The sequence below is a fragment of the Peromyscus eremicus genome, chromosome 2 (genome assembly GCF_949786415.1).
Source record: "Peromyscus eremicus chromosome 2, PerEre_H2_v1, whole genome shotgun sequence".
NCBI classification, from domain to species: domain Eukaryota; kingdom Metazoa; phylum Chordata; class Mammalia; order Rodentia; family Cricetidae; genus Peromyscus; species Peromyscus eremicus.
Window position 1 is genome coordinate 130296001 of NC_081417.1, and position 124207 is coordinate 130420207.

A 124207-nucleotide genomic window follows, 5' to 3' on the forward strand; every position below is an offset into this window, starting at 1 on the left:
ATAAAGCCGATAAATCTAAAAAATAAAATTGTGTAGGAGCAGGGAAAGTACAGGTTGAGGGAGCACAGCAGAGTTGGGGAGAATTCATATGCTTCTCTTCTAATTGTATGAAATCCTTTTCAATCTGCACAGCACTGCTCTAATCCTTTTACACATGTATTGATTTAATCCACTGAGCCACTAAGTAAGAATTACTACTGTAGCCATCAAACAGAAGGAGAAAGCAGAAAGGGAGGAGAGGCAACATCCTGGGGAGCGTGGACTTGGGAAGTGTTGAAGCACAAGACTTCATCCTGGGGCTCCCGGCTTCAATAGCCACACTGTTAGCCATTTTCTTCACGCCAGCTTTCCGAGAACTAGAGAGGAGACAGATATGTCTAGGACAGCTAGTGGAGGCGACCTCTTGGGCTGTGGTGTGTTGTGCTGGGCTAAGGAGCATCAGGCCTTTTTTTAGTCATTTCCCCCTCCACAAACATTTACTAAATATCTAGTTGACACAGACTAAAAAGGAGCGTGTCTTCCCACTTTACCTTTACACCTTACCTTAGGGAAGATTCTCCTGGAAAGGGGGGGTTGCTGCTCAGATTTCGAGAAGACAGGGTGCTCCGTAGAGGGGAATGCATATGTCTGTCTAGAACAGCCCTGAGACCTAGAAGGCTAAGGTGCCGCTGCTGCTGGACGCTTAGAGGCAAACTGCTTTCCTTCCTTGCTTTCTAGAGCTGCCCCGCTGTGGGGTCTGGGCGGAGGTGTGGGTTGTCTGGTCTTCCTTCTCAGAGGTCTCTGGTCCCAGCACCATGATTCCTTCCTGCCTCATGAACCCAAGTTTCTGCTTACGAGGTTGCACCTGAACACTTGACTCCTCGCCATCCGCTGGCTACATGTGGAACTGAAGTCATCACACCCTGGCCTTAGGGTTCTTTTTAATTAAAAAAAAAAAGTTTGGAGAATTCATATTCATATTCATATCATGTCCACCCTTCCCTCCCCCTGTTCAACTCCTCCTATGTCCACCCTCTCATATTCATGACCTCTTTTATAATAATTACTGTTACACAGTGTATATGTGTGTGTATAAGTCTAACTGAACCCATTCAGTATTGCACAATGTGTACACATATTTAATGCTCCCCACTTGGGGCTGGGTAAGCTATCAGGGGACTCCTCTCTGAAAACGATGATCTTCTCTCTCAGCAACCATTGGTTGCCTGTAGCTCTTCATCTTGGAGTGGGCTTTGGAAATTTCACCTACTAGCATTGGCAGGTTACGTGGTGTTGTCCTTAAGGGTCTTATTTAGGCAACCATACGGTTGAGATTTCATGGATGCGACTTCCTAGTCAGGTCTAGAAGACACTATTTAACACAAACATCCTGGTCCTCTGGCTCTTACAGTCTTTCGGTCTGTTCTTTTTCAATGTCCCCCGAGTTCCCAGTGTAGATGTCACATTAGATGTACCAACTAGGACTGGACACCCCGTGGTCTCTGCCTTTTGACAAGATGTGCACCTCTACTACGGTAGCCTTTGTTTGCTGCGAGATGAAGGGTAAGAGAGACGCTTATCTGTGGGTCTGAGAATACACATTTAGAGTACAGTTAGAAATTATATTGGTTTAGGAAAATGACAGTTACGGGTTCTTCTCTAGGGTCAGGTCTGTGACCACTCCAGCCATATGTAGTTGGCTATGGCCTATGATTTTTTTTAGATTAAATTAAATGTATTATTACCATTATTATTATTATTAGTTATGATTCTGTGTGGGTGGGTGTGCCAGTGTGCCTATGCCACAGCGCACTTGTGGAGGTCGGATGACAACTTCGGAGAGTCGGTTCTCTCCTTCTACTGGGAGTTCTGGGGATTGAACTCAGGCCATCATGATTTCGAGGAAGTCACCGTGACCCACTGAATCATTTCTCCAGCACTGGTTTATGATTTTCAGCTCATCCTGGAAAGATCAATAATTTGCGTCTTGGAAGCACCTACTATGTGCCAGGCCAAGTGTCAAATACAGCGCAGTGCAGGAATGATCTTCTTTCCTTCTCGTGGTAACCCTCTCATTGAGTCCTGAGCTAACGCTGGAGGCAGAGGATATGGCTGGCAAGGAGAAGCAGGCCTGGTGAGGATTTGTGGCCTCCCTTTCCCATCCTGAGCCTCCAGTGCTCTGTGGACCTGAACTTGCTGCTCTGGCTGGCCGCTGGCTTTTGCCTGGTGTCTACTTATCCACTGGCGTGTCCCCGCCGCCAGCTCTGCTTCCTCTCCCTCCACTTCCGCTGAGCCTCTTCCGCAACCTTAGCATACACTGCTCCTTCTAGCCAGAGTCCACACTTCCTCTTTTCAAGCCTCGCTTTAAGTCATGCTGACCTCCCTTGCCCTTCCCTATGGGAACTGATTGCTCCTCCTTTGTGCTACTCAACAGCACTCATCGCATGGAGCTGTACTTAGTCGTTTGGCTGCTCAGTCCGGGAGAGAAGAGGTGCCGGGGCCTGGTCTCCTTTCCTCCTTGTCTTTGGGGTTCAGGAGCCTAGTGATTGAGAAAGCCCATGGAGGTTAGAGTAGGGGGCTGAGAGGTTTGACCATGGATGTCCTCCACGAGATAGGAACTCAGTCCTTCCCCTGCGTGCCTGAACTGGATTTCCCCTCAGCTAGAGGACAGGATGAACTGTCCCTCTTCAGCGCTCCACCTGCTACCTGTCTCCGTCGGCTAGTCCCTCTGGTCTCGGTTGCTCCCAGCTCTTTCCCATTTAGCAGCATCTGCAGATTTCATTAACTTGCTACTTAACCCCTCTCACTCAGCTCAGCTCTGAAGATGATAAATCAGACCCTGGGCCAGTCCCTGCAGCAGCCCTCTTCTCCAGATCCCCTCTAACAAGGCTCTGGCTGCCCCTATTCATCACTGGCTGCCCTTTCCCTCTCCTGCACCGCCAGGCCCCCCACAGACACTGTCAGTGTTAGCATGGCTCAACCACTTTGGACTGAAGCTGGAACCCTATTTGGAGACAGTGCCTAGAGCTGATAAGCTTCCTGGGCCAGTCCCCTTTGACCCTGGCAGGCTGTGGGCCTTGGCTTTCCCTCACAGTGGGCTAGCCCAAAGACAGTGCTAGGGGCTGTGGATGATGATTAGCTAAGGCCTGGGAAAGAATAAAGAAAGCTAATGGAGTACAGAGTTCCTTTCTAGCTAGCCAGCAGGTCAAGTATACTTGTGTGTAAGCGGGTACAGGGCTAGGCTTCAACTGGACCTGTATTCTCACTCCCTTGCGATCCTCCTCAAGATCTCCCCAAGGCCTCTCTTCTGTTGCCTTTCTGGATCTTCTGGGGCTCCGTAGTGTGGCAGAGCTAAGCCAGGGCGGTAGGCAGCGCAGCTTTCCCGGGGCTTTGCACCATGGTCCTTTCCCCCATCTTCTGCTCCTGCTCCACTTCTAAGTCTACCTGAAGATCATCTAACTGTCTTCCCTCTGTATCTGCATTCTTTCCTGTCTCCTCCTTCTCTAAGCCTGAGGTCCCTCCTCTTCATTCTCCTTCTCAGTCCTGTCGCCTCTCCTGTTCTTTTCTTTTTTTCCTCTTTTTTCGGTTTTTCGAGACAGGGTTTCTCTGAGTAGCCCTGGCTGTCCTGGAACTCACTCTGTAGACCAGGCTGGCCACAGACTCAGAGATCCCTTGCCTCTGCCTCCTGAGTGCTGGGATTGAAGGCATAAATCCCTAGAATGGACACCATCAAATGCATTAGAAGTTTAACCTTTTATAGTCCAGCAGGTTCCTTGCTGTTTTCCCTTTCACCTTGCTGGCCCTGGTCCATCACCTTTGTCCGCTCACACACTAGGGTTTTTAATACTCCTCTCCCTCACCTTCATACTCAACCTTCATCAGAGACAGTGTTGGCGTCACCCTGCCTGGTTCACAAAAGGCTATGGAAAGCATCAGCCATTGGTCAGCAAGATGGCTCAGCAGGTGAAGCGCTTGCTGCCAAGCTGGATGACCTGAGTTTAATCCTTACCATCCACGTGGTGGAAGGAGGGAAGTAGGTTGTCCTCTTACTCTCTCTCTCTCTCTCTCTCTCTCTCTCTCTCTCTCTCTCTCTCACACACACACACACACACACACACACACACACACACACACACACGCGCGCGCGCACACACACACACAAATTTAAAACATCAGTTAGGCACCATTAGGAATTTCCCTATGCTTATTTTGTCCCTATCCATTCCCAGGACCAGTATGACCCTCCACTCACCGGGGTTGGGGGGGGGCTCCTTCCTTTGGCACCCTTCTTCTGTCTCAAGGAGGTCAAGGCCATGGGAGGCTCATTCAGCTACTCACCCCACCGTGCATTTTTGTCAGGTATTATTTCTACAGTGTCTTCATTACCTCCTAATTGGCCAGATCTCTTCTCTTTATTTCTCTTGTTAAAGACAAATTTAAAGAAACAAGTTCAGTAGCTCAGCCATTTTCAGACCATCATTAGTTTTCTGCCTTCTTATTTATTAATGGGGCAACTCCCTTGCTGGTATCTTTTGTTCCCTGGATATCTATAGAAAACCTTGTCTTGCTCATGCAGCCCCTGGGACCAGCGCTAACTCACTCTGACTTTATGCTCCCCTCAGCGGCTCTGGACTCCTCCCACCCCCGTCACCCTGTCCCATGGCCCCCTGCTCTTAAAGCTCTTCTTGGTCAAGGTTCCTCCATTCACAACCTACAAAGAGAGTAGTAGAGAGCTCCTCATATACTCTTGGCCTAGCAACTTCCTTCCCCAGTTCTCTCTCTCCTCCTTCTGGTATCTTTAGTCTTAACATTTAGCTGACACATGTAGTTTCATTCATTCCTTTAGACCTCAGGGAAACCGAGGCTCAGGAAACAGCAATGATTTGCCTGAGGTCCCTTTGACTAGAAGAGGGATATCCAGGATGTGAACCCCATTTTCCCTGGCTCCACAGCTTAGGCATTCCTCCATGCCAGCCCACCCCAGGTATTAGGATGGGGATACAGTTTTGAGACAAGGTTTTGCTATGTGGTCCTGCTAGCCTGGCACTCATTACCCTTCAGCCTTAGCTTCTTGCCAAGTGCTAGGAACTTCTGGCATGGACCACCTTGCCTGGCCACTAGGATGACTCTTGAGATAGAGGGGAACCAGGACCCATAAGAACGCCGCAGCACAGTGGGAATAGAAGTGACTTGGGGATTAGCAGGAGTGAGCAGTTAACTGGTGAGTGACCTTCAATATCTGTACCCTGTGTCCCACACCCTTATCCTCCCAAGCCATTACTTAAAGGTCTATTTAATGGTGACATTACAGACATGTAGGGGCAGTTATCTTGGCAGCCTTTCCAGGCCTCTGAAGGACAAGCCTGTGTACATGACTCCCTTTGATGCCTTCCTAATACGTTCTGAGTTGTTGCCTTTTGAGAATGGTTCCCCAGAAACCTCAGCCCTTTTCTTCAGGTGAGGGGGCTTGCCCCTGCTGCCACCCAGAGACCTCGTCACATAGGGATACAGGCATCAGTTGACACGGGCCTCTGAACCAAGGGCTACTGACTGAGAGGCCGGACTGGTCTGATTATGCATGGACTACACTATGCTTAGGAGGTGAGGCTTACCAGAGATACTCTTCTTACCCCTCAGTTCTGAGTAGACCCTTCAGAGATGAGAACACAAACTTGTAGCTGCCTACACATGGCTGGGTGTGATGAGCCCAGTGATGCCCAGTCTGGGTACCAGTCTAACACCGGGACAGCCTTAAGGACTCTGTTCCTAGATGCCAAGCCTCTGCTCTTCTCACTGGAAATAAAAGCCAATGTGCCTTATAAGGCTCGGAGAAAGAGAGAAGAGAGGGAATCAGGGCAGAATCATCCTGCCCAATATGGTCCCCGAGTCCCCTCCCGCAAGCAGTAGCCCTGGTGTAAGTGGAAAGCTAAGGAGGAGTCCCCTGGGGCCAAGCCCTAGGAGCCGTGTTTTTACACTAAAAGACCTTGTTTCTTGTCTCGTCCTGGTCATAACCCTGCTTAATAGAGACATTAAGATGAATGATTGAAGCTGCCTCTCACTGCAGCCGGAAGGAGGGGCAGCCTGGGTGACCCTGGGCCGAGGGGACACAGTGCGGGGGTGGGGGGGTGGGGGGGGGTGGGGGGGTGGGGGGGTGGGGGGGGTGGACTAAGATGGGAGGGGAAGCACCCCCCTCTCACACTGAGTCTCAGCCCTGGAAGGCTGAAACCTGCTCCCCAAGTGCTCCCTGACTGCTACCTCTTCCAGCAGGTTCCTCTACTGAGCATCTCAGCCTCATGCTGCCTCCCAAGCATCAGGGGAGGGACCATCAAGCAGGATATATGGTGGTTATATAAGGGACAACATACATTTGACTGGAACAAGGTTTCCAAGAGCTTGGCTGCTCACAGATTTTCCTATTCATAAAACCAATGTATAGCCGGTCATGGTGGCACACACCTTTAATCCCGGTACTCAGGAGGCAGAGCCAGGCAGATGTCTGTAAATTGGAGGTCCACCTGGTCTACATGGCATATTTCAGGCCATCTAGGGCTACATGGTGAGACCCTGTCACAAACAAACAAACAACAACAACAACAACAGATAATCATAATTCAGTGTTCAGTTGTCTCAAAGAGTGTTCAGTACTGAGGTCAGGGAGCAGGAAGGTCACGGGTTTAAGAACAGTCTCAAAAAAAAATTAAATCAAATTAAAATAAAAATACCTTATGCGTGGTTGTATTTGATCCTCAGAACAGGCCCAAGTTACTGGCCAAGTTTCAGATGAGAAAACTGAAGGTTGGGGAAGTGAAGCTGCTGGCCCAGGGTGGCCCCGCTAGGAAGCCATGGAGTTGGGCTATGAACCCAGGTGGTCTGGTCTCAGAACCTGGGCTCATCACGCGGTCACAGCTCACTGCCTCCAGGGTTACAAATTGACCTAGCCGGGAACTGGGAGGAGGGTAGGGGCAGACCGAGGTTCTGAGTCAGGGGATTGATTTAGAGGTCAGAGACAACAGTTAGGGATAAACAGGCTCATCTCGGGATAGGGCTGCAGAGGCCACTGGACCCCAGGGAGCCTGGCTGAGACAGGCCTCATTTAGCGTGTTTACGGCAGGCCTGGCGGAGGGCAGCCCAGGAGAAGCAGCGCCTCATGAGATGACACCAAACGCTCTTGGGCAGGAAAATGTAGTTTTGTGTTCCTCCCAGCCCTTACCTGGCACTTCACTGGCGGTGAAAAGTATTTAATAAATGGCTTATGAGCTAGAGATGCTAAATGAAACCAAAGCTCCACAGCAGCATTGGACCAGACTACACAGAAACGAAAAGGTCCCGTGCCCTTTGATGTGAGTGGACCAGAGCCACAGCACCATCTAAAGCAGTGGTTCTCAATCTGTGGGTCACAACCCCCTTGGGGTCGAATGACCCTTTCGCAGGTGCTGCTATCAGATATCCTGCATATCAGATACTTACATTAGGATTCAGAACAGTAGCAAAATTACAGTCATGGAACAGCAATAAAATGCTTTTATGGTGGGTGGTCACCACAACACAAGGAACTGTATTAAAGGGTCACAGCATCAGGAAGGTTGAGAGCCACGGCCTGCTCCTCCAGGTGTGGGCTGAGGGGCACCCGCACTGGCTTCACCAGGGAACTTGTTAGAAATGCAGACTCACCAGTCACAATTGGCATTTTAACAAAGTGATTGGAACGAATGCCCAATCAAGTCTACCATAGGACTGACTTTTGGCCCTGCGGGGCTGTCGCTCTCAAGATCAAATCCAAAAACTTTAAGGACGTTTTATGTGTCCCGGCGACAGGGGAGGCTGGAGGTAGGAGGATTGCTTGTGCCCAGGAGTCGGGAATTGAAGACCAGCTTGGGTCACAGAGCAAAACCCTAACTCAAATTTTTAAAAATTATAAAGAAGGCTTTATAAGACGCTGTCTAACTCTTGCCAACAGTTCGAATCCTGTCATCTCGTGCTCTGTCACACTCTCTGCTCCAGGTGTACTGCTCTTGTCAACCCCACATTAGCCATATTTTTGCCTAATGCCTTCGCTTACATTATTTTATTTGTTTGTTAGTTTTCTGGTCTCACGCTGTAGCCCACATTGGCCAGACCTCCCTATGTATGTAGCTTCATACATAGATAGCTTTGACGGGCCTCAACTCATGGCTGTCTTCCCGCTTTAGCTTCCTAAGTGCTGGGGTTACCAGTGTGTACCACCAAACCTGGCTTTTACCTTCTTATGTTTTGCAGCACTGGGCATGGAACCCAAAGGCTTGAATGTGCTGATCGAGTGCTCTGGCTGTTATCCAGATCAACTGATGGGCACCCCCAGTTCCTTTAAATTTTTGTTTCCAGTCAGCATCTCGCTAATTTGAATAGACTATCCTTGAACTTGCTGTGTTGGCTAAGCTGAACTTGAACTTGTGATCCTCCTGCCTCGATCTCCCAAGTGCTGGGATTACAGGTATCCTCTGCTGCACTTAGCTCACGTTATTCTCCTTGCTTAGAATGCCTCAGCCTCTTCCCTCCTGTCTTCTTCCCTCACTGCTCTGGGAAATTCCGTTTCAACCCTTCAGAGAAGCTGGGTGGTGGCACATGCCTTTAATCCCAGCACTTGGGAGGCTGAGGTAGGCAGATCTCTGTGAGTTAGAGTTCGAGGCCAGCCTGGTCTACAGAGCATGTATCAGGAAAGCTAGGGTTATACAAAGAAACCCTGTCTTGAAAAACAGAACAATACGAAAAACGGACTTAGATACCATCTGCCCTGGAAAGCCTTTCCAGGCTTTACTAGGTGCCTCAACCTAATACCCTCAATATAGCAGTTTCCCTTGTTACATTTAAACCTTGTGAAGGCAGGAGCTGTGTCTGTTGTTCATGTCTTTGTCCTGTGCTTCCAAAGAGCTTAACGTAAAGCAGATTTTTTAAAAAAAATGCTTGTTGAATCTTGAAAAATTGCTTGGAATATACACTTAGCTGGAGTTCCTGGAGGAGACATTTTAGGATGTCCTCCTAAAATCCTTCCTCTGGTCTCTCTGCTCAGAGGTAAGACTGCTGCTGAGCAAGCTCCTGCCCCGTGGAATAGTGAATGCTGCTTGGGGTGGGGCCGGCAGGTAGGCTTCCTGCACGGGGAAAGCACTCCCAGAGAGAGACCACTGCCACTAAAGGCTCGGAGGCACAGCACGTGAAGTACCTTCGTGAACAATACCTAGTCCTTCAGCTAAAAGAGAAGTTAAAAGAAGCAAGGAGGAGCCTGCATGGTAACGGTACTATAAGCCCCTACTCAAGAGGCTGAGGCAGGAGGATCACAAGTTCAATGCCTGTCTAGATTATGGAGAGTTCAAGGCTGGTTTAGGTAACTTAGTTAGACCCTATCTCAAAATGCCAAAAAAAAAAAAGTGAAAAGAGGAAAGAAGGTCAGAGTTCAGTGGTCCAGTGCTTGACTAGTGACAGCCTGGATTTGATTCTTAGCACTGAAGAAAGAAATGAAAAGCAAGTCATCTGGAAGCCCAGGTAAACTTGAATATAGAGGACCCAACAGAAGGCGCTTGGAAATCACCAAGGGTCCAGGGTATGGATGAAGCCCCTCTACTCTGGGAGGCCAGGGGAAGGCATTAGCAGCAAGAGGACCCATTCACGGCATCCTGAGGGACTCTGTGATGCCATGAGGGTCTCAGTGAGTCTGGAGCTCATACTTGCCTAGCCACATCCAGTGTGGAGACCTGGGCAGCAGCTCCTGACCCAAATGTCTATGTGAATCTATTTACGTGGGGCTACAGTCTGCTCTGTATCTTGAGGCTGTTTTGTGAAGATCAGATGTGACAATGTGTAACAAAGCTGTAACTGGCAGATGTAGTCTAGCATGGCTGGAAGAGGGGTGAGTGACAACCCAATGGACACTGTGTTACAGAGGGCCAGCACAGCTTGAGAATCTGACCTCTGTTTGATATCTGACTGAAGACAGAGGAAGGGGGAGTTTGGCAGAGAGAGCCGCTTCTGGGATGGAGAGGGTAGGCTGAAGGAGGATCATGTCTCTGGTTCAGTAGATGACTCTTGAGTAAACATCCTATCCTGGCTATTCTGCTGGTAGTGGATGGGCACAGTGAAGAGAAAAAACATTGTTTGAATAAGTAGAAAAAGCTCAAATGACATTACTGTGGGTGCCATGTCGCCCTACTGAGTGGGAAGTGGAGGGAATCATTCTCTCACTTTCCAGGAAGATGCCATGCCCTCATGGCAGTATAAAGACCGAGCACACCAAGCACAAGTATTCAAGGTCAATTCTGTGATAGCCTAGGTGATAGACATCAGGGGCACATGGTAGCTTGGGCTGATGGGCACAACTGAGGTTTGGGAGTGGGAGGACCTCACCAGGGATTGGTATTTCTCCAGGAGAGGTGGGAGCCTAGAATTAGAAAGATTGTGAACATTAACTCACTTGTATTGTGAGCTAGCACAGCCTGGGAACATTTGCCCTGAAGATGAACTACAAGGGAGCCAGGGAATTGGACTTCAACATGAAACAGAGCTGTAGGAGGCAGCCATTCACGAATGGGTTTGGAAAGACAAGGGAGGTTGGCCTGGAGGAAGCATGAAGTTAGCATCTCTCTAAAGAGGCCCGGCTGAACGCTGGTGTGTGACCAGTGAGGGGAAATCCCCGGTAGGTAGCTGGAGAGAGCTGAACTTGAAGCCGAGACAGGAGGAAGTGAAAGTGGAAGCATGGTAGCTGGTGACCACTGACAAAGGAAAGCAGGTGATGGCTGCTCCATTCACGAAGGCCCTACACCACGTTGATTGGCACTGTGAGAGGTACTTCACTCACTAAGTCCCTACACCACGTTGACTGGTTGTATGAGAGGTACTTCATTCATTAAGTTCCTATACCACGTTGACTGGCACTGCGGGAGCTACTCCATTCACTAAGTCCCTACACCACATTGATTGGTACTGTGAGAGGTACTTCCTTCACTCTATTGGTGATGCAGGCATTATCTCCATCTTCAAGCTGAGGAAGCAGGCTCAGGGGGGCTGTCCTTGTCTAGCGAGTCACCAACTATATACACACAGAGAATATGAAGAGGATGAAGACACAGGCCTTTTCCTTGAGGACCTCAGAATATTTGCCACTTATTTCAGAGAGAAACTTACACGAGAGGACATAGAAACACAAGGTACCATGAGACCACAAAGAGGTTCCCCAATGACACAGATCGATAAGCACTGGAGCCAGGATTCAAGCCTGCGTCGCTGTAGTGGCCAGGAGCCTTAGTCATAGTCATAGTTCTGGAAGGGCATGCTAGCAGGTGCTGTTCTGGAACAAGGAAAGAACACTGAGAACTGGGATGTGGTATGGCAACTTAGCAGGGCCACAAACCTATAGGCAATGAATGCTGGTACTCTCAAGCTGATTGGGCCATGAAGACCCAGCCCTGGGACACAACTGATTCCACAGCCTAGAGACCAGTAAGTGATTTGCGCTATGGTGTGAGTCACCAAGCCACGGGAGGTAGGAAAATCCAGGTTGCTCTTTAGGGATGGATTGAGAACAGAGAGCAAAATCAAATTGGGACTGAGAGACGAGGTCATGTCGAAAATGGCAGTGGGTTCATTAGAATGAAATCATAGGATCCATTGCTGATATCAGAACTTGCCTGTAGCTGGTTTTCTCTTGGGCTACCAACCAGCTCCCAAATCATGACACGGAGACTTACTATTAGTTATGAATGCTCGGCCTTATCTTATGCCTGCCCCACTAGCTCTTTTAACTTAAAGTAGACTGTGTCTCTTCATCTACATCTTGCCTCTGGGCTTTTTACCTTTCTTTCTCTCCATATGTCCGGCTTTGTGTTCGGCTGACTGGAGACTGCCTGGCTAGCTGGCCCCAGGCGTCTCCCTCTCTTTCTCCCTCATTCTCTCCTCTCGTTCTGGAGCCCAGATTCCTTCTCCTACTTATTCTTTCTGCCTACGAGCCCCATCTATCCCCTCTACTGCCTAACTATTGGACATTCGGCTTTTCATTCGACCAATCAGGTACCTAGGCAGGCAAAGCAACACATCTTTACATTGTTAAACAAATACAGCATAAACAAATGTAACACACCTTTGTCTAGTTAAAGTAACATTGCACAACATTTGCCTACTTTCTAGAATCTACCGTCTCCTGTGTGTGCATGTCTGGGGTTGTGTGTGTTTGTGCAGGTATGTGTGTGGGGGTATGAAGGCCAGAGGTCGACACTGGGTGTCGTCTTCAATAGCATCTCCACATTACTTTTTGAGACAGGGTCTCTGACCAAACCTGGAGCTCATCAATTTGATTGGATTAACTGACCAGTGAGCCCCAGCAACCCTCCTGTCTCTGCCTCCTCAGCTCTAGGATTACAGTTGTGTACCACCAACCCTAGCTTTTTCAGTTGCTGGCGACTGGAACGCGGGTCCTCCAATTGACACAGCGAGCATTTATTGCCCCAGCCATTTCTCCGGCTCCGTCATCTCCCTTGGTTTCAGTTCAGCCCAGTAGATGCTGGCAGGGCAGGATTCCTGTTTGGAAGTATCTCCTTTGCTTCCAAAACTTTGCTCTTTTCCCCCTAGCATGCCAGATCCGAAAGGAGCTTGGGACCCCAATCTTTTCTAGGGGTCCTCTGCTTCTGACCGGTGACTTGGTAGCCCAGGCATAGGATAGGTGGGGCATGGCTGTGAAAAGCATGACACTGGGGAGCCACATCTGTGGAGCCTGCGCATCATGACTTCCTAGGTCAGTGGGGAAGGAGGGGGAGATCAGGGGAGCCACAACAAGGAGGCTAGGGCAGAGAGTGCATGGAGAGTGGGCAGCTCAGGAAGCAGAGTCGCCCTAGGCTGGTGGCTCCATTTGGCTTCCCATTTAAAGGGGGAGGCTTAGATAGCCAAGAAGAAAAAGACTAATAAGAAAAATATTAAACTGCAGTGTGTGTGTCCCCGGGGACTTCCTGTTGCCATGACTGACCTCCTGGAGAGCGCCATTCGTTCCCAAGCATGGCAGCTTTATAGGCACTTGTAGGCCTGCAAAGAACACCAATTTGCTGCTGCAGTTTGTTTTGATAACTGAAACTTTCAATAAATCTATATTAAAATCAAAGAGAAAATTAACTGGGCCCCAGCGAGGGGCACAAAGATAAGGGAGCACATTACCACCCTGGCCTCCACCACCCCACATCCATCTCTTAGTTCACATTCAGGTCACCAGGGAGATGAATGACTCAGGCTCATGGGGAACAAGCCTGGGGAGAGCGGGGAGAAGAGGGAATGGCCAGGTTCAGGCCCCACTGATGATCCTGTGCAAGGCAGCTGTCAGGACAGAGGCAGCGGCGAGGGGGCGTGGTCAGAGTGGGAAGAGGAGTTGGAGAAAGTGGTGGGAGAGGCAAGAATAGTACTGGCAGCCACCATTTCCCGGACTTTTCAATGCCACGAACTGTGCAGCTTGGATTTAATTCTAACAACAGACATTAGTGCTAGCTCCACTCTGGAGATGAATATAGAGTAACTTGGAGAGGTATTTGATTTGTCTAAGGTCAAAGCCACAGTTAGGACTCAAACTCTGGCTCTCTAGGAACCCATAGTCCTTATAACTGCCATGCTGTCCTGTGCAGATTATAAGGACTAGAGCAGTGGTTCTCAACCTTCCTAATGCTGCGACCCTTTAATACAGTCCCTCGTGTTGTGGTGACCCCAACCATAAAATTATTTCGTTGCTACTTCATAACTGTAATTTTGCTACTGTTATGAATCATAATGTAAATATCTGATATGCAGGATATCTGATATGCAACCCCCCAAAGGGGTCATGACCCACAGGTTGAGAACCACTTGGACTAGATGGCAGCAGTTTTTACAGCCTCTGGATAAAAGTTCAGCTCTGGCCTGGGTTCTCTTAGCTGTACCAAGCTGGGGGCTGCCATGCACTGCCCTTGGGGTCAGCATTTCCTACCCTTCCAATGGTTGGTTGAAGTCTATCGTGTGACTTTTCCTGAAGAGTCTATATCTGTTCACCCCAGATATGGAGGGCAAGGACACACCAAAGAAGCAATTCTATCCAAGTCCCGCTTGGTGCACCAATGGACTTATTGGGTCACACACAAGAGCATGAAGGCAGGGTTAGCTTGGAGTAATATGGGCGACTTGGGCAGCTGCCTCACCAAACACCCTGCCCCAGCTTGGGTAACGACTTAGGAAAGCTATGTCACTCTGGTGCCCCTCGGGCAACTTAGGGGCAGCTACACAGCCAGACTGGACTCTTCTCAACAATGGCTCCCCCCTCTTATAGGCCTGGGAAGGGGCAGACCCAGGTGAGACCTCCCCCATCTCTCCAGTGGGAATTGTTAACAAGCCGGATCCTGTGAGTTCCTTGGGCGGATGATCCCAGCAGCCGTGATTCAAGAAGCGAATAGTCACAGCCAATCTGGAGGCAACGGCCACCCAAAGTCTCAGCCTTGATGGCCACTTGGCTGCTGCCTTGTCCTGTCTTGGGGTCTTGTTTTCATTGGTCACTTTAGACTGTCTAGGATGTACCCAACTTAGTTCATCTGCCACCCCAGCTGAACCTCGACCCCAGGGCCTTGGCCATTTGTTAGTAGAGAGCCCATATGCCGTTCTTACCACTGCATCTGGCTATTTGACCTTCCTTTGGGAGTGAGGGTTAGGTTTGACACAGCTTCCACTGTGCCCGCTGTGCCCGCTGTGCCCGCTGTGCCCACTGTGCCCGCTGTGTCCGCTGTGTTGGGGTTGCAGTGGGCCCAGGTGATCAAACCGGAGGCCTTAACACAGTCTTTTGTCTCAGAGGAGCAGCTGCTCTTCATGGTGTGAGATCTGCCATTCCATGTAGCTGCTGGAATGGTGGCGACTACAACCTTTTTCTTTTTCCCTGTTGCTTTCTTTTTTTGGTTTTTAGAGACAGGGTTTTCTGTATAGCCCTAGCTGTCCTGGAACTCACTCTGTAGACCAGGCTGGCCTCAAACTCAGAAATATGCCTGCCTCTGCCTCTCAAGTGCTGGGATTAAGGGTATGTGCCACCACCACCCAGCTTTTTTTCTCTGCTTCTAATGTGATCATTCTACATTATCCATTTTGGATACAATCTGATTAGTGAAACTTTTCTTTGCTACCATGGAAAACTTGGTAATATACTACCTGCTATTTTCATCCCTTCCTTCCATTGCTTCTTTCTTCCTTACTCTCTCTTCCCTAGGCTAAGATTTCCCAGTTAAATCTAAGTATATAAGCTTCGTCACCTGCTCGGCTCTATTTTCTAGGGCCCGGCTTGTGCTTCTTCCTCCTCCTCCTGCTCCTCCTCCTTTCCCTCCTCCCTCCTCCCTCCTTCCCCCTTCTTCTTCTAAATGTGTATGGGTGTTTTGCCTGCATACATATCTGTACACCACAGATTGCTGGGAGTTGGGGATACATACACAAAATGGCAATAGTAAAAAGTTTCTGAATGTGAAATGGCCAAAAAAATTAATTCAAAATCCACTATGTGAAGAGTCCGAGGTGTTTCTGGACATGCCCATTCACGTTGTGTCATAGGACCCCACTGCAGCTGTGGCCTTAAACACACACTGTACAACTTTGCACTGTGGGGCTGTCACCCCACTCAACAGCAACCAACACTGTGTGAAACACCTCGGCTCAGCTTCAAGCCTACTGTTCGTTATGAACCGCAGTGTTCTTCTGTACTTGTAAAATATGCTGCTCTTAAAGAAACAGAATGCTTTAATTATGAAAAAAAATCTTTTACTGTTTTCCTATCATCATTCCCTAGTCCATGGAAGTGTCAAAATAGTCTATCTTTGGATTGGATTGTGTTAGAATGTTTGATGTTTCAAAATTGCTGTTTGAGTTGCTGACTTGAATTTTATGTGTATATAGAAAAAAAAATCACTAAATGAATTTTCAACGTTCTCTGAAATGGTGCTAAGCATTATGTCCTGGTTGGCTTTTCTGTCAACCTGATACAAGCCAGATCATCCAGGAAAGGAACCTCAGTAGAGAAGATGCCTCTATTGGATAGTCTGTGGGAAAATCTTTGGAGGCATTTTCTTGGTTGATGGTTGATGTGGGAAGGCCCAGCCCACTGGGAATAGTGTCACCCTGGATTGGTGGTCCTGGGCTAATTAGGATTTCTATTGCCGTGAAAAGACACCATGACTACGGCAACTCTTATAAAGGAAAACATTTATTTAATTGGCTGGCTGACAGTTTCAGAGGGTTAGTCCATTATCATCATGGTGAGACATGGTGGCATGCAGGCAGACACGGTGCTGAAGAAGGAAGAAGAGAAGGTGCTGAAGAGAGTCCTACATCTTGATCCGAAGGCAAGAGTATCAACTTGGTCACTGGGCATGACTTGAGCATATATGAGACCTCAAAGCCCGCCTTCACAGTGACACACTTCCTCCAACAAGACCACACCTACTCCAACAAGGTCACAACTCCCAATAGTGTCATTTCCTATGGCTAAGCATTCAAATACATGAGATACATGAAGTTTGTTTGTTTGTTTGTTTGTTTGTTTTGTTTTTTTAAGACAGGGTTTCTCCGTATAGCTTGGAGCCTGTCCTGGAACTCACTTTGCAGACCAGGCTGGCCTCGAACTCACAGAGATTTGCCTGGCTCTGCCTCCTGAGTGCTGGGATTAAAGGCATGCAGCACCACTGCCCGGCTTCAAATACATGGGTTTATGGGGGCTATATCTATTTAAACCTCCACAGTGGCTGAGCAGGCTATGGTAAGCAGGTCAGTAAGCAACATATGTCCATGTTCTCTATGTTAGTTTCTGCCTTGAGGTTTCTGTCTTGAGTTCCTTCCCTGAATTCCCTTCAGGATGGACTGTGATTGGGATATGTAAACGAAATAAATCATTTCCTCCCCAAGTTGCTTTTGGTCATGATGTTTCATCACAGCAATAGAAAGCAACTAGAACAACATATTTCTGCCATTTGTGCTACATATTTATGCAGAAAGGAGTTCATAGCACTGGTGATTATAAAATCAAAATATCCATCAACCAAAAATGGTGAAGATGCTCTGTCCTGTAGTATCACATCTTCAGATTTAATTTAATCCCAGTACTTAGGAGGCAGAGGCAGGTGGATCTCTATGAGTTTGAAGCCAGACTGGTTTATAGAGCAACTTCCAAGACATCCAGAGATATACAGAGAAACCATGTCTCAAAAAACTAAAAAACAAAACAAAGAAAAAAGAAAAAAATTAATTCTTTGGGTAAAAATAAAAACAGCACCTATCTAATTAGTAGTATGCAAACTAGGTTTGTGGGGTTTTGTTTTTTCTTTTCTTTTTTGAGTTTTTTTTTTTTTTTCCAGACAGGTTCTCTCTAAAAAGCCCTGACTGTCCTGGAACTGTGTAGACCAGGCCTAGAATTCATAGAGATTCTCCTGTCTCTGCCTCTCAAGTGCTGGGATTAAAGTCATGCACCATCAAGTCTGGCCTAGAAACTGGTTTTTGTTCTTAATAGATGGTAAAATTATATATATATATATAAAATTTTATTTTTATAATAAAAATTTATTTTAAAATAAATTTTTGTATGACTTATTATCAGCAAATGTTGACTTGTATACCTATTTTCATTTTAGTTTTTCATTATTGGAGGTTGAATCTTGGACCTCACACATGTTAGGGAAATGATTTACCATTGAGGCCTCTTACTACTTTGTTATTTTGAGACAAAGTCCAGGCTGGCCTTGAACTAACTCTGTAGCCTAGACAGACCTTGAACTTTCAATTCTCCTGACTTCCACAGAGCTGGAATTACAGGTTTCACCACCAGACATGGCTGTATACCTAGATACCCATGGTCATATAAAAATCCCTCCAGTGATGGGTGGTGGTGGCATATACCTTTAATCCCAGCACTTGGGAGCTCTGTGAGTTTGAGGCCAGCCTGGTCTACAGAGTGAGTTCCAGGGCGCCCAGGACTACACTGAAAAACAAAACAAAACAAAATCCCTCCAGTGAAAAGGGGTCATGAGTGGAAAAAGTTTAAGAAGCCCTGTTCTAGAGCTGTACTGAACAACCAAGACTTGAGAGAGCCAAAGGCTGCATTGGGTAGCTTTGTAAAACACTAAATACAACACCAAGTCCTTACAGTGCTCTGCTATTTGAATATAGTTTCATGGTCTTTGTCCAAGGACAGTTCATGGCCTGGAGCTGCCCCGGAAGCTGTACATTTGAGTCCTAGAAGACCACAAAGAGTACACCCTGGGTGGCAGTCAGAGGACATATGGGAGGCTGTATGGAGGGTGCTGTTCCGGCTAAATCTTAAAATAAGGCCTCTGATCAATCTCTGTCTCTCTCTGTCTCTGTCTCTGTCTCTCTCTCTCTCTGTCTTGGTTTTCCCTCCTGCATTCTTGTCTGCTAAATTGGTGAATGGCTTTCCTTCCTTCCTTTCTTTCTTTCTTTCTTTCTTTCTTTCTTTCTTTCTTTCTTTCTTTCTTTGTTTCTTTCTTTCTTTCTTTCTTCCTTTCTTTCTTAAGACAGGGTCTCACTATGTAGCTCAGACTGTCTGGAACTTGCTATTTAGACCAGGCTGGCTTCAAACTCACAGAAATCCACCTGCTTCTGCCTCTCAAGTGCTAAGATCAAAGGTGTGTGCCCCCACTTCTGAAGAGACTCTTACCTTTCTCTTTCTGTGCCCTAGCTGGCTTGGAACTTACTATGAGGCCCAGGCTGCCCGTGAATTCAGGAACCTCGGGCCTCAGCCTATGTGCTGAGAGTACACCACACCTGGCTTTGCTTACTTTGTTCTTTTTGGAAAAAAAAATTGTGTGTGGGGTGTGTGTGTGTGTGTGTGTGTGTGTGTGTGTGTGTGTGTTCTCTCCTTCAGTCATGCAAATCTTGGTGAACTGAACTCAAGTTGTCAGGTTTGCTGGTGGCAAGTGCCACAAGATACCCAAAACCCACTGAGCTCTCTCCCTGGCGCTACTTTATTCTTTTATTTTTTTTATTTTTTTTTATTTTTTGAGACAGGGTTTCTCTGTGTAGCTTTGTGCCTTTCCTGGAACTCACTTGGTAGCCCAGGCTGGCCTCTACTTTATTCTTATAGCCAAGAAAATTTTCTCTGCTTCGTTTTCAGGACAGGCCAGAGACAGGAAAGGCCATCTGTTCTGGATAGTTTGATTGCAACTTGTCACAAGCCAGAGTCATTTGGGAAGAGGGAAACTCAGTTGAGAAAATACCTCCACCAGATTGGCCTGTCGTATATTTTCTTGATTGATGATTGGTAGAGGAGTGCCCAGCTCACCGTGAGTGGTGCCACCTCTGGGCTAGTGATCCTGGGAGCTGTTAGAAAGTAGGTTGAGCTTGGTGGTGGCGGCAATGGCGCACGCCTTTAATCCCAGCAGTTGGGAGGCAGAAGCAGGCAGATCTCTGTGAGTTTGAGGCCAGCCTGGTCTACAGAGCCAGATCCAGGATTGTTAGGATTGTAGTCAGAATTGTTACACAGAGAAACAGTCTCGGAAAAAAAGGAAAGAAAAGAAAGAAAGCAGGCTGAGCTCAAGTGACAAAGAAATGCCAGTAAGCAGTGTTCCTCCGTGACCTCGGCTTCAGCTGTCTCCAGGTTCTTTCCTTGAGTTCCTTCAACGATAAACTGTGGTGTATAAGTACAAGTAAAATCAACTCTTTCCTCCCCGAGTTGCGCTTTGGTCATGGTGTTTTGAAACCCAAAAGAAGACACCATCTAATGGCCTTATATTTGTCTTACTTAATTTTTATGTTTATTTGTATATATTTATTTGTTCATTGTCCATCCCTCCCCGTTCCCTCTCCAACAGAAAATCACCTTGAGGATACAGGTTTTGTATATCTTACTATTTAATCATCAGCAACAGACAGTGCCTCGTCCTGAATTATGAACACATGTTGACCACTGGGCTAACCTAGGTTAATGTTTATGTAACAACAGAAGGAAGAAGCCCTGGTTTCAGTTCCAAGAATTGGGGGATAGGCAAGCATGCCTCCACTTTCCTGACTGGGATGAGTGATATCTGTCTCTGCTTCTGTTTGTTCCCTCATTTGTCACAAACATTTTATTACATAGCTGCTCTGTGCCTGACACCATGCTGGGTATATCTGATGCAGTATGAACAATATGGAAATAATACCTATCTTAAATGAGTTTAAATTCCCCGGAGACAGATGGCAAGGAGACGACAATTGTAAAGCACTGTGATCAGTTCTGTAGGTTCACAAGAGAACCACCTAACCCATTATGTGAATGAGATTAAAGAAGGCATTCCTTGATATGGGGATTACAGGCATTTCCAGCTCAGGCAGGGACCATTATGTTAAGATCTCAGAGGTGGCAGGGTCCAGGACTGATACCAACGGTCTTAAGAGAAAATAGCACGCGGCAGACAGAGGAGCTTGGTAACTCAAGATGGCTCACAAGATGGATCTGACTGACTGAGAGGATGTCAAAATCATCAGTGGCTTGGTTAAGACCGAAGAAACTGCTTTCCATTTCATAACGTGGTATAATGACTTCCCAGAGAAGCGTAGCTAAGATGGAGACACTCACCCATCGCTTTAGGCGTAAATTCTTCCCAGCTGCCTGGAGAGACCGGGGAAGTCCCCCTACAGCTGTGATCAGAATCCTTTTAACCCTGACATTTCCTCTGAGGGGGTCTGAACAAGCCAGTAGCTTCTTCCTTAGAGAGGCCCTTCAGAAATCTAAGCACTTTTTTTTTTTCTTAGCCGAATTCGCCTCTCTTCTTTCCAGATCTCCCTCAGGCCCGTATCAGAAAGTAATGATTACTTGTTGACGAATGAATCACAGAAGGTGTCGCCTGAAGAGAACATCCCCTAAGCCCATACTCACTGTGTGCTTACAGTGAACGTGGGGGAAAGAAGTAGAGAATCTGAGTTATTCTAAGCCTGACGAAGTTTTCGGTTTATTTTATTATTAGTATCATTTATTTATTTTTAAGAAAATCTCTTTCACTGTTCAGAAGTGACCCTCCCCTTCTCTTCTGAATACGTGTCTCCTCCAAACTACAAGTCCCACAAGGCCCAGCGCCAACGGTCACCATCTTGACACACCTTAGCGCGCATGTCGGCGGGAGAGAGAGCGTTTGGGGAGAAGAAGCCCCGCCTCATTGTAGTTCATTGGCTAAAGGCGCCAGCGGCGGGCTCAGCGGTTGGCTACTGCGCCCGCCCGTCCACCGCGTCGGTCGGGGTCAGAGTGCGCGGAGGTGAGTCGGTGTGTTGTGGACTCGTGGTGCTGGCTGCCGCTGTTGAGGCGGCCTGGAACGGGCTGTGGGGAGCGGGCGGAGCTGGCCCTGCTTCTGTCTGGTCAGCGCCGCAGGCGGCGCGGGCCGTGCCCGCTGCCGTCAACTGCCCCAAGCGCCTGCTGAGGCCGAGGGAGACGTCGGGGCCTGCACCTGGAGAGAGCCTGCCGCGCTGGCCCGGAGGAGGGGGCGTTGCCATGGCGACAGCCTCTCCGGCAGCTGACGGGGGGCGGGGGCGGCCCTGGGAAGGAGGGCTGGTCTCCTGGCCCCCTGCCCCTCCCCTTACGCTCCCTTGGACCTGGATGGGCCCGAGCTGGGGGCAACACCCTGGGGTGGGTGAGATTGAGAGGGCCTCCAGCTTGGGCCCTGGTTAATGCATGCGGGGTGTGGGTCGTGGCGCGCACACTTAATGCAGCCTGGGATACTGGCCCGTGTGCTCACCCTGGATGCATGTTGTAACTCTTGGCGAAGGGGGAGCTGGGGGTGGGGGTGGGGGTGGAGCTGGGCTTTGCACGATAGATTGGATGAGATGATGAAAGGCCCTGATTTGAGATTACTGAAGAAGAGAGATATATGACCAGAGAAAATAGAAACAGATTGAGGAATTAGTAAATATATAGAGTACCCCCTCTGCATCCCGGCACACGCACACAGCTCACACGTTAGCACTTTACTTCCTTGTGAGTTACAAGCCATGGGTAATAATGATGGTGGACAGAGTGAAGAAAGGGCCTTAACCCAGGTAGCTTTTTACATTCCTTTATTGCAAATGGCCCAGCAACAGGTGTTTTCTTAAAACAAAGAAACCATGACTTGGATTGAGTTCTTGCAAAATGTCAACTGCTGGATGTTGACCTGGAAGATGCTGGGTATGGGGCCCCTCATCTGGAGATGAGGATTTTGCAATGACTAGGGCCAACAATTGTCTCTGGCCATTTTTATGGCATGCATTTGCTAGTGCTTTTCATTGGTTTCCCAGTGTAAGGGCAGCAAAACGTGAATCCCTTTGACTAAAGACCGTACTCTGTTTGACTATAGTAGGTTGTGATTGGCTGAATGATTTTTGTCTGTAGAGTTTGTACCAGAAACTGGCTTCATCAAATTCAGCTTTATTGTGACTTTATCATGCACCGTAGACCTTGTTTTAGTGGGTTCGTTCTTGGATCTTAAGTATATTATACTTGAATCCCCTACCATTTAAAGGCCAATTTATAAACAGTGACTTGGAGTGTGACTCCACTAATGTGTGCCTGTGATCTTGGTTAGAAACCCACTTGGCTGACTGTCTGCAGGTGCTGAGTGGGGGAAGGGAGCTGCTGGGAAGTGATTGATAAGGTTTCCTTTATGGATTCTGTGGTGCTTCACTGGAGCTCAGAGCACTTTGGCAACTTAAGCACTCCAAATTAAAAGCTCATTAACAATTCCTGCCCAAAGATCCTGTAAATAATCAGCTAGCTAGGTCTTGGAGCTTGGCTAAGAACTCTCTCTCCTACTTGAAATTTTCAAATAGAAGTGCTTTCATTCCATTTCATTTTGGAAAGTTTACTCTGTGGTGGGATAAGTTGGGAATCAGGATAGAATAAAATCTTACGTGTGGAATGACAGACAGGAATACATTGGTTCCAGTTGTAGATGTTTGTGCACAGGGCTTCACTATCCTAAAAGATCATGTCTGTGATTTCTGCTCCTTTAGAATATCTGAAGTAGGTGATAAATATGATAGATATTCCTTGATTTTTGTTTTGTTTTGTTTTGTTTTGAGACAGGGTTTCTCTGTGTAGCTTTGTGCCTTTCCTGGAACTCACTTGGTAGTCCAGGCTGGCCTTGAACTCACAGAGATCCACCTGGCTCTGCCTCCCAAGTGTTGGGATTAAAGATGTGCACCACCACCGCCTGGCACAGGGTTTTATGACTTTTGTAATAATTTTTTTTTTTTTCCCCGGAGCTGAGGACCGAACCCAGGGCCTTGTGCTTGCTAGGCAAGCTCTCTACCACTGAGCTAAATCCCTAACCCCTCCTTGATGCTTTTAAAATATTGTTATTTTTTAGATGGTCTTGATGTGTAGCCCTGGCTGGACTTTCTTGCATGTGCCATCCATGCTTGGCTCCCTTGATGTGTTGATTTGGGATTTGGCTAGCTTGACTTTCCTAGAATTTGAGGCAGACTTGGAAGTATTTTGAAAGTGTTTCCTGATCTGTGTTTCCATTCCAGTTACCAACTATAAGTTTGTGGCAATGAACCCTTCTCTTCAGTCCTGTCTCATGCCCAGTCCTTGAATTCTGAATATTGCTAGCCTTGTGTCCTTGTCTGATAGGATTCTGAAGTTATCCAGTGAGCCACCACTTCATGACCATCTTTCTTAGTTGAGGCTCAGATATTATGAGTATTTGGTATTTCTAGAAGATAAACTTTTTTAGGGAGAACAATATATCAGAGAACATGAAATCCGTAATTCATATATACAACACACCCATATATATATGTATGTATGTATCAGTCAATGGCATCTGAAAGGTCTTTAGGGCCATTATCTTCTACAGAGATAGCCATAGCCCAAAATTTGAATTTATGAGTTTGAGCTAAGAGTGACCCTTAAGGAGGATTTAAACCTTTGAATTGAAATATACCTGTTGCAGAGATGTGTGTTTGTCCACAGCATTGGGGCTTTCCAGCTCTCACAGACCCTTCAGCGACTCCAGCTGCCAGTCTTGGCATCTTCGAAGTAAGGAGAGGTGAGAATCCTGTTGCATGATCTCGTTTGGTGTCTGACTGTTTGGGTTTGGTGGGTATGTGATGGGGGCCGGTGCAGATTGCATTTTTCTATAGCTTTTTCCAGTTCTGTCATGATTTGCTTTTTTTTAAATCTCCTCAGTACTGGGGATTGAACCCAGGACCTTGCAACATGCTAGGCAAGCATGCCGCCATTGAACAAAATTCCTAGTCTTTCCTCTCTCTCCCCCTCTCCCCCCCCTTTCTTCTCTTTTTAAACTTATATTTGATCTTTACTAATTGACCAGACTGGCCTCAGACTTGTAATGCTCCTGCTTCAGACTCTACCTAGTAGCTGGGATTATAAGCATGGACTACCATGCCCAACCATGATTTCTTTAATAGACACCTCATGAGTACCTTGCCTTTAGGGTAATTGAGTAGAGCTAAAATAGCCCTATATTCTGAGAAATACTCATCTTAATTCAACAGTAAGACCACCTCACATATGGCTTTTGTGATTTATTTTGGTTTGATATATTTGTGTCACCTTTGAGTGAATGGTTGGCGAGTCCCTACCTACTTCTACCTGGACTGACTAAAAAGGTGAACTTTTGATGATTGCTACCCAGGAATTTGGGAGTCATTTGTTCAATAACTAAGGCCCAAACATTTTGCTAGTTGCTGGGATACAGTAGTCATCAAGACTGTCCATGATAGCCAAAAGCTTTCAGTTCCATAGGAGAGACCACTAGGAATGCAGCAGTTATGATATACCCAATAACTAAAGTAAAGGACCTAAGTTCTCTGGGACTACAGGAGTGACCTTACCCTGGATTTGTAGACTCTGGGGTGGCTTCCCAGAGGAATCAACCTCCTTTCCTAGAATTAAAGAAACACATGAGGGACTGAGTATCAGAGCTTTGTTGAGTTTGAGGAAGTTCAGTGTAATTAAAAGGCCAGTGGGAAATGAAGCAGGAAAGGTGAGCAGAGGCTAGGGCCTTAGAAACTCTAGTTAGATGGTGTGAGGGTGAGCAGAAGCGGGGCATAAAAAAGACTAAAGGTTAGCAAGCTTTTCTAGAAAGGACAGGAGTAGATACTTAGGCTTTGTGACTCTTTTACAACTATACAGCTTGTAGTGAGCATTTCAGCAGCTATGGATGGTGTGAAAGTGAACATGACTGTGTTCTAGTAAAAATTTATTTATAAAGGTGGCAGCTGGATTTGGCCCATGGACCATAGTTTGCCGATCTCTAGATCAGAACATTAAGAAGCCACTGAAAGATTGTAAGAAGCTCAGGGTGGTGGTATACTCCTGTAATCAGGAGGCTAAGTCAGGAGGATCACTGATTCAAGGCCAGCCTGTGCTACATATCAAAACAGAAAGAAAAAGGAAAAATATGAAGATTATAATTGTGAGGTTTATGTTGTAGAAAGCTTGTTTTGATATTAGTGTGAAGAATGGATTGAAGGGGCAGATAAAACTGGAAGCAGAGAGAACAGTAAAGAGTCTGGGGTAGCAGTTTAATATTCCCCTTATGTGGCAGTTTTGTGATCCTTAAGGATCAAACTAAATATAATTGAAGTGTGTGTGTGTGTGTGTGTGTGTGTGTGTGTGTGTGTGTGTGTGTGTTAGTATTAATTCTCTTTACTGATTTTATGTCTTGTCTAATGGCACTTAAAAGGTGTCTATCAGAGAATTTCTTGGAAATGCCAGCCAGCTAGTGTTTCACAGATTGGGAAAGATAAAGGAAGAGAATCAGCATACAGTGAATTAAAATGTTTTGAAAACTATTTTCTGTTGAAGTATTTCTTCATTTTAGAGTTCCCAGCTTAATAGCTAGGAACTGTTTGAGTTATATATATAGAAACTGACGTGCGTTCTTAAACTTTCTAGGCAATTGTCCTTATTCTGTATGTCCTACTTGGTCTCTTCTTTCCTTGCCTGTAGCAGACTGATAACCCATGCCTGATTTTGGAAATGTCTGTCAGATCAGGTGTGATGGTGTGTCTCAGGCAGGTGGCCAATAAATTTGTTTGTTGAGTGTGAGAAGTTGACAGCCAGAATTCTACTCTGCTCCTTCCCTCTTTCTTCCTCTTCCTCTATGAGCCCAAGTGTACTTGCAGCAATGGAGGGAAGCACAGATTTCTGAGAGTGGTGTTTCTGGGACCTTGGACAAGTTGACTTACCTCTTTTGAGTTTCACTTTGCTGTCTAAAATGGATTGTGGGATTTAATAGCGTTGTTTAAAGGCTTTGATGATGTAGAGGAAGCTCTTAGTAGTGTATTGATACTGGTTTGTTTGTTTTAATTTTTAGACAGGCTCCCACTGTGGCTGCTTTGAAACTCTCTACGTAGACCAGGCTAGCCTTGATCTCATAGAGATCTGTTTGCCTTTGCCTCCCAAGTGCCAGGACTAAAGGTGGGAGCTACTACTAATATTCTGCACAAAATCAGGAAATAGTTGGGTGATATGAGTTTTGGCTTAAGCTTTGAGTCCACACAATTTTCATTGTGTCCATATGGTAAAAGCTTAGTTAGCCTACAGGAGTCAGTTATAACTAAAGCAAGGCATGATTTTACACCGTGGAAAATTTGCACATAGTAGGAGTTCCATAGTCCAAACCATCAGTAGAGTGAATGGATTAAGCAGCTTCCCAAGACTTACCCATGTTACTAGCCTTCCTCCCTGTTTGGGGTCATTTATTAGTGTTGTCACATTACTAGCCCTGCATCTTTATAAAGTGCCTCTTGAATGTTTTTGTTACTTTCCCCTCCCACTCAGGGAAATGAGTGGTCTGTTTTGGTTTTCTTGCTACCATGTGAGGAAACCCAGGCAAAAGAAAATTGAATTGAGTTGCCTAAGATCACAGTGTAAGGCACTGTTAAAGCTAGTGCAGACTTGCCTCCAGATGAAATTGTGCTAGTTGACTGTTTTGATTTCTCTTCCCTTGAGTGAGAGATGCATAGTCGTTGTTCAGTTGATGATGCCCCATCCATTCTGCTGGACTTTGTTTGAATCCTGCTTTATTTATTTGGTTCTGTTGGGTTTTAATTGATGATTTTGAGGACTAGATCTGTTGGGAAGCAGATTCCCTTAGGGTTGTTGTTTTTAGCTTCTTCCTCCTTTGGGGGACATTCCTTGGGGAACCTTGGGTTAGGAGGGATTGCTTTGATATGTTCAAAATTGTGCCTTGTGCCCCACAGCTACAGGTAAAATCAAAAGGCAGATAATTTATGGGAGTGTCAGAGCTGGCCGCTGGCACCTCAGAAGGCCATTAGTATGCCTGTTCAGACCCTCTGTGTCCTTGCGATTGATTCCTTTTTGCATGAGTCTGATTTGGGAAGCTGTAGATCTGTGTGCAGTGATTGGATGTGACAGTCCAAACACCGGACCCTAAATTAATCCTTTTAATAGTATTCCTACACCAAGGCAATATTCATTCACTCATTCTCTCTCTCCTCTCTCTCTCTCTCTCTCTCTCTCTCTCTCTCTCTCTCTCCTTCTCTCTTTCTTTGAGAAATGGCAGAAAGGGAAAGAAGGGATGGAAGGAAGCTGACTAGCTTTGTTTGGTGTGCTTTGGCTGTGCTCTGTCTAGCATGTTCTACTTCTAGAGTAGTTGGCATTGTGGCTTTGGCATATTAATTCATTTAGCAAGTCTTTACTTTCTTAATTGTGCCTGATTATGTGCTGGGAGTAAAGAAATGAATAAAATGTAGTTGCTGCTTTTAAGAAACTGTTTCCAGATTTCTAAAACTCATGTACCATTTAGATTAAAACTCGGTGCTCCTCTTTCAAGCTGTGTGAAAATTTGAAATGCATGAAAATGCCTAACAAGAAAATAGTTACAAAATATGCTTTTTATGCACACACAATGCTTGTTTTTACATATACATGTATGCAGAGCTCTGCTGCTGCCCTCCATCCTTCCTCATGGAGTCTTTGAAAACTGTTAGTAGCAGAAGAGACAGGTACTTAGTGTGTCACCATAGAATGAGAAGACACTGTACTACTGGGTCACATGGAAGCCATTAACTTTATCATGGAGTATCAGAGAAATCTACAAAAAGGGTGGGATTTATCTGGGTTTCAAAGAAAGTGTTAATTTGCTGGTGAAAAATAGCAGTGCTTTCCAAAACAGAGGGAGCAGCATTTGTCAAGGCCCAGATTTGTAGAAGGAAATGCCACATTTGGGGACCTGAGCAAGAGCTAACTGGGCCTGTGCCTCTGCCTCCTTCGAGTTTCTCACTCTGTAAGATGAGAAGAACCACACCTCTGGAATTGTGTGTGTGTGGAAGAGGCTTGGGGCCCCTTGTAGTGCACTGCAGTTATTTTAACCCAAGACACCCCAACTATTGCTGCTGCGCTGTGCTCAAGCTAAAGTGTGTTTATTTGTTGCTTGTTTAGTTTTTTGAGACAGAGTTTTTCCATGTAACTCTGGCTGTCCTGGAGCTCACTCTGTAGACCAGGCTGGCCTTTAGAGATCCACCTGCCTCTGCCTCCTAAGGGCTGAGATTAAAGGTGTACACCACCACCACCTGACTAAAGTGTATTTTTTAAAAATAAAATAGACACCTCTCTTTCTCTCTCCCTCTCTACACACACACGCACACACACACACACACATGCACACGCACATGTTGTAGATATGCCCTCTGCAAGGGTGGGGCATACTTAGAGGATGGCCATACTGTGACTTCCTCATCTCTGGCTTTATCTTTGTTGTTTTAGGAAAGAAGGTTTGTCATTGAGAGGCATCTGATTTGTAGGACTTAGTGGAGAGACATTGTTCAGCTTTAGCCTCCAGAAAGAGTTTGCAAGTGGGCATGCCTGGTGGGTTAGCAAACAGCAGGCAGATCCTAAAGAATTGCCTCTTGTGTTGCCTTGAGCTGCTGAGATGGCCTGATTGATGTCATCAGAATGTGTGTTCCTGACAGCTTTTGATGATGACTTCAGCGTTGCTGGTGGTTTGGGGTTAGCATCTGTTTCTGATGTCAGAGAGCTCTGCTAGCCCTGTCTGGAAGCAACAGTGACTGTGGCTCTAGGCCAAGGCAGAGAACGGGGTGTGGAGAGGAGAGTGTTCCATTGAGATGACGACCCCATTCGAGTTCCTGCTGTTTCCTTCCCACTCTGGAGCTATCAGAAAGTTGAAATTGCAAGGAGTTTGAGGCTTGTTGTGTGTAGCCATTAGCAAACTAGCCAGAATGCTTGGACTCTTGCTTCTTCTGTGAGAGTGCAGAGAAGCTTGAGTTTGAGGCCTGCTTCTTGCATTGGAGTGAGCAGTGGTCTGAAAGCCTGATGTTGGAGTCTCGGGTTTTGTTATTGCGCATCCTCTCCCCTTTTCCCTCCCTCCCTCCCTCCATTCTTTCCTTTGTTTGAGACAGGGTCTCACCACATAGCTCTTTTGCTGACCTCCAGCTCACAGAGATCTGCTTTCCTCTACCTCCTGCATGCTGAGATTAAAGGTCTGCACCACCATGCCTGGCTATTTCTTTTTATTTCTTTCTTTCTTTTTCTTTTTCTTTTTTTTTGTTTTTTTGTTTTTTTGTTTTTGTTTTTTCGAGACAGGGTTTCTCTGTGTAGCCCTGGCTGTCCTGGAACTCACTCTGTAGACCAGGCTGTCATCGAACTCACTGAGATCCACCTGCCTCTACCTCCCAAATTCTGGGATTAAATGTGTGCGCCACCACTACCTGGCTCCATTTCTTTCTTTTCTAGTGAGTCTTGGGATACCTTTCCTCTTTCTGGCTTCTCCCTGGCTGGCTCGCTTGTGTTTGCCTCTTAAGTTTTCTTCCTTTTTGACTGTGATTTTCACAGAGTGCTCAGGCAGTAAAGGTTCATTCGATTGAATAGTATGACTTTTGTTTTGTTTTGTTTTTTGAGACAGGGTTTCTTTGTGTAGCCCTGGCTGTCCTGGAACACACTCTGTAGACTGGGCTAGATCCTCTGCCTCCTGAGTGCTGAAATTAAAGGTGTGCGCCACCACCCCAAATAGTATGACTTTTAAAGGCATGAAGTTTATTTACATAATTACATATTTCTTGGGCTATTTTTAGCTGCCTAAGTCAAAACCTGGAACCAAATAGGTTCCAGACAGGTATCTTTGTTGTTTCTATGACTGGGGTACTTGAGTATAATTGCTTAGTCATCCTAGGACAGGGTCTTTCTCCAGGACTGGGAAGCTAAAGCATGGTGGTCCAGGCTTTTGAGTCAGATGGACTTAATCCTGTAGAGTTTCTTTGGAATGTAGTTCTGTCTCTGGTTTTTAATGGTGTGCATTGGATCCAGGGAAGGCATAGACCTGTGTGCTCCCAGAGATTTCAAGTGTGTGTGGCTGAGGAGGTGGAGTGTCAGGAGACCACAGGTTTCCTGATGGACTCCTCAGCTTGTCCTATCTGAAGCTCTCCCAGCCAGCGTGTGTGGATGTTGAAGGATGACCCCCTCCCTCCCTTCCCTTTCCAGTAATGGAGGCTATAAAATGTCTATTTACCCAAGACACCAGAACGACTCCTCTGTGGTTCCACTAATCTGGTGATTTGGTGCTTCTTTGGTCTCTCAGGTAAATACAGATTGAGTCTTTTTATAAAGGCATATTATTTCCCTCATTAAATGTGTGTCTTGGCACATGTGTTATTTACCTGATAGACAGTAATGGCTGCAGAGGAACCATTGGTGTCTGTTGTGTAAATACTCTGCACAGAGACCATCCTCCAGGGGCTGTGGCACAGGCCTGTTTCTCCAAATCGGGCTGGCCACAGGGCAGTCCCTATTTACCCCTTCCTGTCCCCATTGGGGAGCTGATCCCTTCATTTTGGGATGAAAGTCATTCATTTTTTTCTTTTGCTATAGCCTGCTTACTACTTTAATTTGCTATAAGGAAAGGATGTTTGAGAATAAATGTGACTAAATCTTGTTCTCTGATAAAAAATACGTTATGCAGAATACAGAGAATCATAAATTGTTTGAGTTCTCCTCAACCAAAGTCCCAGTTGATATTGGAGCTGTAGAGTTAAATTCTGTACACTTGTAACTAAAGTATAAAGACATCAATGGAAAAGAAATTCCCAAGCTGTTAGCACATGCAAGAGCAGGTGGGATGCCATTGCAGGAATTATGGGGGTGTTTCTGAGAGTGCTGTGTAAGGCCAGAGTGACAGTTAAAAAGGACACTGAGTGGTGGTAGCTTTCCAGTGGCGTTGAGGACCAAAATGTGATGCTGTGAGAGCTGTCTTCCCCCCACCCCACCCTCTGGTCTCGCTGCTAGAGGAGGCTGTGTAGCCTCCTTCTGTAGGCACTGTGAGAAGATCTCTCCCTCGTATGCTTTTGTTTGGTTTTTTGAGACAGGGTTTCTCTCTGTCGTTTTGGTGCCTTTCCTGGATCTCGCTCTGTAGACCAGGCTGGCCTCAAACTCACAGAGATCTGCCTGGCTCTGCCTTCCAAGTACTAGGATTAAAGTCCTGCGTCCTGGCTCTATTTTGTTTTTAAAATTACATTGCACGTGGATTTTATTTATTTAACTTACTGTGAGGATTGAACCTAGGGCCTCATGCATGGGTGGCCAGTACTGTACCACAGAGCTACACTCTCAGCCTTATACCTGGAGTTTTTATTATTTATTTATTTGGTTTTTCAAGACAAGTTTTCTCTGTGTAGCACTGACTGTCCTGGGACTCATTTTGTAGGCTAGGCTGGCCTGAACCGGCCTATACCTGGATTTTTAAAGTATTTAAAAAAACAATAGTTTGAAACAACCCAAATTTACATAAACATTGGAAGTGCAATACAAAGATTTCTTTTCAGAACCATTTGAGAATTAAGGTCCTGAACTGATGTCCCATTATTCAGGATACTTGATGTGTATTTTCTACAAGCAGGCCCTTTTCTTACCCAACTACAATACAACTATCAAGGTCAGATATGTTAACCTCTATCTAGTCTAGAATCCCATTCAAGTTTTGTTCTTTGTAGCAAAAGGGTGTGGTTGATAACTGGTTTGCATTTAGTTATCAAGTCTGTAGTCTCCTTTAGATTTTCCTCAGTACATTTTCCTTGACGATCATGACTTTGATACTTTTGAAGATTATGGGCTGGTTATTGTGTGGATTGTTCCTCTCTTATGATTTGTCTGATACTTTTTTACAGTTAGGCTCATATTGTGTCTTTTCAGCAGGATATCAGAAATGATCCTTTGTTCTCATTACATCTTGTCAAGTGGCATGTAATTTTGATTTATCCCATTATCGATGCCGTGTGTGTGTGTGTGTGTGTGTGTGTGTGTGTGTGTGTGTGTGGTCTGACTAACCCTGGCTGACCTGGATCTGACTGTGTACAAAGTTGGTCTTGGTCTTGTATTCCTGTCTCGGCCTCCCAAGTGCTGGGATTAAAGGTTCGTGCCACCACATCTAGCATTGATGCTTATTTTTGACTGGTTTTGTAAGATGATGTCTGCTCATCTTTTTCCATTATAAAATTACTTCTTATTGTAACTAATAAGGGTTCTGTGGAGAAATACCTTGATACCATGTTTATATTCCTCCATAGACTTTAGTTGTGTTTATTAAATCTTTATGGACTCATGGTTTCTTGGCTTATTCATTGCATTATAATCCATCTCCATCCCTCCTATTTGACCAGCAGGATCCCCTCAAGGCGGCTTTTGAGTCCCTTTGATTTGTTTCTATTCTTTGAGCATTCTCTTCCTTTCTTGTAGCCTAGCTTAGGCTCATCTTGTAGTTTTCTTGCCGTTTCTCCAAGGAGCTCTGGTTCATTTAGTGGACAGTGGTATTTGGAAGGCACTGGTGTGCTAGGTGTGCTCATTGCTGTTAATCCATCCTTAGTCAGTGCTAGAGTGTGAATTTCTATCTTTTTGTGTATGTATAATTATACTTTTGTTTTGTTTTGTTGAGACAGGGTTTCTTTGTATAGTCCTGGCTGTCCTCGAGCTCACAGAGATTCACCTGCCTCTGCTTCCCGAGTGCTGGGATTAAAGGCATGTGCCACCATCGCCTGACTGTTATCATACTTTTATACTTTTATTTATATCTACATTTATATATCCTTGTACACCACATCTATACCACCACTATCTGGCTGTTATCATACTTTTATTTATATATCCATGTCTACCACATCTATACCAGAAATCATGAATTCAAATTCTTACTGCCAATTCCAAAACAATACCACAGGTTTTGTTTGTTTGTTTGTTTTTATAGTAGTGAGAAACCTGGTTTCCATTATCCTTAATATATACACTCTGTGTATCCATTTTGTGTGTCATTGTAATTTGTATATATTCTGTTGTTACTGGCCCTTTACCCCTCCCTTGGGAGTGACTTTTTTTTTTCTTGTCTATGAATCTCATTAAGTTCCTTTTGGCATGAATGCCCTTGGCTCTGACATGATACAGTACACCTTGCCACCTCTGCATGGATGCCTGTCTCACCTGCCTTGCCCCTTATCCTTCATTTAGACCTCTCTGGTTCTCCCAACTCCAACTGATATTTCTTTATTGCGTTTAACAGTTTTAAACTGAAATTTTTACAAAGGAAGAGGAAGCATTACCCTCTGTCCTTTGACTTGATCTGAATTTGGTTGTTAGGAGGGCAGTTTGGAACCCTGTTAGTGTTGATATGTGGAAGCCTGACCTCCTAAGATCTATTAATTTTACATATATGGGTGTTTTGCCTGCCTGCAAGTATATCTGTACCCCATGTGCATACAGTGTCTGCAGAGACCAGAAGAGAGCATCCAATGCCCTGGGACTGGAGCAACAGATGATTTTGAGCCACCATGTGGATGCTGGGAATCAAACTCTGGAATATTAGCCTGTACTCAAATGCTGAGAGCTCTGGAAGAGTAGTAGCCTGTACTCAAATGCTGAGCTATCTCTCCAGTCTTTTCTTAAGACTTCTTTCAAGTGGTCCTTCTTGATGTGGATGAAATCAAATGAGAAAACAAAGCTGTAAGATAGGAGGCCCTCTAGCTGTTAGTGTTGCCCAAGCGGGGCTGGGTAGGGCATGTATACTGTGCCCTTTGGGAGGCCTAGAGACTTATAGGGATGTAGGAGATAACTGAGGAAGAGCCAGTTTCATAGTTGTAGTAATGATAGTAAACTAACACTTTCTGAGCCATTATATGCTAGACACTGCTCTTGATGTTGTACCTCTGTTCTCATTCCATTCTCACTTTAGAAGTAGAAACTATTATTGTCATTTTATAGGCAAGGAATTGAAGAACAGAGTGCCCATGGTGCCATGGCTAGTAAGTGCTGAAGTCAGAAGACAGAAACAGGAAATCCTTGTTAGTCGAGACTGTTGCCTGTGGTATTGGCAGGAAGAGTCTGGTTGATTTCTTACTGTGTATGCTATAGACACATTAAGAGCTTCGCAAGTCTTTCCACATGGCTCAGGTGGTTAGAAGAGGTCTAAGGTCCTGCAGGACTTGGCATCTAAACTAGAATGGGCAGGGGAGCCGTTATCACCCTGTCACTTGTTTTCTCAGTACTGGTGAGTGAGTGAGAATGGGGTTGTTTGGATTCTGGCTTTCAAAGGGAGGCTGGTGCTTGTGCCTCTCCTAGAGATTACATAGTGAAACTCAAGCTTGCCTTTGTCTCCCTGGACTAGGAGTTCTGAGGGAGGCTGTAAAGCAATGATAAAAACAAGCACCATGCTTGTGTTAGGATCCAGGAAGACTCTTTTTTTAGTCTTCACGCAATCCTCATGATAGTTCATGTTTAGATACAGAAACCGAGGCCCCACACTAGTGTGCATCCTAATAGATACACAGGCAAGTGACTGTAGCTTTTCAGTGAGTCAGAAGAGAGCTAGGAGAAGTCATACTTGGCATTGTACTTTTTTGTTCAGGTGGTAGTGACCTCATGGTACCCGAGTGTGCTCCACACTTCCCAGGGTGCTGTCCTCCTCCCCTGCATGGGGAGAGACAGTGGCTCCTTACAGCTAGTCAGAGGCAAGCCTTTGCTTCTCTTGGGATTTGGCGTCAGGAAGCATAAACCGATGGCAATTTGTGTATTAAATGGTAAGATTTCTTATTTGAGAACTAAAGTTGAGGGGCTCTAATGTGGGGAAGGACGCGTTCCTATATTTCTTCCTTGTTTCCCTCTCTCGGATCAGGTTATTTGTGAGTAAAACTTAGGCTTTGATTTTTGTATTTAGTTAGCCCTTAGAGGAGAGCAGCTATTGTGTGAATTTAAAGGGAAAATGTAAAGGAAAAATGATTCAGACTTTTTTTTTCCTTGCACATGTTCCCTCAGAAAGTTTTACTAGACTTTTAGAAATGCTCCCATTACTGCCACATCTGGGTTTTTTTTCCCCCTTTCCTATTTAAAAGGCCTCACAGTTATCGTGGGCCTCTAGGAGAGAGTGAGGCCCAAGGCAGCAAATGAGGAGGCCTGAGACTGTTGCCAGCTGTGCTCTCCAGTTCTCCCAGGGTGCTACTTACCAGTGTGGAGGTTGGGAATCATCAGAATGTGATGAGCAAAGTCCCCTGGGATTGGCTGTGTTGGCTTTCATTGTAGCTAGAGTTTTCCTGCCTTGCCCACAGTCAGGACAAATCTTTGTCACCCGCCAGTCCCACAGCCACTCAGACCCAACCAAGTAAACACAGAGACTTATATTGCTTACAAACTGTATGGCCGTGGCAGGCTTCTTGCTAACTGTTCTTATATCTTAAATTAATCCATTTCCATAAATCTATACCTTGCCACATGGCTCGTGGCTTACCGGCATCTTCACATGCTGCTTGTCATGGCAGCGGCTGGCAGTGACTCCTTCCGCCTTCCTGTTCTTTCTTTTCTCCTCTCTGTTAGTCCCGCCTATACTTCCTGCCTAGCCACTGGCCAATCAGTGTTTTATTTATTGACCAATCAGAGCAATTTGACATACAGACCATCCCACAGCATTTCATACTTTGTTTCTGGGAGAAGGCAGAGGGTTTGTGGAGCTGTCGAGTTACAGGTAGATGAGCCAGGGGCAAATGGTATGTAAGAGAGCTGAAGAGCGTGTCCAGGAAAGTGAGTCCACTTCTAGGACTCATTGTGCAATTGCTCACCTCAAATTGCTTTGGAATCCTTTAAAGTTAACAATTGCCACCTGAGGAGTGACTGCAGAAGTCCTCTCTGCTTTCTTTTGAACTAGTGCTCCATTTACAAATGAAGCCATTTTTGTGTGTTGCTTTGAGAAAGGTCTGGGAGACAGAATTGTAGTAATAACACTGAAGGTGCCGGTATTAGGGTCTCAAACTTTAGTAACAAAAACACGATTCAGAAAATGGGCCTGGAAACCGTGGGTGTGGCTCAGCTTGCATGGATATTCCTGATGACCCGGCACAGTGGGAGGGGAGTAACCCAGGCTCTCTGTTTTTGTTTTGTTTGCTTTTTGTTTTCTTTTTCTTTTAACTTTCCTCCCCTAAGTTTTAGATGCCTCTGGATGCTCAATGCTAGCACCTTTACAGACTGGAGCAGCTCGATTTTCTTCGTATTTACTTTCAAGAGCAAGAAAAGTGCTGGGCTCCCACTTATTTTCTCCCTGTGCTGTTCCGGAGTTCTGTTCCATATCCACCAGAAAGCTGGCGGCCCACGGCTTTGGCGCATCAATGGCGGCAATGGTGCCCTTCCCTCCCCAGAGGTATCACTACTTTTTAGTGCTGGACTTTGAGGCCACGTGCGACAAGCCACAGATTCATCCTCAGGTAACTGTTGTATCATTGCTTCAGAAAAGGTTGGGTGGGCAAAAGGGAGGGAGGAAAGTCTTGCTTCCTGGAATCCAGAGTTTTCTCCTATCTACTGGCTTTTAGTTACTCTTTAAAATACTTGCCTTCTGAGGCAGGTTGGTTACAAGTGTGCAAGACTAAACTGTGAATGGAGAACTGGATACATTTTTTCTCCGTAGTCTCAGCTTTTGGGAATCAAAATCTTTCCTAGCCTTCCTCTTCTCTTTGGGTTCTGTGGCCCTGTCTCCTGCCACTGATGTGTGGTCTTTTGAAAGAGTGCTGTGGTAGTCACTCCTGAGGTGACCTCCTGGTGTTAACACTTGTACATGGAGTCATAGATAACCCTGTCTATGTAGTATGGAATGTAGTAGAAAAGACAGTGTGTAACTAAGGTCACAGGCTAGGTTAGAAGACACACTACAGTCTGTTTTGTTCCTTTGGATCTTTTGCTCTGGCAGAAGCCAGCTACCACACTATGAGGACACTCAAACAATTGCAGAGACACACATGGATAGAAACTGTGGCTGGAATCCAACAGCCATCACTAGCTTGCCAGTAGTGAGCTATCCTGGAAGTGAATTTGCCAGTCCAGCACCCACCACATTCCTGACTCAATAACTGTGACAGAGAACAATTGATTCTTGTCTGTTCGCCTTCTTTCCTTCCTTCCTTCCTTCCTTCCTTCCTTCCTTCCTTCCTTCCTTCCTCTCTCCCTCTTTCTCTCTCTCTCTCTCTCTCTTTCTTTCTTTCTCTCTTTCTCTCTTTCTTTCTCTTTCTCTCTTTCTTTCTCTCTCTCGCTTTTTCTTTCTTTCTCTCTCTTTCTTTCTTTCTTTCTTTCTTTCTTTCTTTCTTTCTTTCTTTCTTTCTTCTTTTCTTGTTTTTCAAGACAGGGTTTCTCTGTGTAGCTCTGGCTATCCTGGAACTTACTGTATAGACCAGGCCTCAAACTTGGAGACCCACCTGCCTCTGTCTCCTGAGTGCTGAGACTAAAGGTGTGTGCCACTACTACTGCCTGGCTTGATCAATTGATTCTTAATGCTTTAGGCCACGAATTTTTTGTTTGCTTTTCCATTGTAAAGTATCTCACTGTGTTGTCTAGGGTGTCCTTGAACTCATTTTGTAGCCCAGGCTGGCTTTGAACTTGGTATCCTTTTGTCTCAGCCCACCAAGTGGTGGGATTACAGGTATGTACTTCCATACCTGCTTTAGTATAATTTGTTATGTAGCATTAGATAACCTGGACAGGTACCATTGCTAGTCTGTTGTAAAGGGAAATTTCTTTGCTTTTCTTTCTTAGTTACCAACTGTACACAAAGACCTTTTATCTTTTAAGGCAGTGTTACCAGGAAGCTTAGATTAGCAGTAGAGAGGTACCTGTGCTGGGTGTATGATGGAATGGTTGGATGCCAGTGTGATAGTTCATTGTAGTGTGGAGGCTCGGGCATGGGCTGGAGGCTCGAGTGGGTGGCTCTTGGATGTCAGCTCCTCCTGCAGTGCTTAGGCTACAATGTGTAATTTTGGAATATACAGCCCTGTTGCTTTGGTTAGAGTAGCTTTCATTAGGAGGCCAGAGGGGAGGAGACCTCACCACTGGGACTTGGGAGGCGGGACCACTGGGAACCACAGAAAGATAAACTTGCTTCATTTCTTATGGCCAGCTTTTTCTAGAGGGGTTTGTCTGTAGAATTGTAGGTGGTTTTGCCTGTCGAAGACACTACACCCCTTTCCTTTCCTCTCCCCTCTGGATCATTAGAATCAGGCCAGCTTAGATTAGACAAGGACTGTGTCCTAAGGGAAGAAACTTTAGATGAAAGGGAATGTTGCTTGGGAGCTGCTCAACCTATACTTTCTTTCTGCCTCCTGGTCCTACCAGTGGGCGTAGGTGGTGGGCTGGGAATTCTGGTTGTGGAGTCTTCTGAGTTGAGACTCCAGGATCCACATTCTAATGCTTCATATTATTTATCTTACAAATTTTCAGTCCCTGAGTAAGCCCTACTGGAGCATGACTCTAACCCAGCACACCTCTACTGCATGTGATCCATCTCTCTCTTCGGAATCTGTAATTGCTTGGCACTTCATCCTTGCGTTTGCTGCTGCTTCCGGGGACATATATACTTCTCTGTGTGTGGACTTCTCAGCCTTCCACTTGGATTATAAGCTCAGATAGTTACAAAGCGCTGTTCACTTGTCCTGCAGAAGATCTTGCCAGCATTCTTCCAGGTGGAACCTGATTTGTCTCAGTTGGCTTAGTCAGTGTCATCTTTTACCTCTCTTTCAAGGGCATGTTCATCTGTCGGTCTGCCTACCTGTCTGTCTATCATCACGCTGAAGATACTACAGTAGGGATTTAAATCACCTATGCTACCAACTTGCTTCCCAGACTTAGGCTCAAAGGTTTTCTTTCCCTTTTTTTTCCTTTTTTTTTTTTTCTTCCAGAAAGGGTTTCTCTGTGTATCTCTGGCAGTCCTGGGACTTGATTTTTATAGACCAGGCTGGCCTCAAACTCAGAGATTTGCTTGCCTCTGCCTCCTGAATGCTGGGATTAAAGGTACACACCACGGCTAGTCTTGCATGGTTTTCATGACCCATACTGAGTTAGAGCTTGATGCTGTTTTCCAGGATTTGCATCTGAGTGAAGACTATCTCCAGAATCAATGAACCCTAGTGCTGTGATTCCAGGGCACTTAAGGTGCATTATTAGCTAAGCATTAGCTGTTGCTTTAGAGATCTTGGAGAGAGGCGGCATTGCTGTCTAGCTTATCTTTTAAGAGGGGAATACGAATGATCTTGGAAATTATAGACCTGTTGGTTTACTGTGATTCCAGAGAAGATACTTGACCTGATCGTCAGATAATCAATCAGCAAACAGCTGGAAGAATGTGGGATTCTCAGTAATAACTTACATGGGTTTGTGAAGAAGAGCAAATCCTGTCAGATCAATTTAACCTCTTGCTGTGACATAGTGATGGATTTGAGTGGATCTAGGGAAAGTGATAAATGTAATGCATCTCAACTTCATTAGGCTTCTGCAAGGCTGCCATCAACAGGTGAGAAGGCACGTTTAAGGCCACACATCCGTGTCCTCTGGACCACTCCTTAGATGACCCTCAAGAAAAAGATGGGGAGCCCAAGACCTGCTATTAATTGCAACTTAAAGCTCCTTTTGGGAGGGAGGAGAATCTTAAAGGTTTCTAGGTACCAATATCCTAATAGAATTCAGAGGAAACTTGGAAGATGAATGAGAGACAATTTCAATCCCAGATAGGATAGTACTTGTAGTGAGATTCTGTGGATCAGGTTCTCATCAGAGGCCCTGCGGTCTCAGTATTCCAGTCAGCAAGGGAAGGGAGGAAACCGAAACAAAATGACCACAGGCAAAAAGCAAGCCTAATAAGAAAGAAAATGAATGGAAGATAGTTCAGGCCACTGAATTCTTGTTCTTATTAAATGCAATAATATCTTGCTTTATATTTTAAAAAGGACCAAAAAAAAAAAAAAAAAGCAAGCCAAATAAACCCAAACAGATTTAAGTGGAAGGAAGCTTGAGATTGTAGTAGAAAGGACCTTCCAGAAGAAAGAGGGAAAGCATTAGAATACAATGTGCCTTCTTTCAGAGTGGGAGATAGCTGTTGTATGACAAGCTTTTTATGAGGAGACCCTGTGTGTTGCCTGGGCCCCGCTGGGGTACAAGGAGAGAGAACTACCCCAGCTCCTTTCCAGTCTCCTGACTGGCTCTTTTGCTTGCAGTCTCTGCTCAACTGACTTCTAGATCTTTTAGACTTTAAATTTAGAACACGCCATACCTTCCAGGTGTGTGAGACAGAGACAAGTTTTGGCCGAGGAAAGCCTTGTTGTTTGGAAGCTTGTTGTGGAGCTCATTTCTCTCACTGGTCTCATTTCACAAGTCTCGGAGTCAGCTTCCTGAGACTATCCTAAAGGAATGTCTCCGTGAGAAACTAACAGGTGTAGGCTCTGTTGTACTTGGGTGCGTAACAATATTGGTTATAAATACAGTAAAACATCTGCTATTTTTCATCTGTCGTCATCCTTTTGCTGTTTATTTTTGTACTTTGTTCAGCTACGTGAAACTGGAGTGGTTGGCTTGCTAGCAGTAGGCTTGCATGTTCTGATTTTTGTGCTCATTTGATTTGTTTTACTTGATTCTATTCAGATTAATGTGATAGGTATTCATTTAACTTGAGACTTTTTCATTGAAAAACATTTTTTCACTTAAATGTTAATTTAGATGATTTAAAGTATTTTAGAAGCTCTAAATTTCAGCAGTGTGGTTCTTTTGTGTCCTAGGGATTGTTTTCTGATACAGAAGTAGATTTTTATCTGTTTAAGGGCACGGTGGCTCCTTTGTCCTCACTAGCAGGAGTTTGCTTTGCTCATTTTGGTGTGGCTGTGCATGATGTGATAGTTGTTGTGACCCTGGGGCCCAGAGAGCAGCCTGAAAGCTTTGGTGGCTCTTTAATTGTACATCTTTAACCTCAGGGCAAGTTCTCTCACCACCTCAGTGTTCAGAGGAGACCAAAGCAAATGTAAGTGAGGAAAATGAGGTGGAGGCCACAGCTTGTAGGGAGGGTGAAGTGACCTCAGCTGTCTGCATGGCTTGGGCGGGAGGGTGGTCCAGCTCTCTGTGTGTGGGGAGTGGAAGTCCTGGCTGCCGCCTCCATCCTTCCCTTGGTCTTCCGGGTAGTCTTTCTCACTGCTCCAAGCAGTCCTGCCTACTGTCTCCTTCTCATCTCTATTCAGGTGCCCATAACGTTAGGGGTTGAGATTTTCTACGCTTTGGTCTTTGCCCATTGCTGCTCCCCCCGCTACCCCCCTTTCAGAAACCTTGGAGAGATTCCATCGGCATTGTGAGTTAGAATTATAACTAAAGGAGTTCTCTTCTATAGAAAATTGTGCAGGTGCTGGGTTAAATTTGGAGGGCAGGGTGGGAGACAGGGTTGATAGTGACAGAAGACTAGACTAGGACTAATTAATACAGGAGCAGCATTTGGAGGATTTCAGTGTGACCTAGAACTGGCACCATTACTGGTTTGTTTTTTTTGTTTTGTTTTGTTTTTTGTTTGTTTGTTTTGGTGAAAGATGTTTTGGAAAAGTTTACAGGAATTTGGTTATGATCATTGTAAATCGAACTATATTGATTCCCTTTCTCCTCCCTTCAAGACTGAACGATGCCCCCCCTCCTCCCCAAGTATTGCTCTTTGCTCCATAACTGCCTTCTTGTTTTCTGTTTTTGGTTCCTGCAGTCTCTAAGTGGTTAGAAAGAAAGTACGCTATAGATAAAGACCCTCTCTCTTCCCCGTTTCCTAGCAGGGCTCAGTTGTTAGATTTTGTTCCCTCTGTCTTCTGCTTCAGTCAGCTTGCATTTTTTTCTGTACAAACAGGCGAAGACGCTGATGCTATTCTAAACTGGGAAATGAAATGCAAAACCGACGTTAATGTAACATTATGGTTGAGATTAAATGCACCAAAATCAGGAAATTCAAAGTTATGCTTCCCCCAGCAACTATAACTCAGCCTCATCTGGCGTGTGTAGTATTTTGTGTGAGTGTGGATGGTGTTATATGTTAAGACATTAAAGTTAACACCATAAGCAGAGCACAAAATGCTTGAGGGGGCTGAGTTATGACGACCATGTGAGCTGTAAGTGTTCTCGTGCAGGCTCCTGACTCCTAGAATAATTTTTTTTTCCTGCCCATCAGACCAGTTATTGCCTTTCTTTTCAGTTATATCTCTGCTTTAACACAGCTCCTTTTCCAGGGTCACTATGAGTGAATTCCACTATTGGTGGCCAGTAATTGTAGGGAGAATGGGGTGGTCCTCTAGACCCTTTTGTCCTTTTGTCCCTGCTTCCATAAAAGTGGTACATCCCTCCCCTTACAGGGATAGGCCTCATCCTGACTCCCTGTGGCTCCTCACCAGTGCTCCCTGAATAGGAACAAGCTTCACTGTGTCTGTAACTCCATGTGAGAGCCAAGGGGCCCCTTTTTATTTAAAGCAGACCTAGCAATGCAGAAGTAAAATATACATTTCAGGAAAGAAGCACTGGTGGATGGTGCTGCTGCTGCCTTGTGTGTTTGGCATAGCAGAGACAAGATCGAAGTGGGTTTATTTGCTCTATTCAGATTGCTTCTCTACCTTCCCCAGGGTTTATACCTTTAAGCTGCCATGATGTGTAGTTAGGCTGTGGAGTTGCCTGGGGGTGGAGCCAGGAATTTTCCTTGGGGAGCACTGGGTCATTGGTAACAAAATCACCACATAATTTAGTGCAAATCAGGAAACATCCCCCTAGCCTCTTATTATCCTGGTGGTCTCCCCAGGGCTGAGACAGCTGTTGGAATGCAGGTTTGTTAGGCACTGGGCTAAGTTTGGTGGTAGGAAAGAGCTCCAAAGAATAGGAGCATTGATACATGCTGAGTGAAATCAGGGTCTGTAAAGAACAGTGACACTGAACTGCCTTTTAGAGTTTCTGTTGGATGTGACAAATCCAACTAAGTCAGAGAAGGAATGGGGAGGAGCTCATTTAACCACCTTAGAGGCAATGAAGAAGCCGCTCTTTGGATAGCAACTGCTGGAATAAGAACTAGTCCCTACCCTCAAGGAGCTCAGAGTCAAGGGGAGTGGGTGTATGTGTGACCATACATATAGAAAGCACGGTGTAGTGGGAACAAGGAACGGGTGGGAGCCATCTGCACACTCACAATGTGCAGGAGGGGCAAACAGGCTTCATGTTATGAGAAATTTAGGAGGCCCGCAGGGCCGTGTAGGCCTGAGGCCTCACAACTGTTACAGCAGGGATTTAAAACAAAACAACAACCAGAGGGGTTTAACAGAGGAAAGTTGGGTGACTTGGCTTAGTTCTGGGGGGCAGTCTGGTTTTGGGGCTAATTTGTCAGAATGTTAAAAATGAGTGAGAACAGGTGATAAATTTGAGTCCAATGAATAATTCACTATTGAGTTAGTTGGATTATTTGTATCAGTTACATATTATTTCTCACATTCAAGTTAGAAGATCCTATTGGGATGCTTGTAAGAGAGAATATGAAGTGTAGAAGAGGTTTCGGAATATGAACCAGTAAGGTCTGGACACAAAGGGTGAGGGTCAAAATGGTAAAAAGGATAAGAGTTTTTGTTGGATGTGACAAAATCTGCTAAGTCATTAAAGGAATGGTGGTGCTGAGGTGGTGGGAGCTCAGGCTGAGGCTCTGAGGCATTGTTGGGGAGGCCAAGCTGGTATGTTAGCTGTTACCGAACGAAGGTAGCATTTGGTGGGATGCCAGATCTCAAGGGAAAGGCAGTCTCTGGAGACTGACAGGACATCTTCTACTTAAAATTCTGGGAATTTGGATCTGGATCTGCTAGGACACACCTTAAACAGACCCAGAAGGTTTTGATACTTCAAACAGAAAAATGGCTGTTTAGTTAACATTGAAAGGAATGTAAAAGAAGGATTAATGAAGAGGCAGGGGAGCCAGGGTGCCGACTAGAAGACCAGCAAGCACACGGAGAAAGGGTAGGGACAAGAATGTCAGCTAGGGGAATGTTGAGAATGAGCATGCATGCTTTTCATGCCCTTGCTCTAGCATGTCATGTTTTTCTTCTCCCCTGTATTGATTACATTGCTTCTACAGACTCATCTCAGTGGTTTGACATGAGGAAACTGATACTAGGAGATGCTTTCTCCATCACTGTGTCTTGTTGGGAAAAGGATTCTGCATCATTTTGATTAAGATGCCATTGGGATGATTATTTTTTATCCTCTTATCCTGGGTGTTCACAATACTAAAAAGCCCCCACAGCATTACATTTGCGTGATGAGTTCTGAGTTTCAGCTGTAAAAATTGAGCCATAGCCTAAAAGCTATGACAAGAGTGTTCCTAGATTGACATTAGGGCTTCCCTTCCCCCAAGGCTGGCAGCCTACAGCAAAATGACGACCAGGCTCTGAGAGACAAACACCAAGGACTCTTTGATAGTGAAGAAGAGTTACTTTGGAATAGTCTGCTGTTTGGGTCTATCCCCAGATGATATAGTTAGTCAATGGGAGGTATGCAGATTTTTGGTTAGCAGAACAACAGCACCATCACATGGGTGGCTCTGCTTTTCTTCTGGGGCTGTGGTCAGTGTCTAGTCCTGGGGAACCGTGCCAGCCAAGCACCCATCTGAAGGCTAAATTTAGGCAGGGACTTTTATTTGGAAATACCCAAATTGCTACAAGAGTCTACAGTGCAAGCTGAGCATAATGGCATAAAACTTTAATCCCAGCACTCAGGAGGCAGAGGCAGGCAGATCTCTGTGAATTCAAGGCCAGCCAGGACAGCTAGAGCTACATAGTGAGACCCCATCTCAAAGGAGTGAAATAAAAACAAAACAAAAAGCCCATAGTGCAGTGTGCATGGGGAGGTTGAAGCAAAGTTAGTTAGTAAATAAACAGAATGAGCAACTACAGTCCATGGGAACAAAAGAAAGGCGTTCCAAGGGTCCAAAAGTAGATGTGGAGAAACATGTTAGGTACATTACTTAAGGGGTGTTAGTGGCCGGGGTTAAGGTGGTAGTGTTAGAAATGAAGAGAGGTTATGTGTTATATCCCTTAGGTGTGCTGACTAAGACAGAAGCCTGAGAACCATGCTCTTTCATTGGATTCTAGTTCTCTCCGAGTCATAGTGCTAAGTGATTTGGTAAGGAACAAAGTATTCAATCTTAGGTGTCATAAATGGGGTTAACTGTGAGATAAAGATCCACACCAAGGAGAACATACAGGGACAACAGCTGTAGACAAGCTGTCCCTCTGAGATGTATTTGAGGTGCTGTTTGTCATTGAACTAGAAGAGATAGCTAGTGATGATAACCGGCAAGTGAGCTGGGAACCCTGCTCCTCAAAATCACTATAACACTTAGCACTCTGACTTGAGCTCATCCCGCCTTAGTTCAGGGACAAGTTTTGTTTATTCCCAGGTACTTCTCTGAGCACCAGTGGCATTGATAGGGTAACTGGTCAACTGAAAGGGATTGATGATGTAGATAGAGGCGGGTAAGGGTCTCATGAAATCACATGTGCCATTTGGGCAAAGTCTTTCACTGGGAAAGTAGTGTAACTAGTGGTCTGAGAACCAGCAGCATCCCCATCACCCATGGGCTTGTTAGAAATAGTGTGTCAGGCCACACCAGAGCTAAGTAGATTCTGCAGTTTGACAGATCTTCAGACAATTCTGTCTGAGAAGTACCACTGTAGTCTAGACTAAAGGTCTTCAAACTTTAGTGAGGGTTGGAATCAGTTCAGTGGCTGCTGAAAGCCAGGATCGCTGGCCTCAACACCAGGGCTTTGGGCTCACAAATTTGTTTTGTTCTTCTAAATCGATGGTTCTGAACCTGTGGGTTGCAACCCCTTGTGGGGCGTGTCAAATAACCCTTTTACAGGGGTCACCTAAGACCATCAAGAAACAGATATTTCTGTTACAATTCATAACGGTAGCAAAATTATATTTATGAAGCAGCAATGAAAATAATTTTATGGTTGGGGGTCACCACAACCTGAGGAACTGTATTAAAGGGTCCCAGCATTAGGAAGGTTGAGAACCACTGCTCTGAGTCATTTTGTTTTCCTTGAAGAAATAACAGAAAAAACCCACAACTCTAATGAAGCAAGGTGGAGAACAAAGCAAGATAGAGAACAGCACCCTGCTCTTGGGTAAGGGACTGACTCTTTACCAGGCACAGTGAAGTGCTCTTGATTTCTGTTTGTTTGTAGTGCGGACTTGAATGCAGGGCCTCAGCCAGATGAGTGCTCTAGCACCAAGCTACATTGCTAACCCAGAAATGTGCATTTTCAACAAGTTCTCAAATGATGGAAACTGTCTGAGGTACTAGGGAGTAATTCCTACCAGCTTAGGGAGATGTAGCATCATCAGCTATCCAGGGAGAAAGGCTTCAGGGCATGATGGTGGGATGGCAGGCTACATATTGCCTGCTAGTTGTCTCAGGTTTTAGGTCTGTTGTGCTAGCACAACTGCCACCCTGTCATATGTGGACAGAGGGCAAGGAACCCATGAGCACTCCTTAGGGATGAAGTCTTCTAGTAGACTTCAGTGGTGCCTGGGGCTGTGGATGGCATTTCTGAGCCACGCTGCCTGAGTGGGCCTGATTCTGTCTCAATTACCTATTGCCTTTCATTTCTTCACCCCCAGCTAGTGAGTCTTTAGGGCAGTTTATGATTGATTGGAAAAAGTGAGTCTTTGTGTAACCAAACTCTAATATATCTTGTAATTCTGAACAAGTTACATGACCTTCCCCCAGTTTATCAGACTAACTGAACAGGATTTGGCTGCATGTGTCCAAGTCCCCAAGTGAGGACTCTGGGCCTCTAGAATGAAGAGAGCTGAGGTAGAGGCTGTTCTGAGCAGGGACACAGTAGCGTGGTGGCTGAGAGTGTAGGCTTCAGAACTGAACTGTCTGGATTTGAGTTTTATTTCCACCACCTGTGAACAGTATGACCTGGGCTAAGTGACTCACACCCCTTGTCCTTCAGTTTTCAGTTGCCTTATTGGCAAAGTGCAGTTAGTCATGTTCCGATTTTATAGGACCTGTGGGAGGTACGATGAACTAAAAATACACTAAGTGCTCTAGACAGGGCTTAGCATGCAATGGCTGTACATGTCAGCACTTAGTAGAATTAATTCTAGTGTTCCTCTGACCCATGGCTGTATAGGAAGCTGTTGGAGTATAACAGGTGACTGGGAGGCCAGCCTTACTTCTCCAGTTCTGTGGAGAGTCTTCAGGCCTTCTGTCCAAGTAGTGGGTAGTGGCTGGGGTCTACCTAGAGAGATTTGCTATTCCCCTTACTGGAGTGGTAAGTGGGGATTGGCACCCTGTTCTACTGCCATGACAGACTTAAAACTGCTTCAATGGACTCCTTTATATAACCGAGATTGGTTTTTATTAATTACACGACAGATATATGTATGTATGTATGTATGTATAAAGATTCAAAGAAGTGTTTGGGTGGTTTGCTGCCCTAATGGTTAGCTTTACAAGATCCTGATACTTGAAGTTACTGAGAGTATGTAAAAATATTCCAACTGAGGCTGTTTCCGACTTGTGTGCATATGTAGAGAGACAGGTGTGCGTACTCCAGGGTGCAGATATGGTTTTTAACACCTTTGATCTCCTTTACTTACTGATACTGTGGGTTCAATTTTGTTTTTTGATTTCAGATTTTAGTAAAGGTAAATTATAACTCGGTCTGTTCTCTCACTCCTTAAAGAATAGCAATTTCTACTTTCAGCCTTGTTTCTACATTTGAATGGCTTTGGGGGGTCTGTGGAGGATCGGTGGAGGGGGACGTGTAGGTGAAAAATCAGCCTTGTAAAGCTCTGGGTTTTTTTTTTCCCCTTCGTTGTCCTGAAACTTCGCGCATCAGCTCTCATCTGTCAAAGTGTAAATCAGCAATTAAAACCCAAACAGCCAAATGCCAAAGATGACCCGAAGCACAAAGCAACTGACAAACAAGTCCGGACAAATCGACGGGTAATTTATAAGCTTTGCCCTAAAATCTAATTATTTGGCAATTCGAATTTGCAGCCAGCCAGGGCTCGGCAATAAATTTAACCCGCCATAAATTATTTAGGAGCCGGCTGTGGTGTAAATCAAAACCACGAGTGTTTGTTTAAGAAATAAGCTCCTTGTGCATAAATGCCCCCCCCAAACTGTTAAGCAAATCATACCCAATGCAACCCTTGCTCCTCCCAGCCCTCTTCCCCTCTTCCCAATGACCAGGAGGCTTTTTTTCCTCTTGAGAAAGGGTTGGTTACCTTTATATCAGTTCAGATCCAAGCATTTGGCTAAGCCTCATGCTTGCCGTTCCTGGTTAGATGGCCTTTGGGTTTTTATCAGACCCTTCGGTACAGGGGAGAGAAGGAAGGGACTGTTAGTATTCCTACAACAAACAACTACAATAGGGATAGATTCCGTTTCCTGTCTCTAAGTTGAGGAAATGCCTATTTGTTCTTCTCAGATTAATTCGGGCAAGACACGAAAATGATTTTCTCAGTCCTTTATTTCAGATGGGACCGCAGAAGCATGAGCTGAGGCAGAGAAGAATCTGTGCTTTGGGAAAATGGGCCAGACTACTACTGTATTAACCCTTGCCACCAATTCCAGCAATTCCAGCAGTCAGCTGAGCCCTTTCTTCTTCGTATCTCTTGTTGGTGCTTATTCTCTTCCGGTAGAACCTAATCTCTACAGATAATTTAGTTGAAGGAGGTTTTCATACCCTAAAAACAAAACCTACAAATTTATTTCCTGTAGTCTTCAAAAGTGGGCATGAACTTTCGCTTGAAATGCGTTCCAGTTTTGTCCTCAGTTTATTAAGGGAGACACTGGGGTTCTTAGTTGATCAGTTTTAAATCAAATGGTCTTAAAACCTGCGTTCCAGCTCCCTTACGTAGGTAAAAGCAAATGAATGTTTACTTGGTGCTTCCTTTTTGTTTTCTCTCCCTTCAGGGGAGAAATTGCAGCTAGTGTTTTACTGTGAGAGATAGTAAATAAATGCAGCAGCTTTAGAAACTTGGGGACTTTGGAAAATCCAAATTTTGAGGTGTTTGTCCGTAGTTGCCAATTATGGCCAGTTTCCAACCACCATCAGCAGACCAGCTGAATTACTTCACTCTGCCCTCAGACAACCGAGTAGTGTAGGCACTTTGTGCATGGTGTAGGATAGCTACCTGTTCAGTTTTGGCACTAACAGTCCTGTGTTCTAGAAACCACTGGTCCCAGGCTAACTAGACAGTTTAGGTAAATCTGGGGTTAAGTGATTGGTATCATTTGAGGAAGGAAACCATTTAGAGATGTAAGGATGGATGAATCCAGTAGACATTGCTTTGGAGTGCTCTGTGTCTGGGCTTGATTCTGGCTCTACCACCTACATTGTCACCTTAGGCAGATCACCTCCCAGATCCTGTGGAAAATTCCAGAAAGCAGAGTGTTTTCTGTTTAACAGATACTGGCTCTGTCTCCTGCTTGTTAGCCCCTTCCTGTCTGCACGAAACTGAAGTTGAGAAAGGGAGGACCAAGTGCCAGGACCAGGGCCAGGTGCCAGAGATGCTGACTGAAGGCTCAGGCTCCGTCCCTTCCTGAGCTCAGCCTGGTGCCGTCTCTCTGGCTACAGCATGGAGGAGGCTCTTTAGGAACATTTCTCTAGGACTTGTGCCTGGGATGCTGCTGTTGGGATGTTGAGGAGAGAGTACTGAGTTCCCTACAGAACAGCCAGTCATACTAGTCTCTTTCCCCACTCCCTTTTGGAAGTCCCAGCTCCATCCCTTACTAGCAGCATGGTTGCTAGTGACCATCATATCTCTGGGTCTTAATTTATTGTGAAGTAGCAACAGTAATGATCTCTAATCAATAAGTTGTTTAGAGGCTTGAGATCATTTCTGTTAGCACATAGCCGAGTATCTACCATAGAGGAAACAAGAAGTGGAGGGAACAGGACGATTCTATTCTCCACATGGCAGAGAGTATTGGAGACCATCTCCTTTGTTCCTTTCCCCCGAGTCTTGAGCATGCTAGAGAGAGGTCCACACTTCACTGCTGTGCCTGTGCTTGGGCTCTGTCTGCTAAGTAGTAGGTGCTTTAACAGTATTGGCTTGTGATCTGCTGATGGTGCTGATGATGTAACCTATCTCCTGGGATTAGTAAGCATAAAATAAGAAAATGAATGAAGAGGACAAAAGCCTAACACTTGGTATGTCCCTCCACTGTCCATTGTTTGCTCAGGTGTCGTTTGTTTCTACTTACTAACTAGTTCAAGCACTTCTCCAAGGCACAAATTACTTATCTCTTAAGTTCCACTCTATCTAACACAGTAGCCCCTAGTAGATTAATTGAATGTGAGTGGCGTAGGAAAACAAAGGAATTATGGAGCTATTCTTAGGGGCCAGAAAGAGGGCTTATAAATACAGACTGGGGCTACTTCCTCTAGGACAGAAGCACTCATCTGTCCCTGAAAGAAAAATAAAACAAACAACTCTCTTCTTTCTGGGGGAATAATGAAGTTGGGCAGAGGAAAAGGAAGAGGGGCAGGGATAATGTTGTATTATCTAAGAGCAGCTAGAGCTAGAAGCTAGCTCTAAGGCACATCTTCACCAATCCTTGGGTGGGAATCGATGCCATCTGCTTGTAGTATTAGAGTAGTGTCTTTGACCATCATCTGTCAAGGAAATGTTTGGCACAGCTTAGGCACATCTGCTGCATAGTGGACCAGCTTGGTGCAGCATAGGCTCCTCTCCATGACTGGGCTGTTTGGGCTGGTGCTCTGGGGGGTGAACTTGCTGGACAGTATGGGAAGGACAGAAGTATCTAAGTGTGGTCTGTTCTGATCCCTCAGAGGGTCTTCTAAGTTTTACTGTAATTATGTGTGAGTGTGTCTGGGTGTATACAGGTAAGTACAGGTGCCCTGATAGGTCAGAGGCTTTGGATCCCCTGGGGTTAGTTATAGGTGGCTGTGAGCCACTTGACATGAGTGCTGGGAACTGAACTCAGGTTTTCTGCAGGAGTAGTATATGCTCTAACAGCTCAGTCCTCTCTCGAACTCCATTTAAAACATTTTTCTTTTTGTTTTTTAAGATTCTTGAGTTTTCTGTCACAAGCTCCTCTTTGCATTTCAGTGGTTCAAAAGAATAGGTCATGTGCAGTCACGTTGTCACAGCTCTTGATGATGCTGAGGAAAGACTCCAGAGTAGCCATGTTGTGTATCTGGCTCTTAGGAATCCTCCTTGATTTTTGAGGAATAAGCCTGGCTGATGGGCCGATCTCATGTGTCCTGAGCATCTGAGGCGTTTGCTTTCTTTTCTTTCTTTTCCCCCATGGAGCTGAGACAGGTCTCAGGAAGGTGTCACTGAACTTGGTCACTAGCTCCATGTCCCTCTGAGTGAAGGAACCAGCAACAAGAGAGTTGGAATGCTGAGTTTTCAGAGCCTGCTGAGAAAGCTGATGCAGTTCTGGTCAGAGCAAGAGCTCCACACATTGTGTTTTATAATACTAATGAAATTCCAGATCTGTAATAGCATTTCAGATATCTAAAACAAACCGGGTGCTTGTAAAAAAGTGGAAGGAGATCAACTTTAAGCCATACATTCTTGGTAATAGAGGTTTTTCCCCCTATTTATGTTTGATAGATATTTTTGTTTCCAGAGGAATGTCAACTCCTAATTTCATAATGTATCACAAGCTTAAGAAAATTGAATTTAATAAAAGCCAAAGATGAATGGCATCCTTAAAGGTCCCAACACTTGTCTTTATTAGCAGGACAAACTGCAGGTCTCCAAACACTGTTTCTTTCCAAATGCAAGTTTAAATGAAAAGTACAGTTGTGTCGAAGGTTAAATCTCATTGCGGGCCTAGCTAACATTGTTAGTGAGGAGCTGGCTCTCTCTGTTTCCTTAGACACCAGGGCAGCCAAACTCACCAGGCTGTGGAGCTCTTTCTATTGGGGGAGTAGTTCTCCTACTCAGTAGGAGAAGAATAATTTACTACAAATCCAGGGGTCACAAGGGGGCCTGACTCATGAGCCACAGCTCAGAGCTGACTCTTGGGAATCATGGATATGAGAATTTTTAGGAACAGCAGCATCTATGGTGTATGTGCATGTGCTCAACTTAGTTTCTGGGGCAAAACTCTCCTCTGCTTGGCCTACTTTGTAGTCCTTTGTGGGAACCAAGGCCTCGCCAGTTGGAGAATGAGTCTTTCACTCCGCTGGGAGGAGAAGCGTCTGTCCCCTGGCCTAAGCAACAGTTCAGGCCTTCTTGCCCTTGTCCTGCAGCCATTAGCCCTTCCTGTGTCTGGTAATAAGTTCAGTTTCTTCATCTCTGGGATCAGCCCAGGAGGACCAGGCAAGCTTCCATCGGCTTCCCCATCTTTGGGCATTTCCCCAGACTAGGGCAGTGAGTCACAACCTGTGGGTCATGACCCCTCAGGGGTCAAATAACCCTTTCATAGGGGTCACCTAACACCATTGGAAAACACAAATATTTACGTTACGATTCATAACAGTAGCAAAATTACAATTATGAAGTAGCAATGAAATAATTTTATAGTTGGGGTTCACCACAACATGAGGAACTGTATTGAAGGGTCACAGCCTTAGGAGGTTGAGAACTACTGGCCTAGGGCTTCCAGGCAGTCAGAGCCTTTAAATTTCTCTGATCTGAAATGTAACTGCCTTGATTTGTTTTTCAGCTTTATTGTTATGCTTTGGATTGAAATAAATACTTAAAAATAAAATAAGTCTAGCCCCAGATGTGGTGGCCCATGCCTTTAATCCCAGCACACAGGAGGGAGAGGCAGGCAAATCTGAGTTCAAGGCCAGCCTGGTCTACAGAGTGATTTCCAGGACAGTCCAGGCTACACAGAAGCCCATAATATTAGTGGATATATTTCTCAAGGATGGCAGTTGTATCCCTTGGGACATGAAGGCAATCGACAACTTTTTGTCTTCCACCCACTGATTCCCTGAGTGGGGTCAGTAGTCAGCAGTGGTGAGTTCTGTATTGCTTCTCCAGGATCTCTCTGCAGAGAACGAGTTTGCCTTGGTTTTGATGATGCCAGAAGGATCTTCTCTGGAATGAGGGTTCTGGGGTAGGTATGTCCCTGGAGCTGATTGTTGGGGCCCTTGTGTGGGCAAGACTCCTTTTTGTCTCTGCAGTGGAGGCTGTTTTCACATGCTAATTTTACTTGGAAGATTTTGCTTTTATTTATTTTTTTATTATTTCCTATTTGTCTTTTCCAGATGTTTTCAGGGCAGTTTTTTTTTTTTTTTGTGTGTGTGTATGTGTGTGGGTGTTGTAAACTAATTCCATTCATGTTTTAAAAATTTATGAAAGCGCTAATAAAAATGTCAAAGTGGTAAAAATGTTAGCTTTTCCTCTGCTTTGATTAAATTTTGCAAACTGTTTTTGAATATTAAAAAGCAATATATTTTTTTATTTTCTCCCCTTGGTTTCCCTCTTCTTCGTGGTACGCGTGCTCTCTCCTGCCCTCTCCCCCCTCTGGTGCATCCCTCCCTTTCCAGGAACGATGTATGAGGCGTGCTGCACAGCCAGCGTTCTGCAAGCCTGTTTGCACACCAGGACCTTGGTGCTGTGCATCTCTATTAAATAACGGAGACAAATTAATCTTAGAGACACCAAACAAATTGTCACTCCTCCTCCTTCTCTTCCATTACCTTCCGGCAGACTGGGAAGGGCTTGCTAAGCGGTTGGGCGGATAGGGCAGGCAAAGGGGAGTGTGCAGAGCTGGAAGGAAAGGTGGGAGGCACTGGCCTCTATTAACTGGTGTTCTCTTTCCTCCTTCTCTCTCATATCCCCTTTGGCTTTATTGGGGGGAGTTGTTTGTTATCTTTTTTTTCCTTTCTTTCAAAACTAGTGAAGACCCCACTGTGCCTGTGCTGGTGGCTGCTTGCTTACCTAGAGATCCAGACCTTTCAGGACAGCACCCTGGGCAAGAGAAGGAAGGCCTTTCTTTCTCTTAGAGGTTCAACTGATGGGCTCCTGTCAGGGAAACTGGCAGGCAGAGTGCGGATGCTACTGTCTTCCTTCCTAAAAACCATGGGGAGACTTGTTGACATCCCCTCTTCTAGTCTTGGGTTTGGGCTGCAGGAGGAATGAGCCATTTTTTCTCAGCCTGGCGTAGTTATTTGAAATGGTTGATCATAAGAATGACTTACCTTCTCTTCTGTCTCTTTGGCATTCTAGGAAATCATTGAGTTTCCCATCCTGAAGTTAAATGGCCGGACCATGGAAATCGAGTCTACCTTTCACATGTATGTCCAGCCTGTAGTCCACCCACAGCTTACCCCCTTCTGTACAGAGGTAAGAGCTGCTGGGAGAGGAGCTTTGGGATTGTTGGTTCATGCAGGCCACTTAGAGAAAACTAGATCTGATCAGTGGTTAAGGCAAGAACGCAGCAATGGCTTCTTTAGTCTGTGACTGCTTGAGTACCTGTCCCCAAACAAAATACTGTTTGCCCAAGATTTTCCAACATTTCCCTTTCCTTCTTGCCCTCCATATTCCTAACAACTGTACACTTGGAGTCAGTCTCTGAATAGTATGGGACTCAGGTTCTGTCCTGTTCCATTTTCAGTAGTATAGTGCCTGCTGGGAAGAGGTGAAGATTTTAGCCACTTAGAGAGAATTGTTACGTTCAGGCTTTCTTAGCTTCCTAAGATGCTGATGTTGCTCTGTCCTTCTACAAAGTAAAGCAGGACTCTCCCACCAAGGACAGAGAAGAAAGACTGGCCAAGGCTTAAGTGTTTTCATCTAGGCTCACACTGTACTTGGCTACCTTGTCTGCAGATTAGCAGACTCCGTTTTACAGACTGCAGAAATGGAGCTGAGATTTTGATGATTGCCTGAGGTTTAGAAGAGAGGAGCTCCTGGGGGGCTGACTCCCAGAAGGGTGTAGAGAAGTTTTCTGTGGCTGCTCTCACTGTAATGTGCCATGCGTGCCATGCGTTCTGTGGTGGAATCACTGGCCAGGCATGCGTGGGAGCAGAGGTGAGCCTTTGTGCCTTCATGCAAAGACCTATTTTCTACACGTAAGTGAAATAGGGGAAAGAAGTCCTTGAGGGATCCCAAACATTTTTTTGTTGCTGTGGAAGAGGCTGGGGAACGGCCTGCTAGATGCAGTGGGTGGTTCGGTGGGCCCTGAGGCTAACTAGCCCAGATATGGGGTCTCCAGAGCTGCTCCTGAACTCATAGTCAGTGTTTGCCATTTGGCCCAGGTAAGCCTTTTATGGCATGCACCCATCTGTCCAGGTGTCCAGTCTCGCAAGCCTTTCATTCCAGCTCATGATCTTGAAGCTGTCCCTCATTTTCCCCCTTCCCCTGGAAATTGCCTCTCCCACTAGGGTGAGTGGCTAATTTGCCCTTTGCTCCCTTTTAGAAAGCCGTCATTCAACAGTGGAAGGTTATACTAGCTACCACCTAAGACACCCAATGGCCTGGAAGCCATGCCATGCCCTCTTCCCATCCAGGTACTAACCAGGCCAACCTGGTTAGCTTAGCTTTGAGGAACAAATGGAATGGGGACATTTAAACTAGTGTGGTCACACTGCCTGGTGTGGACCAGAGGCCCAGATCTTGGAGTGGTTGCTGCCTGTTCAGGAATGGCAGAATGCTTCTAGGGCCGGCCTTTGGCAAGGGTAGGTGCTCCAGAAAGTAGGGATGGGAGGCATCCAGGAGCATCTTCCAGCACAGAGTTTCTGGTGCAGCTTTGTGAGACTACAAGGAAAGCATGGTTTTTTCTTCTTGACAGTTTTACCCAGGAACATCCACAGTTGGAGGGTGGTGGGAGTGGTGTTGGGATCCGGGCGGCACAGCGGTTCTGGACAAAGGTCTGGTTGTGAGGCATTGGGTTGAGAACTCAGTGCTCTCCAAACTCCTAGCTCCTGCTCTGTCCCCACCTGCTGCGGTGTGCCCTGTGCTTTCTTGTGCTCCAGACCTGCTTAGGGTTGCGTCCTTCCTTGGTGCACAGCCTGGATTGTGCTTACCCCAAAATCACATTGATCAGATAGCTTATATTTTGATTATTTATCTGTTTTGCTACTCAGTGATGCATTCCCAGAGTGCAGATCCATTTCTGTCCCATTATGAGAGTTAGTACCATGTGTGCTCCATAAACAAGGGACTGTTGCCAAGGAGGTGTCTGTGTCTCCTCCAAAGCTACTATACTGTTGACTTGGTCTTTTAAAAAAAAAAAAAATCTGTGTTTGGGAGGGAGTGCACACATGCTGTGATGCACGTTGGGCAGAGGACAGCTTGTGGGAGTCAGTTCTCCTTTCATGGTGCCGCCCAGGAATTGAATTCAGGTCCTTAGGCTTGGTGGCAAATGCCCTATGGATGAGCCATCTTGGTGACCTCTGACTTGTCCTTTTGAGTGAGTAAAGTCTCTGGAAAACGTCACATTACCTCAGTGTTGCCCTGAGCCCATATCAGCTGTAACTAGGTCTTGAAGAGAATTCTGGGTACAGGGTGAGGCCTCACCTGCCCTGGCAGTAAGCCACTGTTGAGATAGCGGTGGGTGGGTGGAGTTAACCTACCCGGAGCCTCTCATTAATAAATGTGTGAGCAGTGCTCTCACACCTCTAGACTGGACCCAAGCAGCTCTTCTAGTGTAGCTTCTTTCTCAAATGCACAAGAAGTTCTTCAGAACCCTAGTGTGGTAAGGTGCATAGCATGTGCCTATAATCTCAGCACTCTATAGTCAGAAACAGGAGGATGAGGAGTTCAGTGCTGGTCTGGACGACATGAGACTGTCTTAGATAGACAAATAGGTATGCACAATGACTCATGCCTGTAATCTTTGTACCTAGAGGCTAAGACAGGAGGCTGGGAGTTGGAGGGCAGTCTGGATTAACCTATTGAGTTCAAGGCTGAAATACCAAGGCCCAGGGCTAGGTAATGAGACCTGGTCTCAAAAAACACCCAAACAAAACCTCTAACCTGTATATGTGCATGTATGTGTGAGCACATGCTTGTATAATGCTGGGCCACAGAGAAAAGGCTTTGGCCTGAACGGGTCTGTAGTTTCACAAATGCTTATGCTGCTTTGTGAAGAAAGTCTCAGCCTCCTGAGGTACCGCTTCAGTTCATTGACAGCCACCCTGAGCATGGCTCTAGTGGAGACAGGGCTGGATGTTCCTCTCCTGTGGCCTCTGGAATCTGACCCAGCTTGTGAGCTCGCGCTCCAGCAGCTGGGCGCTGCAGTCCCTGGCCATGTGCAGTCTTTTGTTGTTGTTGTTGTCATGAAAAAAAAAAAAAAACCAACAGAGAAATGCCCATTTTGCTAAATGCCAGTAAAGGGCTTTGTCTTGCACCTGTACTTAGAAAGGGTGAGATTTATTGTGTGAGGAGAAAGAGTGGGTCTGGTTATCAGATTGCACACCAGAGACAAGTGCTTATGTAATCAGCACACTGTCGTGGTGTCGGAATGCGATTGTGTTGGAGATAAACTGTGAAAGGAGAGCGCCTGGCCGCTGACATGCTGGTGGCACTGAGTTTCCTGGGCTGCTTCCTGGAGTTGCTACTGTTTCTGATGTCGCCAGCTCATCCCTGGACAGAGCCCTCATGTAGGTAGGGTCCTTGGGAACCAGCAGTGTGACCGACCAGTCATGTCCAAAGTCCCCGCCTGTGCTTTCCATCTGGAGAAGTGGGAGTTAATCTGTTAATTCCTTGGTGGAAGGAGCCAGAGTACACACATTAATTCTTCCTCTCACCTCTCCTACCTTAAGTGGTTAAGGCCTCTGAGCCTGTTTAGCCTGTGAGCCCTGGTTTTCAGCTTAGCAAATGCTTGGCTTTGCTCTAGTACCGTTCATTGTAAGGATAAGAAAGCCTTTTGCAAACATACACTAATCTAAGCAGGGATGAGCTTAAAACTACAGTATGAAGGATTTAAGTTAGACCTAAGATAGAACTTCCCAGTTAATGTTATACAGTTGTCTCTCTCCCTCACCATTCACAGATTGGTAGTCTATCAAGTATGGGGACTAGCTGCCCCAGTTTTAGCCCTCTTCATCCAGTGTGCACTGGCAGAGCTGGTAAGAGGTGGCTCATTCTTTGGGTGATGAATCTAACCCTTCAAGAACTTTCTCAGTCCCTTAAGGGCTTGGAGACTTCCCTTAGGAGACTGTGTCTAGTTGAACTACTGTTCAAGCCTTTGTCTCTGAGACTGACTTCAATCCCAAATGAACTCAGTGGTGAGCCACACTGGCTGGCCACCAGTGGAAACACTTGCCCTCTAGAAAGCATGGCATCACAGTTGACCGACATGTGGGGAGAGGTGGGCCTGGCCTACAGTGAGGAGTCCTACAGCTCTCCAGCAGGACAGCTCTGTGGCCCCTAGTTTTCTTTTTCGGTGACTTTTTTTATTGTGTGTGTGTGGTGCTAAAGTTAAAAGCCAGGGCTTTGAGTGTGCTCGGCAAGTGCTGTGCTACTAATCTACAGGTGTAGTGTGTTTCTTATCTACGTCTGTTTTCCCCAGGGCCTAGGTTCTTGCTCTGTGCCTTTGTCTGCACTGTAAGACTTTCTGAAGCCCTTCAGTGTTGAGCTGCTCTGAACTCCCCTGGGTGGAGCCAGAGAAGGGGGCCTGGCCATCCCTAGGGCTCATACTAGATGCAGACTGGTGCTTGGACCCTGGAGCTTTCCAGAAGGGAGAGTGAATGTGAGCCTTTCCCACCACAGCCCTGACCCTAACCCATCCCTCCAACCTGGAGAATTTAGTGGGAATGAGCAAGGCTGGGGTGAGTAGCTGTAGTCCCTGGCTGTCAGTCTGTCTTCTGGAAGGTGGACCTGGAGTTGAAAATGAGAGTCTCTCCCTGAGTCTTGGTCCCTGTGTGCCTGACAGAAAATGCAGGACAACTTCTTGTCTGCTGGGGTGTGGTTCTGAGCTTGGGTAGGCTCTGGTGCTAACCGGACTAGACACGGGAGGGCACTGTGGTGAAGAGGGCACCTTCCAAGAAGGCAGAGCTTCAGTGTTCCTGTGCAGGCCCTGCTTCTCTGGCACATAGTAGGTGCCCGGAGAATGAAGAAGAGGAGTGCTCTGTTCTCAAATGTAAACCTCCCTCCCGTGCAGGGTGCCTCCCCCTCCCTCTAGGCTGTAACAGGAGAGCAGTCTTTTCTTCTTTTGGCTCAGGCCCTCCCTCTGCTGGGCAGTTCTTTGGTCTCCCAAGCAAGGAAAGGGTGTGGAGGTGCCAGCCGGGTGGGCATGCTGTGGGTTAAAGCCTTGCGAAACAACAGTGTAGTTAATCTTTCTAATTTATTTTCCTTTTAGACCATGGGAAGTCTGTAGGCAGCAGCTGTTACCCAATTAAAATACAGATTAATATAAAAACAGTTTCTGGAATATAAAATAGAGTGGCTGTGTCCTTACACTTCCTTAAAATACCACCTAATAATGACTTGATGAACTACAGAAACCCACCTAGAGGAACTCAGCATTCTTAAAATGAAAATTTCTTCCCTAAAAGGTGTGTATTACCATTCCATGTAAGTCACTATGAGAAAATAACCTTCCCTCTTAGAACCAGCACTTCCTGTGAGTTGGGTATTTGGTAGTCATTAAATGTAATTATAGTTTAATTGGAGTTTTAAACCCCTTCCCCCACTTCAACAAAAAAGTTGTTTCCAAGCCAGCTCGACATAGTACTCTTTGTGAGAATAGCCAGGGACATGATAGCATTGTGAGTTCTAGCTAGTGTCTGGGACAGGGCCTTGGGCTTCAAATACCGATAGGAAGTCTGTGCCCACACTGAGCTTGAGTGATATTTTTACTCTGGAAATAGCAAAGCAAAACAAACTTGCTTAAAGCTAGGCCTGACCTGGGCATGGCCTATGCCTGTGAGTCAGTCCGTACGCCAGAGTCTATCCTTCAGACTTGCTCGTCTGTCTCTCCATTGCTCGTAGGTGGCCTTCCAGCTTGCCTAGGTGGTGTTGAGGACTGAGGTGTGCAGATTTCTGAGGAGGTTCACTAGGCTTGGGGAAGTGCTAGATTGACAGAAAGGGAAGGCTCAAACCCAAGTGTGCTAGGCTCCACGGGAACTTCTGTGAAGCCAGAGTCTAATGTGCCTTAAGAATAATTTGTGGGAGCTTATTGAACCTGTTAAATACAAAAGACATGTAAAATTAAAAGAAAAAATCCCCCAAATGAACAAGCATGGAGCCTGCCCTGTTGTTAGCATGGGTGTGCAGGCCCGTCCGTCCGTCTCAGGCTACCTGCTGTTGAGGGTGTTCATACCGCATCCTAGGGTATGATTCCCAAGCGCCTGGCCTGGCTCTGAGCTTGAAGCAGTGAGGCCCTAGCCCTCGCATTGGGAGGAGGGAGAGGGACAGAATGGACTGTCCAGCATGAGGCCCTTGCAGCTTGGTTTTCCACCCAGAGGCTGTTTTTCTTTTCTTACAGCTCACCGGGATTATTCAAGCCATGGTGGATGGCCAGCCAAGGCTGCAGCAAGTGCTGGAGGTAGGCTGAATGACCTTTAATTCCTGACCTCTGACCTCTTCCTGCTGCCTTTTTCCCCCTCCCCTCCAGAGAATGTAGCCGTATAATTTGACTATGATTATGGCTTGATTAGAATAACATTTGCTGTCACATCAGTGACATGCCGTTGAGAGTATTGAACCATTGATCTGTCATCTCCAGCTGTTCCCGTCAGGGTTACTGACAGGATGTCCAAGTGCTGCCAGGAGTCAGGCAGAGCCCCCTCCTTGCCTGGCCTGGGGACAGCCCTGTGCTGTCTGTCGGCCTGCTCTGGGTGGGCTGGGGCAGGGGAGCTGCTCTGCAGCCTTGCGGGATTAGCCCCAGGGACTGGAGGTGTTTTTGTTTAGCTTTGGTGTTGGCTTCTTGTGGCATGTGAGCACTTCATTAACTCACCCAGAACTCCCATCGATGGCTTTTGTTTGCTGTCAGCTCCTCCAGGAGCTGCAGCCCGCTGCCGGCCCGGCCCCACCGCAGCTTGCTGCAGGATGCTGCCATGTGCCTGTCGGGTGCAAAGGCTGCACTGGGTAATGATTCCTAATCAGAATAATTACAACAATTGCCTATGTGAGGGAAATCAAATTAAAGACTTTAGAACTCTTGGCAGAGACCACACTTCTTAGATATTCTCCTCAGGGAACTGGGAAAGGTTAAGGCGCTGCTTCCTATGCTCTGGCTTGCGGGTGTAAGGAAGAGGCTATGCTTGGTCTCAGCCTCCCTCCCCTCTACCCCTCCAGCCTCAGGGTTTTCTAAGAAAAACAGTTCCTTCCCAGCCCTGCTCTGTAGAGGAGGCAGACAAGAGCAAGCCTGTGGATTTCGTTGGGCGCTTTGTTTGTAAGACTCGTAAATCCAAAGCTTAGACCTTATCAGTGTTTAGGAGGAATAGCAAGGCATGTTGGCATGGGAAGTGGACAGCGAAGAAGTGGAGTTGTGGGATCAAAAGGGAGACATCTCTCCTTAGCCATGAATCCTGTCCTCTGGGGGAGCATTGTGGCCTGAACATCCTGGAACCATCGGGATAGAGCAGGTCTGAAAGGCAGACTCAGCTTACCTCAGTGGCAATGAGTACTCTGTATCCCTGGAGTCTAAAGGTCCAGGCATGTCAGCTCAGTTTTGGCCATGGTGAGGGCACTTGCAATAGATGGCAGAAGGCAAGGAAGGGAACTTCTGTTTGCCTCCTTTCCCTACTGTCCTGTAGAGAGGTAGTCCATGCTAGGACTGAGGGATCCTCTCAGTATGGTTGCTCTTTGCCAACAGTATCCCCAACCAGCCTTGCTCTAAGAAGGGAGAATAGAGGACTGACAGCGTTTCCCAGGAATGTCTGTTGCTGGAGTCCTGGCAGAATGTTCTGGGTCAGCTCCAAACCAGGGTCATTAAAGTAATGGTTGAATTGAGGGGAGATGTGGTGTTCAAAAGACACCTTTCTGGAGTAGGGTGCTTAGGATGTTCTGAATGTCATCCACTCCTAGGACTTTGTAGGTGAGGAGGGAAGATTTCCAGCATCAATCTGAGTAGTTTCTGGAGAACAAGGACACCATATCAGTCCTGTTTAGTCCTGAGTCAGTTACAGAACTAAAATGTGCATTTCTTGTCCCAATCAAAGCAGCCAGCAAGATGCTTACCTGACTCATTTATTCAGAGTAGAGCTCAGGCTGGGCCCACTACCCTGCCGGGGATGGAAGGGACTACTCAACAGACAGTTGTCTTGTGCCTCCTGTTGCTTTTCTTCATTTAGGCCAAACAAGGGAGGTCAGGCCTGAGTGTCTGGGCAGACTCACACTGAAAGATGCTCACTAAGTTTCTGCCACATGGTGGAGTATAAGTGCCTCTTGGGACAAAGATGGTCATGCTGGCTGAGTCCTTCTGTCGGCCCTGTCCTGTCCTCCTCTCCTTTCCCACTGTGAATTGGGAGGTTAGCATCCTGTCACGTGGGACACTTACTTGAGTGTATAGAGTCAGCCAACTAACACAAGGTTTTAGGGATTTAGGAAGCTCTGGGTTGATCTTATCGCTTCTCTTGAATGAAGTCTGTCTTTTCTTTAGATGACCTTGGGTAAAGATGTGATGGTGTGTGTCTGCACATGTGTGTACATGGGTATAAGGGATTAAGCCAGAGAGCTGAGAAGACAATCAGCAGTGGAATACCCAGCCTCACTGCTTAGGAGGTTCCTGGGCTGGGGAAGATTCGTAGGCATAGATACAGACTATGAAGAGGGTTTAGAGACTGGTCTACACAGTTGAACCAGGAAGCAGCTCTGACACTCTGGGTACTAGCCTCCCATGGAACTTGAGTGGGTTCTTGGTCTTCTTATGGGTGCCTCTAGCATCTCAGAAGTGCCAGGGGAGCTAGCTACACCTGCTAGATGGAGGATTCTTCATTGCAGCCCACACGTGCTCTCCATCACTGCTGAGCACACAGCCCCTCTACAGTCTGGTCTAACTGCATTTCCAGCTTTTTCTGCACTTTAGGCTTGGCTCACTAAACTTCTGTCTGTTAATGTTCTAGTCATCAAGTATCTGTTGTTTTGAGACAGGGTCTACTGTATAGCTCAGGCTGGTTTTGAACTGTCTATGTAGCTCAGGCTGCCTCACACTTGTGATCCTCAACACCACAGCTTCCAAACTGCTGAGATTACAGATGTGTGCCATCATGCCTGGCAACACATTTGTTTGGAATTAAATCCAGGTCTGGGTTTGGGATTAGGACAGTGAATGAAGCAGTGTGCGTACACACACACACACACAAATGCCCCTTGCATTCTTACAGTCTGCTAGGGAAGACAGACTTGAAGTCACTTCTTATACAGTCATCCCACCATGCCTGTACTGTTGCCAGGAGTATTCTTCCTCTTGGTGCTGTAGCAGTCCAATCACTTTTCCAACTCCCTTCCTCTCCTCTCAGCCTCCTTCCTGTCTATTGTAGGGGAGGTGTTGACACATTATCACAGTTAATTCTCAGAACAACTCAGGAAGGATTGTCATCTTACCCCGTTTTATAGATGAAGGAAACTGAGGTACAGTGATATTAAGTGACTTTTAAATTACTTCCAGTCAACAACATAACCAGGATAAGGAAGAGCCAAGGATTGGAACCTAGATTTGTGTTGCTTTCAATTCTGTGTTTCTAACTACTGTATGATAGAGACTTAAAAAATAATCATCCCATGCAAGTAGAATCCATGGTCTTATTGGCTGCACTCCCTCCCTGTGCCTGGGGTCTTCTGAAAAATAGGCAATACTTCATGAATTCTTTATGATAATTCTCTTGTTATATACCGATGCTTGTGTTTGTACTCCAGTGAGTGCAAACAGTAAAATCAGCTGGAGGCATGAAGAGAAGGACTTAGGTGTGCTTAGGAATGCTTTCTTTCCCTGTGCAGCACTTGAGCTCAATCTTCAAAACACTCTGCTGAATTTGAACCCTTGGCTAAGAAAAGGAGAAATGCAAAATAGAGCCTGTTTTCCAGCCCATCAGTGGGACCTCCTTTGAAGGGAAAGGGACTCCATCTTTGCTTGATGAATAGCTAGGTTCATAAACACAGTTAGTAAGCACTTACTGTAAGTGTGAAATAGCATGAGTGTGAACAAGACTATAGGTAAGGTACTGCTTGTGGCTTCTTACTGCCCTGTTCTTATGGCCCAGGATAGCCTGTGTTTGTGCTGGCCTGTGTCTTAGTATAACAGTCAAGGAAAGAGACAGTCAAGTCAGAGAAGGGTGTTTGGACTGCCAGTTGGGATCCTGGGTAGGCTGTCATACATTGAAGGGTAGAGGGACTCCCTCTCCCACCACACACAGACTTGTGATGTCTTCTCAAAGGGATCATCCTTTAAGAACCTCTGTAGTCCAGAGCCAGGCCAGGGCTAAGAGCACACAGCTCAGTGCAGCTGGGGGAGATTACCATTCCTTTTGCTCTGATTACAAATGGCTTATCTGCGTGTCACTGTTGGGGCTATTCATAGGCTCAGAAAAAGGACAATCTCATTTGTTCTTGTGTACTTTCCAGAGGGTCGATGAGTGGATGGCGAAGGAAGGCCTCTTAGATCCCAACGTCAAGTCAATTTTTGTCACCTGCGGAGACTGGGACTTGAAAGTCATGTGAGTATGTAGAGGGCTTCTTTGCTGCAGGGCTTGGCATCTAAGGGACCAGGCATTGTCTTTTAGGGCTTCAATGTTCAAGCTTGCTGGGCAGCAGGGGTCCCTGGGTCTTTGAGAAAGGCTGGGAGCTGTGACTACTAGGCGTCTCTGGAACAGGGCAGGGACCAGCTAGGGGCCTTTGACGAGTCTTGCTGCTCACAACAGCCGTTCTAATTGCTGGCCTGCATGTTACTGACCCAGAGAAGAGCATTAAAAGAGGATTGGGGGGGGGGGCATATATTTGGTTTTTCGAAATAGGGTTTCTGTGTGTAACAGTCCCAGGTGTCCTAGAACTCATTTTGTAGACCACACTAACCTCAAACTCACAGAGTTCCACCTGCCTCTGCCTTCTGAGTAGTGCGATTAAAGGTGTGTGCGGCCACCACCCGGCTGTTCTTCATTTTATTTAAAAAAAAAAATCTTTTAAACAGAATACATAGTATTTACTATTTGGAGTGCTCTGAAATAAGAACTCATTCATCAGTACTGTGAAGTAGGTACTGTTCTTACTTCTGTTTTATAGTTAAAGAAATTAAGGCACAGAGAAGTTAAGTAACTTTCCCAGAACCACACAGCCAGCATTCAGATGCAGCAGTTGGCTCCAGGGTCCTTTCTCTTAACTGTTACTGTGCTGCCCTATTATTTGCATTGTGAGACCTGGTTATCTAGCTGAGAGCCTGGTGGTCTGATTGGAGAGGGCTGCTTCTGGGAAGCTGCCCAAGTCACCCTCCTCTCTCTCTCCCTTTGTCCCTACTGCTTCTCCTTTGTCTTCTGATCCTGTTCTATCTGGTTGTGGAAAACAGGACAGGCTCCTCTGCTAGGCTGACACTTGTGCTTCTTGTCTGTCCTCATGGACACCTGGCTTCAGACAGCCCCTGGGGGACCAAAGGGGTGGGGGCACTGTTTGCTGAGGGTGGAGAGAATCAATATCACTGTGTTCTTTGTGACTAAAGCAGCAGCAGGCAGAGTCCTCTCTCTCTCTCTCTCTCTCTCTCTCTCTCTCTCTCTCTCTCTCTCTCTCTCTCCCTCCCCCCCTCCTCCCCCCCTGCCCTCTGTGCGTGTGGGGGGGGGGTTGTGGGTGGGAGGGGGTGTTGGTAGGAGTGAGGTGAGGTATAGTGACTGCAGTGGCTATTCCTGCCAAATCAGGTAATACATTCTCACCAGGGTCCCTTGTGTGTGTTTTAGACCCTGGTCATTGAGGTGAGCTTAGGCCCCCGGTGGGTGTCACGTCTGCTTTTGAACCTTAGCTGGATTTGTGGGGGAGTCAGGAAGAATGATCTGCAGAACACATGGGCACACAGCACTCAAGTGTGTGTACATACACTAGCCGTACACCTCTAGGTTTGCTCCAGAGTCTCTGGTCTCCCACATGACAGACAAATGGTGCGGACTGGGTCTGGAAGTCTGGAAGCAGATCTGAATCAGAGGCATTGATGGAGAAATTGAGAGGGCAAGGATATTCCCTTTTTGTTTTTTGTTTTTTGAGACAGGATCTTGTATATAATTAACCCAGGCTGGTCTTGAACTCACTACATATGATGACTACTGATTGTCCTGCCTCCACTTTTCAAGTACTGGGATTGTAGGTATGTTCCACCACACCTGGTATTTGTGGTGCTGGCTCCTGAACCCAGGGCTTTGTGCATGCAAACACCTACCAACTGAGCTGTACCCCAGCCTAGGAAAGCTCTTCTCATGTGTGTATCCTGTGTAGCTTTGAAGCCTAGAGAGCCTTACGTGGAGGCTCTGACCCAGGAGAAACCGTTCAGATGGGGCAGGCTCAGGCCAATACCCCAGGTTTTGGGGGTCACATGGCCCAAATGGAAGATGCTTTGACCTGGTCCAGGGCCCCAGTTCCTCCAGGTAGCCTCTCCAGGCAGGACTTCTCCTCCTCCTGTGTTTTCCTCCTGGTATCTTCATTGTCTCAGTGCTGGTGCTTCTGAATCTGCTGCTGTCATTTGTGAGTAGTGTGTGCAAGCATGCGTGCAGACAACTTGATGTACATGGGACTCAAGACCTTGCTGCTGGGCCTCCTCAGTTTGGAGATGGAGAGGCAGGGTTCAGAGGGCGCTGTCCTTGGTCTAGCCTCTTCTGGCCTGCAGCACCAGTCCAGCCTTTGGGTCCTGTGCTGCACTGCCATTCTGTGATGCCTGGATTGGGTTGCAGAATCCAAGTGTGTATGTCATTTGGTCTTAGCCACTGTCTCTGGTAGGAGGCGATGTCTCCCTTTTATAAACACAGCAAACAAATAAAGCAAAGCATAACACTTTGGGGCTCACAGAGGTAAAGACTCAACCAAATCGAAAGGAATTCTAAGACTTCACAGTTTGCACTTACTTGAGTTTGACGCTGGAGAAGGGTATGCCAGAGGCAGCAGCTGCTGGGTGGCAGGGTGGGGGAGGAGGGCCTTGTGACTGCCTTTTAGAAGCAGGACTCGGCGTAACTGCTGGGAAAGCTCTTAATTAAATGTGTAACAAAATAAAAGCAGCCAGAGAGAAAAGGTAAGCAGTGCAGCGTGACTGTGCACTGCTTATTTGTGTTCTGGAGCCTTGGTAGGGGCTGTCAGTGGCTCTCAGCAGAGCTGCCCTGTACTATGCGCCTGGCAAAGGCTGCTGCTGAGCCTGACAAGGCTGTGTGAAATTGACACTCATAACTTCTTAGGATGTGGCTGACTTCGTATTTTGACATCCATTTCCAGATTTAACTAAGTCGAAGGAGCTCAGCCAATGTTTTCATTTCCCACTCTGGTTTCCGGAAGCCACGGCTCCTTCTCCTTGCTGTTGTTCCTCTAGCCCCCAAAGCTGCTTCACATCAATGTTGTTGGGAAAGGCCTGATTAGTGCAGCACTGAGAAATGGGAGCTGAAGTGGCGGTGAAAATCCCACCGGAGCAAAGAAATCTGCTCTCATCCTGACAAATCGCTTTGTGTCCGCCTTTCTTCAGAGCTGAATGAGGTGTTGCTCTGGGTTTGTAGGGCTTGATGCTGTAGCCACAGGTACTGTTATGGTGAGTTTTAGTTAGTGGGGGTGGATTTAATTTTCTTTTATACTTTTTTGTTTTGTTTTGTTTTTTTTTGAGACAGGGTTTCTCTGGCTGTCCTGGAACTTGCTCTGTAGACCAGGCTGGCCTTAAACTCAGAGATCCACCTGCCTCTGCCTCCCAAGTGCTGGTATAAAAGATGTGCACCACCACCACGTGGCTTTAATTTTCTATACTTTTTATAGAAAAGATATTTATTAGGGTTTAGTTTAACTCCCTGCCCTTCCCTGACTGACCTCTCCTCATTTTACCTGTTGTTCCTTGAAGCTCCCCCAAGGGGTTTCTTGTTCCTTTGCTTAGCCAGTTGGAGAATGTCCAACCTTGGGGTGGTGGAGAGGTAGCGTTTGTGGATGGTGAGGAGTGAGACCTGCACGGGCAGCCATTTGAAATAACTTGAGTTCTAGCCTCTCGCCTGAAGCTCCAGGCTTACCAGTTGAACAGCATATGTTTGAGAAGTAGACCAGAGGCTTCCTAGGTGGGCTTTTGATCTAAGAAAAGGGGCAAATAAGGGAGGGCAAGACTGGAGGCAAAACTGGCTGGAGGGAGGCACAGGCCTCGGTGCAGTTTGCAAAGAGGCCCGCTTTGGATAATCAAGCACTATCCTGAGTTCAGGAGGGGCTGAGGTCTGTTTGGAGTTGGTTCAGGGGACCTTCGTGGAGACTCAGCTCACCTTTAGTACAGGAAGCTCTCCCACTACATGTAAGTGCAGGTCTGGCATTGATTGGTCTTAGTTTCTCTCCATGACTTCTAGGATGTCCATGCTATGCCCTGTGCCTGTACTCTGCAGAGATGGACCTAGAGAACCTGAGGTTTTCAGAAAGTCTGCAGAGTGAGGGACTTTGCTGACTATATGCCACCCACTGCTGGTGTGGAGAGTGTGCACTGAGTGACTGTAGTCAAGTTGAAGAGCAAGACTGCTGGTACCCGGAGTGAAGGGACTCAGTGATAGACCCATACAGTTGGAGAGCACTGTGGGCTAGGAGTTCTCTTGAGGGTGCTGGCGGTGGGTCAGGCTGGGTCCTCTAGGCTCATTCAGTAGAGCTAATCATGTCATCTTGACATGATAGTCTTTAACTGTGTCTTCTGAGTCTTTGGCTCCTCCTTACACACTTTTGCAGTTCACTTTTTCTTAGTTTTTTCCTAAGTTTGGTATTTTTGTCCTTGAGACAGGATCTCTCTGTGTAGCCCTGGCTGTCCTGGAACTTAACTATGTAGACCAGGCTAGTCTTGAACTCACAGCGATCTGCCTGTTTCTGCCCTCCCCCCATCCACCCAGTGCTGGGATTAAAGGTATGCTCCACATGTGTTGGTGTTCCTAAAGTGTTGGTGTTGCTTTGATCCTGTCCTAGCTTTCATTTACCTTCGTTCTTGCTCTCATCAGAGTGGTGTGGGCTTTTGCTGGATCTTCACCTGTCTATGCACTGAGGTCTCCAGTCTTTTTTCCAAGAGAAATTAGAACCATTATGATCCTGCTGGAGACAAGAGATCTGCTCCATCAGCTCCTTGAGTGCCAAGCCTTGTACACAGATGCCTCCTATTCCTCCACAGGCCAGGAGAACTGTCTGTGCTCCTCCCCCCCACACTCTCCCATGGTGCCATCACTCAATTGCCTTGTCAGAAACCTGAGAACCACCCTTGCCTTGCCACAGCCAGTTAGTCTGCAAATCCTGTTGCCCACACTTCCCAGAGGTTCCTCCAGAGAATCTGTTGTAGGCTCTGGCTCTGGTCAGGTCACACCTCTGCTTCACTGTACCCTCGAGGTCCAGTCCATACTGCTGTACCTTCAAGGTATCAGCAAGGATCTTGCTTCCTTCCCTTAGTGCTCTACCTCCTCTCACTTTCGTGTTTACTTTTTTTTTTTTTTTTTACTGTTTACTGATGCCTTCACGACATTTTATTACAGCCACCTCTACTTGTCTGTTTCTTTCACTAGATTGCAAACACTTACAATCATCAGACAAAGCTTGATGTATAACAGTAGTTTGGTAAATAGTTGGGATTTTTTTTGTGTGTGTTGGGGGGGGTGCTGGGGACTGTACCCAAGAACTCACATATGCTAAGCATACAGTTGGTCACTGAACTATGCCACCTAGCCCATTAGTTTGTTGAACAAAGGACAACTAAGTGGTCCTGTAGAATATCTGCTCTGGAAGGATGCTGGGTGTTGGGTTGGTGCTGGGCTGGGGAGAAGGAGCTTGTTCCTGGGCACAGTTTGAAGTACTCTATCTAAGAGGTCTGTGCCTCTGGGACTGCAGGCTGGGGCTCCTGAAAGAGTTAAAAGCAAAGAGTAAACACAGCCTTTGTTTATGAGCACGTCCTGTGTATCAGTGATCTTTTGTGCTGCTTACACATTTAACTCTCACCACAGTCCTATCAACTAAGTTATTTTGTGTGTACATGTGCCTGCAAGTGTACATGTGGGTGTGTATGCACTGCCATGGAGCCAGGAGTCAGAGGAGAACACTCAGGCGAATGAGTTCTCTCCTTCATGTGGATTCTGGGAATCAAACTCAGTAAGGCATGGCAGCAAGAGCTGTTCTTTACTTGTTCAGCTATCTTGCAATCCTGAAATGTTTCTTTTTGTAACACTTTTTTTTTTTAAATTTTAAAAATAAGTCAAGATACTGAGGCTCAGAGGGATAATTATTCTATCAAGGACACATAACCTGTTTGTTGGCAGAGCAGGGATTTGAGTCTAAGCTTCTGGCTCTAGAACCATGTGTTGAACCATGGTCATTGACCACCTGTTGCAGTCCTCATTGTCATGATCCACACTGTGTGATCTGGTAGGACATCCATCTTCCTTGTCCCTTGTTTGCCCTGAGGGTCAGAGCCTGGGCTGTGATCTTACCTGGTGTTGAAGCTGTAGACTTTTATGTTCATTTTGGTATGGAGGCGTAGCTGGCCAGCAGACGTGGATAGAGGATGATTTGGGGATGCCAGAGAGCTTTCTTGCAAGGCCACAAATAAATGAATCCTCAGAACTGTGTTTTGTTTGTTTTGTTGTGTTGCTTTTAGTTTGAGACAGAGTCTCACTGTTGTAGGCCAAGATGGTCTTGAACTCACTGTCCTCCTGACTCAGCCTCTCAAATATTAGAATTGCAGGTGCCACTATACCTGGGTCCTCTGGTCTATTAGAAGGAGCCTGCTGTAGGCAATACCGTTTTGGACACCTCATTCTTAGGTTTATGTTTAGAAGCACTCATGGCATCTCATCATGCCACTGAGCTTATAAGCCTTGCCCCTTACCCATGAGAGTGCCAGTTAGTCCCCAGAACTGAGCTGCATCACCTTTGATTAGCAGCCTGCTGGGGAAATGGGCCCGAGTAAGAACTCCCTGCCAGTCCTGACTTGTCTCTTTCCCTGTTACTTTTATCTGTCACTGCAAGCACTTGGGCTCCCCTCCTGAACTAATTAAGTTTGCATGTGTTTAGACACATTGCCAAATAGGGCTTAGCAAAGCGGAACTGAGTTACATCTCTTTCTGAGTAGGGAAGCAAGGGTATATGAACACTTGCTTCATGGACCAGGGAGAAGCATGGCTGACAGTCACCGAGTGTGTGTGCAGATGATGGACACCTGCCCTGGCTCTCCTAAGGTTACAGCAGGCCTTCAAAGCAGTCTTTGGATTAGCTCACAGGTGCACGTGAAGGCACACCTTCTAGAACTCTTAGTGAATTGCTATTCTAAGAGGATATAGTGGAAAGCACATGAATTCTGAAGCGTGCTGTTTCTCCATGCACAAGCAAAATCGAAAGTCAAGTTTAGTGGGATCTTTATAAACAGTGGACAGGGCTGTGTGTTGTGTAGCCTTAATCTACCTTCTTCTAGATCCTACCAGTCAAGTACAAGCAGAGTACAGCGTGGCCTTCTTTTAAAATGTGTGACAATCTTGTAAACAGTAACATCTCAAAGCCCAAATTTTTTGTCTTTTGCCTGGGAGGTCAGTTCTTCTGTGATCCTGTAAGATAGTACCAGGGAGAGGTGGAAGCAAGGAAAATAGAGTTGCTGGGCTAGTAAGGTGACTCAACAGGTAGAGATAGATGTTTGCAGAGAACAGAGTTGCCCAGTCTTCCCACACTGGAAACAGGATTCAGCCCAGTGGATCACCATAGTGAAATGATAGCTGTTGGCATGTTTTTATGACAAATTCATGCTGCCTTTTTCTAGTACCAACTGGTCTGATGTCTGAGATGCCGTGTGGTACAATATACCTGAGTCCTATCCAGAGAACAGTTAAGGGGCAAGCCATGTTGTAGACCCCTTTTGTGAAGTAAGGGATCTGTGTATTGCTTACTACGGAAGTCAGAAGAGCCAACTGAAAGCCATAGGGTAGAGCCTCCATCCTTTTCATGGGGGCTGGTAGGTCAGCCTCCCAGCCACGACAAGGCTCTTGATGGGAAAGATTGTTCCGAGTCAGCACAGGCTTCCGAGCACATGAGATGTGTGGGGGCAGGGGAGAGAATGTCTCAGAGGTTGTAGAGGAAGTCTGGACCTTGGAGTTGGAGTCGAAGCTCGGAGAGAATGGCATCCAGACCTTCTGCCCTTCTTTCAGTTTCCCTAGAGCTCTCTCGTCAGCAGAGGTGCGTTGGGTTACCCTCAAGAAGGCAGCTTGAGTTGATGGGGTCATGTTTCAGCTGCAGCTAATCCAAGTCACTCGATATAAATCTCCCTGCTGCCTCTTCCTCCCTCCCATCCCCAACCCACAGACAGGGAAATGAATCCTGGCCCTCACCCTGAATACATCATGGCAGGCTTGCCTCTAATGAGAGAGGGCCATTCATTGTGGGGTGAAGCTCCCTGCAGAGCCCGGGATGCCATTAATTAAAGAAGAGCCACCTGAAGCCAGTCGTGCGGTGCAGCCTGCCACGCTCAGATGGAGTGGTGGTGGGGTAGCCTCGTTAGCCTGACAGCTCCTTGGGCTGAGAGTTCTTGGGCTTGGAGAAGTGAAGGGTGCTCCCCCCCTCTCCCGGCCTGTGAGCACAGACACCCCTGGAGCTGGCCTACTCAGAAACATCTGAAGGTCCCTCCTGTAGGTCTGGGCCTAGAACCAGCGTTAAAGGGATTATCCATTTCTGAAATGTAGCCAGAGCAGCTCCTGGTTCCCAGTCTTTGCTCCTTTTGCACTCTTCATGACGTCCTAGAACTGCAGGTTAACAGGCCTCTTACCATACCACCTTCCTTTGGAGCTTTCATTGGGGTAGTCATCTGCGTTGGAAGGAGTTCATGGGTGGAGGGGCTCTGGAGGAGAAGATCTGCTGTCGGGTAGACAGAGCCTCTGCTGCTCCTTTCTGGGTACTCTGGCTATGGCTAGGGTGACAGTAAAACTCCGTTGGCAGCCTCATTTTCTCACCCCTGGGAAGGTGCAAAAGGGTTTAAATCACTGTAGGAATTATAGGAACCCCTGAATGGAAGTTTTGCCCAGTTAAAACTGGTTAAAGATAAAGATGTTTGCTTGGGTGGGGATTTAGCTCAGTGGTAGAGCGCTTGCTAGGCAAGCGCAAGGCCCTGGGTTCGGTCCTCAGCTCCGGTAAAAAAAAAAAAAAGATGTTTGCTTAATGACTGATCAGGCTGTGAGACATTGAAAGCAATAGTGTCCTCATTGGCCTGCTGCAGAATTGGTGACTCAATCATTTTTTACTATTTAAAAGTGGTCCAGAAGCAAGTGTTGCTGCCCAAATTCTAGCCTAGGATTTGATCTGTAGAGCTCCCAGGGACCATCTGTGAGCATCTTAGCACCTTCTTTGCTGGCAGCAGGCTTGGACCCTCTGAGACCTTCCTCTTAGCCCAGAGTTGGACTAGCCCAGCAAGTCTATGCCTGGATTGTCAGGAAGACAAATTGGGTCCTATGTCTGTGGCTCCAGATCAGACTCTTGAAGTCTGGCTTTATTCTCAGTGGCAAAGTCTGACAGATAAGGTGCTTTAGAGGCCTCGAAGCCATCTGGGACATGGCTGGGGCATGTGGTTCTCTCTGCCTGTCCTCCTGAGCTCACCTGACATGGATTGCAACCTCCCTCCCAGCTACCACCCCTAGACCAAGACTTGGGCCCTGCTCCTCTTTGTGTGGAACATTTTTAGTCTTCTTGAGTCTTGATATTTCACAGGCATGTGTGTTCGCTGTCAGAATGAAGGCTGGAGGGCTTGTCTCCTAAGAAGGAACTACTGCTGCTCCCAGAAAACATTAGTATTTTCTTTTGTATGAGATATTAAAACCAGTGTTTCTTTTCTAAGGCTTCACCTATTATTTTTGTGACTCTTGAATATCAGTTTTTGTTTTTGGTCTTAAACAAACAAACAAACATGATATGAGCCTACAGGCCCTTATGGTCCAGGCCTGTAATCCCAGCCACTTAGGAGGTTAAGGTAAGGAAATCACAAGGTCATGGCTTACCTGGGTGGGCTACACAGCTGTTCAAGACCAACCTGGGCAACTTTGTGAAACCTCATGTCAAAATAAAGAGTAGAAAGAGGCCTGGATGTGTAGTTCAATAGCAGATTACTCGCTTAGCGTGCCTGAAAACCTAGGTTCAGTTCCTGGTATTCCGCACCCTCAAATCAAAGCATAAAATAAGTGTAGTATAGTATGTAAATATAAGCGCATGTCATTTATAACATGATAAGTTTGTATACAAGTATACACTTGTGTCACCAATCAAGACTCTTTTCCATCATCTCAGAAGATCCCTGTGTGCCCCTCCCAGTCAAGTCACACCTACCCCTGCCACTAACCGTTGTTGTGACTTATATTACTCATGGTTAGCGTCACCTATTCTTGACAAGACCTCATAGAAATTAAGTCATACGAATGTGTACACTTCTGTGTTTGACTTACTTTGTACAATGTAATGACAGTTTAATTCATGTGGTTGTATAAATCAGCTTGGCCTTTTTGTTATTTAATATTTTATTGTTTTTGTAATACTGCACTTTTATTTTCTTTTTGTTGGGATATCTACCTTCTTTGGATATTTAGCATATGTTTGCTGAATGGAGTACATGAATGTTCATTTTGGTATAAAAATTTCTCTGCCTATCAACTTGTTTCAATTCCCCTCGTCCTTTAAAACCCATTTCCAGTCCTTTGGCCTTGTGGCCTTCCTTCTTTATTCTGGAGCCCATTCTGGCTCATTTATTTCTGCTCTCAGCAGATGAGTGTTAGGTGCCCACAGTGTGCCCTGCACTGTTTCAGGAATTAAGGGCACAGTGGTAAACGAGCCATGAGAACTTCTCAAGCAGCCTGCCTTCACTGAGTTGCATTCTCCTGTATGTAACCGGCCTGCCCTCTGCCATTTAGACTCTCATGCCAAAACACTTTTGGTCCTGTCCAGGTTCTTCTGTCTAGTGGGGTTCTGCAGGACCTTGGTGGCAGCAGCTTTAACAGAGCTCTGGCTCTTGTGACCCTCTTCCTTGTCTGTTCATGATGCCAGAGGTGGCATTAGCTGCTGCCACCACCTCTGCTACCGTTGCATGACATGAGTTGCTCAGTAGTGGCCTTCCCTCCACTCTCCTGAAGCTTGATTCCCCCTGTGAGAGGAGGGAATTCATCTCCAACTTTCCGTGCCTGGAAAGGCTAGTGACCTCTGTTTTGTCAGTGCTTGCCAGTCTGTCCTCTAATTCCCAGCCAGGGTAATGGAGACATTACCAGTTCTCCCTCGCAGACCTGAGCTGATCCAGGCCTGGGAAAGGTAGGTCAGCTTGCAGTTGCTCCTCAGAGGCTCTGGCTTATGGAAGCTGGAAGGGCGTGGCACCTGAGCAGCTTTGCTCTTGAATGCAGTTGGTGGATTTGTAAAGGGAAGATTCTCAGCTGTCCTGTTTTTCCCTACCCCACCCATGCTGAAAGCGGAGCTGTATCGGTCTGGTCAGAATGAGTTTCTTTTGTAAGGCTTCTAAGAGCGCCTGCAAAGGACAGACACAGCTGTGAGGCAGAAAAGTCAAGGAGCATGGAGTTCGGGAGTTGAAGGCCAGGGAGCCTTGTGTCTCTATTGGCATGCTGGCCTGTGTTTTGTAAAGGGGCTTAGCTTTGTAGAGGTTTGGGAAGGGCAGCTGTGAGTAGGTTGGATAAATTCTCAGTGTCCCTGGCTAAAGGGTGACACAGCTCAGACTTGATAGTTCTGTAAAACTGATTCTTCCAAAGCCTGCGAAGATGTTGGTTTGGGGAAGAAAGCCAACCCAGAGAATCCCGGGAGTCTGACAGGCCTTTTTCTCTGCGATTCTTTCTTGCAGGCAGCCCGGGGCAGCCTGTCTCTTTGTTAACAGAGTGACAGCAATGTGACACCATGGAAATAATTACTAACAAATCACGGTGCTGACTGCAAACAGCTCTCTGTCTTCAGAGGCATGTCAGGGTGCATTAGAGCAGGACTGCAGGAGTGGCTCTCAGGCTCCTCGTCCTCCCCCGCCCTGGCCTCGGTCTACTCTATCTCACTTCCATGTTCTTGGCCTCTGCCTGTCAGGTCAGCTAAGGGCCAGCTGGCTCTGCAGGTGGCTTGTGGCCGGTCTGGATTCCTTTGGGCAGGTAGCCAGGGCTCCATCTTTGCCAAGAGCACCCGGGTAGTGATGAGAGATGGAAGGATGTCCCATTTCTCTGATTCGCTCTGCTGGTCAAGACCTGCTTCCCCTGCGACACATGAGGGTTTAAGGGTGGCCGTGCCTGCTCCAGCAGGACCCAGGGGGCAAGGGAAGCCTTGTGTCTTGTGTTAGTTCAGCACCCTTCCCCCACCTACCTGGTTTCTTCCTCAATTGCCATAGTCAATTTTGGGTAAGTCGACTTTGTCCATTCCCTCTTGGTTAGCTGATTGCTCTGACTGTCAGGGCTGTAAATAATGTTCCTGTTGTGTGGGGCTGGAGGCGGCAGCGCAGCGCATCGCCTGGGAAAGGAGGGGAAGGAGGAGCTGCGATGCCTCGGCTCCCTTGCTCGCCCCCTCCTCTCTCATACAATATTTATCTAGGGATGGGAGTCAGATGCAGTGACCTCAGGGGTCACCCAGTTAAATAGCTTCTGAACCTCCCTGCATTCTAATTGCTGCAGTTGTCCTTTGCTCTGGAGACTTCTCCTCCCCATTGTCTGCTGAGGTGCACACTAATGGCTGTCCTCCCTGGCCCTGCTGGGAGGCATGGGAGGGGGCAGTGCTCAGTGCTACCTTCCTTTCCCTGGAGATAAAGGAATCCAGGGCCTGTTAACAAGTGGCTTTAGCCAGAAGGACACCATCTCTTGCTTCCTCTCTACCCCTCGCAAACCTGGCTGGAGGAGTTTCAGGTGGTGTGCTTGGTGGCTGGAGCCAAGAACCTTCTTTCATTTCCAGTCCTGTAACCAGAACTGTGGGGCTCATGGCTCCTTTCTAGGCTGGCTGGCTAGGGGACAGACTCTTGACAGGGATGAGATATTCTGTGCCTCCATGTTCCCACATACAGAATTTGGAAACATCTAGGAAGTGGTATTTCCTGTTGTAGTATGCTGCATTTGGCTCAAAGATTGGTCAAATGCAGTCTGTTTGGTTCTTTGAATATCAGTTTTAGGTGATTGATCATAGGAGCAGGTGTGCCCCAGTTGTTGATTTAAGAGTGGCATGTGTCAACCGTATCCATGTTCCTGTAAATGACAATTCCTTCCACTGTAGTGCTTCTCCCCTAAGAGTACTGTAGAAAACTGCCATGGAAGGCCTGAAATTAGCCCATTGAAACCTATTCTAGGCCAAGGAAGTAGTTAGTGTGCTGGGGACTGTGGGGAGCACAAGTGATCAGAACTAATGATGGGCGAAGTAGACTGAAAACACAGTAAAGAAGACGACAAACACAGTGAGAGGCACTGGAGGGTGGAACAGGCCAAGTCTCCCTAGTCCATAAGGTAGCCTGAGCTCTCTCTTGAAACCCCTAGGCCCAGAACTTCCTAGAGCGTGGTTTTGGACTCCCTAAGCTTGTTCCAGTGCTATTGTGCCAGGAGCAGTACTCTGTACAGACTGAGTGCTTGCACATCTTGAAAGGAGCAGAAGAGCTGGAGTCAGGGCAGGGGACCAGCCAGAGGTTAAAGGCAACAGCTGAGTCCTTGTACACTTATATGAAGCAGCGGCTGGACTATATTCCAGACCCTGAGTACCAGGAGGATGTCTCTCTTCAGAGCCTCCAGGGGGCATTGTAGGCCATACAAACACAGTCCAGGCATAGGGTCAAGAGAGCCACAGGCCGGGTAGAAACTGCACTAGGATGTGTGGGGTATCTTGGAGACAGCTTGAACTGCTAGGGAGCTCATTGTTTCCCTATCCAAAAAGAAATCAGGCCATTAGCAAAGATACTGGCCAAAGTACCCTGGAAGCCTCCTATCTGGTGCTCAGCCTCCTTCCCTACCCTATTCCCTGATACTCTGTATAGTCAGGATCTCTGTCCAGGTCTTGGTAGCAGCTCTAGCGCTTTCCACACAAGTGAGCACTGTGCCATGGGATGGACACTGGAGAGGTACTTATCTTATTGTTTGCCTAGACAGGCACTGGGAGGTACAGGTGATAGGATTCCAGGGCATTTCCAGCACCGGAGAGGTGTGTGTTACACTTTCTACAAGGTGTCTGCAGCAGTCAGTGCTTCCAGTGGGTTCGACTGGCAGTAGAGCTAGTCGGTAGGTAGGCTGTAAAAGCTAGGAGCTAAAGAGCTGGAGAGATAGCTCAGCGCTTAAGAGCACCTGCTGCTCTTCCAGAAGATTCGGTTTTGGTTCCCAGCACTGACTTGGTAGCTCACATTCCTAGGGTATCTGACATACATGCAAGCAAAACACCCATACCCATAAAAAATATAAATTACTGGGACTGAAGAAATGTCTTGTTAGTTAAGAGTACTGACTGCTGGGGAGATGGCTCGGTGGTTGAGAGCACTAGCTGTTCTTCCAGAGGACCTGGGTTCAGTTCCTAGCACCCACATGGTGGCTCACAACCTTCTATAACTCCAGTCCCAGGGCATCTTATGCTCCCTTCTGGCCTCCTCAGGCATTACATGCATGTGGTGCATATACATATATGCAGGCCAAACACTCAGACACATAAAATAATACATTCATCTTTTTAATAAAAAGAATGGGAATGGGAAATACTCTGCGTGCAGTTCCTTTAGAGCCTTCAAGCAATGGTTTGGCTCTAGGATTTGAGGTTTGCTTTCCTGGGAGGACTGGCAGCCTGGCCTGAGGGGTATACCAGTGCACCCGCCTCCATTCTGGTTCTGTTTGGGAACTCTCCCTAGCAGCATGTCTGGGAACAGTTCCAGCTGTGCTGCCAGACCCAGACGCAGGTGACGGCCTTTCGTCTGTACTGTAGGGAAACCAAGAGGAAATTAAATGTCATCTGCCCCCTGCACAGCAGGTTGCTGCCAGATCAGACACTGTTGATCAGAGTTGTGCAGAGGGCACCCAAGGGAAGGCTTCTGATGCATCCATGTCCTCTGAGCTGTGGCGACTCCCAGGTGATGACCTGGCTCGGTCCCACAGCTTTCTCTTCCTGGCTGGGTTCACCCTGGCCTGGAGCCCAGCCTAGTGCTATATGGCAGCTGTGGACTATGCCGTGCCAGAGGGCCATGTATACCAGTGGGAAGGAGTGAGAAGGGCAGGGTCTGGCAGAAGAGGATACACAGGAGGCAGCAAATATACCTGAAGTCAAGTCATGGATCTGTTGCTTAGGATCTTGGGAAAGTCTCTGGAAGGTAAGCATCTCTCGGTCTCCTGGACAGAGAGAATTAGCTGCCTATGGAACAGGTGTAGAGTCTTCTCATCCCATCTTCCTCAGGTCCAGAAGGATGGTGTGTAACATGTTCCTTGGGCCTCCTTGTGGAGTTAGCTACAGTTGCTGTGAAGTGGGATGGGCAGGAAGTTGGCCAGGCTGCCTCTTGCTGCCTGGGGCCCTTCCTTTCCTTGTCCTTCCAGTGGAGCAGCCCAAAGCCTCTGAGATAAGCCTGGGTGATGGTGGGAAGGCAAGGGGTGAGACATGCCAGAGGTCACCCATCTAATGGGGCTTAGCCAGCTCCCTCCAGCCTCCCAGTTGTATGTCCCTTCCTATTTTAGAGGACATCAGGATTTGCCCCAGTCTCTCCTCCTCTTGAAGACCTGGGTGGTCCATAGTTCTCAGTTCCTCAATAACATATATTAGCAAGGCCTTGGGAAAAGATGTTTTAATACTGACAGAGTTCTCCCAAGGAAACTCCCCACCCGTCACCCTACCCCCACCCCCCCAGCTGAAGCATGGCTGCTGGTGGTGAAATTCATTAGTGTTCCCTGACAGCAGTGGCGACAGAGGCACTCACTGTCTGCTCCCCACTTCCTTGCTCTCTCGCTGCTGCTTCACGCACACTGATATTTAAATCTGATGGGCTGCTTATAGACTTCTTGTACCATGACAAGTTTGGGGAGGGGGTTGGGGAGCAGGAGACAGACAAGGAGCCAGCTGTCATGCTGGTATTTCAAACAGTACTCTCTCCTGACCCTTTGCAGGCTCTAGCAAGTGTATCGTCTTTCTGAAGCCTGTGGTTGGAATTGTAACCTGCAGATATCCCAGAGGATGGGAGCAAGTGTGCAGGCAAAGTGGGCCAGTAAGTCAGCAGTGCATCCTCCCAGGGCTGTGGGCTGGCAGAGGCCAGTGGAGGGGCAGTGCGCATGCTTGTTGAGCAGGGACTTGAAGCTGATTCTCTGTCAAGTGCTGCAGGGTATTGCCCTCCGTCACCAGGAACAAGGAGGCCCTTCCTCAGCAGTTGCTTCGAGACTACTGTTTCTGCTGTACCTGTCTTCCAGATGGACCTGGAAGCCTCTGAATATAGGAACCTGGTTTGAGTAGCTCCTGAGTTGAGCATCCTGGGTCTCATCAGTGCTCATAAAACTGTGGTGGTTTTTGTGTCTGGAGTGGACCCTTGGCTTTTCTACCCGTTATTTGTGTGCTTTGCTTTTAAACTTGAAAGAGGAGTCCCTGGCTCCCTCCTTTATCCATAACTCCTCCCCTCAGTCCATTTTTTGAAGCTACGGAGTGATTCTGAAGCTTTCCCTTTGCCATTTACCCCCAGATCACTTTTCTAGTGTCTCTCCTTACCTCGCCTCATCTGGCCCAGAAGCATCTCTAAATTCCAAGTTTGATGTCTGCTGACCTTCTATCCAAAACTCTCCTCTGAGCCCCTGGTTTCAAAGTCTGTCTCCCTTGACTGGCTCCTTTAATTCTCATAGAGTAGGAGGTAATGGGGGTGATGTCCTTGCTCAAGGACAATGGCCCCTTGATCAAGTTGCCAATTAGTGCAACAGAGCCCTAGAGCAGGATTGGGGTGGGGTATGGTGGTATGGTGCACTGCCTGCCCATCGAGGGCCTCTCCAGCTCCAGGTCCCTCCATGGTGGAGGTCACTGAAGAACAGGCCAGGCTCCTCTCTTGCCTCCACAAGCCTAGTCAATGTCAGCAGTGCAGCCGTTCCCGACGCAATAGACCGGGCTCTCTGTCAGAGAGGGGTTACTCTAAAACGTACTACACATCTTCCATTGGAGGCTGGACCAAGAAGGTTTTTTGGGGGGTGGGAAGGGAATGGATTCTTTTGTTGTTGTTTGGTTTGTTTGTTTGTTTTTCGAGACAAGATATCTCTGTGTAGCCCTGGCTGTCCTGGAACTTGCCCTGTAGATCAGGTTGACCTTGAACTCAGAGATCTACCTGCCTCTGCCTCCCGAGTGCTGGGATTAAAGGTGTGCTCATAAGTCTGTTCTTGAGCTGTCAAGGACCACTTCTGATGTGATCAGCACCTGTAATCCTACAGTTCCCACTCTTTGCACATCCTGCACTCTGCTGCAACCTGTCCTGTAGGCAGCTAGCCCTCAGTTTCTGGCTAGCATGCCTTTCCCTTATTCCCTGTTCTTGCTGATTCCTAGCCCTGAGTGCTAGACCTGGTTGGGGCAGGCCAGTGTTGTCTTTTGACATGGCATGTCACGCAAGTGAGATGGAGAATAACTAGCTTTGGTAAGTAGGAGGCTTGAGCATTAATTTTTTATACATCAACAGTGGCCAAGTGAGTGAATTCAATTATGAGTCTGCTTTTTCTCCACTCTCCTTCCTACGATGTGGTGGTTCAGAGTTGAGACAAGGAACCTGTTGAAATGAGAAACCCCTATTTCCTAGCTTGACCCCCTTACTAATTCGGGTTAAATTGCTGTGCTATTGCAGTGGTGACACATTGTGTCTGCCTCTGTTTGTATAAGAGGATGCAGTGGGGGAGGAAGGACCAATTTGTGCAGAGATAAAAGGTGTCACAGGCAGATAACTAACGTCCCAGCCTCATGCCTGCTCTCATTGTTGCTCAATTTGCTCCGTCTGGAAGCCCAGCCTTCCCTCTTTCTTCCTTCCCTCCCCTTGGTCATATTTTACCTCTATGCCACAGTGTAATGATGCCCTGCGTAGTGGGGGAGGAGATAGGCACCTCTGGCTGACAGCCCTTCCTGATAACCAAATTCTAGCCCATCCATCACTAGCCACTCTCCTCAACTTGAGGAGAAGTGATCGTGAAAGGCGGGGCTGTTCATCACTCGAGCTCTGTTTATCTCCTGCGCATGGGGAATGGAAGCAGGAGAGACAAAGAGCCACGTCCCCAGCTAAGTGCTGCTCAGGTTGGTGTGGCTGGCATGTGCTGGATGCAGACTTAGGTCATGTAGACTGTGGCACTCTGACTAGGTAGTACGCTAGACAGGGCTCCAGGGGTGTGGTGTCCTTCCTGGAGCTCAGCCTCTTCACTAACAGAGTAGTGTAGAGAATTGTGGCAGTTCTGAAATGTAAGACAGCTGGTGACAACACTCTGAGTGTTTGTATCGGACTGGGCAAATGAGGAAGCTGCGTGTACCTCCGAGGTGCCCCTTTGCAGGGTCTTTGCTCTGGCTTCTCTTGACCCACTCCTTTCCAAAGCTGGGCCTCTGTGTCTTCATGGTCCACTAATGACTTCGAGACATTCCTTGTCTATGTGTCACAGGAACACAGTGGTTTCTACAGATGAGTGATGTGTACACATTTCAGTGCTGTTGGCCATCAGGACTGACAATCCAAGTCATTCTGAGATCCAGGTGCCATGGCCTTTCCCATGAAACAGAAAGGAGTAGATGATGACCCCAGCCGGCTGGTCCCTCCTCTATAAGGTCTTGAGTCTGCTCCCAAGGTGGGTTTATTGGTTAAAATTTGAAAAGAGCAAAACCTTTAAGGAATAATGTCCACAACCTCTTCCAGCACAGGTGCCTGCTCTCTGGCAGGACCTGCCTTTTGGTATCTGCCTGCCAGTCTGTCTGTCAAACCTCTGTGGTCTCCTCAACTCAAACCTAGAGGCACTCCCCCAAGCTCCGTTCACCAAATCTTCAAAGCTGAGTTCCTGCTTACAATGGTTCTACCTTGGTCATACCCATTAGCAAAGGGTGGGGTGTGGGGGCTCCCTTAATGAGCTACTCCCCTGCTTTGGCTGGCGCCAAGCTAGCCACACCTGTTTGCTATCAAGGCTGTCTGGGCCAAGCTGAACAGCTCAGTTGCAGGTGGTAGGCCTGAATGAGGGCTGGGGTGGGGAAGGTGGGGCTCCCTTTGCTTTGTTGTCTGTTTGTGGGGAGAGACATTTTCATATGGTCCTACCCTCCCGTATTCTCTTCTTTCTAAGCAAAAGCTCTCGTTTTGTTATTTCAAAGTACCAGTAGGAAACTTAAGAAGTACCCCATCTTCTCTAATTTCCCCAGTTAGAGAACTTCTGGGGAAGTTAGAGAAGAGAAGAGCCTGTCAAGCATCTGATGATAGGGAGGGTTTGAAGTTCTGTTCTGGTGACTTGAAGTGCCAGTGATAAGAGTAAGACCACATGGTAAATGCCAAGGTAGAGGCCCTTTCTGGCTCTAGGCCCACAGCATTTGAAGAGTGATCATGTACCTTGCTTTAGAGCCCACAGGCAGGACTGGCGTGCACATGTGGGGGGTGGAGGGTGTCCTTAAAAGGGGCCCCTTGTATTCATGAAACTGAAGGAAGTTTTGATTTGGTGGGGAAAAAAATCCCATTCCTTTTTATGGCCTGGACATAATTGGGTCTTTTCTATTGGCCATCGGTGATGTCATTCCGACCCCTCATAAAGAAGGGGAAATCACACCTGTGGACTCGGTGCATAAAATTTCATTGGGCAACAGTAATAAGCATGACCAGATGATGTTTGGGCAGTTGGGGAGCTTTGTGCCCAGTGAATCCAGCTGCATGGAGACCTGGGCACCATAAACTTGCCTGCACGTTTATGCCCGCAGGCTAGTTCAGGGCCCACTGCCAGTGGCTCTTTTCCTTGGGATCTGTATCTGGTAGAAACTCAGTATTTGGACCCTTTGTGCCAGGAGCCTTTGCCCTTTTCTTTGCCAGATTAGTGAATCCATGTATCTACTGATAGCCACTAACCTTGGGCTCCTAAGAATGTTGAATAAACATGTGGCCTTGAGCAGTAACTACCATCCTACCCACCTCTACAAGGTTCCAAGCTTTACCTTCTCAGGGATGAGTCAAGGTCTCTAGGAAAATATGTGCAGTTGACACCCATGTATTTAGAAGCCTCAGAGTCCATTTCTAGTTCTGTTCTTGGCTTGTTGCATGATTGAGCAAATCCTTTTTCTTCGATGAATCTGTTTCCTCGTTTGTGTAGGGGATGGTGACCACTCTAACCTGCCTTGTGTTCTCTATGCTGGGGTGGGATTGAATGATAAAATGTTTAGCTATCTTCCCATGAGACACCTGGAAGTTCAAGTTCCAGCTCTTGGTTCTATCTTTCATGAAGTTGAGTCTGAGCCCTGCTATATTTGTACTGCTTATGCTGGGAGTCACAGGGCTGGACTAGAGGAGCACTAGCAACCCTACTCCTCTCCTTGGATCTGCAAATTTCATGCATGGAGCTCCTGAGTAAGATTGATGTTTCCCCTTCATACCTCAAACAGATATAGAGTACAGAGAAGCACTTTGAATGTAATTGGCCCCCATAATCTCATAAGAGGTGGTACTGTTAGGAGGTGTGGCTTTGTTGGAGTGGGTGTGGCCTTGTTGGAGGAAGTGTGTCACTGTGGGGTCGGGCTTTGAGGTTTCCTATGCTCAGAATACCACCCAGTGTTTCAGTCGACTTCCTGTTGCCTGAAAGATGTAGGACTCTTCAGCTACTCATGTAGCACCATGTCTGCCTGGACACCACCATGCGCCCCGCCTTGATGATAATAGACTGAACAAGTCTCTGAAACTGCAAGTGAGCCCCCACAATTAAATGTTTTCCTTTATAAGAGTTGTCATGGTCATGGTGTTTCTTCACAGCAATAAAAACCATAATGAAGACGTGAGCTATGTTCAGATATGAATGAGTGTTTAGACGATCTTTCTTTCCGGTCTGTTCTCACTGTGGCTCCTATGGAAGAGGAGCAGGCGGGATCCCACTGGTCTAGACCCTTCCTAACTGGAGGTGATGTCTATAGCTGTCATGTACCATTGAAATCCCACAGAAAAGGGAATCCCTTGTTCTCCAGAGCTAGCCAGAACCAATAGGACTCATGACATCAACTAAAGTCAGAAGAAGGTGCCTGAGGTTGGCTACAGGAAAATAAGACAGGGGCTGCTTCCCTTTGCTGATTAGGCCTGTGTTCCTCCTGCTTCAGGTGGTCTCTTCACACCCAGACCTTGGTGTGATTTTTCTGAAACAGTGAGCTTAGCAATCACTACGCAAAGGGTAAGGAACATCAGAGAAAAAGAAGGAAATGATATGATTCAAACAGTTCAATTACAGTTTGCTTCTCAGGAGATTCCATTCCAGCTGCTCAGGCTACCTCTTACCCTTAGAAGCCTTGTTTGATGGCATCATGTCCTTGGTCCCTGGCCCTATTTGGGCACACCACCTCTGGATACCCCTTCACCAGCCAGAAATTCTCCTCCAGAAAGCTAGTTATAGGTACGTTGCTGTGCCACCTGTGTTTGAAAGGAACCTGCTTCTCAAGAAAGACAGCCAGGTGTGGTGGCACAGCCTTCAGTCCCAGCACTCAGGAAGCAGAAGCAGGCAGATCTCTGTGAGTTTGAGGCCAGCCTGGTCTACAGAGAGAATTCCAGGACAGCCAGAGCTATGTAGAGAGACCCTGTCACAAAAGAAAAGAAAAACATGATGCATTTTGTAAAAGTGAATCTTAGTTTACTTCCTGAAACTCAGAGGTCAGATTGCTGTTAGCATCTGTCAAATATTTGAAGGGTGATGAAGGGACAGCTGGATTTCCCTTCAGCTTTCTGAGGTGAACTTGTCATTTCAACTGGGTTCTCACAGCCCAAGTTCCTAAGAACAGGAGTCTGTACCTGGGTTCTCTGTTCCCTTGTCTCTAAGAACAGGAGTCTGTACTGGGTTCTCCGTTCCCATGTCTCTAAGAACAGGAGTCTGTACCCGGCTCTCCATTCCCTTGTCTCTAAGAACAGGAGTCTGTACCGGGTTCTCCGTTCCCTTGTCTCTAAGAACAGGAGTCTGTACTGGGTTCTCCGTTCCCATGTCTCTAAGAACAGGAGTCTGTACTGGGTTCTCCATTCCCATGTCTCTAAGAACAGGAGTCTGTACCCGGCTCTCCATTCCCTTGTCTCTAAGAACAGGAGTCTGTACTGGGTTCTCCATTCCCATGTCTCTAAGAACAGGAGTCTGTACTGGGTTCTCCATTCCCATGTCTCTAAGAACAGGAGTCTGTACCCGGCTCTCCATTCCCTTGTCTCTAAGAACAGGAGTCTGTACTGGGTTCTCCGTTCCCTTGTCTCTAAGAACAGGAGTCTGTACTGGGTTCTCCATTCCCATGTCTCTAAGAACAGGAGTCTGTACTGGGTTCTCCGTTCCCTTGTCTCTAAGAACAGGAGTCTGTACCTGGTTCTCCGTTCCCTTGTCTCTAAGAACAGGAGTCTGTACCTGGTTCTCCGTTCCCTTGTCTCTAAGAACAGGAGTCTGTACTGGGTTCTCCGTTCCCTTGTCTCTAAGAACAGGAGTCTGTACCTGGTTCTCCGTTCCCTTGTCTCTAAGAACAGGAGTCTGTACTGGGTTCTCCGTTCCCATGTCTCTAAGAACAGGAGTCTGTACTGGTTCTCCGTTCCCTTGTCTCTAAGAACAGGAGTCTGTACCTGGTTCTCCGTTCCCTTGTCTCTAAGAACAGGAGTCTGTACTGGGTTCTCCGTTCCCTTGTCTCTAAGAACAGGAGTCTGTACTTGTTTCTCCATTCCCTTGTCTCTAAGAACAGGAGTCTGTACCTGGCTCTCTGTTCCCTTGTCTCTAAGTGGCTCGCTCTCTGCCATTCCTTACCTGACCTGCTGATGTTAACATGCCACTCAGCAAGATCACTTGGGAACCTCCATATTATGAAGTCCTTTGGGTTTTCTCACCTCTCATCTTGTTTGGCCACTCTAACATTTGACACTAATAACTTGATTTTAAGCTTAAAAAAATCAGCTCTAGGCCAGACGTGGTGGCGCACATCTTTAGTCCCAGCACTTGGGAAACAGAGGCAAGTGGATCTCTGTGAGTTTGAAGCCAGCCTGGTTTACAAAGTGAATTCCAGGGCAGCCTGAGCTGTTACACAGAGAAACTCTATCTCAGAAAAACAAAACCAACAAAAATATCAGCTCAATGTATTACAGAAAAGGGATGCATGCTTCTAGAATTTAGCCTAACTGCAGGTAATAGGAAGTAGGGTCAGAAGTGCATATGTGACCTCAATTACTGATGTCATGGAAAGGGGCGATGAGTTGAGGTAGTCTTGACTCGTGAAGCGTTGTCTTCTTAGGAACCATGCAGTGATTCAAGGCCTGTGGCCTGGAGAAGGGTAGTAGGTGGGAAGCTTTCTAAGCCCTCCGATTTTAAGGAAGGTTCTGGGAAGAAGATGTGAAAGTTTTGTTCTCTGTACTTTCTCTTTTCTTTTCATTTCTTTTCTTTTGAGACAGGGTCTCTCCATTGTATAGCCTTGGCTGTCCTAGAACTCACTGTGTAAGCTAGGCTGGCATTGAACTCAGAGACCCACTTGCCCTCTGCCTGCCAAGTGCTGGGATTAAAGGTGTGTCCCACCATGTCAGAATTAATGTTTTCTATAATTTCTGAAGACTCATTTTCCCTTCTTGGGCCCTGTGTTAGTCAGTTTTCTGTTACTGACACATACCTGAGATACCAGTTTTTAAAAAGTCTTTACTTGCTGCTCCTCTGGAGGAGTGGGAATGTAATTCAGTTGGTAGAATACTTGCCTAGCATGCCTGACACCCTGGGTTTGACCCCAACACTGCCAAAAAGTGTAGTGGCACAGTTTCTAATTCCAGTGTTTGGGAATTGGAGTCAAGGGGGCTGCATGAGACCCTGTTTCAGAAAACAAAACAAACACATACCAGGAGCTGAGTGTAGTGGCACGTGCCTTTAGTTCCAGCACTGAGCAGAAGCAGGGAGATCTCTGAGTTTGAAGCTAGCCTGGTCTACATAGTGAGTTCCAGCCCAACCAGAGCTATAGAGTGAGATCCTGTCTCAAGCAATCCATCAAACAGGGGCTAGAGATATGTCTCAGCGGTTAAGAGCACTTGTTGCTCTTGCAGAGGACCCAGGTTCAGTTCCCAGCATCCATATGGCAGCTCACAATCATCTGCAGCTCTAGTTCCAGGGGATCTGAATCCTCTTCTGACCTCTGAGGGCGCCAGGCACATGATGCACAGATATATATCGAGCAAAACACTCATGAATATAAAATAAAAAATAAATCTAAAGCAAACACCCCTAGGGCAGCAAGGAGACCACAACAGACAACAGTACTTACCTCACGGGATCACTTTGAGAGAAAATGCAAGTAAGGACCTTAACGTGTTAAAAATAGAATTTAACAAATTAGGAAGTAGTAGTAGCTGATGTTATTCTATGTAATATCTCTTGAAACTCATATTTGGTTCTGAGGAATGGCTCTGAGTCCAGTATCTATGGTGCTGGAGGTGGGATATCTTCCTCAGCTGGGTACCTGCTGATGTTTTGTCCCTGTGCTCTCTGTTCTGTAAACTTGGTCTTTTTTTTTTACTTTGTAGCTTAAGACTCCAAACTTGGGACGTGTGTTTCCAACTTGTTCTCTCTCCTCTTTTTTGTAGGCTTCCAGGCCAGTGCCATTATTTAGGCTTGCCAGTGGCGGATTACTTCAAGCAGTGGATTAATCTGAAAAAGGTACCACCTGAGCTCCACCTAGGGCCTTTGGTTCTCCTGTTCTTCAGACATGCCCCCCATCACACCCCAGCTCTTGTTTTTCCTTTTGTTTTATTTTCTCAGTATCCCTTCTTTTTCTTCCCTGGGTAATATGCACTGAAATGTTGATATTTCTGGGAATGGGGAGCTGCTTGAAGGTCAGACCACTGGGTGGAGTCCGATTGGTGTCTTCCAAACATACATAGAAGTCTCCGTTAAAGGGATTTTTTTCCCCTGAATCTCTGGGCTGAGCTGTGCTGTCACTAGGAGAAACATGGTCCTCGTTGATCTTTGTTCTGTGCTCATGAGTGTGGTCCCTGTGCCTCTAGTTTGGAAGGGGGGTTTGCCAAACTGGCTTTGCTCTCACCTGACCCTAGCTGAGCCTTGTTCATGTAGGAGAGGACAATGGAAGCCAAGCCCCTTGGGACATGAAGGAGAATCTTGGCACTAATAGAGCATTGTAGACCTAGGAGAGTTTGCATGGGGGTGTGGGCCTCAGAAGTACCCTGTATAGCTAGTCTAGTTCCCTGATAAAGAATGCGTCACCCGGAAAACTAGCCTTCCCTAGCACATGCTGTGCTTCTTAGGTTAGCAGAAGAAATGATGTAGGAATGGGCTTTTGGTGCCTTGCTCTAGAGGAGTTATTGCTCTAGAGGCCCAGGCCACTAGAAGAATGATGCCTACATGTCATGCTACTAGAGGAAAAATAGCCCTGGAACAGGCTCAGGATCTACTTGATGCAACTAGTCAGCTTAGTGATTCTCAGGAATCTTGAAGAAGGGAAGACACCAGGGTCAAGATGGAAGTTCCCTGTAGGCTTAGGGAAAAGACTGTTGCAAGGTTGCATTAGATACAGTGAAGATTAGGATCTCAGACTGGATAACCAAGGAAGAGGGGTTTGCCAGGAGGGACTGCCTTGTAGGCAGAAAGAGCAGCCTTCTTTTGAGGTATGTGGCCAGGGTTAAACATGAACATGGAAGAACAGTAGGGGAACTAGTTCTGTGAGTATTTGCTCCACACCAGGGTAGCTGTGGACTTGGTCCCATGCTTTGTGTTCCTTTTCCCTCATGTGCATCCTTTGCACTCTTTTTTGTTCTCTGCTCCCCACCCCTCCAACCCCCACTCCTGATGATCACTCACATAGCTGAGTCTCTGACACTACTTCTCATCTTTGACTGAGGAGCCTAGGCTGTCCTACCGTTGAGCCTTGGTCTGGCTGTCTCCCTTCATGAAACACACCGCTGGCCTCTTGTCATCAGGCATATTCCCTTTCCTTGAAGATGCAGTTCAGATATCACTTCTGCTGAGCTTCTCTTGCTGTGCGGCTCCTGGACTTGGGATATCAGTGAACTCAGTTAGAAATAAGCCCATGCTTGTTTACTTCCAGGTGTGTACATCTGGAGCTCGGAGACAGAGTCTGGTTCTTTCCTGTGTCGTCAGTGGCTGGGCTGGGGTCAGCTAGACTCAGAGTGTGTATGCTTGCTGGCCACATCTTTAAGAACTAGCTTCATAGAGACAGACCCTCTTGGGTGGAGCTAGGCATGCCTGTGTAGATAGACATGCTGTCCAGGAAACAGTGTGCCAGCTGTCAAAGCTCATCGGAGGCTGCTTGCCAGCCTCAGCAAATGCAATGTGAAGGCCCGGCCAGGCGAGGCAGGCACTGACCATGAACAATTACTCTGTGAAGTTCACTAGACTTTTTGGTGTGGGATAGCTCTCTGCCTTTAGGTTCCTAGGCAGAAGGGCAGGAGAGTAGCTGACCTATATGGTAATTAACACCAGGGTCACCTTGGTGCTTCAGGCTGTCTTGCGCCTCCTCAATCAGTTCTCCACTGGACTGCCAAGATGTGAAAGAAAAGAATGGCTATAAAGGGAAACTGAGGACTCTATTCCCAGTTGACCTTCGTTTTCTTCCTGTGAGGTAATCCAAGCAGGCTTGGGAAAAACAAGGGGTCTGATCCCTTCCTCTCCGGCTCCCAGCTGTATTGTGTTTCAGGTGTGTGAGTATGTGAGTCACTAGACATGAACTCAATGTCCAGATTTCCTAAGGCCTCTACCCTGAGAAGAAATGAAATACTATCTTTTCAGCTCTCCTCTCCTTCAGAAACCGGGGGCTGCCTCAGAAAAGAGTAGCTTTTCAACAGTCATGTCTGGACATCTCCTACCTCCACCTACTTCCCCTGTAGCAGAGCGACAAAAGCCACTGTTGGCTGACATTTGGGATGTTGTTGAATGATCTTAGGTTTTTATTGAGCTGTCAACTTAAAGAAGACTTGAAGCTCTGCTCCCAGCTCTTTCCAGGAGATTAGAGATGTTACTAAGGGATAGGAGAATATACGTGTGTGTGTGTGTGTGTGTGTGTGTGTGTGTGTGTGTGTGTTCACATAAACATAGTCTTCTGTAGAAATACTTGGAAGGATGTATAAACATAGATCCATAAAGCACAAAGACATAGACAGCTCATCTATAAGCACACATGGACCACCTTCCTGTGTCAGATACTGTGTTAAGTTCTGGGACTATCCCAGAAAAGGTGAGGGTTGAACAAATCACTTCACTTCTGTTCAGTAACGTGTTAGAACAGTTGAGAGTTGTGGATCACAGAACAAAGAACTAGGTTTATTGAGGTGGAGTCGAGAATAGTCTCCTGAGGAAGGATATCGAAATTACAGTCTGAAGAAGGAACTGGCCAATCTTAGGGAACAGCGTATGGTGAAGCCCTGATGTGAGGAGAAGCCTGGCATCGTTATAAAAGCCAAGAAGACAGAATTTTTGCTGTTTGTTTGTTTGTTTGTTTGTTTGTTTGAGACAGGGTTTCTCTGTGTAGTTTTGGTGCCTGTCCTGGATCTTACTCGGTAGACCAGGCTGGCCTCAAACTCACAGTGATCCGCCTGCCTCTGCCTCCCGAGTGCTGGGATTAAAGGCGTGCGCCGCCACCGCCCGGTGAATTTTTGCCTCTTGTTCATAGTTCTACCCCATCACAGTACAGAGAAACTTAATTCCATTTACCGAATGAGTGACTGCCAAGCGTAGGAGATGTGAGAAGAGAAAAGGGGCTTGAGGTGAAGCTGGAAGGCGAGGCCAGAGCTTACGGACCATGTTGTGACTTTGGCCCTTATCTTTAGGATGAAGAGGAGCTACTAAAAGGGTATTAAAAGAAAAATTCCACTCATTTGCTTTTTTGTTTTGTGTTGAGACAGAGTCTCATGCTGTAGCCTAAGTGACCTTGAACTTTGGACATTCCTCCTGCCTTAGTAGTCACAGCGTTGGAATTATAGGCATGAGCCACCATGCTCCTCTCATTTGAGTTTTAAAAAAGATTCTGTTGCTGGTGTATAGAGAACTGTAAGAGATCAGCTACTGGTTTTTCTAAACAGGGTTGGATTTGGTGTCTGTAGGTGGGGCATTTAAATCATTGTTTAGGTAACATTGCTGAACTTGTGGCATCTCAGGCCTCTGATTATTGAATATCAGTTTTGACCCTCTTCTAATGATTGTACAACAAATATGTGCATGCACAGACACACAGATCTTCAGTAGCCCGTGGAGGGTGGCTGGGAAAGCACTGTTGCTGGCTGAGAGCTGTAAAATAAGACCATCGCCATAATCCAGGTGGAGCATGGTGGTTACCTGGTGTATATGGCTACCTGTGGAAGGTAGAGAACTGGGATGGGCTGGAGAATGTTGAATGGTGTAGTCAATTCTGTTAGGATACAAACATACAGGTTCTTCAAAATGCCCGTACTAGCTGGATGTGGCCGTCCAGGCCTGTAATCCCAGCACTTGGAAGGCTGAGACAAGAGAATTGCCTTTAATGTAAGGCCAGCCTGAGCTGCAGAGTTAGACTAATCTTGCAGAGGATTAGTCTCAGAAACCAAACAACAGGATCTCTTACACGAAGGGGAGTGGTGCAGTAGAGATGACCTAGGGAGTGCAGGACACAGAACTCCATCGTAGCATAGCAAAGAAGAATAGACATCTACTGGAACTGATAGTCTCAGAGTTAAATGATGAAGAAATACATAAATACCGTAATAAGTAGAGCACTTTACTTTAGATAAAAACAATCTAAAGTTAGCGTGTAGAAATGGATAGAAGAAGGGCCGTAGTTGGTGTGTTATTGTGATGGGGGTTGGAGGAAGGGGGCTGTCTGAAATCAAATAGGAAATTGTAAGCAGAAAGATGTGGCTGTAACATACATGATGAGCTTAGTGGCTGTTAGGTGTTGTAGATGTGTATGCGTGCATTTTATATGATCTGACAGAGTTCTCTGTTCAACCAAGTGCAGCCTCTTTTATCTCCTCTGTCTTTGTAAGTCAGAATCCCACTATTTAGCCCAGGCTGGCATAGCACTTGGAATGAATTCCCTTGTCTCCACCTCCCAAGGACTGGGATTAGAGGTATACACTGCCGTATCTGGCACATCTAGTATATCATCTGGAAAAAAATGACAGTATGCTAAGTCATCCTTTAATACATCCGTTACATTGGGACAGATTTGTTCTTTGAAAGTGTTATGGCAGTACCAACTGTGTAACAGACAGGAAATGGTGATTGGTTGTTAGAGTTAGGGGTCAAAGAAGCGATCATTATGGTCCTAGAGTTTGTGAGTGAGCACCTAGGTAACTTAGAATGAATTTTCTCTGCTAGTAGAAGGATTTAAAAAAAAAAACAAAAAAAAAACCTTGGTGTATGGCTATTAAATTTAGATGTCTTTGAGCAATTCTGTGACTCTGTTGAAGAAGTAGTTGAATGTAAGTCTAGGGCTAAATAAAGGATGATCTCTGAATAGGAAGTCCTGATTCAAACAAGTTATTGACATACGAATGACAGGTGAAATCATGCAAGTACATGGTATTGCCAAAGAAGAGTATATAGGGTGAGAAGAAGAAAGCCCAGAGCAGAACGCTGAGATACCTCATTAGATAGAAATGAAGAGTCCGAAGGAAGGAATGGTCTCTCAGAGAGATAGTTGCTGTCTAGTGGTTTTCTGTTATATTCTAGACCCATTGTTTGCTGTTTTCTGCTGCTTTCACAGAATACTACAGACTTGGTAAGTTATAAACAGTAGAAGTTTATTTGGCTCACGGTTATGGTGGAGGCTGGGATAGGTGATCTCCAGAGGCATCATCTGGTAAGAACCTTCTTGCTGCATCGTGGGACAACGTCACATGACAAGAGAATACAGGAGACAGAGAGGACAGGGTAGTCCAGCTCCACTCTTAACCCAGTGTCCTCTTGCAGGAGTGGCATTGATCCATTCATGTGGGCGGTTCCCGTGCCCTAATGGTCTCTTAAAGGCCCCACCTCTCGGTACTGTTTGAGTAGCAATTGAATTTTAACATGAAGTTTGGGGAGAACAGACATTCAGTCATTAGCATCTGTGCTGACCATTAAAGTTTCCACTGGCACATATGGCAGTAGATCACTTGGAATATATCAAGTATGATTGATAGATAATTCTTTTTGGTTTTTCAGGACGGGGTTTCTCTGTGTAGCTTTAGAGCCTGTCCTGGAACTCACTCTGTAGACCAGGCTGGCCTCGAACTCACAGAGATCTGCCTGGCCCTGCCTCCTGAGTGCTTGGATTAAAGATGTGTACCACCACTGCCCAGCAATTGAGAGATAATTCTTAATTTGTATTAAGCTTGAATCAATTTGAATTAAAAATTTCCTTGAGAAACTTCTGAGTATGTTTAAACCACTTGAGTTAGAGATGCTACATTTTAAACTGTTAGTTGTACAAAATCTAAAACATTGTTTCTGATAAAGCTTTTGCTTCCTAGCTGAAATGTGATACAACTATTAATTTACCCATCAGACTTGGTCTGAAAAAAAGCCAAATTATCTCATAATTTTTATACTGCTATCATGTTGAAAATGACATTTGGATCTATTAATTAGATAATTTCATGTTTTATTTAAAACAATTTTAAACCTTTGTCATCATCATTTTTTATGTGTTTGGGTGTTTTGCCTTCATGTATGTGTGTCTACCATGTATGTGCAGTATCCACAAAGGCCAGAAGAAGGCCTCAGATCCCCTGGAACTGGAGTTACAGATAGTTGTGAGCCACCATGGGGCTGCTGAGAATCAAACCTGGGTCCTCTGGAAGAGCAGCCAGTGTTCTTAACCACTGAGCTGCAACATCTCCAGCTCCAACATGTTTTACCTTTCAATGTGACCACTATAAAACTTCAACTCTTGTATATTTGCATTGTGTTTGTACTGAACAGCCCTGGGCCAGATATTTGGCTGCTGTGCTACATCGTCTAATCCTCACAACCCTCCTGAGCATAGAGTGATAATGCTTTCACACCAGTATGCGGCAGAACTAGAGGTGAAGTTCGTTCTACCCAAGTCTTCATGGCACAGAGACAGAGGGGCCTTGAGGGTGGTGTTCCAGAGGCTGAGATAGCTGTTTAAAGCCCAAAGAGAGAGTCATAATACCAGGGTGATCAGGTGGACCCTACTGACTTGGTGAGAGCTTGTGAGTACAAATAAGGATGGGGATAAACCAAGCGATTTGGGCATAAGTAAGAAAACAAGAAGGTAAGAGAAAATTTCATGTTTTCAGAGCTGGATTCTGAAGCAAAGAACAGGCAAGAGATGTGATACGGCCATTCAGGGCTGAGGTGGGTTTGAGGTGGGCATTATTTGAAGAAGGCCAGCCAGGCTGAAGGTGCAGGGAGAAGAGGGAATCATCAGGGACACCTTTGAGAAGGGGAGAGAATATGGAATACCCTTCCCTACTTCATCGTGACAGGAGAAAATGAAAAGATGGGTGCAGATCCATGTCAACAGGCTTGCTGATTTGTTGATGACAAGCTGAGGTAGTTTTCTTCTGACTCAGTTCGCTTTCTATTGCTTATGAAGACCATAACTATGGTGGTTTGAATAAGAATGACCCCCAAAGGCTCATGTATTTGAATACATCAGAAAGTGGCACTATTTGAGAAGCATTAGGAGGTGTGGCCTTATTGGAGGAAGTATGTCACTAGGGTGGTCTTTGACGTTTCAAAAGCCCAAGACAGGCCCGGTGTCAGTCTCTGTCTCTGTCTCTGTCTCTCTCTCTCTCTCTCTCTCTCTCTCTCTCTTAGCTCAGCCTACAGATCAGGATGTAGCTTTTAGCTACTTATCTAGTACCACACTTGCCTGCCATCATGCTCCCTACCATAATGATGATGCACTAAACCTCTGAAACTATAAACAAGCCCCAATTAAGAACTTTCTTTTAGCCAGGCGGTGGTGGTGCACGCCTTGAATCCCAGCGCTCGGGAGGCAGAGCCAGGCTCTGTGAGTTCAAGGCCAGTCTGGTCTACAGAATGAGTTCCAGGAAAGGCTCCAAAACTACACAGAGAAACCCTGTCTCAAAAAACCAAAAAAGAAAAAAACAAACAAACTTTTTTGGGAAGAGTTGCCTTGGTTATAGTGTCTCTTCCCTGCAATAGAACAGTGACTAAGACAATGATCAGAAGCAACTGGGGGAGGAGAGAGTTTATTTGGCTCCCATATCCTGAGTGACAATAGTCCATTGAGGGAAACCAAGGCAGGAATCTATAGGCAGGAACTGAAACAGGGGCCTTGAAGGAACATGGCTTACAGACATGTTCCCCCTGGCTTGTTCCATCAGCTTTCTTATACACTTCAGGACCACCTGCCCAGGGATGGTACTGCCGCTAGTGGTCTGGGCCCTCCCATATCAATCTTTAATCAAGAAAACGCTCCAGAGACTTGCCTACAGGCTAACCATATGGAGGCCTTTTCTCAAGTCAGATTCCTTTTTCCTAGATAACATCAGAGTTTGTGTCAAGTTGAGAAAAACCAACCAGTACAACTTGTCAACTTGATACACAAACACATTACTTATTAAACCATGATCTTTCCTTTCTTGTTCACCCCCTCATATTAATATCAATATCATAATAGAAAGTCTTTTAAAAGTTCCACTCTAAAATTTTAAACACTTTAAAAGTTCAGTCACTTTAAAATATTTACAGTTTTTTTAAAAGTCCAAAGTCTCTTTTAACTGTGGGATCCTATAAAATATAAAGTTACTTACACCTTTCTTATCCCAAGAAGGAAAAACCATGGCACAGTCACAATAAAAGCAAAACCAAACTCCAGTAATGTAATAACTCTGTATCCAGGATTCATGGTCTTCTGGGCTCTGGGGGCCTTGGCAGTACCACATCTGTCTGTCTCTGTCAGCCATCCATACATCCTGGTAGCCTCAGGCTGGCTCAACTGCACACCTGTACTTGTTCACCCACAGCTCTGGCATCTCAGATGTGCTGGGCTCTCTCGTGCAGGTGAGGCTCTCCCTTCACCAGTGACCTCTCTTCAGGGACTCCAACCTTGCCATGCAGCGCCAGGTCTCAGCTGTTTTTCATGACCCCTTCAGTTCTTCAGCTCCCATGCCACCAAAACATGTAGGAGACTCTTATTAAACATTACCAAGTTTGCTTGCCAGCTTTGGCCCCTCTGGCCACAGTTTCTGTGTGCTAACCCTGGGGAAATACTCCCAGAAGATTTCACCTCAGTGATGCTTATCTCATCTTAACTACAGCTGGCTCTTTAGCCCCTGATGATCAGAACTACATATTCTCAATTCAAAATATCACGTGAACAGGGCTGGTAAGATGGCCCAGTGGGTTAAGGCACTTCTGGCCAAGCCTGACTACCCGAGTTTGATTCCCAGGACCCACATGATAAAGGAAAGAACTAATGCTATGTGTTGTCCTCTGGCTGCCCCAAATGCACACATGTGCACAACACAAATAAGTGAATAAATTTAAGAAAATAATTTTTGAAGTATCACATAAACAGCCCCAATAAAGTTTTTTGAACTCTTAGATTCTGTCTGAAACAAGCTAAGCCTCTGCATCAGTGCTGTTGTCAACATCTTCCAGGCTCCCACAGAACATGTCAGTGAGCTCTGAATACTCAATGGCTTTTTCAGCCCAAAGTTCCAAAATCCTTCTACAATCCTTCCCCAGACTGCATGGTCTGGTCTATCACAGCAGTATCCCATGTTCCTGGTGCCAGTTTCTGCCCTAGTTTGCTTTCTCTGGCTTGATGATGACCATGACCAAAAGCAACTTGGGAGAGGAAGGTGTTTATTTGGCTGACACATCCAAGTCCCACAGTCCATTGAGTGAAGCCAAGGCAGGAACTGAAGCAGAGATCGTGGAGGAACAATGCTTGTTCATTTGTTTGCATGTCTTGCTCAGTCTGGTTCTCAGACACTTCAGAACCACCTGCCCAGGGATAGCACTTCCCACAGTGGGCCGAGCCCTCCCATGTCAGTCTTTAATCAAGAAAATATCCCACAAACTTGCTTAAAGGCCAACCTTATGGAAACATTTTCTCAATTAAGATTCCTACTTCTCCATAATGTCTAGGTTTGAGTTAAGCTGACCAAAAAAAAAAAAAAAAAAGGCACACTGATAGCTTGATGGCTTTTGCTTTTCCCTGTGTGACAAGTAGGTAAACCATTTGCTGGCAACTACTAGGGAGCTCTAGGAGGACTCACAAAAAGTAGGAGAGGATTACTGTCCCCATGGGAGACATTAGGAGCTGACTTGAGGACAGTAGGAATTCTAGACAGGACATCGCATAGCAGAGCCGCTCTGTTCAGAGGTCTGACCCTTAGCAGCACTCAGCAGCTGGCTGTGGGTGTGGAGAAGGGAGCCTTAGGTTTGTCTGGGGTGGAGATGTGACAAAAAGATACTGTCAGGACAGCAGTTGACAGTATAGACTGTGGGATCTAAGAGAGATACTGAAAAGAGGAAGGATCTGATGGCTAGGGACAAAGCAGGTAAGACCTGCTGAAATGAGGAGCAGTGGGTACAGCTGAGTGTGCCAGATGGCAGGGCAAGAGATTATAGTTGAACAGTGCCATGTCTAACCATGTAGAGTGGCTGGTCCTGGTAATCTTATCACTCCGGATGCTGAGGCAGGAGGATTGCTGCAAGTTCCAGGCTATCCTGGGCTATAGAGTGAGACTCTATCTCAGAAAAATAAAAAAGAACTAGGGAGGTGGCTCAGTCGATAAAGTGCTTGCCACACAGTGTGAAGATCCCTAGCACCAAGGTAAAAAGCCAAGTATGGCACTAGGTGTCTGTACTTCCAGTGCTAGGGAGGTCAAGGCAAGGAGGATCAGGAGTTGAAGATCATCCTTGACCCCTTGAATCCATAGCAGGTTTGAGGCTGGCCTAGGCCAAATTAGACTGACTTTTTTTAAAAAGTAGGATGTTTGAATTAATGATTTAAGAAATGGGATATTGGCAATTTCTAAAGTACAGCCGCAGAAGTGTTGGCTAAGACTAGATAGGAAAAAAAAATGTCCTAAATAAGGAATTATGAAACAGAAAGATTGGTTGAGACACATCAGGAAAGATGTGTGTGGATGAATACAGAAAATGGGTTTTACTCAATGCATGGGACATAGGTACAAATGAATGTATAAATGCATGCTACACATACATAAACCTTCATGTATATGCAGACCAAGCTGTGCAACTGTGTGTACACATACTCATAACTGTCAGGAGTTCCCTCTCATGCCACAGTCTGCCTGGGTGGGCTTTGTGGGAAAATAAGCAGGCAGCCTTAGGAGGATTCTGAGTTGGGTAAGCAGGCTAGCTCTCCAGTCCTGCCCGGCAGTTAGGGGGTAGGGGCACCTAGAATTGAGCAGTCAGATAAAAGGAGGATGTAAAGACTGTAGCTCTGCTTTCCCATTGCCACCTGTACTCCATGCCCTGCTGTGCTTTCTGTGTGCTCTGAAAGGGGGAGCTTGGGGCCAGATAGCCAAGGGAGAGGAGAGAGGAAGAGGAGAGAGCTTTTGGGGATCTCTCCAAGAAACATTCTCTCTCCCCTAACCTCTGGGAGGGAATAGCAGGAGAAACTGCAGAAGGGAGCATTGGAGTCTGCGATTGAGTGTGACTTTTCCTGACCTTGGAGCATTCAGAGTCCCAATCAGTGCAGTAATAAATTAAGGGCTTATGGAGGAATAAATTCTTGGCCTTAATGAAGTTCTTTGCTGGGGGCCATCGGCAGGTCAGCAGGTCTTGGTGATGCAGATCTGAGGCTTCAGTGAGTGGCTGAGCCAGCTGGGAAGCCAGTAGGCAGGAGTGATCTAGAAGTCTGCTCATCAGGTTGCTGTTTTGGACCATTTATAGAAGAGTGACTGAGTGGCACTAGCCACGTAGCCCTTTGACTAGGACTGATGAGAAGCTAATTTGGACAAAACAAGAACAAACCTCAAGTGAAAATGAAGAGATGTGACTATCTGGAAGGTCTGCGGTGCTCTGAGAAGGCAGCTTGCACTGGTAGGAGACTCTTGAGCTCTGTGGTCAGAACCAGGCGGGGATTGTGCACCATCCAGAAGCAGTTCACTGTCCACGGGCAGTATGCAGTCTGGGTTGGATGCCCAAGACATCTCACCGTTTTTGAGGAGCAGGCTCACTAAGCACAGGGTGCAGGACACATAGCCCCAGGTAGGAATAAGGGCATGATGTGCCCAGGTGTCTATCAGGCCAGAAGCTGGCCTGTGAAGAGTGACTAGGGCCTGCTGTGGGTGCCCCTGGGCTGGTTCAGGCAGGGGGTTGCCTTCCTGCAGGTGCAAACTAGAACCCAGGCCTCGGGACTCAAGTTTGTGAGTTCTTTCCTCTCAGTGTACTTTGCACTGTGTGTGCCTCGGGGTAAGCTCTTGAAGTCTAGTCCAGAAGTAGAGGAGGGACAGCAGTGTGTTTAATGTCAGCTGCCAGAGCCATAGGGAATGTCTCCTTTCTTCTTGCCTCCCTGCCCCCATGCTGTAGGGCTCAGCCTGGGCTTTTCCTTTAAATATGTCTTACAGCTGTCTGAACTCTGAAATTTCTTTCACTCCTTCCCTCGCCTTGTTAACATGTGTTGCCTTTGGGGTAATCAGGGAAAAAATATTATGTCCTTTTACAATTACCGGGTTTTGGAATATTAAAATGTCTCGCTGCATCGGCACTGTTATTTTGATTGGTATTCTAACCTTTGACTAGCCCATAAAGCGCGCCGCTCCTGAAGCCAATATTGCAGGACTGAAATTTAATTCCGAAATGATTCCAGATAATAGGGAGACAGATAATATATGCATGAAGGATATTATGTTTGGACTAACTGCAGCAGGGCCAGGGCTGGGGAGCTGAATAATAGCCCAGAGTGAGTTATAATCTGTGGGACAGAAATGCCTTACTGTCAGGGCCAGGAGAGGAACTCTTAAATCAAAGGCACAGGAAACTGTGATCGCAAGGTGCTTGTTCTGACAGGAAGAGCACTGGAGCCAAAAGGGTAGGTACTGAGGCTTTGCCCAGTCTTTCTCTCGAGCTCTATAGCAAGGTCCTGGATGATATAGCTCATTTCAGTATCCTGATGTCCATACTTCTTTCCTTCCCGTAACATAGCAAACTTCTTGCTGCTTTTTAAATATACCTAATTGTTCCACCTCTCTGTTTCTTATGCTACTCCCTTATGTTTTATTTTCTCCTTTTAGTGTTTTTAGAAAACTCCTGTTCATCCTTCAGAACCCTTTTATGTGAGTCCCTGTATCACACACACACACACACACACACACCCTCTAATAGAAAAGAATCTGTCACCTCTTCCCCTTAGAACTTTGTACTGAGTGTATCATATGCTTGCACGTTTTCCTACTAGCCCATGAGGTCCTTAAGGTCTGTATGTAGCCATCTCTTTTCAATATTCAGCCCTTGACCCTAACAGTAGGCACTGGTGAGTATTAACTGAATCCACGCTGAGTCGGGCTGCTATAGACAGGTATCTGCCAAGCAAATGGGCTTAGAGAAATTAAGCATCTTCCTCCAGGCAAACAGCCAGGAAGAGGCAATCCTGAGTCAAGTGTGTCTCTTAGACAAGTGGTCAGGGAGGGTTTAGTGGGAAAGTAGAAAGGCAGTCATTCACCCCCATCCTCCCTGAGCCCCATACTGGGGTCCTTTTTGCCTTAGGCTCTGGTTTTGAGCATTTGTGGAACTTGAGGCATTGAGGGAACTGTGCTTTTTGTTGCTATAGTTGACCTTTGGACAGTTACTCCAAGCAAAAGACACTTCTCTACTATGAGTTTGTAGCAGGTGTCAGGAAAGTGGCTGGGGAGGGACACTTCAGTGTGCTGTGGAGAACTGTTAGGCAGGTAGAATAGACAGGATCTCAGTGATGTCTGAAAACATTGCAAACTTTGGTTTGCCTGCAGGCCTTGGGCCACAGTGCTTATGGAATGTGTGGTAGAGATGTCCACCATCTCTACCACACAGACAAAACCGAGAGGACTTGGGCTGTCTCTATGAGACTTGTCCTTCATTTGGTGCATATGCTGCATCTTATGGGTGTAGGGGTGTAGCTCATAAGCCAGAGACCATTATGTTAGAAAGAGCTTTGGGGCCTGATGTGTCAGGCCGGGCTCTGTAATTAATGTCACTGCCAACCAGCCTTGTGTGCTGGAGCTGGTCCCTCCCTGAACCAATAGAAAATGGCTGGCTTAGAATCCTGCTTCTCTACTTGGTAGTTGAGGGGTTTTAGGAAAATCACTTAACTTGGCTGTGCCTCAGTATCCTCTCTAAAATAAGAAACGTAGTATCCTAGTCTTAGAGTTGGCCAAGGATGAGGCAGGAGCATACTTGTGTTGCCTCCATACTTGGCACACTCAGAAGAAATGAGCAGGCTCCAAGGAGGGGAGAGGTCGAGGAGACAAGAGCCTCGGTATGCAGTGGGAATCTGCCTGCAGGCACTGTGGAGAAGAGCTCCCCAGCAGGGTCATGCTGGGGAAGGTGGGCCCAGTACCGCCCTTGCACTGTCTCACCCTCAGAGTGCATGGAGGAGCAGTCTGCTGTCCCAGGCCTGGCTGTCCAGTGGACTAGAGTCACATTCAGCTTAGGTACTTGCTAACTCTGTCACCTTCCTATAGACAGGAACCTTCCATGAACCTTGGTTTCCTGAACCTTGGTTTTCTTATTCACAGAGTGGAGATAATGAATAATTAACAAAGCCAGATGAGGCTCTAAATGCTTAGTTTGAGCCCCTTGGGTCCCCAGCTGCCCTACAGAGGAAGGAGGAAGTAGAAGCACCAGCGCTCATATGCCTTCCCCAGGCCAGCAGCAGGGAGTGATGGAGGGGGCACCGGAATGCAGGCCATGTGCTCCGGAGTCCTTGCTCTTAAACAGCTTTGCTGCCTCCAGAGCAAAGGCAGGAGGAAGAGTTTTTATTGGTGATTAGGTAGTGGGACGGTAGGACGTGAGGATGACCTGGCTGCGACATGCGTCACCCCATTGATGGCCAGGGTTGATTCGGCTGATCTGGCTGCCTAGGTGCGTGTCCCCTTCCTCCCTTATCACTCCATGTGTGTCCCTCCTGAAGCTGCACTCTCTGTCAAAGAGGACAACCTTCCCCAAATGGAAGAAGGCAAGGATAGTAGGAGGAGACTCCCCTGTTAGAACCTCCAAACAAGCTCTCTAGGTAGTGGGAGGGTAAGTCCAGAAAGGTTTAGCAAGGAGGCTCCTGGGGTGAGTTCTGAAGATGAGTAAGTTTTTATGGGGCAGTAAGAGGGGCTTCCAGGAAGGATCCTGTGGGGTGTGAAATCGCTGGCTGGATCAAGGAAGTACAACAGTGATTTTCAGGATTAAAGCTACTGATGTGGACTCATCATGTGTACTTTTTACCAAAGAAAATCAGAGAGCATATGAGCAAGGACAGTAGCTCTTGGAAATCACCATGTTCACATCATACAAAGGGAGAGCGAACCTGTGGGCCAGGGATAGCAGTGTGTGGAGGAAGCCACCTGCTTTGAGACATAGCAGCGGTGGACAGCTTGAGATTGCTAGGGAAAAAAGACTGCATCCCTCCAGCATGGGGGTTATAGTTGGAGGAGTCCATTTGAGCATGTCTATAAAGCTCTTAGAAGAGTGCCATACCCTGAGTGGAGTGGGCAGCTTGTCAGACCAGCTGCTGGGTGCCCACCTCATTCTGCATCTTTGGAGGATATGCTTGCAAGAGGGGAATGGGAGAGGGAATTAGCTTAGGACAGCAGGAGTCTGTCTTCTGCCAAGGTCCCTGCATCCTCTGCAGTGGACCTCACCCCAGAATTCTTGCAATCTCCTCTGGCAGGTCACACCAGGCCTACCTCTGGGCCTGGCTGCCTCTATCTGCTGCTCAGTCTATATCCTGTCCACTGACAGAGTCTCCTAGCCTTGACCCCACAGTAGACTTCTTCCTTGTCTCCTTCAGTCCATTCTGGGCCTGTTTTGAAGCACAAAGTGGGGAGTTCTGCTTGGTCATTTGGGGACCTTTCTGACACAGACTTTGATATTCTAACCCTCAGGGCCAGCTACCAGAGCAGAGCATAACTCTGAATTCATTGTCTTGGTTATTTCATGTGCCCTAGTCCATCTCTGTGAGAGACTGTGAACCACATGAAGAAAGGGACCAGACTGAATATGCTCCACCTTTCACAGAGCTGGTGGCAGCAGGGAATCTCAGAAGCCACTCGGGCGTCCATACTGTGGCAGAGTGAAGGACTTTTGGGAGAGGTGGGGCATGATTCCAGGAGAGCGCCCGGGTGAGATCAGTGCTCTTCCACCTAGTCAGTGCCCTCTCCTCGGGTTTAGCTTTTGTTTTTCCTTCCTTTGCTTTGTTGCTACCCCAACCCTGAAAAGTGGGAGGAGTTGTAGAAAAGTCAAGGCTGGAACTTCAGGAGGCACAATCCAGGCTCCTGTCCGTCACACTGTCCTGCAGGTCACACTGCTAAAACAGACTTGAGCACGTCTGTCAGTGTCAATAGTAACAGAGCACTAACGCACTGGGCCCCAATTGGCGCCAGCCTCGGTGCCGGATGTTCAACATACAGCATACAGGATCCTCATGGCTACTCAGCAAGGCAGGGCTTGTCCTTAGTTTATGACGCTGAAGTAGAAACTTAGATTAAGAAGCCTGCCCAAGGCCACATGACCAGGAAGATGGAAATCCAGGCTCTTTCCTTCCATAGTTTCCCTCTTGTCCCTTGCCTAGTAGCAGACACCACCTGAAGGCAGCTCTGCTGTCTAGCCTGGTTTAAGCTGGAGACAGACACACAGCAGCCACTAGTTAGACAGTCAATCAAAATCAGTGCTTGGGGAAGAGTAGGGATTGGCCTCACAGTCCAGTCCCTGCAGAGTGATACCTGTTTAAGGGGGATCTTTGTATGTGAGAGGGGATGCCCAAGTATACATGTGTGTCTGTGTTTAGAGAAGTATGTCTCACCATGTCTACATCTGTGTGTATTCTGATGTGTGCACATGCCCACACAAGGGTTTGTGGTCTGGCTCCAGATACTGGCAATGGGCAGATGAGGCCCTTGTCTCTAGAGGGCAGCATGGTACAGCACAAAGAAGCCTGGGTGAAACCTGCAAGTAGAAAAATAAAGACACTGTCTCTGGTGTTGGGTCCCTTGCTCTTGGCGCTTTGGTTCCCTTAGCTAATGAATAAAGGTGTTGAAGTGTCTCTTTTCATAGTGTCTTCTGCCCTTGCCAGTGTGAGTATATTCATGGCAACATGAGTTCCTCCTTTTGCTCCAGCAAAGAGACAGTGTCTTAGTTCTGGTTACTATTGCTGAGATAGAACACCATGAGCAAAAGCAAGTTGGGGAGCAAAGGGTTTATTTTGCTTATACTTTCATATCACTGTTCATCACTGAAGGAAGTCAGGGCAGGAACTCAAATAGGACAAGAACCTGGAAGCAGAAGCTGAAGCAGAGGCCATGGAGGAGTGCTGCTTACTGGCTTGCTCCTTATGGCTTGCTTGGCCTACTTGCTTATAGAACCCAGGACCTCTAACCCTGGGATATACACCCACGATGGGCTGTACTCTCCCTCATTAATTACGAATTAGGAAAATGCCTTACAGGCTTGCCTACAGCCTGATCTTATAGAGACATTTGCTCAGTTGAGGATCCCTCCTCTCCAGTGCATTGACATAGAACCAGCCAGCACAAGGCAGATCAGAGAAGGCCTTCTATCTCCCCTTTCCTGCTTTACTCTGTTTTGTTTTTTGTTTTTCGAGACAGGGTTTCTCTGTGTAGCTTTGTGCCTTTCCTGGAACTCACTCTGTAGCCCAGGCTGGCCTCAAACTCACAGAGATCCACCTGCCTCTGCCTCCCATGTGCTGGGATTAAAGGCGTGCGCCACCGCCACCACCACCACCACCACCACCACCACCACCACCACCCAGCCTCCTGCTTTACTCTGTAACCTTGGAACTGCTGCAGGAGAGGCGGGATATAGCCAGATATCTGTCAAGAGCTGGAGCCAAAGGTGGTATAGAAGTTTGGCTAGATGGCACCTGTCAGAGTTTGAGGTGGCTGTCAGTGGAGCAGAGAGCCATTAGTTTGGACTTTGCCAGGAAAATGTGAGCTAGAAGAAGCTTGTTGTTACCTGTATTCTTTGAAGGGTGGAAGGGATGGAGACAAGGCACTCGTGCTGTAAATGCAGAGAGCAGATCAGGCCCTCCTCTGGCCTTGGATTCCTTCTGTTGACTGACTCGTTAGATGCTGAGTGATGACCAGGTAGAGACTTAGGAAAGTTGGTAGCTATGTGATCACGCTCATGGCCTTCTGGCAAGTGTCTTATGGGGGTGGGGGTGGTTTTTAGCTTAACTGATCCAGATGACTCCTCAAGGTGGGACTTTGGCTTTTTCTGTCTTCAAGTGGAATTTTAGCAGTGTTTTGTCCCATTAGCCAGCCTCCAGTTCCCTGGCAGTCTGGACTGACAGGCTAGATCCCTACAGCAGGAATAGGCAGTATGTGTGTGTATTGGGCACCTTGATGTTCTCAGCTCTGTGAGGACTTCTGTCTTGGTTGGACCTAAACCTTGGGTAGCAGGTGGCCTATGCACCTCCTGTTCAGGGACATCTATATTTGTAGTCATCCCCTAGCCACTGGGGACTCTGAAGTGTGTCAGGACATCTGGACTGTCTCCACCTGTACAGAGTTCCTGGTCCAGATGGAAAGATGAGTGGGGCTGTAGGCAAATGGGAGGTGGTGCAGGCAGTGGAAGTGGTGGGTACAGTGGGAAGAGGTGTGTGTGTGTGTGTGTGTGTGTGTGTGTGTGTGTGTGTGTGTGTACGTACACACCTGTGTAGTCCCTCTCTTGGTTTTCAAGACAGGGCTTCTCTGCGTAGCCCTGGTTGTCCTGGAACTCACTTGTAGACCAGGCTGGCCTCGAACTCAGAAATCTACCTGCTTCTGCTTCCCAAGTGCTGGGATTAAAGGTGTGTGTCACCACTGCCCATGCCTGTGTTTTTAACAACTAATTTATTTATTTATTTTTCTTTTTACAACTGATTTATGTTAATGAAGTTCCTCACTGAGTCAGAGTTTACAAAAGAGAGGGTCCGTGTAAAGCTGTCCGTGGGCATGTTCACGTGTCCTAGAGCCATCCTGCTGTACTAGCCCCTGCTGTTGCCTGCTGTGATTTCTTCAAAGGCCTTAGAGTCTTGAGACCCTAGGTTGCCCTATTTGAAAACAGGAGTGGCACTCCTGGGTATGAGCAGGCATGCTTGTGAATGCACAGGCATATGTGAGTGTGCAGAGGCATGTGCCCTGGTGTACAGACAGGAGCTGTTAGTGCTCTGTCTCTAGCACCATGAGCACCTCTCTTTTGGTGTTAGCCCTGGCTTTGGCACTTACTTGCTTGTAAGCAGGCAGGCAAGCTGCAGGCAGATCCCAGAGCAGGCCTGAGGCCTCCCCAGTGGTGTGTTTGCTGTGCCTAATTACCCGGCAGTTGTTTAACTATGCAAGCTGCATGCCTGCCTTTATTGCACTGTGATTGCCGAGCTGCCTATGGGGAGTGTCATAAAAAGATATAAAATGCCCATTATCTGTCTGACGCCCTCCTCCTGGACTGTGGGTGTTTGTGTTTTATTTTATTTTTATGGCTCCAGGGAAGCTCTGCAGGAAGAAAGGGAAGGGATGAGGAGTGGGGGAGGTATAGGAATTGGGGGTTGGGAGCCTGAGGAGCCCCTTCCTACCATGCTCTGAAGACTCTACTGACCAGAGAAGAGACAGAAAAGGCAGGTCTCAAGACCTGGTCTTCCCCCACCCCTCATCCACCTGCAAATCTTGCAGTTGAGTTTCTCCCTCACCTCTGCTGGCCTCCTCCCTGCACAGGCCTGCTGCCTGTGGTGCAGAGCATTCCACAGAGGGTTCTGAAAGCCTGGGGATGGTCTCTTATTCTCTAGCTTTATGACTCATGATGTGCTTGCTTCCTAGAGCACCATGGCTGCTTTAAGGTAAGGATCGTGGGCACTGCCACCTCCTCTTCTACTCTACTGAAGCCTTTCGTCCCTACAGCTTCACCTGCCCTCCTCCTTCTAGCCACAGTGATGTCCTCTTTGAACCTTAAGGAGACTCCCCTAGAGCAGAAGAAGGATGTGACTAGATAGAGCATCAGCCCTGTGTGAGATCAGAGGCCATAGGTCAGAACTCAAATAGGAACCTTACATTGAAGAGCTCACGCTGTATAACTAGAGAGCCAGGGTTCATGGAAGGTGTCTAGTATGTCTACCAAATGAGATTGAGTTCACTGTAGTCAGCTGGTCATTCATTCATTCATTCACTCATTCATTCTATTGAGCAGCTACTGGGTTAGGCACTCCACCAAGCACTGAGAAAAGATGCGCAGAATAGACAAAATCCTAGCTCTCACTAGTTATTAAGAATTTATTCTGGGAGCTGGAGAGTTGGCCCAATAGTTAAGAGCACTGGCTGTTCTCCCAGAGGACCCAGGTTCAATTCCCAGCACCTACATGACAGCTCACAGCTATCTCTGACTCCCAAAATCTGACACCCTCACACAGATACACATGCAGGCAAAACCCCAATGCACATAAAGTAAAAATAAATAAATTATGAGAAAATAGAATTTATTCTGGGGAACTAGAGAGATGGTTCAGTGGTTAAAGTGCTTTCTGCACAAGTATGAAGACCTGTGTAAATGCTGTGTGGGCCGGGTTGTTCACTTGTAATTTCCAGTCCTCGCACAATGTGGACAGGGAGTTCCCAGAGAAAGCTTGCCAGTGACACTCTCCATATCAGTTATTCTTCATATGACTGAGAGACTCTGCCTCAAAGAATAAGATATCCCAGCATCAACCTTGGGCCACTTCTACATGCATGTAAACATGTGATATGCATCCACATACATGTTCCCACACAGACGCAAATATGTATATACACACATGCGTAACACATACACTGAAAAAGGGAAAATGTGTTTATTCTAAGAAAAATAAACCTAAACATTTAAACTCTGGATATTGTGACCCCCAAACCATGCCTTCCAACTATGACATGTTGTTTCTCATGCGTGAGCCGTCTAAACCCCAGACTGTTCTGTACTACCTTTTTTACTTCAGATATCTTGATGTCTACTGAATGAAGTATAAATTCTCTAGCCTGACCTTGAAGACCCTCCAGTATAACTTCCAACTACACCAGTGTTGCCTGTGTGGTGTATGTTCAAGCCTTAAGTTTACATCTGTTCCATTTGCCTGAAGAAGCCTTTGCTGCATTTCTGCCCAGTAAATTCTTGTTTATCCTCCAAGACCCTGGGTCCTCTGGAAGAGCAGCCAATGCTCTTAACCACTGAGCCACACAGCCCCCCTACTGTACGTTTTTTAAAAGTAGCTATATTTGAGATATAAGTTATATACTATATAATTCACCCATTTAAGACATAGAATTTGTATTTTACTGTCTTTGCACGGTTGTATAGCCAATCATTACACTTAATTTGAGAATATTTTCATCTTCAAAAGAAATTCCACTAACAGACACTTCCTATCTCCTCCCCCAAACATCCTGTCCTTGAGCAAACCAAAAATTCTACAAGATTCATACATGTGGCCTTATGAGCTTTTTTCACTTAGCATAATTTTCAAGGTTCATCCATATTTTACAGTGCATCAATCAGTCCTCTTTTTCTTTTTACTGCAAATAATTACTCCATTGTATAGACATTCTGCATTTCTTTCCCTCCCTTCCTTTTTATTATTATTATTATTATTATTATTATTATTATTATTATTATTTTGCTTTATGTGTATGTGTGTTTGCTTGTCTGTATATGCATCACGTGTGTTAGTGCCCATAGAGGCCAGAAGAAGGTGTCAGATCCCCTGTAACTAGAGTTACAAGTGGTTGTGAGTTACCTAGTTTTGGGTGCTGGAAACAAAATTTTGGTCTTCTGCAAGAGCAGCAAGTGCTCTTAACTGCTGAGCCAACTCTCCAGCCCTATTTATTTATTCTGAAGTAGGTTCTCTATCTATAGCCCAAGCTAGCCTGGAAACCACTATGTAAACCATATTTGTAGTTATCCTCCTGCCTCAGCCTTCTGAGTGTGTGGATTACAGTCCCATGCCATTATAATTAGCCTAAATATTATTCATTCATTCATTCATTATTAGACATTTGGGTCTTTGCTACCTTTTGGCTGCTGTAAATAATTTTGCCTTGAATAGTCATGTACAAGTTGACTTTGTTGCTCTCTCCATCTCTCTCTCTCTCTCTCTCTCTCTCTCTCTCTCTCTCTCTCTCTCTCTGTAGATTGTGAGGTCCATGAGAGTAGAAATCACTTCTGTATTGTCATACTGTACCCTCTTCACTTATCTCATGGGTAGCACTTAGTAAATGCCAATGAATAAAAGCATGCATACCACAGCATGGTAGCATAGTCTGTAATCTCTTGGGAAAAAGGAAAACATGCTTTTTAATTATCTTCTCCCTTCAGGGTACAATAGCAAATTGTATATTGGCACATGGACCCATGCCAGAGCTCAGATCAGCTTATTAGGGTCCTAGATCAAGTAATTTCTGTTGTACTGTTGGCCTCTTACTCAACAATGGGTGATGTGAGAACATCCTCTGAGTTGTCCCCAGTGTGGCAGATATGGCTTCTGTGTAGCTAGCTGGACAGTGGATTTCCCTGTCCCCTCTCCTCCCCTCTTCTGGGGGGCTCTGGATTATTTTTTGCACAGAGGGTTGGTCTGTGGGATAACCCAGGAAGGGCAGTGCTGGGTTGGGTAGCCTTCTGGCTCAAGGCCAGGCTTACTTTATGATAGCTCCAGATGTCCGGGTTTCCAAGGAGAAGAGGCTGCCCTGGCCATCCCAGACAGTAAGTAGCCAGTGCAAACCAGATCCATGGAGCATCTGAGAGATTAGTAAAGCCAATATTTCTCTTTTCTTTGTACTTACTCACCCTAATAGTTTGAGCCTATAATTAGAATAGGGCTTTATTAGGCTAATTAGGAGGTATGAATGATGGCAGGAGGGCATGTGGAGATGTATCTGGGCGGTGGGCAGTAAATCTAGGGTTTTAATAGGTTTATTCCATAATCAGATGGTTTAGAAAGCTGACTGAGTGGCTGGGCCCCCTCCCTTTTCTTCTACTCCCACCACTCCTTGAAGTGGCCTTCACACTTTGCCGTCCTTGTCCTCGATGCTGGCAGTGATGCTGGGATATAGGGGCTCAAGGAGGGAGGAGACCCCACCCGGAGCTTCATTGCCTATGCACGCGCCGTCCAGCCTGGCGGCATGATTACCTTGCTGAGAAATCCGTCCAGGCGCGGGGCTGCTGATAGCAATCATTGATTAAGAGGGTAATTGTCCTGAAAATTCAGATTGATCAGAAGGCAGAAATGATAACTTGTGTAACTGTGTTTAAAGCCACGTCCTGTCAATAGAAGAGACTGAGATGTATCGCGCCAAGAGGGGGGCAGAACAGATGGGTGTATGCAGCAGGCGGGTGCTGCCATCCTTCTCAGGGCTGAGCAGGATGTTTCTTGTCAGTAACCTGGACTATTGGAGATTCAATCACTTTTATCTCCCCCTCTCTCTCAATCCAAATGCCTTTTCATATTAGGAAATTAGAATTGGCCCTGCTCATGCAAGATTTATTAGCTCTGCTGAGCAGTCGCACCAAAGAGTAAATGATTTTGCTTTGCTGGAGCTTTTCACACATTAGGACCCAACTTCTCCTTCCCTACTCTGTGTCACTGGCTGCCCGGAGGAGTCAGCTCTAGAACAAGAGAGTAAGGAGAAAATACTGTTCGGGCTTGCTTTCTCACCTCCCAGACCCCTCTGTAGACTGACAACCGTTGGTCCCCAGCAGATCATTTCCTGACTTCTTGGGCCATTTCTCTATGAAAGAGCAAAGCCCCCTTAGGAGATGGGTCTCACTCATCCTTCAGACTTAGGTGACTTACCTTGGCAGGAGGGCTCAAAGAAGCCTAGAGGACTTGGAGAAAGCAGGGTGGGGCACAGATTGGCAATAGAGGCAGAGGATAAACCGACTGCGTGATTTTTCTTTCTCAGAGCCTTGGCCTGTCCACCTGTCAGAGATGGGGCTCCAGGAGATGGAGGACCTTCCCAAGCTCAGAGAAGCCACTCAGTTACTTAGTGGATGAGAGCTTTAACTTCAGGCAGATGACAGTTTAGTCACTCAGGGAAGGAAGGGCCTAGGGCCATGTTTCTGGAACTGTGCCATGACCTTGGATTTGAAGGAACTATGGGCCTGTGTGGCCAGTTGGAAGCCAGGGCACCAGTAGGCTAAGTTAATTATAGAGGATTGATCCCAGCCGGGTGGGCGGTGGTGGCACACGCCTTTAATCCCATCACTCAGGAGGCAGAGCCAGGTGGATCTCTGTGAGTCCATGGCCAGCCTGGTCTACAGAGCAAGATCCAGGACAGGCACTAAAACTACACAGAGAAACTCTGTCTCAAAAAACCAAAAAAAAAAAAAAAAGAGGACCATCCCCATCACCAGGACTATAGTCCTTTCCCTTGCTGTTTCTCCTCAGACCCTTCTTCCTGTAGGGGAACACCAGTCCCATCATCCTGACACACTTCCTGTTGCAGGTGTCTGATCCAGGGCTCTGGAAGAAAAGTGTGGGGAGTCCTCTGAGGCTGTGGGAAGGCATTAGGGACGTCTAGAGTTTTGTGGAGGGATCACCAACCTCCGGAGCTCTGCCCATTTCTCCATTCCTTCCTTAGGGTGTCTTTCTGGGGCCTGCGAAGCTGGGGTTGGTTTCCTTCTTTTGTTTTCTCCCCTGAGTTTTCAAGTTATTTCAAGTGACAGTTTAACTGGAAAAACTGGAGAATTGGGGCTAGAAGTGATGGGGTCCTCAGAAATGAATGGTGCATATGAACAGCAGCCATTTGGGTCCTAAAGGACAGTTGTGTTTGAGTAGCAGGATCAGGGAGAGGGGAGAGAGAGCTTGCTGAAGGAAAGACTTGGAGAAACATCTGTGAGAAATCCCCATAAAAGACTGCGGACCACTGTTCTCTAAGTATACCAGCCACCAGCTTCCTACCAACAGTCTGCCTTAGGGTATTCCTGACTACTGACAGGTTCTCTATGTTTGGAGAAGCCTTTGAGTGTTGGAAAAGGCTGCTTCTACAAGGTTGGGTTGGGCAGGGCAGGGGCAGGACTCAGTTCTGCATGCACCACCCCCCATGCTCTACTCCTTAATTGCCCAGAGTGTTCTGAGAGCCGCAGCAGTCTAAAGAGCTGGCTGCAGCCCTCCTCCGATTCTGAGGGATTGTGAAGGATGGATGTAGGGTGCTCCTGGAGCTTCCTGTATGGCGTGGTGTGCTTCTGCCCCTGCCTCTAAGCCAGGCCAGCCAACAATCTAGGAATACTGTGTAGCCCAGAGGGCAGGTCAAGACATAGGAGACTAGGGCTAGTTTGGGCAAAGCAAAGAAAGAATTGAAGTGCTTAGGGCAACTTAGACCTGGAGATAGAGGAATTGAGACAATACCCCCAGACCCCACCCACCCCTGAATTAGGGAAGTGCTGTCCCTAGAGAGGGATGAAACAGTGTTGCCCTACAGAGCTCATGAGAGGGAGGATTGGATTACCCTTGAAGAACTTGAATGGCATCTAGGAGAGGACCCTTCAGTGGGGTCTGTGCAGAGAAAAGGGATATCCTGTGGAGATATGCATGGGTAAGCTTCCAGGTAGAGAAGAAGGGACAGATAAATTGTAGTATAGGACTGGGGCCCAATGAGTTGTCCCTGACACATTTCTCCGTAATTTGGAGGTGTGGCCATATTTGTAGTTTAACAAGTCTGAGGGCCATCTACATCTACCATCTGGCTGGGCTGCTGGGGGCTAGGGGCCCTGCATTTGGACCTTATGGTGGCAAGATGCATAGGACAGTGCCTTAAGGATTAGATCCCAGGCCTCCCTTGCTCTTGACCCTTTCTCTTTATGCCAAGAGAGCAGGAAAGGGCTCAGGTTTGGATTAAGGGAACAGCCTTGGTGAAACTTGGGGCAAACTTGCTTTCCCCTTATCAGAGCCGTTCCTGGCCCATCATGCACCCAGACTCAGCCTTCCGGAAGGGCCAGGCTGGTTCTCTAGGCCTCGTTGGGGAGGCTAGGAGGAGATCAGGAAGCCAGGAGACTCATTTTCACTAGAATTTGACCTAAAGCAGGATTGGAAGGGAAGGAAAGAATTTGAACAAAAGTGCAGGCAGGAAGGAGCTGTTAACGAGCCTTTCTTTCTCTTTGGGGATAGAGCAGAGCATAGCGGGGTGCAGCCGCCGGCTCTCCTCAGAGCGGCTCTCTGAGGTAGCTGTAGTCTCCAGCCGCCGCCTGCTCACGCTCTCTCTCCTTTTTTCCCTCTCCTCTTTCTCGGCTCTCTCTATTATGGGGACTTGCTCCAGCTCTTTCTCTCTCTTCTGTCTCTCCTTTTGTTCTCTCTTTGTCTATTTATCACACTGTGAAGGTTGAAAGAGATGTTATTAATCTGGGAGAATGAAGGCAGGATTAGTGGTATGAATCGGATTTTGAGAGGTGTAATGATAGAAAGACTCGCTCGGCTGGCGGCCTGCGTGAGCTTGATAAATGGGGAGCACTCCAGACTGACTCGCGCCTTCCTCCGCGCTGTGCGCCCTGCCCGCTGGGGCGTGCCGCGCTCTCAGATCTGCCAGCCAGCCCACCCCGCTCCTACCTGAACCGGAGCAAAAAGCCAAGGGTAAAGCAGACACAAATATCTCCCATCGCACTTGGAGACATCATTGCTTTTAGCACCCTTTTCAAGTGGAGGCCTGTGCAGTCCTCAGACTGGGCAGAGGGAAGGGGACCTAGACTTCCCACTGGAACAGTACCCGCTTGTCTCTGGAGCCTGTGGGTAGAGCTTAGGTCCTGCCTCTAAAATAGCAGTCAGAGATCAAGGGGTAACAAGACAGACTCTAGCAACCAAGTCCGAGTATCAGATGTATATGGATGTGCTGAGCAAAGTGCTGTTGGGAAGGTTTGGTTGGGCAGTCTGGAAGGGACAGGGAGGGGTGGGACCAATGGTTAGGACCGATTACCAAAGGAATCAGTAATGAAGGCCCTTGTTTCCAGGAAGGAACTAAAGGTCCTGAGACTGGAGTTGCCATTTCCTGAAGTGATTTTTTTCTACTCATGTCCAGCAGGGGGTTTTGTTTTTGTTTTTCCAAAACAATGCTAAGGATCAAACCCAGGGCTTTGTGCATGCTAGGCAAGTAAGTATTCAGTGGCTGAGCTACCTCCCCACACTACTCTGTGCCCTCTTGCTTGTTCTTAGTTTCTATTTGTAAGCTAGTCTTGCTGTCTTGCCTAGACTGGCCTCAGACTCTAGCCTTCTGTGTCCTGCATCCCAAGTGGCTAGAGTTACAAGAGATTTTCTCTTCTCTCCTCTCCTCTGTGGCATTGTTCACATCCTTTCAGTCTTTATCTTTAGAAAAATTGTGGTGGGATGGGCACACGTCGCGGCACACTTGTAAAGACGGAGGACAGCTTTTGGGACTCTTCTCTCTCTTTCCACCTCTGGGTCCTGGGGATTACATTCGTGCCCTCAGGCTTGGCAGCAAGCCCCTTAGCCAATGACTCGTCTCCATGCATGTCCTGCTCCACACCCAGCTGTACGCAAGGTCTCATGTAGTGTGGAACAGATGATGCTCTTGACCTTCTGATCCTCCTGAGATACATTTGTACACCACTATGCCCAGTTTAGGCAGTGCTGGAGTTTGAACCCAGGGCCTCATACATGCTGGGCTAGTACTCTAACAACTGAGCTACATCCTGAGTTCAGCCTTTTTAGCTTTGTGACCATAAGGGCCCAACTTGGATTTTTTTTTGTTTTTGTTTTTCTTTTTGTTTTGTTTTTCGAGACAGGGTTTCTCTGTGTAGCTTTGCGCCTTTCCTGAAACTCACTTGGTAGCCCAGGCTGGCCTCGAACTCACAGTGATCCGCCTGGCTCTGCCTCCCGAGTGCTGGGATTAAAGGCGTGTGCCACCACCGCCCGGCTCCAACTTGGATTTTGTGCTACTTGGTCTGTAGCCTCTCCCCAGGGTCTTTGGCTCAGTGTTTCCTAACCGTCTCCCCCTATGCAGTCTGCAGTCTGTGTGGGGCATGCTGTTCCTGCCCTCATCCGTCGCAACAGCTTGTATTTCATCTTGGCGCTCGTACTCCAGCTGCAAATTAATGATTAGTTGTGTAACTTTGTAGTTAGTGTCTTCCTTGTCCCGTAGACTTGAATCTCTCTGAGCTTGGAGCTGTCTTTGTTGCTGTGTGCATGCATATAACTTGGCAAATGGACACTCTCAGTAGACATTGACAGTGGGTCAGTGTTTCTGAAGCCTAGATCCTTCCTTTCTGGTACACCTGGGTAGAAGACAGACTGATTTGACAAGAGAGATCCGCTGGCTAGGCTGGTAGATATGTTTCAGAGAGGAGGTTCTTTGGGCCGCACCTCTGGAGGCCTCATCTGTCTCCACAGGCTTCCCTTCTTGAGCAATCTATCCAACTCCAGTTGTGTCTGCAATCAGCTGCTCTCTTAGGACTTTCTTGTCTCGTCTGGACAAATCAGCTCTTTGCCTGGATGGTACCCTGCCTGGTATGTCCTAGTGAAGGCCATCTGGGTTCTTCTCTGTGACGTCTTTCCAGGTTTCATCTCTTCACTAAAGTTCTTGGAGGATGTTGGCCATCACTGTTGTTTGCAAATGTGTTTAAGTGTCTTTTCTTTTGGCTCATGGCTCTTTGAGGGCACTGGCCTAGTCCACTGGACTTAGATATTTCCAGTACAGGGCTTAGCACAAAGCATTTGCTAAAACCAACCAAACAAAACAACAACAACAAAACACTATATGAGCAGTCCAGACAAGAGAGGGAGGAGGCTATGGGATGGATGTTGTGCACCCCTTTTCTGTTTTCCTAGGGAAGAAGAAAGTGAAGGGGTGTGTGCTGTGTGTGAAGGGTGGGCAGATGGTGGTGGCACACGCTCAATAAAGGATTATATTTTAATTTGGAAAGCACTTTAGAAAGTTAAAGTGCTTTGCCTAAGTGCTGACTGCTATTAGTGTCTCCTTTTTATTAGGAAAAAGGACATGATTTTTCTCTTTTATCTTCAGGCTTGTCCAACTTCTGAGAGTCAAACTTAGCAAAATGCCTGCCCCTCACTGAGGACTAGTTACATGCCAGGTTCAAAGCTTTGGACTTGAAACACAGAATTCTGCTTTGCAGACTGGTTCTGACACCCCTGAGGGGATTAGCCCTAACAGCTCAGTATCAGGAAGGGGGTGGGAAAAGCAGGCTCGGTCATTTGACATGGTTCAAGCTCAGTCCCCAGCCCTTCCTCTCTCCATCTAGGCTTGGGTGGGGAAGAATAAGAACTTACACTGTTTAGGGGATGTGAGAACAATCCAGTGGTTATCAGAGACCCACTTGTCATGTAATATGAAGGGCAAGTCTTCAGAGAAAGAGAGAACTGAGAAGGAATGGCCCCAGGGAGGGTTGGGTTTGTTCTGTGGTCATTCCCAGTTGCTGGCCCAGTGGTCTTAGAGCTGTCAGAGACCAGGTCGAGGGGAGTGTGTGCCAACAGTAGCAGGGGGCATTTGGGGGCGGGGAGGACAGAGACTTGCCCAGGGCCTTACAGGCACCTTGGAGGGCCTTGCTGGTTTGAAGGCAAGGTACCCCCTCCCTCTGCTGAGGGCTTGGTGCCACAGGTTCAGGTAGGAGGTCTAGAAGGCTCAGCTGAGCCTGGTGGCTCTGCCTCTCTGTGTGGGCTCTTTTCTGAGCAGCTACAAGATGGACATCCTGATCTGGATTATTCTGGATTATCTCTGTCAGCCCTGGATGCTGAAGGTTCTGCCTATGGCAGTGGCACTGGGAGGTAAAACTGGCTCAGCTTGTTAATGCCCTGCAGTCCCCATCTCCTAATCTGGCCCTAATCTGGAGGTAACTAAGATGGGGGTGGGGAGAAAACTACATTGAGCCTACTGCCTTAACTGGATTTCCATACCTCCTGTTGTTAATTATAGAGATGTAATAATGTGATTAGTGCACGATTAAAAAAAATCCCTGATATGATTACCATGGATTTAATATCACATGATATATCATTATATCGTTATACAGTGACAGATGTAATTGAAATACACTTATTGGAGCCGGGGGTGGTGTTTCATTCAATCCCCAGCACCCCAGGGAGGAAAGGGCTGGCTAAAAAGCAGCAGCGAGAGAGGAAATTGTAATGAAAACAAAGAAAACTCGCAGTGTGGCTCTCACTCCAGGCAGGTGGCTCCTACTGACCTATTTGCCTTAGACAATGACAGTTCACAGGCAGCTCTGGACAGGCTAGGCTCCTCTGCAGGGGCCCAGGCAGCATAGCTCAGGAGCCTCTTACCCTGTTTCCTTCCCATAAACCTTGGTGTCCCCAAGTCCCCTCTGACTCAGCAAGTTACTCCACCTGAAAGTACTCAGGACCCTAATGGTATCAAACTGAGCTGGCAGCTGTCTTTCCATCCTTGGACCTCTAGTACCAAATGCTGTGGAATATAGACCCTTGGTACAACTCCTGCTTTTGCTGTGGTGGTGGCCTAGCACATGAGAGGCAGCTGTCATGGTGTGGGCAGTGTAAGGTCAAGTACATGGAGAAGCTAATTATTCTACTTAAGTTCTGTTGGTGGGCAGAGGTGAAGCAGCTGCAAGGCCCCTGACGTGTGCTGGTAGTCAGAGAGCACAGTGCACCAACAGAGCTTCCAGCTAGGCTTGGGGAGGTTTAAGTTCCTGTTGCCTGACTCAGGAGCCTATCCTATGGCCGCTGTAGGCTTGCTAGCCAAGCTTCTACTGGGCCCAGTGAATGGAATGGGGCTCCCCATAGCTGAGGAGCTCAGGAAAGGAGAAGGGAGGCAGGAGTTGTTGTTTCACACAGTCAGTTCTAAGAATGGCTGAAGGATTGCTGTTCTGTTGGGTAAGAAGAGAGATGGTTCTTGAAGCGCACTGGGTGGGTGAGAGTTGCAGCCTCCTGCACACACAGAGACTGTATCCTTCTCCTCCTCTCCCTCCCCTTCTCTTGGTGGAGCATCACGAGATAACAGTCTAGCCATTGCTCATAGGAGTGAGTCTCCAGCGGATTTGCAGCAGATTGGTAAAGACCTCTGCTGTCACAGGTACTATTCAGACTGTAGGTGGATTTCGAGTCGGATGAGTCAGGAAAGATCAAAGGGGGGCACTCTGGAGTTGAGTCAAGTTGAAATAGAAAAAAAAGAAAGAGAGAGAGAGGCAAAAGCAGAGGGCATCTTAGGCTAGTGCTTACCCTTGCTTGAGTAAGCGTGAGACACCAAACCAACAATCACAGGACTTAGTGGCAGTAAAGAAGAAAATGGGATCCAGGCTCACTCTTCATTTCTGGCTTAGCAGACCAGTTTGGTGATAGAGGTGCCTGCACTGGGTTCTAAGAACCCAGGAGAAGGAGCAGCTTAGATAGATGTTGAGCTGTATTCTAAACATACAAGTGCATGTGTGACGTCCACATGGAAAGGCTAACTAAGTAATGTGTGTTTGGCATTTAGGTAGCAATGAGAAATACAAATGTGGAAGGTAGACAGGTTGAAGACAAAGGAGTTGAAATCACCAAAGGAGGGTGATAGCAACTAGGAAAAGCGATGAAAGGAGAACAGAATCTGTCATGTATTAGATGACCAGATGCAGAGGACACTGTGCGGGAGTGTGAGGACCGTGGCAGAGCTAGGGAAACTGAGAGACTCAATGTCAAGGAAAGCCACGGGGAAAGGGCTCCAGAGATGGAGTAGGCTGTGGAGTGCCGTAGCCAGCGAGGAACCCGTAGCTGTCCAGACAAGGGCAGCAAGGTGAGGGTTGTTGACCTTAGCAGGAGCTAAGTGACACGACCAACAGACCGACCGCAGTGGAGAGCGACTGCAGGGGGGTTGGGGGTGAGGGGACGGTTTTGAGAAGTGTGTTAACAGGTGGGCTCTAGATGGATAGGGATGGGGAATAAATGGGAGCTTTCAAAAAGTGTAGTTTTTGAGGAGCTTGGTATCATTTCAACACCTTATATACTAACTCAGTCCTCTATGGAATTGAAGCTGTTATCCTTCAGAGCAAAGTGGGACTCAGAGAGGTTCTGTGAATATGGTAGAGGTTTAAGCAAATGCTTCAATGCAAAGGGGAAGGAGCTAATTAACGATTAGGTTAAGAATTTTCTTTTTTTTTATTGAAAAAAAAAGTCATTGGCAATTTTGTACATGTGTATATGTATGTTGGCCATATTCCCCCGTTACGTCTCTCATCCCCATCCCACTCCCTCTGGACCTTTTCTTCTTTCCAGTAGCCCGCCTCCTACTCTCCTGTTATTTGAAGCTGCAGATTTAGAAAGAACAGAGCAAGAACCCGAGGGGGTGGGAAGGGTTGACAAGCAAAGACCAAGCATGGGACTGGCTGTGGGCAAGAAGTGCTGTGTGTCTATTAGAACTGGAGGTGAAGGGGCAGGTGGGCAAGAGCCTGCCTCTTTAAATGTGGAGCATATAATTCTGCCAGTGACTTCATTGTTTTTGTGAAAATAGGAAAGAGGGTTTGGGGTGCTGTGGAGTGTGTGCTAAGATGGCGATCTTGGATCCATGGTGACCACTTCTCACATAGAAGTGTAATTTTGTAAATACTTAGCTCAAGAGCAATGTGGCAAAACACTGTTGTTGGGCATTTTCGGGAAAGGTGTGTAAGACAAGTGGTTAGGGGAGTTGGAGACTAGGAGATGGGTAGTTGAAATACTAGAGTCAAGGTTCCAGGCCTACTAGAAAAGGGAGTGAGGCCAGAAGGAATGGACAGACTGTGGGTGGAGTGGAGGCAAAAGCAGAAGGGGAGAGAGGGATAACAGAAGCTGTTTGAGGTCCGGGGAGTCTGGCAGGATGAGGGTTCAGAAGGGAAGCAGTTCTGGGGATGGCAAGGCCCCGGATGTGGCTGTGGGGAAAGAGAGAAGGAGGCAGAAGTAGCTCATTATAGAAGGTCATTAATGAGAACCAGGAGTCAATAAATTGAGAGGCAAATTTTCTATACTGTGTTATTCTGTAGATACTGAAGTTAACCAAAGTGGTGATTATTTGGAATAAAGCCTCACAGGGAAAGATATAGTCTAGAAGCTACAGGAAAGAAGAATTTGAAGATACCTGCAGAGTATATCCAGAAAAGAGTAGGTACTAGATTTCCAATTATTACCCCACTTCTAATCATCCCAAAATTTAATGATCCTAACAACAAATTCTGGAAAGTTCAGTTATGAAAGCACAGGCTCTCATGTGGCTGGGATCTAGCTCTGATCTGGCACACTGTGTGTCTGGAGCAGCTGGGGGCTGGCTGGCACCTCCTTTTTTATCCAGTCTCATAGCCTCTCTGTATGGCATCTCTGAGAGTTGTTTTGAACTTCCTCGCTGTTTGGCTGTCCCAGGACAGTCTCAGTACTTGATATGGCTGTCCTGGAATGGTCTCAGTACTTGATAGCAGTTCAGGGCCTGGACAAGTATTCTAGCAACGGGGGTGGAATCTGCCTATGCATTTCTGTAGTAGCCTTGCAGTAACAGCATTTCAGCACTACAGTGGAAATAGTCACAAAAACCCATCCTGTTTCCAAGGAATGGGAGGAGACATAAACTTTTGATGATGGAATGGGAGATAATATGACTGTCTTTGGAAAACATAATTTTCCACAGTTGGTATTAGGCTGAACCTGTAAAAGATGATAATAGTATTCTTAAAGGGGGTGCATGTTTTGGGTGATGACACCACAAGTACCTGGAGGTGGCCACAGGTACACCCAGAGAAAGTATTATTATCTCTTTTTGTAGTACAGATAACTATGGTTCCGAAAAATGTAGTAAGTCACTCAAGGTTATAGTGCTAACTTGCAGACCCAGGAGTTGAGTGCAGATTTGAGCCCAGAATGCACTGCCTTTCTGCAAGGCATGGCCTGCTGGATATGGCTAAGCACACATGGCACATACCCAGTCTGTGTTTGTGTGTGGCCTGGATACTCAGCTCACTGGCTGAGTGCTGGTTAAGGCAGCAATGTATCACAGTGGTAGAATACCTGACTAGCATGCATGTTTTCTGTTTCAGTGGCTCCGGTTTCAATCTCTTATGCCTCAAATAAAGAAGACATGTTGATATTTAGGTAGTGTTTGCATCTGTCCAACTCCCATACTAAAGAATGGCACCTTCACCTTCCTCTCTGGTAGGCATTAAGACAGTGACAGGCTGGATTTGGTCTCTAGTCTTAGGAAAGGGCTCACCAGTCTTGGCTCTGCAGGGTGACAAGTCATCCAGAAGGCCTTGTCAGCAGAGAGCCGATATGTTGGTCTATGGTGTTCTGGAAGTTACTGAGTAGTCTACTTTTGTCTGCAGTCTGAGCTAGGTTCTAGCCTTTTACCCAACCCCCTTCCTGCCCTGTCCACCCGCTGTCAGGTAGTATATGGGTGGGCAGGGACACCAGAGCAGCTGTTGATGCCTCTTCTCTCCTCTTTGAAGGATCTGATGCTGCTGTCGTTGAGGGCTACTTCATCTATTAAACCCAATACACTTGTCGCAGCTGCTAAGCCCCCGTAAGCCGCCGGGCGCCGTGTTTGTGATGGGACTGACAGTGCATGGAGGAGGCTGATTATACACGATTCCATTTCGCGGGCCCAGCAATGTAATTTCACAGGGCGATCAGCGTTTGCATGTAATAGCAGGCTGTGCTGAGGTGTCAGAATATTAAAGGCGCTAATGGCAAAGCTCCCTGTTACACAGGGGGCCACCCGCCGCGCCTACAGCAGGGCTGTGCAGCAGGCCCGTCGCAGATGGCTGGCCACTAAGCTAATGGGGCAGCAGCCAAGGCGGGCAGAGCCACAAGAGGGGAAAGCCAGCCGGGAGCAGCTCGGCACCTGCTTCCTGCGCATGGAAATTACAGCGGCCCAGGGGAAGGGAAGTGTGCGTGCCTGCCTGACAGGGTAGGGTGGGTTGGTTCAGTGGGTACAGCATCTTTCAATCCAACTCCACCTGTCCTCCTGGCTCAGCATTGAGTGACTGTCATGGACAGAACTTAGAAGTCATCTTCCTCTCCTTAGTAGTCATCCTCCCACCTCCTCCACCCTCTGGCTGGGGACCCCAAGAGTTAGGTGCTAACTGCACATCTGATCAGGTGGGCCTTGATGGCGGAGAGGGTGCCATGGGGAAGCATCGACCGTTGGTAAACGGCTCATGTACAAGGGCTTGAAGAGAGCTCTTAAAACAGATTCCTATCCCACACTGATCAAGATTAGGAAGCCTCTAGGCCCTTGCCCCTTCCCCACAGGTTGAAGGAAGGGAGCAAGAAGAGGAAATCTCTCCCCACTCCTTCCATTCTCTTTTGTCTTGGCTGCATCTTCTGTCTGGACTTAAGTGCTCCCTATTGGCTATACTCAAGCCTTCCAGTAACACTCCTCCAGGAGGCTTTCCTAGCCTCCTCCAGCCTCACACAGGGCTCAGCCTCCTGCTCTGACTGATTGCCAGGTGGCAGCCTTGACCTTCCGACCAGAATCCTTGCAATGTAACTTGTATACCTTGGCCTGAGCGAGACTCCTGGAAGAGCTCTGCTAAGGTTGTTTACAGATGCAGTCTCTTTAGGAGGATAGCAGGGTGGGCAGTCACTGGAGGGAGGGGCTGAGGCATGTGAGCACCTGCATAGTGAGTGAGCCACTCCCTGATATATATTGCCCAGGATGGGAGGCTTCCAAAGGGCATACCAAGGTATGCAGATGTGACTTCCAGAGTACCCGGGGATGGG

General features: G+C 46.8%; 1 protein-coding gene across 4 annotated transcripts; it reads left to right on the plus strand.

Moving 5' to 3' along the window:
• The first annotated feature begins 21060 nt into the window (after positions 1-21060).
• Positions 21061-121604, plus strand: Eri3 (ERI1 exoribonuclease family member 3). Of its 4 annotated transcripts, none has more exons than XM_059254833.1 (8): positions 21061-21218; positions 23912-23987; positions 36401-36672; positions 54452-54568; positions 60654-60713; positions 64733-64824; positions 88986-89058; positions 121483-121602. In XM_059254833.1, exons 3-8 carry the CDS (start codon positions 36418-36420, stop codon positions 121540-121542), a joined length of 657 nt encoding a protein of 218 aa, XP_059110816.1. In that variant the 5' UTR covers positions 21061-21218; positions 23912-23987; positions 36401-36417; the 3' UTR covers positions 121543-121602. The 4 variants fall into 4 exon arrangements, with proteins under 4 accessions (XP_059110816.1, XP_059110815.1, XP_059110814.1 ...); XM_059254832.1 differs by having other exon boundaries at positions 21062-21218; positions 36395-36672; positions 121483-121601; XM_059254831.1 differs by lacking the exon at positions 21061-21218 and adding an exon at positions 21227-21586 and having other exon boundaries at positions 121483-121604.
• The last annotated feature ends 2603 nt before the right edge of the window (positions 121605-124207 follow it).

Excerpts from the sequence above, each read along its gene's own strand:
- Eri3 (XM_059254830.1), top strand. The coding sequence starts at position 21,452 with ATGGCGACAGCCTCTCCGGCAGCTGACGGGGGGCGGGGGCGGCCCTGG. Across the intron at positions 21,587-23,911 it reads GCTGGGGGCAACACCCTGGG|CATTGGGGCTTTCCAGCTCT; the intron begins GTGGGTGAGATT and ends GTTTGTCCACAG. Across the intron at positions 60,714-64,732 it reads GGCTGCAGCAAGTGCTGGAG|AGGGTCGATGAGTGGATGGC; the intron begins GTAGGCTGAATG and ends TGTACTTTCCAG.